Source organism: Calypte anna, chromosome 1, assembly GCF_003957555.1.
Source record: "Calypte anna isolate BGI_N300 chromosome 1, bCalAnn1_v1.p, whole genome shotgun sequence".
NCBI lineage: Eukaryota > Metazoa > Chordata > Aves > Apodiformes > Trochilidae > Calypte > Calypte anna.
The window spans coordinates 146,516,861-146,661,039 of NC_044244.1; the positions used below are offsets into that span (position 1 = coordinate 146,516,861).

The window sequence follows — 144,179 nt, forward strand, 5'->3', positions numbered from 1 at the left end:
TTGGCTCGCTCTGTTATTTCTGTTCAAGTGTTTATGGTCTCTAATCAGCACCTAACGTGCCTCTACTGGAGCCTGTCCCATACCTACAGTGGGGTTTTCATTTGGGCTTCTCCTGGCCTGCTTTCAATCACCAGGGTCACGTGCCTTCAGATGGAGATGAAAAGCAGATTTTATTAAAAGGACAAAAACCACCTTAAAGCTGCACTGGCTTGTGATAATTTCAGTCCGATGAACCACAGCGTTCATTAATGAGGTCTTATTCCTTATTTTGCTCAGCCTCTGTAGGAAATTCCTTCACAAGGAATTGTGGTGCTTGAGGTGTCACCCACTCCAGCTGAGGCTGGTGGGACCTTCACCTCCCTTGGCGTTATGGTCCCCACCTCCTGAGAAGACTTCCTCTGCCCCTTGGGATAAGGCATTTACACTGACTCTGGTTGTAAGGTCTGGGGCTCTCCCACACCATGTAGACCCTAACACCAGGTGACACCTTTGAATGCCATAACACCCAGGAGTGTCCTCTGGAAATCAGGCTCCTGATGTCCACAATACGTTGTGCTTCCTCCTGCTGGCATCTTTCCTCACTCCTTCTCCCAGCCCTCACACCTGACCTTGTACAGCAGGGACTATCTCTGACAAGAAATTAATATGGAGCACATACACCAGGGCCTTTTTGGTTGTCAGGAAGCAAGATTCATTCCCCCAACTCCTACCATGACTGGGAAAGTACCAGGCAGCTGGATGGTTGCAGAAGGGCCTAGGGCTGCCTGTACAAACACGAATTATTATGATGTTGCCTTAAGTCTGTGAACATGCAGATAACGCTCTGGGGACACAGAAACACCCTCCAGCCCCTGGGGTTTTGTACAAGGAGAAGGGGGGGACTTAAAGGGCAAGAAATGCAGCAGCATCCTACTCTGCCCTGGTGAGGCCACACCTGGAGTACTGTGGCCAGATCTGGGCTTCTCAGTTCAACAAGGGCAGGAAACTGATGGAGAGAGTACAGCAAAAGGCTGCAAATATGATTATGGGAATAGGACATCTCTCTCTCATGAGGAAAGGTTGAGGGACTTGCGTCTTTTTAGTCTGGAAAAGAGAAAACTGAAGGGAGACTGAGGATGGAGCCAGTCTTTTTTCAGTGGTCCCCAGTGACAGGACAAGAGGTAACGAGCACTAACCTGAATGTAGGAAGTTCCATCGAAATATGAGGAGGAACTTCTTTATTTTGAGGGTAGTAGAGCACTGGAACAGGCTGCCCAGAAAGCTGATGAAGTCTCCACCTCTGGAGATGTTCAAAACCTGCCTGGATGCCATCCTATGCAACCTACTTTAGGAGAATTTTCTTTTACAAGGGGGATTGGACTAGATGATCTCCAGAGGTCCCTTCCAACCCCTAACATCCTGTGATTCTGAGATACTTCTGGCCAAGTCCCCTGCCCTGCAGAGCCCTAGACCTCTTCCTCCATCTCCTCCTGCAAGCCCTGGCAGCTTAGAGAGTAACTACAAGCCAGGGGCTTAGTGATGACCTGGTCCTACAGGTCCATTTACTTTCCCCGGTTTAATAAAATATCTGAGGCCTCTGAGGTGAGACAAAAGAAGGGGCACTGTTTTGTGAGCTGCAAAGTGAAAGGATTTTCCTACCCGAAACCTGCCCACCAGTGTTATGGTACCTGCAATATGGTGACAGCACCGAGGCAAAACAGCACTGCCAAGCACTTGAAGCACAAAGCCCCCACGTTTTTCTCTAGGGAATTTCACAGGAAGGGCAAATGCCCCTCAGAGCCCTGCAGCAGCTCAGCTTTCACAGGGAAAGGCGTTTCAGGTGCCAGACTCCTCCATGCCACTCCGGGTGGGGTTTGCTTCTTGTTGCAGGACACCCATTGCCTTCCACTGGCCAAAAATCCCACCCATCCTCCCCAGCCAGCATGTGGCATTTCAGAACCTGACATAGGGCTTTGGGCCCAGCCCTCTCCAAAAAGCAGTATCACAAGGACGGAGGCGTGGCAGAGGGTACCGGTGCTGAAAGTGAGAGTGATTTCTCTTGATGGTGGTGGTGATTGATGCCAGCATTTCCGCCAGCTAGATATAGGGGGGTGTAGCCACTAAAAACAAATCCTGCTCTCAGTTTCACCACTATTTTGTCTGGTTTCTAACGGGAATGGTAGCTGCCAGCATCAGCTCTGAATAATTTCACTCTAACAATAAGTGAAGATGTGTGGAGAGTCCAAGGTCTGAGATCATGAGAGTTAGCCCAAGGCTTTTTCTCAGTTTTGCTTTGAGGTAAGCCAGCTATTCAAAGTGAAACCTGGCTAAAACCATCATGGTTACTTTTCAATCTTACCCTACCCAGAAACATTTTAGACACATAAATGAGAGCTCTCCACCCTCAAAGAGGCTGAAACCTGAACTTCAGGAATGAGTGAAAGCATCCAATGAAGGAGATGAAGAAAGCTCTAGAAGAAAGACAAAGAACTGCTGGCTCATAGGTATTTCCCCTGTGCAAGTTTTACAGCTCTTTTAATTACACAGCTTTAATTTGTACACAGAAAAAAAGCAAAGATTTCAATGTAGTGGCTCCTGTAAAGCCCCAGTGTGGATGAGACTTCAATTCTGCCTCCCCCTTGCTGTTTGGTCAAAGTAAGGAAATGTGAAGATGCTTTTGATGGAGATTTCAGTGTGGGAGACACTTGGCACTGAAACATTCAGAAAAAAAAATCAGCTTCCAAGAGATGTGGCAGGGAAATTTTTGCATAGGACATTGTGGAAGGAGCTCTTCAGGCACTGCCTTAAGTTTCAGAACCTCCAGAAAAAAACAAAAAAACAAGAAAAAAAATTTCCACTTGAATGCTTATAAATTCTCTAACCAAGAAAGTAGAATTAAACCTTATTAAAATATTAAAATATTATATTAATAATAATAGCATATCAAGTATAGCAAAATAACTCAAGAAGTCCCCACTCTCAAAGCACAAACCTTTGATTTTTTTTTCCCTCCCTCCTTTATATTAATAAGCTATTTTTAACTCCATCCCCTTTGATGAAGCTTTCCCGCAGCGTTTTCAGAGGCTGGAGGTAGGTGTTTCCTCCTTAAAACACCTGCCTGCAAACACTATTGAACGCCCCTCTGCTAAAGAATTGCCTGTCCCCCTCTGCCCCTGCCCATCCTGCCGGTACCACTGCCGGTACCGCTGCCTATCACCCCCAGCTGCCCATGCCCTGGTGCCGGTGCCTCGTTGAGACGGTGACCTCTAGTGGCACCGGGGAGCCGGGTCTCCCTACTCCATTTCCAGGCACCAACCCCTAAACCCAACATTCGCACCTGAAAATTAAGGGAAAAAAAGAAAAAAAAAAAGTTTAAGCAAGAGGGACTCTGGGGCTTGACTTTTTGCATCCGGATACCCACGATCCTGTTACCTGCCATTTGTGGCAGGTGCCACGTATTTTTCTCCCCATATATTTCCTATATATTTCTCCCCATCTTTCCTATTAAACAATCTAATTCTTTTGCTAAGTGGTAATTATTGCAGTACTTTTAATTACTGTTAGTGTGTAATCCCAAGACAGCATCTCTCGTGGGTATGGAAAGGTAAGCCTTTTTCCAAGGGATAGTGGGAAGTGGCAGATTTCACCTCCAGGTATCCTAAAAATAGCATCTGAAGATTAAAATCAGTTTTTGCTGTCTCTCCCTTTTCCTAATTTCTTCCTGTAAATTAACATTCCTTTGGCATCCCTAACTATAGAGAATACATGGGTTGAAGTCCAGCACCCCTGTCCCCCTCTGTGCCTCCTCCCTGCTGAGGATGGGCTAAGAAAGAGGAGGAAATCATCTCCCCTTCTGCACTTCTACCCTCTTCCTTCCATCACCCTGTTGGCCCTCTAACACAAAACCAGACCCCAGGCAAAGCTGAGTCCCTTAGCTAACACTGGCTGATGTTCTTGGCCTCCTCAGCCCATCTCCTTTCTGAGCATCTTGGTGTGTGGACCCAGCCCCCGTGTGCAGCAGCCCCATGTGCTCCTGTTCCTTCCCCACAGGGCAAAGATGCCTTCTGATGCCCAGGCCAGCTCCCCATCACCTCTGCTGATCATCAGCCCGTGGTCTCAGGGCTGCTGCTGCTGCATGGAGAAGTGCTTGAGATCACCAAGCTCCATCTGCACCCAGCAAGGACCTGACAACTTGTCTCAAACCCACAGGTAATGTGGGATGGTTTGGGTTTTTTTACTCCTTACAAAAATTGGTCTTCTTTCCTTAAGTGTTCTGCTTTTGGTTGTGTTTTGGTTTGGGTTTGTTTTTTTTTTTCTATTAACTCCCCATCCCTGCTTGCCTACACAGGGCAAGTTCTGTTGTAGGTCTCATACAAATCTTTGCAATTGGTGTGCAGCAGCAGATCATCTGGAGGTGACAGCAACCACTTCCTCATCCTTCCACCACCCCTGTGAATCTGCTCCAGGACCTGTTGACACCCTGCAACACCCTTCTCAGCTCAAGCCTAGAGAAACACAGAAGAAACACTTCTCTCCTGCTGCACAGGGCACACGTGAGTGTGACAGCAAAGGGACTTTTTGCCCCGTAGACACTGGAGCACCCTACAATGGGACTGTGAGAGTCTGACCTCACTGATTTGCAGTTGTCTCAAGGGAGCAATTTTAAAGTGCCCTGGCTGGGGAGGAGGACCTGGCTGGTCAGAGCTGATCAGGGGTGACACCTCGGGAAGAGATAAGAACTGCTGGGTGGAGACTGCTCCCCTTTTCTGAGGGCCTGCAATTCTGGGACGTCCCTCCAGGCACGACTGAGCCACCTTGATTGTACCTGCAAAGTACCTATCTGAGGGGGCTGGAAGAGAGGAGGAATGGCACCTGGAAGAAGATAAGAATTGATGACTGGGTGGGGGACTGCACCTTTCTGCTCCCCTCCAGGCAGCCTGTCTTCCAACAAACCTGGCTGACTGACAGCTGCCCCTTTGGAACAAAAGGAACTCAGGGGTATATATGGCTGTCCATGCTGGGGCTGTTTGGTCGTCTCTTGACCCACCGCCATCTCACATCGGGCCCTGTCCAGGATCAGCACCATCTTGAAGAAACTCGCTGGGCAGCTGGGCCCCTGCTGGTGACTCTGACTCTCTCTCTCTCTCTCTCTCTCTCTCTCTCTCATTCTTTCTTCCTACTTTCTTACCACTTTTCTCTCTTATATCTTCTTTTCCTCTCTCCCTCTTTTGCCTGGCTCTATCATTTTTCCTGTGTCAATTGTCAAATAAAATCTGCTTGCACCTGACCCTTCTACGGTTGGACTTTGTTTCACGGATCCAAAACAAAAATAAATTTTAATGTTACCTCAGACCGTAACAGGGGCCAATGTCATTGTGGCTTTGGAGGATCCCTTCCCACTCTTCCTGAGAGCCCTAGAGATGTTAAGATGCCACACACAGTGTCAGTGTCCTGCTCAGGGCTGAGCACCCAGACCCTGCAGACACCCTGCACGCTCAGGAAGGCAGAGAAAACTCAGTGCTGCTGGTGAGGGGTGGGTTTGCCCCTTGACATGCTCTCTTCTTCCCAGGGGGTCTGTCCCACCCTGCTGTGGCATTGCTCTGTGACACCCTGCTTCTTGCTGCTGGGAGGCACATTAGCAAGCTGCTCTCTGGAGTAAACAGTCTTTAAGCCAACTTTCAGCTTGGTCTAAGGACGTGCTTTGCCTGCCTCGTGATCTGGGTGGTTCAGGGGATGTCCATTTAACCCCCTCTGCGGACCCAATCTCCACTTGCTCTGTGGGTCTGTCTGCCCAGGGGCACTTCTTCCCACAAAAACCTCATACCTGATGCATGAATTTGATTATAATTAGCATCTGTTCAGTGGACTTTACCAAAGGGCCCCAGTGCGGTACTTTTCTTTTACTTCAGACTGGTTTCTGATGTAAAATTGGGTCATTCAAGTGGTAAATACCTTTTCCCTCTCAAGCCTGACACATTTTGCAAGACCTTCTCTTTTCAGAGAGTCCTGTGTGATGGTGCACAGGCCTTTGGACCCAGACAGCCTTGGTGTGTCCACCCACAAATATGGTCCTGCCTCAGGGAGTAGGATGAAGATGTTCACATCTGTAGAAGAAAACATACTTCTGAGTATAAAACCACCTTCACCCCCATCCTCACCCCAGCCTGCACCCAATTACAAATATTAATGCCATCATCAACATGCATCACACCCAAAAAAAGTATTTTTTAACTGACAGGTGAGTCGTGCAAAACAAATACGGGGAACAACTGCCTGCAAACTAAGAACCATTCAAGCGCTGAAATTAAGAATTATTTTGGTGCAGGAGCCTGACCCAACAGCATGAAGCCAGCAGGGGACTCAGGCTCATCCCTGCCTGCAGGTCTAGCTTCAGGTCTGGCCACAGAGGGTTTGTTGGGTTTCCCCTGTGTGTGAATCTGGGATGTGACACATGGATACAGAAAGGTGACACAAATCAAGGTGGCAGGAGGCACATGGTGGGAAACACCAGGAGGATACTGCTGCAAGCCCTGGGCACCTTCAGGAGGGTGGCAGTGCCAGTTGCCTGTGGATATCCTCCTGGCAGTACTGTCTGGGATGGTGTGACAGTGACAAGACCTTTTGTTCCCTGTTACCAGAATGAGCTGAAGGCAGAGACTGCTTTTTCACAGTGAGAGAGACTCAGTCTGCCAGATGTAGCCAGGATATTAATTTGTGAACCAAGTGTGGGTGGCGAGATGGTGCAAATCCTTATCTACATCTTCTGAGGAATATTGAAGTCTAGTTATTGAAACTACCCCGTCTTCATTTCTAGTAAATACTAATTTTACCCTTCTTAGGAGCTGTCATTTAAACCAGATTAGGACAATGACTCTATTTTCCCAGACTACTTGAATGTATATTTTTAAAAACAATGTAATAAGACCACAGCAAACTGTTCATCTCATATGAAACTCTGTGCTTAGTAATCAATGGTCAAGGCCAAATGAAGTCGTCAGATGAATACAGCTCTGGAGGGATGGGAAATTACTTGCCTCCCTCAAATTTCCCTCAGCTCTTGAAAAAAATAAACAAACAAAACTTCATTTCTTGCCCTTTTAGAAATATTCTTCATTAGTCCCATTTTCTATCAGCCAAGCTTTGGCTCATTCTGGCAATCAGAGTGGTCACATACCACTCAGCCCCCTGTCCCCAAGCAGGGACATCACACATTTGTAGGGATATGATGATTGGAGAAACATTTAATGAGGGAGCTAAATCCCTGCTTGCTTGAGGTTCACCAGTGGCAGCTGATGAGATACCCAGGGGTGCTACGTGTGATGGTGCTGAAGAATGCTGCAGCAGCTGGGTCAAGATGGGGACCCATTCCTGTGTTTGAAAATGATTTCCAAATAATTGAGATTCAGACAGCTTCAAAGTCAGGCTGGTAAAGGAGTGCAAAGAACACAAAGCTTCTCTCTGACTCCACGTTTCGAGATTGCACATTTTAACAGCTCCAAACTGCATGGGCTGCTGCAGACATTTAACTCTGGCAAAGTGCCAAACCAAACCAAACCAAACCAAAAAAAAAAAAATTTTCTCTCAAGCAAAACACTCACTGAGTAACACATTCATGATTTTAACCAGCATCTGTAAGTTTCCAGCATGGCTCACGAGCAACATCCTGCTTTAAGATCTCTGGCTCCATGATGCTAACCCAGACAACTACAATTTGTGAAGTAACTGGCAGCCCCTCATTCCCTGCCCCCTCATTCCCTACCTCTGAGCACCAGCTAAGAAATGTAAAATCACCCCTCCTTGTCTCATGGCAGAGGTACAATCTGTGGAGGTGCCAGGGTGGTGGGCTCTGGATAGTCACAGTAGCAGACAGAAGAGAATTATCCACCTTGTTGGAAGCATTAGTGCTTCTTGCTTGTGCAAAACCTTCCGAGCAAGAGAGGGCTTGGAGCAAACCATGGTCAGAGCTTTCACTTTGGGATGTTAAAAGACTGATTTTCCTTCCCCCCTGCTGAAGTGGAGCAGGGGGGTCTGCTGGCCTGGCTAAGCTGTGGCCCGTGGCCTTTTGAGGTGGCCAAATGTGATGCTGAGCAGCCTCTATTTTTTATGTGTACAGAGGGGTTTTGTTGTTTCTTGAGAGGTCTTCCCTTAGATTTACATCCAATTATGCTGGGGTTTTTTTGTTTTTTTTTTAAACAAACCAACCAAAAAAAAAAAACAAAACTCAGCAAGCTTTGTTTGTGGGTCCATTTTCTGTATCTACCATCTGCACAGAAAACTCTTCCTAAAATGAAAAAGAAAAGCTTGTACCTTTTTTTTTTCTTATTTCTTATGAACTAAGAAGTCTCTCAGAAGTCTCTCTGCTTGCAATTATGCTGTCAGACCAAACTCTTCATGATCACAAATCATCCAGAGCATTAAGCATCAAACATAGCTACATTAGAGCCCAGAGACTCAAGTGTTTTCACTATGTATTAGCAGCTAAAATGGTGCAGTCTCCATGAATACATTAGAAGTGAGTGAAACCCCAGGAAACAGAATTTCCATTAGGAAGAAATAATTTGACAACTATATTCCTGGGCCTGGAAAGGAGGAGAGCAACCACAGCTTGGACTCAGGAGACAAGAGTGGAGAAGCAAAAGCATTTAATAAATTCATTTAAACAATATTTAGCCAACAAATCCTGAAAAACATGGACATTTTAGATGATTTGGTTTAAGACAGATATGTCTGATCTTACTTTTAAGCCCTAACAGATAAAACTTGCAGGCTGCAAAATAAATCCTTCAATAAAATCCAAACATTTAAAACACCACCAAAATTTAATCTGATTAAACTTTTGGGAAGGTTGGGTCATTCTGGTTTAAGCAGCACATTTTCTTATGCAGCCATACAGAGCTGCAACCCAGCCCTTACTGGCAGAAGAGGCAGAAGTCATGGAGGTGGTTGGGTGAAGCAAACATCATGGCCTGCTGCAAGGGACTCCAGGGAAAAAAGCTCCATTGGGAAAAGAGCTTCAGAGAAACACAGAGGCAGGCCCTACACAGGACCTGCATGGGGGTACGGTACCATTTTGGTGGAGGAGAATGTCTAGACCCTCACCAGGATTGCACCATGTGAATGAATGGTGTGATTTCTAGATTGTGGTGGTCTAAAAACTAAAAAATTCCTTCCTAGTGACTAACCTAAATCTACCTTCTTCCAATGTAAAGCCATTACCCCTTACTCTATCACTACACACCCCTATAAAAGTCCCTCCCCACCTTTTCTGGAGGCCTCTTCAGATACTTAAAGGTGCTCTGAGATTTCCTTTGAGCCTTCTCTTCTCCAGGCTGAAAAACCCCAACTCACTCAGTCTGTCTTCACAGGAGATGTGCTCCAGCCCTCTGATCATCTTCATGGCCCTCCTCTGGACTTTCTCCAACAGCTCCATGTCTCTCCTATGTTGGGGGCTCCAGAACTGGACGCAGCACTCCAGGTGAGGTCTCACAAGAGCAGAGTAGAGGGGGAGAATCACCTCCCTTGGCCTACTGCCCACACTTCATTTGATGCAGCACAGGATTTGTTTGCCTGTCTGGGTTGTGAGCACACATTGCTGGCTCATGTTGAGCTTCTCATCAACCAACACCCCCAGGTTCTTCTCCTCAGGTCTGTTCTCAGTCCATTCTCTGCCCAGCCTGTGCTTGGGTTTGTGCTGACCCATGTGTAGGATCTTGGACTTGGCCTTGTTGAACTTCATGCAGTTTTCACAGTCCCATTTCTCAAGCTTGTCAAGGTCCCTCTGGTTGGCATCCCTTCTCTCCAGAGTGTTGACTGCATCACACAGCTTGGTGCCATCAGGAGCAGCACCAGACCATGGTCCTTCTTGTCTCTCCAGAGAGATGATGAGTGTCACAGCAGTGCACAGAGCTCTGTGCCATGGTGGTGCCTGGCACTGCCAAGCATCCCAGCTCTCAGGTGCCTCAGATTCCTTCCCCTGCCTCACTTCCTAAGCAGCACAAAACCAAAATCAAAACCAAAAACCCATCTTCAAGTTGCACTCCTAGCCTTATAAATTAGGAGATGCCAACATTAGAGACCCAACCCAGGTCCCATGTGCACAGCAGCAGGTGTTGCCATGGCCCTTGGCTGAGTGGTTGCCAACAGGTTCCTCCTCAGAGTGATGCTCTGCAGGTGAATCACTGCAGTGGTGGGAACTGATGGCTGCCCCTGCACTGCCCACACCACCTTGAGGCAGTGACAGTAGAGAAAACTCACTCTGACCACCCTGGGTCAGGGAGGCTTAAATTAAGGAAGGTTTTCATGAAGGCAGGTTTTTATTTCATAGCCAGCTTCTCCCCAAACTCTCCCCACGGGACTCTGCAGGACGTGGGGCTGGGAAGGTAGAAGCACACAGAGCTGCTGAGCACTCAGGGATGGTGCTGCAGCTCATTAGAGCCATGCTTTGAACAAACAACAAGGAACCACTCTGAAAAAAACCTCAGGTGCCAAGGTCTGGGCCTCTTGGTGGACACCAAGTTGAACACAAGCCAGTAACATGCCCTTGTGGCCAAGAGGCCTAATGGTATCCTGGCACTGCATTAGGATGTGTGTTGCCAGCAGGTCTGAGGGAGGTGGTCCTACTCTTCTGCTCAGCACTGGTGAGGACACACCTGGACTGCTGGGTCCAGTTCTGGGCCCTCCAGTACAACAGACATGGACATACTGGAAAGTCCAGTGAAGAGCCACAAAGATGATGAACTGAAGCATTCCCCCTATAAAGAAATGTTGAGAGAGCTGGGACAGGTCAGCCTGGAGAAGAGAAGGGGGGTCTCATCAGGGGGTCTCATCAATGTATACAAATACATGAGGGGAGGGTGCAGAACCAGGTGCTGCTCAGTGGTGCCCAGTGACAGGACCAGAGGTAATGGGCACAAACTGAAACACAGGAGGGTCCCTCCAAACATCAGGAAATATTTTTTCACTGTGAGGGTGACCAAATACTGGCACAGGTTGCCCAGAGAAGTTGTGGGCAGAGAGTATCTCCATCCTTAGATGGTCCTGGGCATGGTCCTGAGCAACTGGCTCTAGATGGCCCTGCCTGAGCAAGGCAATGGACCAGCTGACCTCCAGAGACCCCTTCCAACCTCAAACATCCTGTGTATCTGGGAGGCAGTGGTGCAGTCTGCTGAGGGCCCCACAGAAATGCTCATGAGGATGCTGATTTTTCTATTTGGCATAGGACTTATTGTCATACATTAAGCATGGCCCAAACCTGGTCATAACATGGCCTAAGCACTGAATGGGATGAATAAGTAGAAATTTTAAAAAAACCAAAACAAAAGACTTAACAAGTCACAAGAAGATAAGGTGAGCTGTCAAAAGAAATTGGTGTATGGATTCAAGATCCAGATTGATTTAATATGTATTTTTTGTACTTTCTCCATCATACTCATGTTTGCACTTTGCCATCATCTTTTACAGCAGTCACTTTGGTTTGTGTTGTAGCTGCATGTTACAAATCGGTGTGCACGTACAGGGTATGGGGCCCTGGCATAAGAAAAAAAAAGACAAAAAGAGGACCTCAGTTCTCCAAACTAGCCTTATGATTGTGGTTTTTTTAAATAAGTGTTGAAACGTTGTTTTTAACCACAGAAATCAGATAACAAAAAAAAAAAAAACAACCCACCTTATTCCTGCAAAATCGCAATGGAGCTTCTAAGTCACAGCACATCGTGGAAACAAGTGCCTTTGATGCTTGCTGGAGGAAGTTATTTCATAACGTGAATTTCATTGATATTTCTCCTGCCAAGGAGACTAAGACTTGCCCCTGTTTGCACACCTGCCCCCTACCTGCATCCAGGCTCCATGAAACTAGCAGCACATGGAAACAAGTTGCTTGGACCACACACAAGGCCATGTGCGTGCCCACATTTTGGGACTGAAGGTGAGGGCACATGGAAGGAAACAGCTCCTGGTGTGACCATGTTGCACGGGGACACTGGAGTGAGCTGTGCCCCTCTTCTGACTGTGTTACAACTTGGTGCTGCAACATCAATTCCTGAGCTGGTGCTGCACAAGCAAAACAACTCAGGTAATGTCATGCAGAAGTAGATTTCAATTGCTTCATTATTCATTGATTCCCACTTAGATTTAGAGTCAGAGTAGGTTTCAAGCATACCAGAACCCCAGTAGCTATTTCTTGATATTTTTGTCACAAATTGGCAGCAATTTCAGTAAAGAATTTCCTCCCTTCACAATTTCCATCACCTTAAGTTAAAGTTTCTCAGTGTTGTCCTCCCCATGTAGCTGCTGTTATTGAATTGACAGGTGGGTGTTAAAATCAGACATTCTCCTAATTTCTGCTTTGCCACAAGATGACTACAGGTGGCTTGAGACCCAGGGGCTGAGCTGTGGAAATTCCCAACCTCTTGCATTGAAACCGAAAGCACCTGGATTTAAGATCTCTGTGTCTAAACCCAAAGCTTCCTGAAAATGTTTTGCACTAGAAGAAGACAGAAAAAGTAACTGAAGTTGAAGGGGAAAAGTAAGAAGGAGAGGTGATGATACAATGGAAAGAAGAGGTGCAGTCTTCCTGCTGTCTCTCCTTGCAGGGGTTGTTACCTCAGCTGTGATGCTGACCCTGCCTTCAGAAACTCCAGCACCAAATCATCTCTCAGCTCTGGGAAACTCCATCACATGTAAACAACAGCCTCAGAACCCCTGAGTGTGGCTTTGCACCTAGGGCAATGCCCTAGAGCCCTCACAGTGGATGGCTCTTCACAAGCTTTCCTTACTCATACAGGCAGGGCAGAGTGGCTGAGAGCAGCCAGGCAGAAAGGGACCTGGGAGTCTGGATTGACAGGAAGCTGAACATGAGCCAGCAGTGTGCCCAGGTGGCCAAGAAGGCCAATGGCATCCTGGCCTGGATCAGGAACAGCGTGGCCAGCAGGTCCAGGGAAGGGATTCTGCCCCTGTACTCAGTGCTGGTGAGGCCACAGCTTGAGTCCTGTGTCCAATTCTGGGCCCCTCAGTTCAGGAAGGAGATTGAGGTGCTGGAGCGGGTCCAGAGAAGAGTAAGGAGGCTGTGAAGGGATCCAGCAGAAGTCCGGTGAGGAAGGGCTGAGGGAGCTGGGGCTGTTCAGCCTGGAGAAGAGGCGGCTCAGGGGAGACCTCATCACTCTCTACAACTCCCTGAAAGGAGGTGGTAGCCAGGGGGGGGTTGGTCTCTTCTCCCAGGCAACTCTCAGCAAGACAAGAGGACACGGTCTCAAGTTGTGCCAGGGGAGGTTTAGGTTGGACATTAGAAAGAATTTCTTTACAGAGAGGGTGATCAGGCATTGGAATGGGCTGCCTGAGGAGGTGGTAGATTCTCCGTCCCTGGAGGTTTTTAAGAAGAGAGTGGATGTGGCACTCAGTGCCATGGTCTTGTAACCACAGCAGTAGTGGATCAAGGATTGGATCTGATGATCTCAGAGGCCCTTTCCAACCCAGCTGATTCTATGATTCTGTGATTCTGTGACACCCACTGCTGCTCCAGACTGGTGGTCTGAAGGACCTGGCCCTGCAAGAGCTGTGGGCTGACTCTTCTGCTGGGCTGGGATGAAAGGTCCAAGGAAAGGCCTTCAAGTGGGAGAGGGGGCTGCAAGGAATCTTCACAGGAGGGCAATGTCCTCTGTGAAGACAGTGAGAGTCACAGTGATCTGAATGTGCACATCTACCCTGAAATACCCAAGAGCTGGCTCTGGGAAGGGTGGCACAGACCCCCAGGCACTCAGTGTCTGGCAGTCACCCAGCAGGGATTCATTGAGTTCAACATTCATGACACCTGCGTGAGGGAACAGACCTTCCACACTCAGCATTTCCTCAGGACCCTCTCCAGGAGGTGTCCCCTGTGCCCTGGCCAGGTCACCAGCAGCAGGAACACACTGGGGCAGCAGCTCTTGCTTACCCTGAGGTGGATACTCAGGCTCCAGGACCCTTTGCTTGCTCTCTGTTGGCCCAAGAAAATGTGACTTTGTGCAAACACAGACACAGCAGAACACCTGGGCCTAGCTTTGATGTTGAACTTCGTACCTCAAATCCCACAGAGTGTTTCATCCAGCCACTGGGCTCACTGAAGGCAAACGACTCCTAAATTCCATGGTTGCAAACTAGGGTGAGCAGAGCTTCTCCATGCTTCCTGGTCGGCGGGGTCCCTTTTCAGCTAACTCAGCCATGCAGAGGCAAGGATTAGGGTCCCACTAGACAGGACAGGGGTGCCCCCAGCTCTGCACCCTTATCTGAAAGGGCCTGTTTCCTGGAGTGCAGCGTGGTGCAGCACTTCTGGGCTTGGTGGGGCCACCGGGGCTTTGCACATGGGTGGAGCTGGGCTGCACTCCTGTAGCACAGCACCTGCTGCATACAGGGCAGGAGCATGTTTTGCACAAAAGAAGAACCCACTTCCTTTCTTCTGCGCTGCACAAACCAAAATAAAATCATGCAGCGAGCATTGTCCTCCCTCCTCCTTATCCCCATATCCCTGGATGTGATTGTCACCTGGACATTCGGGCTCCTCCACTTATTTTTGAGGCTGGTGATGCCTCGGGACATCTCTCTCCTCTGGCTCCCTGGAGCCCTCTCTCCACCTGACCCCTGGGAAGGACCTCACCCTCCTCTCAGGGGCTGAGCCCCCCCAGACCCTGCTTTATCCAGGCACCCCTTTGGCACAGCGATGTCCTCCCACTCCCATGGGCTCCCATGGGAAGGCTGCCCTGCTGGGTTATCCACATGTAATTCCCCCTCTGGGATCTGAAGCTCCATTTCTAGTGCCAGCAAGGGACGTTGGGGATTGTACAGGAGGGAGGTGTGTCCCAGAAAGGAAAAAGAAAGAAAGTCCCAGGAGGGAATCTGTCTGTCTGTCATCTCCAGGCTCTGGTGATGGGGACCACCCCAGGCACCGCAGGCACCAGGCTGGAAGGTGATGGCATCTTGCCCAGATTTATTTCCCTGGCAGTGCTGATCTGCAGAGATAAAATGTTCAGGTGAGGGAGTGTAACAAGGGTGGACAGGAGCCTTTCATGGGCAAGGAGTCAGCTTTTCCAACATCAGTGCTATGAGTGACTCTGGCTTCAGGATGGTGGGCATTAGCTTCAGCTGATGCTGTATTTGATGCAGAGTATTAGGCAGACAAAAGGATTGTCCCAGGGTTGCTCCCTGGTGTGATTTCTGTTGAGAAAACACTTCTTTAATGTTACATCCATCGGGCATTTTCTTCATCCTCATCACCATGAAAGAGTTCAAGAACATTTGATCCCTATGCCAGTTTGATTAGCTTTACTATTGACAGATGTGTATGTAAAAAAGTCCCATCTTACTCATGAATATTTTTTATTTACTCAGCAGTCATTGCCTCATTAGCAGACCTTCCCTTTCTTGCAATATAAATCCCCGAGCAAGAAAACACCCATTAACTGATGGGTATTAGAAAATTTTTGCTATTACTCTTGCTAGGCACCTTCAACTTATAATTCATGGCAGTATCACTCACTATGTAATTTCTAAACAAATGACTCACTCTATGTGAATACACAGATTAGTACTGTGTTTAATGCCACTATGCTGTAAAACACTACAAATATTGTGCACTTAAGGAATTTGTTGAGCTTTTCTAGCTTGGAGGGAAGTTTAAATTTAGCTTAACTGTAATCTTAACCCTGACGTTTCTTGGACTAAGTATTTTTCAGTAGTACCCTGAATGTCCCATGATGGGAATTTCCTAGTTCTTTAGGAGGGAAAAGAAAACCCCAAAACAAAACCAAGTAAGATCACCACCACCAAAAATCCCCTAGAACCACCGAAGAGAGCATAAAATCCTCTTGGGATTTGAAAGATCCAGCAGTCTCCACTAAATATGCACTGTGGGGAAGGCCATCCTGCTTCCCACTGGGCAGGCTGCACTTCTGCAAACATTTTGGGAAGTGCTGGGGAGGAAAGCCCTCTTTCCTCACTGCAAGATGTGCTGCTTGCACTCAGCCCATCCCCAGCAGCACCACTGCCAGGGCTGCCTTGCTGGTTTGTGGTGGCTTCCCAGCCATGCTTGTGGCCTCACCAGCCACCCACGTGTGGGGCTGTGGGAGAAATCAGAGCCCTCCATTGCCCAGCACCCTGCAGGGACACAGCCTGCCCCGAGAGCTCCAGCAGGGACATGGGGCTTTGCCTTACATCTGTCACACAATGTATCATCCTAACAAGGAAAGGACTTTTTTCACCAAGGGCAAATTTTCTCATTCCACTCAGGAATTGGTTGTGCCTGGTAGTTTCTCCGTGTGTGTGCACTAAGAGCAAATCTGGGCTTCTCCCACAGCCTGGGCACAGCAAGCCATGCACAGGGTGGCTTGAAACAGCCACAGGCACAATAAGGTACATGGGAGATTCTTACTGACTTTATCAGCAGAGGTGCCGTGGTCTGACTGTGCTGTGACCATACATAGATGCTGTAGGGTGAACCCTCTGGACTGCATGTGAGCCAGAGCTGAGGCTGTCTTTGCTGTTCAGTTGCATTTTGCATCCTAGTAGAAATTTTCAGAGTAAAACCCAAAGTCAGCTCAGATGTCAGGAGCAATTGCCTCCTCGCAGGTACAGTCATTTTTCCTCTCCAGCACAGCCACTACTTATAAACCCTGCTGCAGTAAAATGCCTCTCACACACCGAAAAAAAAAAAGAAAAAAAAAAAAAAAAAAAAAAATGCACGTTTTTACTAACCCTAAGAAAAGAAAAAGGGGAGGAAAAAAAAAACCGAAAAAAAACGAAAATAAAAAGAAAAAAGAAAAAGAAAAAAAAAACCAAAAAGGAAAGAAAGGAGTAAAAAAAAACCCAAGCAAACAACCAAACACCAAAAAACCCCCGGACCTCACGGTACTTTTATAATGTGAGCAAATCCCAAGAGCCTCTCACACGGCCGGGGAGCCCAAGACCAAAGAGCAGCCCGGGAGGCTCCGTGCCCGTCACCCTCCCACCTCACCCCCCCAACCCACCAACCCGCCCCCAGCCTCGGGCGGGAAGAGAAGGAAGAAGAGGAGGAGGCGGCGGCACCGTCTGCCCCAGGTTGGAGCCCCTGAATTTCTCTTCCTTGCGCGTTATTGTGAGCAGCTCAGCCCTTCGGGGGTCTCCGCCGTCGGGGGTGTGGGGCAGCATCGTGCCCGTCCCGCCCCGTCCTGCGGAGCGGAGCCTAGAGGCGGCACGGGGGGCGGCAGTGTGGGGTGAGCGGCGGCCGGGACGGGCTGGGACGGGACGGGTGGGATGGGGCGTCCCGGGAGCTGCTGCACCCCGCGGAGGGGAAGGGGGAGAAGGGAGTGTCCCGCTAGCCCCGGACCAAAGCGGGGCGAGAGCTTGGAGGGCGTGTGGGAAGCGGGGTTTGGTGCCAGCGTGCTCCCCGGTGTGGGATTTTTGGGGAAGGATGGGATATTTCCTCTCTTTGAATTCCTTCGGTTTTGCTTCTTGGCTGGTCCCAGCCCGAGGGCTGTGATGGTGTTCCTTGTCAACTCTGGCCACAACCCCTCACATCCACAACCCACCTCCCCGAGGCCCCTCCACTTTCTGGGCATTTTCTCAATGAAGTTCCCTGTCCCACCCGTGGAGGTGACTAAATGACTTGGCTGCCACCAGATGAGTTTGGGATCTTTTTTGTGTGATAGGTGATTCCCCCTCACCACCCACCCCCCTCTGAGCTCCCCATCCTTTCTGGTATTGATTGGACTTGCAAAAAAGACCTAAAGAAAATAAGAGGAGCTGGTGAGAAGAAGACAATGAGTCACAGCTTTTGTTGAGAAACTTGACACCGAAATCACAAGAGATGCATTTTTCCAAATGACTCGGGCTGTGTGCAGCCAGGGTGGGGGGGAAGGTTGGCAGGGAGCAGGGGATGGGCCTTTCTCTTCTTGATGAGTACAGCTCCCGTTATCAATAAACTGCAAGTTTCATGTCTGTTCTTATTCCAGGGGAGGGGGGCAAGAGCTCAGGAGGCACCACAGAAATGGCGGCTCTGGAGGCTGTGTTCCCACTCGCCAACCTCACCTCCAGCAACCAGAGCAGCTGCAACGTGCACAACCACTACTTCTCTGCCAAAGTCACCTTCTCCCTCTTCTACACCGCCCTGCTGGTGTTTGGTGCCTGTGGCAACATCCTGGCTCTCTGCATCACCTTCCAGCGCAGGAAGAAGAAACTCAACTCCACTGATCTCTACCTGGTGAACCTGGCTCTCTCTGATGCTCTCTTCACCCTGGCACTGCCAGGCAGGATCGCCTACTATATCCTGGAGTTCAATTGGCCCTTTGGGGACTGGTTCTGCCGAGCCACAGCCTTCATTTTCTACATGAACACCTACGTGGGCATCTACTTCATGACCTGCGTGAGCGTGGATCGCTACGTTGCCGTGGTGCGTGCCAAGCTTCCCGGCAGGATCCGGAGGATGAGCCGTGCCAGGGGTGTCTGTGTCCTCATCTGGTCCTTGGTGTTCCTGCAGACAGCGCCGCTGCTTCTGCGGCCCATGACGCGGAGGATGGGGGACAGGCTGACCTGCATGGAGTATTTCAACTTCGAGGAGGTTCCCAAATTGCCCTACTTGCTCCTGGGGGCCTGCGTGCTCGGCTTCTTCCTGCCCGTGGGCATCATCTTGGTGTGTTACGTTAGGATCAACCTCAAGCTCTGCCAGACAGCCAAGGAAAACCACCTGACGGAGAAGAGCGGGCACCACCGCCGGGCCTTCACCATCATTCTGGTAGTGCTGCTGGCTGTCCTGCTCTGCTTCAGCCCCTACCACCTCAACATCGTCCAGTTTATGGTCAGGAAAATCCTCTACCAGCCATCCTGCCGCGAGCAGCAAGCCTTCAAGATGTCCCTACAAGTCACCGTGGCATTCATGAACCTCAACTGCTGCATTGACCCCATCATTTACTTCTTCGCCTTCCGGGGCTACAAGCGGAGGTTGCTCCGCATCTTCAGGAACAGCGGCTCGATGGCCACCTCCTCCTCTGCCAAGACCCCCTCTGACAGCAACAGCAACAGCCAGCCACACGGATCTGTCTCTGTCTAGTTCTGCAGCCCCTCCCCTTTTGCTCTGTCCTGAAAGCTCATGGACCAACCCAGAGCTGGGTTGCAGAGCAGGACCAGCACCTCTGACAGGCTTCATCATTCCCCTGCCTGCAGCTGGAGGTTCTTTCAGAAGCCAACCTGACCAGCACAGAGCTCTCCCTGGCTTCACACACTTGGCTCTGTGCTCAGCACTCCTGGATCCACCCTCCTGGAGCACAAAGGGGCCTCTTTTCATCCCAACCCCAGACGACGCAGCTTGTGCAAGCACTCCAGTGGGCAAACAGAGCTGAAGGCTTCCCAGCACTGCAACTCCCTGTCCCCCCATGCCTCCCCCACATCCCCTGGGGGGCTGCTGGTAACCACCATGGCTGCCCCTGCCTCTCTGCCCCCTTCCCCTGTGCTGCCTTTGGACCACTGGGGCAGCATCCTCGTGGGGCTTGGGGCAGCCAGCACGGAGCACAGGGACCCAGGGCATTTCAAAAAAAGGCTGGGATGTTACTTCTGTGCAGAAAGCTGCCTGGAGCTCCTTCCCTGCCTTGGCAAATGGCAGCTCTGCTCTGCTCTGCTCTCCTCCTGCCCAGCTTCTTGCACCCTGGCATAGCTTGGGGTGCATGAGAGCTGATGGAAAAGTCCTTCTTCAAGGGAGAGGGACAAAGATGTGGACTTGGAGAGCTTTTGAGAGTTCTCCTGCAGCAGCTCAGGTGACTGCTCCTTCCCAGGAGTGCCTTTCCTCACAGCTGATGGTGCTGTGAGGTTGCCCCGAGACCCACAGCCAGGAACGGGATGCTGAGGGCCAGCTGTAAGACTTCAACCCTCCTTGAGGGTGCTTGACAGAGAAACTTTCCCATCCCTTCTTAACTTGAAGGGAGTCAAGGAAAAGGGAGAAGGGAATGAGGGCTAAGGGTGGCCTTCTGTCACCTTGACTGACCTCTGCTTGAGCCTGGCACCCTGATGTGAGCCTTGGTAAGGGCAGGTTTTGACTATTGCCAGAGGGAGAGGAGGAGCCCTGGGACATCAGGTTCCTGTCAGCCCATGACCTGAGGAGAACATCAGCAGGAGCAAGGACCTCCTCGGCTCTTTTCTGAACTTGCTGGATTATGATTGAAACCACATGTGGAATTTCACAGCTCACAAGGCATCTTTTTGAGACTGGAAGGGACGGAGACATGATGAGTAGAAAAAAAAAACAGCTTTATTTTGGTGAAAGCTGAAGAAGTTTCATGAGCGGACATTTTCTATTATTACAAATAATTCTTCATGGTAAAAACATTTTTTTTCATGGCTAGAAAGGTAACAATAGTGTAACGTGCAGCCCTTTATTGTTTAAATGTGCATGAATGAGCTTTTGGATGGCACTTGCTATCAGACAGGTAACTGTATCATACAGGTAACTGTAGCATCCTGAAGGCTGACTAAGAGGGATGCCTAAAATAATTCAGGTAGAAGAGGGACCCCAGTAGGTCCTTTCAGGTTCTCTGAGCCCTCCTCAAAGCAGGTCTAACCTGCTGGCCTGAAGAGAGCCCGTGTCCTAAAAAGCTATTAGAACAAGGAAGAGCTGCTACACAATAATATATCAATAGTCTGAACACCCTAAAGGATCTCGAGTAGGCTGGTAGTTGCTGTACAGTTCTAGTGCACTGTTAATTCATCAAAAAGAGCACTGGCTGGGAGAGACTTCACTGCATTACCTCATCCAGCAGCCAGATCACACTCAGGACCATGATGGGAATGATGTCGTGGATGCTGCACCTCACCGTGGCTTCTAGCCAAGACTTAGAAACTTGGGGAAGGAGACTTCTCCTGCCAAGGTGAGGGTTCCCCTGCTGTAGCACCCTCTGGCTGCAAACATTTTTCCCACTGTCCTACCTGAACTTCCCCATCAGCAGAAGGTGGTTGTCACCCCCTAACATCACCTTCTCGTGCTAAGAAGAGTGTGACTGTGTCACCTTCCTAACTCACATTCCCATGTGACTCTGGGGTGAGCTCCCAGGAGAACAGTGGCCCATGGCTATTGGTCTCAGTGAGCCCCCACATGGCCACCAGAGCACAGCAGTCACCAACCCTCCTTCTCAAGACCAAGGTGTAGAGATGCTTTGACAGACTGGAGCCTATGGCAGAGGCAAAGTCAAATCTCTGGTGAAGTCTTCTCAGGAAAAGGTGGAGCATGAATGTAACCTCATGTGTTCTTTACTGGGCTCTATTTTTCTCTGAAGTATTTTACTAATAAAGGTATTCCCACCTTGTGACCAGAAAGAGCCTTCAGAGAAGGAATCAGGTGAGTAGTTAGCATGCAGGAGGGATCCAGGCTCCCTCCCCTGCTCTAACACCAGCTCTGGGCCCTTCAGTTTTTGGAAATACCCACCTGGAGACTGCAGTCAATTAGCTGGACCAGAGGGCACACCCAAGGGATGGAGAGGGAACGGGACCTGGGCAGGTCAGAAGAAGCCTGGGCAAAGGAGCCATTGGAGCTCCCCCCGCTGCTGCCCTGGGTGGGAGCACCCCCGCGTCGGAGGCGAAGCAACACCAGTTCCCGACGAAAGAGGGAGCTGAAACTCTTACTCAGGGTTAAAAACACACCCACGAATATAAAAAGAAAAAATGAATAAAATAACAAATGTGGCCGGTGCTCCCCCCACGCGTCTACTGTGGCTCAGGAACCTGGAGTATTTGATAAGGAGGATGGTTGTGAAGTTTATGGCAGCACAGGCCAGCATACAGGGATCCGGGATGGTTTTCCATGCAGAGTGTTGTTACTGCCCCCTGTGCCGGTGTTTCTGGCTGCACCCCAGGCTGCAGCCTGTTGCTGTTCTGTCTTCTGAGGAGGGAAAGTCGCATTTTTATCTAAGGGCAGTGAATACACCGGTCACACGCTACTGCCAGGCTGGTGTATAGTCCTACAGGTCATATATGTACGTGGTGCAAACTCATCCTGTGACCTATGTAGCTCAAAACCCCTCTGTGAGCCAAAATGCCCAGAACACAGCACGTTTCAGATTTCTCCTCAGCTTCTGCAAAGGGGTGAATTGAAAGGAATGCAGAAAGCATGTGGCATCTCTGCAGATGACCTGGTTGTCTGACAAGCCCCATCTTGCTGGCAAATAAGCACATGGGGCTCAAAGAGTCCTGCCTTTTCTCCTCACAGCCCTTCCAAACCTCATGCTGCTGGCTACGGTTACGTGTTACCTGATAACAAACCCCCTGGGCTGTACAACACACGACCCAAGGCTTTGCCTCACATGGTTCAGAACTGAACCCACTGCATGTCATGACATCCACCTGTGTAAGCCAGTAAAATAATTGTAATGTAAAAATGCATATATCTACTTCAAATAAAAGCTTCTCGCCACCAAGCAACAAGCCCTGGAGTGGTTGGTTCAGGCCAGGTGATGCAGGGATCTGATGGTTACTCAGAGGTGCCCTTTTGCCTTTCCCCTCCCCACCAGCAAAAGAAACATTGGGAAGTGTTGAGGGACAAGCTTCAGCTCTTAATCCACCTCCTTTAAGCAGGACACTTGTTTCCCCGTGGGCTCTCATGGTGCAGGGGTTTACAAACAACAGGGAAGAGCAGTGGTACCTGTGGGGAGCAGGTATCTCCAAAGTCAGGATGGGGTGCTGGGAGAAGAATGAGGCTGGCAGGAGTGGCTGTGGTGTGAAATCCAGGAACATTTGCTTCCTCAAACACATTGTGGTGGCTCCAGGCTTTGCTTCACTTCTGGGATTGCACTGTTTTCTCTCCTGCTTACGTGTACCATCTCATGCAAGACTGACCAGTTGAATGGAAGGATTCCCCTACCAAACACCCCTGAAAAAAGAGGTGGTTCTCTGTACAAGGTTAGTCACAATATTGTATATTTGCATTTTCCACACAGAATCTACATTAATTCTTTCAAAGCTGATCTAAGTGCAATGTGACATCCCACCCCCCTCCTCTCAGCAGGGCTTTTCTTTCTGCCCTCTGTCTTCTGCTTTTCTCTAAACTCTGTTTTTGCTCAGTTCCACCTCCCTCAAATTGCTCAAGTCTTAAGTGATATTTGTGGTTCCTACTTATCTCTGTTCAAAAGGCCAAGTCCTGTTTTCAGTTCAGCCACGAGCCTGAAATTTTTCATCCACTTTTCAAGTAAATGTATTTCTGCTTTCACCATGCTACTGCTCTGATTTGGAAACAGGCCTCTACAAATACATGTGAGTCCAGTTAACTTCTCGTTTCCTCTTAAAACTCCCTTTTGGAAAAAAATAAAATGACAACCAGTGAACTAACAATCTGTTGAGATTTTCACCAGGCCCACTCATTCATCAGGTTGTCCCATTAACCTGCTCCCATTATCTGTTTCTTGGCTTATATATGGACTGAAATTGGTAGCATCCACCCTCTGAGTTTCAATTCAGAGTGGACTTCCTATGGTCAAAGTACCCCTTTATATAGGGAAACAGGAGGAATGCAATTCTACCAAAAATTAAGCCAAACCCAGTGGGTTTTAAGTTAAGCACACACACATATATATAAATATGCATATATGTATGCATATAAATAAATGCATATAGTGTTTGTGTCTTCATGTGACTCTCCTAATAAAGGAGTACTCATATTTATTAACATAAATTACTTATTACTATGACTACCCAGTTAAAGCTAATCTCATTTACATTTTTGTTGTGGAAAAACACACACAAGAAATTAATGGCACTTATGTATCAGAACTTCTCAGTTCAAACAAATACCATGCATTTACTTATCCCCAAACCAATGCTGTTCCCCTACAACATGAGAGTTGTAGTTCTGAGTGTCTTCAAATTTGTGTGCCTCAAAACCAGCATAACACCCCAAATACACACGTGTGTGAGAGATGGGAGTCTTTGAATACAGACTTTTAATTTTCTTCAACAAACTTTTAGCTCCAGTTCAGTTCATCAAATCAATACATAAATATACTCACTCTCTGTATATATACATATATACACACGCATATATATGTATATACACATATATGTATATATATACACCAACAGGAGAGCAAAACTCATTGCCCTTTGCCCAGTACCTTGCCTCTTCTTCTTTTTCAGACAAAAATAACCAGACCTTTTTTCCACATGTTCACAAAGGCACCAACAAGGGCTGGGCAGCAGAGGTGGGTGCAGGACTCAGCTGTGACAGTCCACGTGCTGACCAAAGTTGCAGGCAACCTTTAACACTCATCTGGGGAGCAGGGGATGGATTTGGTAGGTACCCAGCCCAGTCACTCTGAGGCTTAGTAGAAAAGCAGGGCTTGAGAACCTGGCAGCTTATCAGGTAGATTTCCACCAAGAACCTCCCTCTAGGTGTATTTCAAAGTATCACATAACTATCTGGAAAGCCCCCAATGAATTTCATTCCTAGTCTAGTAGAGAAATTTTAACAGCAGCAGCTGATTTTATTTCAAAATACCAAATCTTGGCTTTACTAAAACCAGAGTGAATTTCTTAGGGGCTTAAAATTCTCTCCATAAAAAAATACTCTGCCTTCTCTCACTGCCTAAAAACCAATGTTGGGTCACACACAAAATAGAAACTGCAATGAGGTTACTCAAAACCATACTGGACGAAAACTGTGTAGGCTGTGAAAAACACACTCCTCTCCTTCTCAGAAATGGTCCATGAAAAAATTTTACTAATGTCTGGTAACTGAGTTAGAGTTTTCCAACATGTGAATCTTTGTTCTGTGGCTCTTGCACACCAACAGCACCCACAACCCCTCCTTTTACCACTACTTTTTTTTTCTTTTTTCTCTTTTTTCCTTTCCTTTCCTTTCCTTTCCTTTCCTTTCCTTTCCTTTCCTTTCCTTTCCTTTCCTTTCCTTTCCTTTCCTTTCCTTTCCTTTCCTTTCCTTTCCTTTCCTTTCCTTTCCTTTCCTTTCCTTTCCTTTCCTTTCCTTTCCTTTCCTTTCCTTTCCTTTCCTTTCCCTTTCCTCTCCTCTCCTCTCCTTTCTCTTTCTTCTTTCTTCTTTCTTCTTTCTTCTTTCTTCTTTCTTCTTTCTTCTTTCTTCTTTCTTCTTTCTTCTTTCTTCTTTCTTCTTTCTTCTTTCTTCTTTCTTCTTTCTTCTTTCTTCTTTCCTAACTGGAAATCACATCCTGGAAGCATTTTTACCACAAACTATTCTCACAGATGCCAAGGGGAGTTTTCAACTGACATCACCAAGACCTGAATTTTACCCTTTATGTTTGATGTTCTGCAGAATGCCCAGCAAAATGGGGTTCTCCAAACAAACGTGACATTTGGATACTCCTTGTATAGACAAAAGTAAGAAAGTATTTAGACCTGGAGAATATCCACTTACATGTCCCAGGTGCCACTTGACATGTTTTAAAATTCCAAGGAATAGATGCTCTTTGTGCTCATCTCTAGAGCAGGGGGATGCCTGAAAGGGTACAGTTCATATTTAATTTACCCTGGGCTGGGTGGACCTTTATTTCCTACAGATAAAATTTGACTTCTTCAGTAACCCACTAGTCTTTATTGCTACTTTTAAGAAAATATTTGTGATGGAAGAATCTGTCTGTTTCAAAATTAAAACCTGTACTGGTTTCAAAGCATTTAACTAGTTTGCATATACAGATTATTGTAGGGCTTTTTTTCTTACATTTGCCCTTTCCTTTGTAAGACATCAGGCTTCAGGAGTTCTTTGGGTACAGAAACGTCCCAAGCCTCCACACACAGAACCACTCAGCTTCACAAAACCAAAAGCTTTCAGTAAAAAAGCAGAACCTGCCTACATAATGTGATCATAGCAGCAAGCCAAGCCCTGAAGGAGGTTGGTGTAAACCCAGGAAAACACACAGTCACTAAAAAACACCCAACCCCTATTCTACCTGTTCTACCCGTTGGAAAACACTAAAAAATACATACAGGACATTGGCTTTGTTAAACACCATGTCGTGCCAAAAGTTGCACAAAACTGATGTAATTTCTGGGTAAGGAGTTGTATGCCTGAATGACTTTTTTCAGCTTCACCAGTCAATTAAAAAAAAAAAAAAAAAAAGAGAGATATTTCCCTAAACCTTGTCCTGTAATTTCCTGTTGTATTTTCCAGGCCAAGTGAGACTATGTAGGAACTGTGCTTTGGAACATACATGTTCACCTGGATATTCAAAACATCCTTCTCTCTCCTGCATCCTCTCACCTCCTCCCCTTTGCACATGCTACTGCCTTTGCTATGCTTCTGATGACCTCGTTCTTACACCTAATGTATGTATGTATTTAAAATGCCTGTGTGTTTACAAATAGACACATACATATACACACACAATGTACAAAAGAAAATACATGCAGAAACATACATTAAATGCTGGAGATACATGAGTAGATTGGCTTCAAGGAGTCCCAGCCTGGAATTCCATATTACTTCAGCTTGGTTTCACAGAGATGTTCCCCTCTCTCAACTCCACCTCCTGAAACTCCTAAGGTGCTAATACTGAGCACTTCCTAGAGTCAAGCCAAGTAAGCTTATTTATCAACCTAAACTTCCAGACCCAAATAGAACATTGTACAACCTTAGCATCAGTGTCCTATGACCTCCTGTGTTAGCCTGAGTCACCTTTAATGTTAATTTTCTAGTCCGTGATCAACAATAAGTTGCTTCAGACAGTGAGGATTCAGCAAATGCAGGGTGATCCACATCTATAACAGTAGAAAACTAGAACTTTTATATAAAGTTATCTTTTCATCATTTTCTTTCAAGAGAGTATGTAGCCAGCTCAAAAAATGAAACCAGCAAATAGGTCACTGAGCATACATCCAAAACAAAAGAAGTCTGTCTGAACCAGACACAGAAGTCATTCTAGTAATTTCAGTTTTGATCTTATTGTATCGCTTGATTCACCTCTATTGCTTCCACTGAGCATCTTTATGTCCTGCACCTGAACAGCAATTTACTCAGTTTGTAAAACTTAAATATACAGTGGTCACTTACCATTGGCTGCAATACGCACACGAATTTTCTCGCATCCTATCTGTGCATTATGTGCTGAATGACAACTTTTATTTTAAAAGGAATTCAAGAAAGAAAATATTACAGGCATTAATAAAACTTTCTGAAGAATGTCACAGTAGTCCCATAAGCCTTTACTGAGTTGAAGTGATTTTCAAACCTCTTATTACTGTAATCAGAAATCATGTAACCGCAAAATCACATGTAAGACAGAAAAATTAGACTGGTAAATGAAAAAATATTATTTTTCTTCATAGGTAAGTCTAGTTGTTGCAGTTGTTGGAGCTTCTTTTCCTAGTCATTAATCCTGATAACATGTCTAACAAGGATTTACAAGAAAAAAACCCACCTACTTTATTTTAAAAATAGATTTCGGTGATATCCAGTAACAAGAAGAAACTAAAGTTACTATGAAAAGGAAAACCAGACTAGACACAAGTGATCTGAAGGCTTGGGAACAGCTCATGTCATTCATTAACATCACTTTGAATCACCAGTCATGAGAAGCCCAGTTCCTCCTTCCTGATGCTCTTGGGGGAACGATCCCTGTCAGTCTGTCCAGCAGGTGGCCTTGATCCTCTTTCGGACGTGTACAAACCCATCACGAGAAGTTCCTTCACACAGAAAACCATCAGTGCTGCAGTAGAAAATTAGTGGCTACATTTAAGTCATTATTTGAAGCCCTCAGAGCTTCTAGAGCATCTCCTCTGGAAAATCCCATTTCCATAAGTCGTGCAACCTGGAAAAGAAATAACACCTCTTGAAAACCCGAGGCTTATTCACACTGCGTGCACATGTTAGCAGGGTTGGAGATCACTTTTCCACTGCTCTGGCTGTTCAAAAGCTTTCCCTCCCAGAGAGTAAGCAAGTGTGGCTATGCATTGCCACACAAACATATCTGGAACAGCATGCTGGAAAACCCTGCCAAAGAGATGACTGCATTATGGTACTTCATTCAAAATCAACTGAAAAAAACACACCTCTATTTCCCTAGATGGTCCAGTTTTGAAAGAAGAGTAAAACAAAGTATGGCACCACCACACATAAACTGCTCTGACCCTGGGGCTTGCTGCTATTGAGAAGAATAGGACCTCAAAGACTGAGCAAAATGGCATTTTATAGCAGATGCAAAAATCTGTCCAGACATTCTTAGCTCTGCTTTCCTTGAAAAGACCTTCTTATCAAGGAGGCATTAAAAAATCAAAATCGTTCACCAAAACATGAAGGTTAAGCCTTAAGACAGAGGCAGCACAATACTTGAATGAATTCACAGTGAAGTTCTTGATAAAATTCTAAATAATCTCAAAACAAATAGTGTAAGTCAATGACCTGGAAGGATTACCTGGAAAGGGTGTGTTAAGGCAGCGACTTTGGTAATCAGTAACCACTTTGACTGTCCCTCTTGATAATATTATGCTGCACTCAACACCTAACCTTTTTGCTAACAGATATTCAAATTACCACATGTAAAAAGCAATGTAAGTAGATCCAAATTCAATTTATGGCTAAATTCCAATCTAAAGTTCATTTAAAATGAACAGTTCTCAATTAGGTATGACTGAAAGTCACGATATAACTCATTCACTTTTATATTTAATCTTCCAGAGAGGAGATAAGAAAGGGTGAGGGCCAGACACACCTTGTAAAATAAAATGTGGCCACCTGCAGCATAAAGCACTCCTCAGCATGCTCCAGAAGACCTGTGAGCAGACACCACAGCTCTTGAACCTGGAAGTCCTGGGCTCCAGGAGCTGTCTGGGAGATGCCACTGCTCCTCCTCTGCTGGTACAGAGCCCTCAGCAGCAGCAGAAAGAAGCTGAGCAGGAAGGCAGCAGAGGATGTTTACACCTCAGGAGGACTCTTCCCAGGGTGCAAGAGCAATGTGCATAGTATTAAAGTACAATAAATGCCTTTTCAATGAAAGGTGCTTTAAATCAACCTCTCCTTCCTCTAAGACACCTCCAGAACTTTCAGGATTTTTAATCTTCTCTGGTTTGGTGGCTTACTGAGGAATAGGCTACTGCCAAGTATGTCCAGAGGTGGCATCCTCTTCATTTAAATACGGTGTTATAAAGTGTCTGAAAATTGATATCTTTGCTGTCACAGTATCAAATACAGTACAGATCATTTTTCTACCTTTCCCTCTATTCCCCCCAGTAGAAAACAATGTCATTTTCTCACCTTCTTGCAGAGAGAGCAATGAATTGTAACTATCTACACCTCTGCAACACCAGTGTAACTTCAAACTGGATTTCAGGACCTTTAACTTTCTGAAGTTTCCTCTGACTTTTCATCTGATTGTGTTTTTCATGAGAAAAACAGGGCAGGCAGTGGAATAAAAGCTAACCACAGAAATATACTTCAGAAGAGTTTTTTACTAGAGTTGCCATGAATTCTAACCTTAAGAAGTGGTGGATGGTACCACAATACTCCCATTTACAGAAATATCCAGCAAGCATCATTGTAACAACAATTGTAAGATGGGGATTGTAACAAGAACCTCTTTTTATCTATTTTAAGCACATGAACTGAATCCAGCCCCAGGAAACAGAGAGATAACAGAGTGGTCATGGTAAGTTCAGGTGCTAAAAAGCCCACAAGAAATGCTGAGATTTTTGTACCAAAAGCATTGCAAATGCTTGCAAGTTTTAATCTAAAGAAGAAAACCTTGTTTTTCTGCCATTCTGAGACAACTTGTGTTGGTGTCATTGCAGTCCAGAAAAATCAAAGGTACTTGGATTACTTTTGGTTTTGCAGGGTAAGTAGTTAGCATCACAAATGACAACAACCAGGTGACCTTTACTATTTCAATGCATGAGAAAATGTATGTGTATATTGCTTTCATAACCAGTGTAAGACAGACTAATAACTATTTCATTAGTTCCAGCCCAACAATAAAAGCTCCCATAATCAGAATTTGTCAATAGAACAAATAAACAAACCAAGTCAGCAGGGAAATCTTATGATTCACCCCATAGTTGAATTTGAGTAGGGGAGTAGGGGGCCAAAGGTATTCTTTGGCATGGGCTTTTTCTTGAATACAGAAACAAGACTATTATTAAACTAAATTCTCAGATCTCCTAGTAAATCATTCTCTCTCTTGGGAACAAAACTATAGATAGTCTAAACCTACAAACTAAATCTAAATCTATATTTGACAGAAAAGACACAAACTTCTCTGTGGCATCAGTATGTGAAATCAGTCAACTACATTACTGAGGGAAATATCCAAGTTTTACACAAGGCATGTGTTGAGGCATCACATTCTTATTTCCAAAACACTACATGACTGAATTGGAAACTTAAGCTGGAGACTACAGTGAAAGAAAACCTGTATGTCAACAACACAAAAAATTAAATCTATTTGCCCTTTTTCCTTCTCTGAAACAGTTATTTTAACAGATTTGAATAGCCCCCACTAGTGATACCATCTCATCTTCCCAAACAAAGGACAGTTACACATAAACTCAGAGCAACAGAGTTACACATAAACACATAACAGCAGAAACTCCCAAGCTGAACTGTAGCTCTGGTTTTGATGGTAATGTCAATCTGCTGTCTCTGTACTGTCACCACTATCTGATATTCTGATTCGTGTTGCTATAGAGAATGTTTAAGAAACCACGTCAACAGATGATAAAAAATTACTAGAGATAATTCCTAACCCATTTTTAAATGCCATTCTAAGACAGAAAAGCATTTACCTGCTCTTCAGAAACCTCAGTAGGTGGAGGTATGTCTTGTTCAGAGGGGCGATGATCTTGATAATTCGCGTTATGTCTGTGACGTAAAGGAGGAAACAGTCTGTTCCAGTTTATCATCCCACCCTGAAACCAGACACTGCTGTCAGTCTTTGCAAAAAGAACACATTACCTTTAAACAAGAAGATCATCCATCCCACAAAATATGAAAAGCTAACATTTAAGGAGAATATTTTAAACAACAAAACCTGCTGCAGTCTTTGGCAAAGTCAAAATAGCCACTTACTGTTTTACAAGCTATTAGAAGTACCCCTGTTAATCAAGGAACAGCACTAACAGGAGGAGGAAAGGATGCTTCACATACATTGTGAAATACTTGTTTTACTACAGTGCTGGATTTCTGAGGCTGAAGGCACTGCTGTCTTTGCTTAGAAGCATTTGTCTGGCAAGAGGTGCAACAGCAGGTCCTGCCAGTGCTTTGCAAGACTGCCACTGGAGTGACCCAGGGAAACAGAGTGCAAGAAGTAAGTGGGGGGCAAAAATAAAAACTGCATTGTCAGTGCATCAGCAAAGCATCAGAAAGCTCAGAATAACCTCAGCCTTCAGGATACCTGTGATTTCCATGCAAGTGATTACTTCTGTAACACCAGTGCAATCCTTACAGACACACAGACCCACCTACCCTAACTTTCATGTACCATGGCAAAATCTGGCACTATTCCAGTGCCAAAACATTTTGTAGCTACATAGTAATAATATAAACATACAACCCTAGCTTAATATGGTGTAAATCATGCAACTAAAACTTTCTTCTAACAACCAAGCTTCAAGTCTTGTAATAAGTACAAATACTAAAGTAAAAGCTTTAGAATTGTCCAGAACTAACCTAATTTTATTGGCTTAAAAAACATTTTAAAGAGATTTTCTGTTACATCAAAACCACAGGTCCTGAAAGCAGGGATGAAGCACAAACCCTGAATCTCTTTTTTTTTTCCTATATGATTTGTTCAAACATATTTTGCAGTTTGTTGTCCTTTTCCTCCACCCCTTCTCTCTCCGTTACTATGGAGAAGATCCCCCTCCCTTTCTGTATATGTAGGACATGGGCTTCCTTCCTCTACTTGCTCTATTTTAGTTCTATACTGTCATTTCTCAGAAGACTTTCCTCTTAAGATATTTTTTTTTTCTTTTCCCCTCTCAGCGAAGGCTCTTCCTGCCTTTATGTACACCTAGAGAATTAAATGCTCTCCGGTCAATCAGACCATCAGCAGCTAAACCTGCTCATAGACCAAAAAAAGAGAAGAAATACGACTTTTTCTGCCCTTTACTTTGTTTTCCTCCTTTCTCTCCAGACCCTGCAGGGGGCAGTGCAATAGCACACTTCAAAGAGCATTTGGGAAGTCAGGAGATGTGAAATGCTTGCTCCTCACATGTTCCAGTCCTTTATAAACTACAGCACATTTTTCCCTGTGAAACTGTCCTAGGAGTCATCACCTGTTTTCAAGACATAGTTTCCACTTTTAGTGATTTTGAATTTTAAAAATAGTTATGCATCTACATTTGTATTAGGCATGTTGTATAAAATATTTTCTTAAAAGTCATGAGGTTTTTACCAAAGGATTCTGTACAACATTTTTGTTAGCTCAACTGCATAGTGTAGTAAAAAACCAAAGAGAATTGGTTTGTAGCTTAAACCTAGAGAAGTATCTCAGATCTTCTATTGACACTTCTGCACTACTCCATGGTCTTGGAAAATCACATCCTGTACTTCCCCATCTATAATTTCCTTCAACTCAGAATTATTTTGAGTTTTAATTGATTAACTCTGAATTTCCAAAAACCTACTAAGTTCTATAGTTCAGCAAGAACCCTGCATTAATGCTGCTTTGCCTTTTTTTATTCATTTAAGAATTCCTGAGGGGGAGAAAAATAATGCTTCCAAAAGTAATTCACATTAAACAGATGAGCTGAAAAGTCACACAAACAGAACTTCGACACACTTCTTTTGCCAGAAATCATAGAGAATAATATACCTAAAATATAAATTCTACAATAGATGCATTAATTTAGCAGTATTCTCGTGTTTTTGAAGACTGAAATAAATGTTCCTTTCCAGCCTTGCCATCAGCTTTACTACTGAGCAGCTCCTCATTCCAGCTTGGTTTTGCATCCTCTCTGTCCTGTGCACTGTCACATAACACTACAAAGAGTTTTGTCTGTCTCCTTAACCTAAACTTACTATCTATTTTAAATTAATGCATTTGGAAGCCATTACTTTCAGGAAAGAAATGTTGAATCCTTATTAACGTAACTATTTAGTTTTGAAGGTTTAAAGCAGATATGTTGGTAAATTATAGACTGATGTATTCAGAAAAGTATCATGTGAAGACTACGAACTCTTTATAGAAATAACAGATAGGCAAATTTTATCAAAATATTTGTGAAAAGATGTTTTTCATTTGCCCTCAGGATATTTCAATTACCTTTGAAAACTGTGACAAACACATTACTGAGGAAATCCAACATACAGTGATGAGTACTATTAAAGGCTGAATCTGTTACTGGTACGTGAACACCAAAGTTTAGGATTAATCCCGACACTTCTCACCTGTGAGTGCTTTTCAAACTGCACCAAAACCAGGCCCATCATGCTGCTTGATCTTTAACTGCAAGAAAATTATTTTCCTTCACAGCCTTGCCTCTAATTACGTGATGGACATGCATGAAGTCAAGCTCAAAAGAGCAGAGGGAGAACAGAGCATTTCAGGAACTGCAGCAAGAACTACGGGACTGGAACTGGGACCAATCCCATAGAGTAAAGGTCAGGATGAAATAGGTGCAGGTAACATCTCTGATCCACAAAAGATGGATATCAAGGCCATGGATTTGTGGTGTGAATGGTGACTGTGTAAGGACATTCAGGCAACCATAACTATCACAACAGAAACACATGAAGATCTGTGAATTTTAACTTGACCCAAAGCAAGTAGCAAAAAATATCTTGAATTAAGTAAGCATCACAAATTCCAGTTGAAAAAACTTGCAGAAGATTTCCAGACCAATAATCCACTTTGCTTCATCAAAATTATTTTGCAGACCTTCCCTACAGTGGCTTTTGACCATGCTAACACACCCGCTCTGCAATGTCAAGGATATTTCCCATGAAGATATCCAATCTGATTATTTTATTTAAGTGAGCTTTCCAAACCATCTAGGAGTCTATACTGGGGAATCAGCAAGCAATATATACAGGTTTTACTATATACTTGAACCTTGGAAATAGGCACCCAACAGATGAGCAGAGATGAGCTCAGTCCCATCACCTTGGCCTCCACAGGAGCCTTTGCTCAGATAACAGAGCTCTTTGGGGTGGTACAAAACAGAAACAGAAGAGGAGCCAATAATTCAGCAGTGAGGAAGGGCAGTATGTAAGCTGCAAAGCACCTTCTGTGACAACTGTCTGCCAGTCTAACTCATTCAATGAAATTCAAACAGTTCTGTGACTCTGGTTTGTTGGTTTGCTATTAAAAGTATTAAGTTTAATAATAAATGTTTTGGGGGCTGGAACTTAACCTCACTCAGGTCTTGGTAGGGATAATGCATTAAACCCCTTCAGGCCAGAGCCAGTTTTAACTACTGAAATACTCCTGTCTTGCACTGAGGTTATCTCAGGTGACATTTTTCTTTGTCCTGTACCTTAGGTATCAGGAAGCAGTGAGTGCAGGTGGCAAGGTGACAACAAGGAAGCAGAGGCAGTGGCCTCACTGAAATGCAGTGTTTCCACAGCATCAGAGTAAGAAGAGCAGGCCCAGTGTTAGCAACCATGAACAGCCAAATGTATAGAGTGCTAGGCAGTGCCAGAGTCATCAGACAGGTGTAAGATGCAGCTTAGAAGTCCAGTCAGTGGGTCAGGACCAGGAAGGGAGATATACAGCTTGACACATCTGTATCCATAAAGAAGTTCAGGATCAAGAAGTTCAGGGATCAAAGGGAGGCACCTGAAGGAACTCTTGAAGTCGGTGAGGCCCCAATAATGTTTTTCACAGGTATTCTAATTAATTACAGCTCTTCCTCCCCCCCAAGTCTGGTCCAAGGCTGCTGTACCATACCAGAGTGCCCCTCAGCACAGGATGATCCTGTTGATGCACTTGGGAACACACAACTCCTTCCACCATTCAGCGGTCTGGCCAGCAGCCCCTTGTCATGTTATCTGTGCAAATGTTAGATTTCTTGTTTGCATCTGTTTGAATGATGTGAGATTCACTACAGCAAAGGGATTTTTAAATACATATATATATATATTTAACTTCTCCATTGCTTTGTTTGTGATGTAGGATGGGAGGCTCAAGGAGGCCTTCTCTGCTTATGGTGTTAATACAGTACCAAGCTCACTGCTGTCAAGGGGCAGAAAGTTCCCATCAAGTCCCCTGCACACTCCCTGCAGTGGGAACTTCTAGTTTCTAGTTTCTGTTGCCAGTTCATGGCATTACTGTTGTTACTGCTGTTCATGGCAAAATGTTTTTGAAATCCTGGCTGCTGCGCTACTAGAGAAAGACATGCACTCAGAAATTCAGTCTCCTGACTAAAACTCACAAAAATACTCTGTACAAATTGGTGAGTGGGCCTTTATTCCTGTCTGCAATATTGTCTTCCACATGTCAGCAGGGAAAACACTTGACAAAAAAACTGTTTCATTAATTATTAAGTGATAGACTTAATTATTATTAAGTGATAGACTTGCCTCAGAAAGGTCTGCAAGACTTTCGTTCTTCCTAGGTTGCATTTTTTTAACCTAAGAAAAACTCAGTTTCCTTTGGTTTAGCAGTGCAAACAATGGGTGAATCAGTTGATTATAAATTCTTTGTTACTGCCTGGCAGGAGACAAACATACCCAGGGGATCCCTTTATTGGTCTCTGAAAAATCACTGCTAGAGGCGGATTAAGAGAACACTACTGATGTTTGAACTTCTGCTACAAGAAGATAATAAAATGATCACAAGTTTAGACAACCAAAGAATAAAATTTAAGAATAGTCCAGAACGGGAACGGGAAAATGGAAGCTCTTGGTCACAGAAAATGTTGTAAGGAAATGCCATATACAGGACTTAGTCTTGGATAGCTGCCAGAGCTTTACGTATTGAAGTTGGGCTCTATGAGGTCACATCCTTGATGTCTTTTTTTGGTTTGGGTTGTTGGGGGCTTCTATGGTGTCTGGGACAATACTGTTACAAGGAAAGCAGTATCCTCCTCTCTTACAGACTAAGGAAGAGGTATCTGGAGGTAGCAAATGTCTGACTGCACAGCCTGTTAAATCCCCAGTTATGCCTTTTCACATAACCTCCTTCCTCTCTTTTAGAAAAACAGTTTTACCAGCTTCCCATATACATATCTGCCATGGTATATTTCGCAAAAGCACTTTTTCTCCAAAGCTTAATAATTTAAAATGTTTTATGATGGGCTATTAACAAGCACTCGTTTAAATAGATGTCACATCAGCACATACTTTAATTAGATTAATTTTAAAAGAAATCGAAGAAAATTCTTTAGAAAAATCCTCTTGACAATGATGCATGTGGTTAAGATGTTTTGATAATGTTATCTCATGTATATGGTTAATGCCAACTCCCCATCTGTTTGCACAAACAGGAAGCACCTCCTGATATCTGTCCTGTTCACCTTTTCTTAACATAACAACCACAGTGAAAGAAAAAAAAAAAGGAAATAGCTCTGCATTTCATCTTTTAAAGTAACATTCTTAGTTTGCTACTCTGCATAGGAGACATTACTTAGTACAGGTATAAATGCTGCCTTACTTCTTTCATATAAACTTCATTTTAAAAAAAAGGACTGAAAGAAATGCTTTTCAACATAATTTTTTTCTACAAATTACTGACTCTAAAGTACACATATTGATGATATAAACAAAATAACATAGTCATGAACAACACAATACCTGCTCCCTGGACACTGTGTAAAATAAAGACAATGGTGAAATTCCCAGTAGACTTAAATCAGATGTCTAGCCTGCCTCTTTTTGTGAGGAGAAAACTCTTCTGCCTTTGGGTGGGGTCTTTTTGTTCTCTGCTGGTTTTGTTTGACTTTAATATCTTCCTTCTTTTGAAAGAGAGTAGAAATGTAACAGCAATAACATTCTGAGGATCATTCTTAATAATGCAAAGAAATTTTCACCAAGGAAAGCACTCCAGCAATTTCTAATGATATTCCAATTTCTCCTGGAAATTTGTCCTACAGACAAGTTTCTTCAGCCAAGAGGCCCTGTCTCCAGCTCTTGGTTGCTGCATCCTGAACTTTGATGCTTGCATTGTTCCAGAAGAGCTTATGTGTTGCAGAAATTGAGAAATTCACATGTGGTCTTTTCTGAAGTCTGATCAACTATTTCCTTTGAAACCCAGGAGTGGCCTCTGAAGCTGCCTGAGAGACACCAGAAGGGATTTCAGCACAGCCATGGTGACTTCCTATTAGCAGAAGCCAGAAATGCCAACAGAGGGGCACATCTGCTCTTTGGAGGTGAGGTGGGAATGGTTGCTTCTGGTACTGCATTCAAGGGAGGTGGAGTGAGTTGTGAACACCTCCCCGTGTACTTGTGCATGCCCAAGCACTTGGCCTTGTCACACACAAGAGGAAGGGGGGTCATTATTTGACTGAGACACACGACTGGCTGCCAGTAAGTGAAGAGCTGTGTAGGGGCTCTCAAAAATTGGTGGTTAGCTCAGAACAGTGAAAGAGAATACTCTGATTTTCACCTCTTACAGGAAGGGTAAGTACCTTCCTGTAGCAAACTATGCCCTGTGGTAACATTCACTTTTCAGTATGACAGTAATTCAGCCAGAAAGTGATGGGTCACTATGTCAAGAAGAGAGAAGATATATAACAAGCAGAAGCTGAAATATATTACTGAAAACTGATACTACTCATTCATATAATACCAGGGAAGTGTGGAGCAAGATTCTCAGGCTCCATTTGCACTAATAAATGGGGACTGGGATCTTCCCCAGATAGCAGAGGAAGGTCTTCAACATACTTCTTTTTCCAAACTTCTTGGCTTCTTTCTTGCTCTTCATCCATACTGTGCTCTTGCTGGCACTGTGATACCACATATAAATGCTGTCTACAGATAAATACTGTGATATCACAGATAAATTAATGGCTACATCAGCTGCAAACATACAACAATGTCATGTTCTTGGCAGTGGGGCTTGTCACTTTCCCCCACCCCCTAAAATCTCAGGTATATATTGGAAAGTAAGTTCCCATCATTAAAAATTTATCTTGATAAGCAAGTGCCTTCTGAGAGGTGAAGCTGTTGAATGTAATTCCCACCTGAATTTTAAAAGAATAGCATGACTTGGAGCTGTTTTTATATCAGGCATTCACTGCTTGCTGAGTGAGATAATCAGGGAGTCCAATGTGCCAAATGCTGAAGCCAGGTTCACCACTATGGACACAGAGTCTGTACTTGAGGAAACAACATTAGCTCTGTTTTAGACATTTTACATAAAACAGAGACAGTTCCAATCCTTACTACATGGCTCTATGGATGCTGACTGTTGATAGTGGACTGTTATTTAAGCATGATGATTAGACAGATAATCCTTCATTCACTCCCTCTGCACCATTTTTTTCAAAGGGAGCTAAGTAGAGGCTGAAAGAAAAGTGAGTTCCAACATAGTTTTGATTTGATAAGCTGAGATAACAAACAGCAGGCACAAAGCAAACTCAAACCCAAATTCTCCAACGTACTAGCATTAGCACTTATTGAGTAAATAAAGGGTTAGTTTAAGATGATGTAGGGGAAAAATAGATTATCACCCCATTTTGGGTTGCAAAGATTCAAGTTCTGTCTTTGGCTGCAAACAGGAGGGGCAGCCATTTGTTCACATCCCAGAGTTAAAATACAAGGTGTCATAACTGCAACACTGCTTGGTGAAACTCTCACCTCTATTGTGCTTCTTAAGATATTCCATTAAGGAGCAACTGGTGAAACTGGCCTGCAGTTCTTAGGTGCTAATATCAGAGTTCTAATCAGAAAAGCTGAATATTAAAATGGACCATTTACTATGAGAACTACATGCTTCTTGTTTACTGTATGCTATAGAAGATGACACTAGGAACAAAAGATGATGTCCCACCAAGACTCACTTGGCACAGATTAGAAGGACAACAGAAGCAACACTGGAATCCAATAAACAACCAGTCCCCAAACTGCAGGCTTTACTTACCTCACAGTCAAAGCTAGAAATGAACTGACAGATGCAGCCAAAAAACCCTTCCATAAACAGGAACTGATCAAGCAACAGAGAATTAAATAGTCTGGAAATGCTTGGGGGATTTGTATATGAGGAGTTTTCTTAAGGGTAACTACTTCAAGTTAAGCTGTCAGGAGAAGATAATACAAGACACTCACACAGGAGAATAAACATACTCAATTTCTCAAAAAAAAACCAACTGCTTGGATATAAAGCAGTGTTTTGCTTTAGGAAGCTGTCCACTGTATCAACCACTGCTTCTCCAGAGAAACTGATAACAAATATTAAACCAAATTCAAAGGTTATAGCTCAAAAGTCCAGTCAGACAGACAAATAATTTTATCATTCCAGTGAAAGGAAAAAAATGACAGTTCAATGTGTGAGCAGGGTGCAACCTAGGAGTAGGAGTAAGAGACATTCAGCCTTGTGACTGGGACACCTGGCTGTTAATGAGACATATTCACCTTATTCTAGTAGTAAGTGCTAGTGTCTGTCAGCTTGTGGAATTGCCAATTTCTATGAAAAAGACAGAAAAATAAAGTGGTAGTCTGTAGAGCAAACAGTCATAAACTATCATTACCTGCATCAGCACCTTGGAAATTCAACATTTTTGATTTCATGTTTAGAACCCATGAAAAAAGTTATCAGAAAAATAAAACAGAAACCCCTAAAGAGCACTAGATTATCAACTGTAGTCAGTGTTACTGAAATGAAACAGCAGAAAACCAAAGAGTTCCCAAATGGCAACATCAGCAGTATACACCCTTTTTATAGTCAACAGATTAGAGGAGTAAAGCTTCCCTACCAAAATAAAAACAGGGTTACTCTCAACACAAAGAAAATGTTACTAAACATTTATAATAGAGAATTTAAAATACTGGAAGAGTGTCAAAAAGCAAAGGAGGAGCTAAAAACACACTTAGGTCTGAAGAAGATACTGTTTTCTATATAAAAATGGAAGCTGTCTGTGATTTCAGAAAAAGGCCTGGGGTGTGTCCACACGTGCATTGGCTTTAGAGGAAGTGGAGAATGAAGGAATTCCAAGTCTAACTTTAGACACAATGATTATTGCTACACCACACATGCTTCATTAGTGCTTTGAAATAAACCTGTAAATCATTTACTAGTGAAGATAAATCTTTAAAATACAATGTGAATTCTTAAAAACCTATGCCTCTGAAGTCTAAGCTCAAGTAACATTTGGTACCTTACGTATAGTTTTCTTTGAGGTTTATGGCAAGATTGCTGAAGGCAGTTTCTATTTGATTATGTCACAAAACCCCAAAGTAGCCTTAGGTTACACAGACTAATTGGAGTGGAAACCCAATTAGAAAGAAAAAAACATAGAGAAAAAGACTTTGCATAATACTGCTTGGCTGAAAATTTCACCCATTTATTTACACGAAGCAGTCTGGTAGCTTCCTCCTTGACAATGATAAATACATGTGAAGAAAAATATGAGCAAGTTGCTTCCAGTCCTGGCTGTGAGAACAAGAGTTTGTATGAACCTGGCAATGTACAGAGGTTGCAGAAGGTCTTCAAGGTTCAAAATGTCTGTTTGAAGGATTTGTTGTTGGTGCTCAAACTTCTGAAGTTATTCAAGAAGAACTTCACAGAAGTGGTATCTCTCAGTGCCAGTGGGAGAGCTGGAAAATATGCTCAGGTTTGGTTCTTACACTTCTTTGAGAAGGCAGAAATGGACTGACTGGAAGTATATTCACTGAGGGTTTTTCTGCCATTGTGAACGAGGGTAAGGTTCCTGAGGAGGAATCCTTCTGCCATGAAAGTCTTTGCTCTATTAATTTTTCTTTCCAAAGTCAGGAGTTTACTGTTTAGATATAACCAGAAGGTAACTCACAATCCAGCCTCATAATCCTCAGCTGAAAAAAAAATTAAAACTTACACACTTTTCAGGATATGAGATTCCACATAGCTAAAGACACTCAGTGTGCCTACTCACAGAGACCAGTGTCCCAAGAGAAAGACTTCTAAGAAATTAACAAATGAACAATTAGAGGAAGTCACATTGCTATAGAAGAAGTCTGGTTGTTGTAAGCAGAAGAATCCCACATGAAGGTTTTGAGTGATCAAAGTGGAGTCTGGCCTCACTGAAAAGTAATAGCAGTTGGAACAGAAGAACAAAAAGACAGGAGGGAAAAGACTCCTGTTTATGTTTAAAAAATTTGTTTAAAGAGAAGGATGGAGGAGAAAAGAGGCAAAAAAATGAGTATTTTCGTATATGACTGTAGGCTTATCACACAGTCTGAGGCAACCTGGCAAAGCTCTTTTCTGAGCCAAGAAACTGAAGAGAAACAGGCAATAGTGTCTTTAAGATGCTCAGCATGAATGAAGGAATAAATACTCTGTAGATACAGAAACCATTTATTAAAGATAAAGGGACTGAGGTTCATACACCCACTCCCCCACCCCTCCCTGAACTAGCAAAGAGATGAGGACTCAAATGAGAAGTGGTATTGAGCTGCTAACAGAAGGCTCTGACCATCTTTTCTACAAATTTCCACCTCCATCCACAAATCTATCTTTAGTGACAATGGTGATGTGTTTAATACCTAGGCACAGACTCCTCTCTTATCTGTTTGCATTTTGGTTATCTGCCAGTTTCTCTCCACATTTCTCAATAGGAAGTGAAAGTCAAGTTGACCCCCTGCTACCACACTGATGCACAAATGCAGCAGTTGCTTCCCTTTTCCCAACGGGGCTTTCATTTGGGTAACAGAATGTTACATTTTAGAAAAATGCTGGGAAATAAAAGAAATTATTAAAAAATAGAAAACGCAGGAGAGGAAGACCAAAATGTTCATTGATATTACAGCATTGAGAGGATAAAATATCAAAAGGCCTGCAGATCTCAACTACATCCTGTCTGAATGAGAGGCAAGATCCCCAAAATCCTATGAGCTTCATGATACATCAGTGGGGAACTACTGGTGGTGAGACATGATCAAAAACAATTGTGTCTTCCTCCAAGATGAGGAAGGGTATTGCACAAGTGCAAAGATAAAGCATGGGAAACAATGGAAATGAAGGGGAAGAAATGATGAAAACGTGGGAGGAAGATGTCATAGTGCAGAATGAAAATGAGGAAACAATATGAAGAGGAAAAAGAAAAAAAAATGGGATAAATTTTTTAAATTAGAAAAGAGACCCAAGAGTGGGAAAGAAAAGAATGGAGAAACTATAGTTTTAAAAGCAGTAACAAAAAAGCTAGCTGGTCTTTTTTGAGGGGATGAACACACATTTTGTTTAACTACTTCAAAAGGTGAATGGAGGTGATGCTCAGTAATTTGCCATTTGTGACAAGTTCATAATTTCTTAGGATTGTAAGTGGAAGAAAAAAAAAGAACAGAAAGTTTCCAATATGCATACTACCATCTGTTTAAGGGTTGTATCCACAGCAACTAGAAACCAAGACAAAAAATCAGTCACCATGTAACCACACTCCCCTGACAAGCTAGCAAATTACAATAGGTTTTTTCAGTTTCTAACAACATATTCAAATACAGTACCACTGAACGATTGAGGGCTAAGATGAGATACATCAAAAATGAAGTTGGTGGTTTATGTTCAAATTCCACCATGTATTCAACCTACTCCTTGAAGTTATGGATGTTTGACAACCCAACCCTCACAAAAAAAGGTCTGTGCTTCAGGCTCTTCCAGACCAGAACACTTCAGCTGAAGTTACCCATCAGAGAAAGATGGGTAAACATAAAACTCAAATCGTTGCCAGCAAAGAAACTGTACCATGATTGAGTTTTTTAGCATTTTACTCTTGTTGTGTTGGCTTGCTTAACTTGTCAAGCTTCAAAGGCTTGAAGAATAAACTTAATTTTAAAAAGCATCTGTTTAACAAAGTGGGCCTCCTTATGGCCAGAACACAGTTGGCTACGTTGAAACCAAATTAAAACCACCTATCACATTCTTGTGTTCTCCTTCCATGTGCTACCAGTACTCATGGAAACACCACTGTCTCTTTTTTCACAAGCTGAAAAGTAAAGGAGCAGGTATAATGAGCAGAGCACCTTCTCAAGGGGCAGCTAAACATAATTTTTGCACTATGGCATACAGAGGAAAGTTTAAGTTTACTTCTCTCACCAAACAAAAGAGAAAGCAGGAGAAAATGTTAATTTATCACATCTATGGCACTTTACCTACAGACAGCACACTGGCATGGCAAGAAATCTGTGCAGCATCCTATTAGAATATAACTCAAATCCATATTGGATGACTGACACTCACTTTACAGCTTTTATTATTTCAAGTTTCAGAAAAAAAGACCTCCCTAAGAAAGTGAACTGCCTTCTTTACCACTTCCACAGGTAAAATAATCTTCACTCCCATGGGTAAAATTATCATCTAAATGCCACCTGTAATGTGATCTGCTCAGTTCCACAGCCTTCAAATTATACCTTTTCAAGCGTCTAAAGGCAAAAGAATTGCAGAAGTACAGCAATTCAGAAAATTATTATCAATCTTTTAAATAGCATTGGGATTAAAAGTAGCCAGCTTCTAATTTTCAGAACCGCATCTCAACGTTTCTAAATTATGCTTTTTGTGATTTAGTTGATAGCCAGCAAGTTCTGTGACTAAGTAATTTAAAAAAAAAAAAAGTTGGTTAATGGCTTTTATGACACATCTTTTCTGAAGAGCTTCTCTGAAACATTGATACGTTGAACCCATCATCTCCTGAGCACTGGTTTCAGAGTAGCACTACCAATTAACTAAACACTGCCTTCAAGTTAAAAGCCAAACATGAAGATATCCTGAAAGCCTTTCAGCAACTTGTAAAGGGAAGCATCTTCCTGATGTTCATAGAGTGTTAATTTATTTTACTTAAACCCTTCCACCTTTTTAAAGAGCTCTGAAATCAAACCTGAAAAGACATTTTTCCACTTTCATTGCTCATAGCCTAGGAAAGGAAGAGATGAGAAGAAAACGCTATCTTCTTTTATAATTTATCATTCTGAACTTATTTACCACTTCTTACAATTAAAGATATATTATAAAGATTGTCCTTCATAACTAGAAATGGCTTCTTCCTCTTATTTGAAGAAACTTGGCTGCACTCTTTCCAGCAGCTTGTAGCCTAACAGACACTTTCAATTCACTTTTTGATTACAACAGCAATGTTCAAGAATCAAGTCATTTCTATTTCAGTTATTATGTTAAAACTTATGTTAATGTTCTAATGGGAATGAGAAAAGTAGATAAGGCTCTTTCCACCTGAGGAACAATTTCATCAGAATGAAATGTTAAGAGATCAAGGAAAACAGAATTATGTTTTCAGAGGCTGGAAAAAAAGATTCAGTCACACCTCTAATTATGGCCACACATTAAAGGTAACAAAGCTATACTGACTTGCACTACACTATCCTGAACATGAGAACATGTGTATTAGTACAGAGCTATGTTTCAGGCAGGGGAGACTCAGTAAAGACTTTAAATTGCTGAACTTTCATTAAATTATCAGCAATATACATTCATATGGAGCAACGCAAGCCCTGTGTTGTCTGCTAGGTTTGATAGAATCACAGAATTGGAAAAGACCTCTAAGATCATCAAGTCTAACCATCTAACCCAACACCACTGGCCAACTAAACTGTGTCCTCAAGGGCTACATAAACATGCTTTTTTAACACCTACATGGTGACTGCAGCACCTCCCTGGACAGCCCATTCCAATTCCTGATCAATCTTCCAGTAAGGAAATTTTTCTTAATATCCAATCTGAACCTCCCCTGGCACATCTACAGTCCATTGTCTCTCTTTGCTTCATCAGTTACTTGGGAGAAGAGGCCAACCCCCACCCCACTACAGCTTCCTATCACATCGTTTGGCCACAACAACCCCAAGCACCCCTACAGGCTGGGGACAGAGTGGCTGAGAGCAGCCAGACAGAAAGGGACCTGGGAGCTTGGATTGACAGGAAGCTGAACATGAGCCAGCAGTGTGCCCAGGTGGCCAAGAAGGCCAATGGCATCCTGGCCTGGATCAGGAACAGCGTGGCCAGCAGGTCCAGGGAAGTGATTCTGCCCCTGTACTCAGTGCTGGTGAGGCCACACCTTGAGTCCTGTGTCCAGTTCTGGGCCCCTCAGTTCAGGAAGGAGATTGAGGTGCTGGAGCAGGTCCAAAGGAGGGCAACCAGGCTGGTGAAGGGACTCGAGCACAGACCCTGTGAGGAGAGGCTGAGGGAGCTGGGGGTGTTCAGCCTGGAGAAGAGGAAGCTCAGGGGAGACCTCATCACTCTCTACAACTCCCTGAAAGGAGGGTGTGGCCAGGTGGGATTTGGGCTCTTCTCCCAGGCAACTCTCAGCAAGACAAGAGGGCATGGTCTCAAGTTGTGCCAGGGGAAGTTTAGGTTGGACATTAGAAAGAATTTCTTTCTGGAGAGGGTGATCAGACATTGGAATGGGCTGCCCAGGGAAGTAGTGGATTCTCCATCCCTGGAGATATTTAAAAAGAGACTGGATGTGGCACTCAGTGCCATGGTCTGGTAACTGCAGCGGTAGTGGATCAAGGGTTGGACTTGATGATCTCTGAGGTCCGTCCCTTTCAACCCAGCCAATTCTATGATAGTTGTAAAGAGCAACAAGGTCTCCCCTCAGCCTCCTCTTCTCTTAACTAAACAGTCCCAATTCCCCCACTCACTCCTCGTAAGACTTGTACTCCAGACCTTGTATACCAGCTCTCCTTCCTTGTTCTCCACCACAGAGTACTCTCTCTCACATGGAGTAGTAATAAAAATCTAAGAGAAAGCAAATAGTGAATTGAGGCACCATTTGCCCTGTTTTACTGCCCTACAACACAAAGTATGTGAACATCTGCATTTGCTGGTGTAATTAAACCAGAAAAAAAATTAAAAGGCTCTGCTATTTATTCAATAAGGAAATAAACCAAAAGCATTAAACTCAGCAAACAGAAACCCCCCATGGCTGACCTCTGTAAGAGAGTTAGAAAAAATAATTTCTGCACTTTCTTGGAAGGAATGAGCCTTATTCAAAGTACACCCACAAACAAAGCAGTTACATAAGATAATTTTCAACCTCTCTGAAAAGGATGTTAACAACACCAACACTCAGAAGCATCAGGAGCATTTTGACTCCCTAACTTTCAACAATGGTGTTTATTGCAGACCACCAGGAGGCAATCACTTTTCTTTTCAGCTTCATTTTTGGTGAAAGAATGGTGTAAGATATCTTTACAGGATTGTATGATATTCTGCTTACATCTTGTGAAGCAGTTTTAATACTGCTGTATTATACAAAGTTGTACAAAGCTGTACAAACACTTCCATGGCTATTCGTGCAACAGTATATGGAAGACCAATTGAGAAGAAATATACACATATTTTTAAGAAACAGGAACCACAAAAGCTATATGAACCAATTTTTTCCCATAACTAAATACAGTTCTTACACAGCATATGTCAGTACCTGCTGCTGCCTCTGCCGCCTCATTTGGGCAACCTGAGACATCATGATTTGACGATCCAGTAATTCCATTCTCTGCTGCCTCTGGATGTCAACTGTTGCTCCCATTCCCACACGAACCTCGTTGGTTGGTTCCGCAGAGGAGAAGATTGGCTCAAGAGTCCAAGAAAATATCTTTGCTACCCAGGTGGGTACACAAAGGATTCGATGAACTTTTAATATACTGCTGTTGTAACAAATCCCAGAAACCTAAAACGAAAAATGAAATGTTAAAAAAAAAACAAACCACAAACCAAACCAAAAAATCTTAAACACGTTAAATTTACTTTGTATTTAGTGGCAGACAGCAGTTTTTCTGTTTTTTTAAAACACTTTTTATTGTATTTACCCAGAGTTCTCTATCAAGAATCAGAGAAAGAGTAGGGGATTTCTTTACATCCAACTTCCTCACAACTACAGACTACTACTTTTTAAAATCTGTGTGCTGCATTGCCTGTGACTCAGAAATCTGCTTGGGGTTTTTTGTTAGTTTCAGAATTTGAGCGCAAACCAAGCAACTGTTTCCCAAATAGGTCAAAATTGAAACAGAATTTTCATTTCTAGCAAAGGAACTGGTCAGGGCATGCTGCATGCTGACCTGAGAAGATGAAGGCTGTCCTTGTGAATGCTGAAGCATTGTTAACATTCCTTAAAAAAACAACTCCCTTAAGGCTTCTGCCCACACCACACAAGTCTCTCCTTCCAGTAAAAACAAATGCAAAACACTTGAAGTTACATCTAAAAGTATGCACAGTTATTCCAAAGGGTTTCCATGTACCTTCTAGAAAAAAAACCAAAAACTTCAAAATCCAGTTCATTAAAAACTGTCATACTGAAAAAGCCAGGTTTTGAATACCCTTTTCCTACATATAATAAAAATACCTATTCCCTGCTGGTACACTCGCACTTGCCTAGGGCTTTGATTTCATTTCATATTCAGAAGGAGCAAAAGAAATCCATGTGTCCCATAAATGATCTACAGTAATCACTCCACTATCAGTCTGCATCCCATTAAGAGACTCTAGCATGTGAGCCCAAATAAAACCAGCAGGAAGGTCAAAGGTCTTGCACAAACTATGAGTCTATATTCTGCTTTATACCACATTTCAGTATTTATGACTATTTATTGTCATGCCACAGGAGTTACGCTATGACAACAGTGTGAAATGAATAGGAAGAGCTATGAACTCCCAAAATCTGTAAACATACCCATACAATGCAATTATACTAGAAGCAATATATAAACTTAACGTGTTGGCTACTTTTCTGGGAATATTTATTTTATTCACTGACATTTGTATAAACATACTGCATGATTTGCTACATATGCAAAGGGAGATGACATAGGAAAACTTAATGTATATGTCTTGGGAGGAGCATATTTTTCAGATTATTTACAAGGTTATTGTTAATTATCCACTGAAATAATGAGACTTCTAGCAAAAACACATTCTGCTTTGGAAAACACTGATATTCATTTTATTCTTTCATTTTATGACTGCTTTCAGGGTTGGATTTAGTACCAAACACTGAATACCATTCTAAAATGAGAAAAAACAGGGTTAAACTATTACTAGTCACTTTAATCTTTTTGTGCTATGAGGAAGGAAGTAAATGGGATGGGATCAGAGGAAGGCCATCACTCTGGAATAATTGAGAAGGCTGCCTTTAGAAAAATTTTCTTCAAAGAAAGGTCCTGACTGGACTCCAGGAATGAGACAGTGCTGAAACAGAAGCTTCTCCATAACCTCAGAAACATTTTCCTCAGCTACAGTGAAACTGTTTCAGATGAATGTAAGCCCACAACCAAAACTTTTGCACTGTCAACTGGAAACTAAAAGAGAACTACCACTGCCAAGGAATAAGTAACTGAAGGAAAATTCACATAATTTCTGCAATTCATTTATTTTTTGTGTTTAGTACTTTAAGTATCTACCTAGCAAGAAGGTCCCTCAGAAGCTAATCACCTGGGCCCAAGTAAGTTACACAGATGGGCTCCCCACTCAATAAAACCTAGACTGTAGGGTTACCCAGAAGGTCATTGTTGGGGGGAGCAAGAATTACTTAACCAGGTTGCAAATATTATGTATACATTCAATCTGATGATTTCTTAAATGCAAAATGAAAAAGCAGCACCAGAACCTACAATTCATATTCTTTCTTCACACTGTATCACTATGCTATGAAGCTGGGCCTCCTCTTTCATCCCAGGATTTTGCATTTCTGGTTGCACAGTGGTAACCAGGCAAGGCAAGTGCTCCTTCTCAAAATACCTTGTCCAACATCACATCAGTATTCCCTCATTTCTTCCAAATGTCCCTCACAGCTACTGATCTCTGCCCAGAGACTCCTACAGTCTTTATAAAGTCCTTTATTAAGGTTTGATGTACCCAGAGCACCCAAATCTTGACTAGGTTCAAAAAGTCACAAGAACAAAACAGCACAAGTGGTGGTAGGAAAATCTACATCTCCCTGACTATATGACAAATCTTGACACGTGCCTGAACACATTAACCACAAACAGAATCACTCTCTTATCAAGTTCAGATAGAAAATAAAGCAAAGAGCAGTAAGTTTTCAGTGCCAGTACTTTGGGACTTGTTTGTCTCAGAAGGGAGAGTGTACTGCAAGCACCTGTAAAAAAGCAGCTGCACCAGCAAGAGCACTCTCATATTTGTCTTAAGTAGACCCAGCACTGCCAAGTTCACCAGGAAACCATGACCCTAAAAACCACATCTACACTTCTTTTAAAATCATCCAGGGATGATGACTCCATCACTTCTTTGAGCAATTTCCTGACTTTGACTTTCCTGACAATCCTTTCAGGGAAGACATTTTTCCTGATACCCAAACTAAACCTCCCCTGGTGTAACCTGAGGCCATTTTCTCTTGTCCTATATGAGAAAAGAGGTAAGACTCCCATCTTGTGACAACCTCCCTTCAGGTAACTGTAGAAAGCAAGCCATTCCAGAGCATTTAGTCAGAAGAAAAGGCTTTATAACGCTAGATGTTTATGGACATGCCTAAAATGTCTTGCTGTGGTTCCTGCCAGCCTTCCTAGCTTTCCTCAGCTCACTGGAGAACCATGCCTGGTCTACAGCCCATGCACCAGTTGCAGTCTCTCCTCCCTGCTGCCTGTCAGAGTAGTGTCTGGGCTGCCCACTGACCCCTGCCCTGCCTTAGATAGAAACCCATCACATAACCCAAATGTGTGGGCTTCCATGTCCCTAGAGAAGGAAGTTGAGAAGTGTGATAATATGAAGTTCACAGTAAAATCAAAAACAAAAAAAAAGCACCTGGTGAAGGAACAAGACAAAACTGTGTGGGACTATCAGAAGTGCATCTTCTATGTGTAGTTGCCAAGAAACCTCCTGTGTGATAATGCAGTAACTGTAACTGTGTGATAATGCAGTTCTTCACAAGTAGATGCAGATGGAAAGACAGACTTGGCTGTGAAGAGCACCAAGTGTGCACCAGCAAACCACCTTTCTAGCTCCACATCAATAGAATTTCAGTGTTACTCCCCTTCCTCTCTCCCTTGATTTAATACTCAAATTATAAAGCTATCAGATGTATGTATAAGAAATTTTAAACACTGTGTTCAGTTTTAACAAATTTTCAAGAAGTTTCATCAAATGAGGAAGACACCTATTCATGTATTTCCAATAAACCCAGGATGGAGACGTTTGTAGTTAAAATATGCCTTGTGAGTCAGGCTGGCTTAGTAACATACACCCATCTTAATGTCAAGTATTTCCAAAGAACTTCCTCTTTAGTTGGTTCATATGCAGAACCTGATATACATTGGTTTTAAAAAAACCAAGCTTTGACTAAGTACAACGTTATTTTTACACCATTCTTGTTAAAGAGATAAAGTTAATTTCTAAGATATTTCTAAGATAGAAAGAAAACCAACTTTGTTTATTCAATGAAGACAAGATGATGTCATACCCCAACTTCAACACTGTTCATTAGGTTAAGGGGTTACCTCACTCAAGCAGATGAGCCTCCAGAGTATTTTATACACTAAAAAGTCACCAGAGAAAGACAATGCAGTTATGTCCATGTTGTCTGAATGAAGAATTCTTGGCTGGCAACACAAAATGCATCTTAATTCTTCTCCGGTAGTCACACATTTATACCTAACCTACAATGTCATCCACCATAATGTATGAGGCAAAATGCTAAGCAGAAGAAATGGAGTATGCTGGAAAATGCCTGGGATGCTGCAGAAAAAAAGTGTGCTTACATTTTTCCAGTTTCTGAACACTGTGGCTTATTATTGGTCCTCCACACGAAGTTTTCCAACCCCTCCTCACCCCTGTAGAAAGCTCAACTTCCTCTCCTCTTCCTTCATGTCTCTCCAACATTGTACATTTTTTTAAAAAAAGGAAGTAGCTGTAGTTTCTCTTTTCAATTTGGTAAACCAAACATAGGAGCTTTCCAGTATTTTACAGGACAAAGATACCTATGCTCCACTACTAACTCAGATATTTTAAATCACTGTATTTGATGTCATGGTTTAACACTGGGCCAGCAATTAAACGAAGGAGAGATGCTCTCTATTAATCCTCCTTGCTTCACTGATTAAGAAAGGAGAGAGAGTAAGGGAGAGACACTAACAGAAATACACAGCTTTAATGAAACAGTAATGATTAAAAGAAAAAATTATTAAATATATGCAAATATAAAAAAGCAGTACCATGTTCCACTCCCTTTTCCCCAGTAACACTCACATCACCACCAAGGCTGCAGGGCAGGCCCTGGGTAAGTCCCAGGCTGGGCTGCTGGAGACAGCAGCAGATGGGAGCTGGAGGCAGGAACACAAATATTCAGGAGGGCATGACTGGGATCAGAGGCAGAACGGATGGAATCCTCCCAGGATGCCAGCCATGGATGAAGAAAGACTTGACCCTTATGATCCCTCAAATTTATACAGAGTATGATACAGATGGGATAGAATTTGGTCAATTTTGGTCACCTGTGTGCTCTGCTTCTCCCTGAAGGAGAGTTCCAGGTGTTATCCCTTTATTCTCTTTCTCATTTTGCAGCATAAGAGGTTCCTCAGAACTGAGCAGTGTCATTGGCTCTGTTCACCATTTTTCAGCAGTAACTATAAACACTGAGTGTTATCAGTCCTAGATGCTGACATTGACTGAGAAACTTGCTGGTGATTACAGCAAGTGCACTTACAAGAGACTTAACTGAAAGTAAAATTACAGGATAGAAAATTAATTTTATCCTGACCCAAACCAGGACACTTGATTAATATTAAAAAAGGAAATAAAACAAAAGAAAAGTAGGTAGATTGGTATATAAAATTATGTTGAAAATTATTTTGTCTAATGGTGAAAATTTAACAGAATTAATTGTCAGCAAATACTCAAATATTTTGTTCTGAATAAGTTAAAAATATTTATCATATATATTCAGACTTTGTTATTTTCGGCTATCAACAAATTGAAAGCAAATAGTTGTCTTAAGATGAAGTGATGTTTTTATAGCTATTTTATCTGTTTCATCATTAGTGTGTTCTGAATTCTATAAAACTAGAATTAAAGCAAGGGGCTAAAAGTTTGTGACAAGATTCTGTAACTACCTTGATTGGAGAAACATTTATCAAACCAAGAGAGATGGCATGAAAACCACCCAAAAAATAAAATCACTACAGATCCAACTTGTAGTTGTAACTAAGAATATAAATGTAACACAACAGATTATATTGTTTGGGTTTTCTTTGTGAAAGTCAGTAAGAGTATAAACAGCGTTTTGCAACAGTTAGCTTGACAGAAAAAACAAGATTTTAATAATAATAATTCTCTTCACTTTCCTTCCCGGTTGACAGGTCTCATAAAGTTCCTTTTTTTTTTTTTTTTTTTTTCTTTAAAGTCCATCAATCCTATCTCCATTGGTCAGGTGCAATATTATTAATCTCAATCATCCTTTGTATGTGCAAGCATGGCTGTACTGCCACTTCAGCCCAGTACATCTGTCCTTAACTTGTACTTGTGACCTAGAGGTAGATTCACTTAGGTCTCTGCTACAGCTCTGCAAGCAATTTGGTTAATCAAAACTCTTTACATAAAAGATAATGATTGGATTTAGTTGCCCTAATGTAGACAACTGTAATTTTGAGCTGGTGGTTGAGCTGGTTTCATAGCCAATAAAGAGAAAACAGCCCTTTAAGATGTGACTGTGGTAGATGTCTCCAAAGTACACACACAGATGAGTTAATGTCACAGATTTCCTCTCTAAACATTGCAGCCATGCTGGTGTACATGTACAGGCTTGAAAAGCAAGCTATCTCTTACTGAACCAGCTGACACAATTGATCAAGTAGATTTTGGGCACTTAAACTCTGCCTCAGATCTGAACAAAAAACTGACCATTTTGATGTGAAATGCAAACTGAAAACTAAAATCATTTTCTCTACAGGATCTCAGAAACTATGGAGAGAGAATAAAAGGTATCTCCTGACACATTATTACTTTCTCCCTTCATTTCCCACTACTTTCTCCTTCTTTCAGAACTGGAAATACCTGCATTTCTCTGCTCCCCAAGCAACTGCAACCTCACTTCTACACTACCATTCTCTGTATGCCATATGAATCAACTCCTTTTCTTCTCACATGCTTTAACTGAGGTAGGAGTAAGTGTTGTCAGCTGAGTCAGCTGTCATGTGTTTACACGTAGCCATCTAGACATAAGTAAGGTTTCTAAGCTCCCACCACAGAGGAGATCAAGTTAATACAAGCCAGTAGAATGCAGAGACTCATCTCAAATTAAGCCAATTGTAGCCTCTCAACTGAATCCTGACCACTGCCCACATACACAAACCTCACATTAGTTTTGGGTGGGCTTCAGCACATCTGTTAGCTTACATATGGGTATCTACATATGTCATAGAGTTAGGACGGACAAACAGACAATGGTGCTTTTTTCATTCCCTGATCTTTGATATTTTATTGCTTTTCCATTTCTTTTTTTAGTTTATGCACTACAAAACCCATGTGCTTTTTAAAATGTGTTGTGCCAATGCCTCTCTCAGCAATGCTACCTCTGTACTACTGTGTTCAGTTCTGTATCCCTGGCACAGGCAAGACATGGACTTGCTAGAGTAAGTCCAGCACAGCACAAGAAGATGATGAAGCAACTGGAGCATCTTTCCCATGAGGAGGGGTTGGGAGAACTGGGACTGCTTAGCCTAGTGAAGGCTTAAGAGGGAGTTTATCAAAGTACACAAATGCCTGAAGAGAAAGAATGAAGATGAGGGAGACAGCTGCTTTTCAGCAATGCCCAGCAGGCAATGGGCACAAACTAAACCAACAAGAGGTTCCTTGTGAGCATCAGGAAACAGCTTTTTAATATGAGGATGACTGAGCACTAACACAGATTATCCAGGGAGGTGGTAGTGTCTCCATCCTCAGAGATATTCAAAAGCTGTTTGGACTGGGTCCTTGGCAATCAGCTCTAGGTGGCCCTGCTTGAGCAGGACGTTGGACTTGATAGATGTCAGTCTCAGTGATTCTTGATTCTTCTCAATTCTAATTGTTTTAACCATAAAGACAATTTCAGACTCCTTAAGTTTGAACTGAATTCTACACAAATCCAAGGCAGATCCCAGAACACTGGGGGTCTTCCAAATTTTTAACTTCATGCATTGCAGGTCAACTTGCAAACAAACAAACATATGACACTAAATAAGAAGAAAGAACCTACAAGACTAAAATCACACAAGGGAAAATACCTTTCCCCAGAGAAATCTAGTAGCTAAATGATTAGCAGAAACTCTGGCATGTGATCTGTATGATAACAACATTAGACTAATGAGTGGAGGGAAGTGCATGTCCCAGCAGACATCTCATCTGCTGGTACCGATCTGACCTTACTTCCTGAAGCAGGTACACTGCAGCTATGACTGAGTGAGCCTCAAATTTCAGTCCTGTAAGAGTACAGAAATGAGAAAAGTAAGCTAAGAAACCAAGAGACTCCAAAGGGGGAAGAAAAAGGAAGAGAAAATGAGTTGATGCATACTCATTCAATGACATGTTCAAGCAGATACCGTTTCCTAAGGTGTTTTGACTGCTTTAAAGAAAAATAGTAGAGGAACTATTTCTTGCTTTCACTAAACTCAGTGATATGCATTATATGGAAGCACCTCTATAAAAAACTGTTGAAATAATTTCTGGCTTGAAGTAAAATTCAAAGAGGTTGCATGACTTCCATGACACCTCTGCATCTCTAATATGAAGTTTCCTAATTTAATGAAATTAAAAACCCCTATCATAAGGAACAAATCTGGAGCGTGTGTACCAAGTATGCTATATTCCTGGCAAAAGAAAATGCAAGAAACTAAGTGGGTCTCATAAATTATAAGAAGAAAAACATTACAGATCACTGATTACATCAGATTTTTTGATTTGTTTACAGTCCACTTCTTTTTGCAAATTGGCATTAGACACTGGTACAGGTTGCCCAGGGAAGTTGTGGCTGCCCCCTCCCTGAAAGTGTTCAAGGCCAGGTTGGACAGAGCCTTGAGCAACCTGGTCTAGTGGGAGGTGACCCTGCTGGAGGGTTGGAATGAGATGATCTTTAAGGTCCCAACCAACCCAAAACATTCTATAACTCCATAATATGTATTTAAACAGCAAGTTTTACTCAACAGACCAGCAACTGAAATTACCAGGCCATACTGACATGCCAAAAGAATGATGACTGAGAGGTTCTCCAGTTTCATGTGCAAAGTAAAAAAGCTGCATTTAAGAGTTTATTCCTATGCTGAGTCAAAATTAGAGATCTAGGAAGAATGATGATATGGCCAAGACAGACATAGCAGACCTTTTGTATCCCACTAACAAAACATGTGCTTTCATCTTGGTAACTGAGAACAATCCAGCATCAAACTACAAATTGTCTAAAATTTCCTCTCACCATGCACATTACATCAATGCCCACCTGAATACCTAGAGTCATACCCAGACACAAACACATACCCACAAACAAATACATTTCTGAAATGACAGCATCTCTCGAAACCACTGAAAACAACAACTCAAGGCAGTACAACTCCTAGGTGCTCTACACCCTGCCTGGAATTCACAAGGAAGTCTAACAGCATTAGTAAGGATCAGCACAAAGTCAGTCCCCAGTGCCATATCTTGTACCTGTAAAGTCAGATCCCATTTAGTCTAAGAGTGTTCATTATATGTTACAGTGTAAGTGTTGGAAATTTAAATAAACCTAAATGAAGAAGATGGTGAAAAGAAAGTGGAAACTGACAATTCAGAAATTGTGCCGGCAGCATCCATTTTAATACTCCACATAAGCAGAAGTTCAACAAAAGCTAAATTGCAGAACAGCATTAAATACAGTCATGTGAGTGTCTAAGTGATCTTCAGAGCTAAAAATACTGACAGCGAAGTATTTAACAGGCAACGAAATAGTGACTAAATCCCATACCTAGCTGACTTGGTGTTCATGAATTTCCTCAGCCTTTTTGTACAAATACATTAAAATTTGATTCAACAAAGATATAGTACATTAGAAAATGTCAAGAGCAGGAGGAACTACAAAAATATACAGACTGTTAGAATGACTTAATATCAAACTCCCAGCCTGTAGTAGCAGACATAGATACGCTATCTAGTATCTACAATTGTAATGCTAGAAGGTCCCTTTATAGTGTTTAATATCCCTCTTCCTTTTATTTATATACTCTGTAATTTCACTCCTTGATTAAGTTTTCTCAAAATACAGCAAATTATAATTTCTAACAGAGGAGAAAAAAGAGGCTTTGAAAAATAGCTACAATTCATAACATGAACTTCTTTCCAAATCTTAGCACTTATTACAAAATAGTAAGAGTGCAGCTCTGCTTGCTGCAGAATTGAGACTGAAAACACATCATCATTGATGATGACTTAATTCACGTTCACTGAAGCAATATGAAAGCTTCAAATTATTTTTTAACCCTTCCTGTGACACAGAAAAGGTCAATTTATTCCTATGGAGTTACATCCGTGTAAAATATACTGTCAACCTGAATTTAAAAAAAAGGTGATTTATGAAGAAGAATCCTATGAAAGTTACATTATACAGCTGAATAAAACTGTACTTTAAAGGGACAATAAAACAGGAACCAATAACAAATTTTACTAAAAACAAAAAACCTCACTTGTTCTTCATAAGTCTGTATAACCAAGTATATACACAGTTCCTGTCACCAGGAAAGAGGGAGTTTAAATGTCTTTCCTTTTCTCTCCTTTCCTTCCCTTCTCTTCCCACTCTAATGAACACCTGTTCAAAAGGAAGAGCTATTAAAAGAGGCAGAAGAGTAACAGGAAGGGTAGTGCATTTGGAGGAAGTCACAGATCATTACATGGGCACAGAGATTTGGGTTGATCTCCAGAAGAGAGAAATGCTGGTTTGCCAGTTGAACTTTTTTCATTGACTTTTACAGTCAGACAAAACTGCTGAGCAGAATTTGTTATGTACGGCTCCATCACTCCTGCTGGTTATCCTGTTAGCTCAGGGTATGTTGGAACAGGCAATGCAAAGGGTAAGAGACCAAACTACAGCGTTACAGGAGCAATATGTGAAGGGTCCACAGGCATCACACTCTAAACTTACCACAAATTCAAATGAGTAGGTTCTAAATAGCAAGGGCACACTTTTATTTCTTTGTAAGATTGTACAAACTTAATAACGAGTTTCTTTGGCAGAGGTGTCTCTTTCACTGTTTGAAAAGCAGACTGCATTTTGGACTCAGAGGTTGGAGTAAGAGCTCCTAATTTCTAAAATTGTAAGATTTTATAAGAAGCTTATCAGCATCTAATAATCTGGAATATTCAGTACAATATGTTACAGCTCTAAGTGCCTTAGTACTAAGAACAGCATCATAACGGAAAAAGACAGAGACCACACTGACTTTATCTGTCTGGTGTAAAGAAAGTGATTTTGCACCCTTACTGCTGTTATAATATTCAGAAACAGCTGTACCACAGATGTCCAAAGAGAACAGCAAAACACAAAAAATCTTCACAGCAAAGTCATGGAAATCTGCTGTTTGGAATAAAAGCTTGAGGCTTGCTGAAAACTGAAAAAACCCACAAATAACCAACAACAGGGTAAGCATTTCTATCATCTCTTCAATAGCCTCATTTATAGTTGTGGGTCTAAAGCTATATCCATGGCAGTAATATCAATTTTAGGGGATCAGAAAGCAGTGTACCCTGTAAATATTTACCAGGTCTTCTGTTTTCTCGACATGCAGACAGTGCTTTATACATTTGGAAAGTTAATGACAGAAACATTATACTTACTCTGTAATTTTTATTCTTTTTTAGTCCAGATACACTACATAGACTGTATAAATAAAAGTGCTTTAAGCAACATATGATTTTTAAAACAATAAGACTTACCAGTCCACTTAAGGCTAAAATCCAGATGTAGGAACCAGAGGTTAAGAGCTAGAAGACAAGAGCAGTGATTTCAAATTTTAATTTTACAAAGCTGCTGTTGTCTGAACTTCTATGTTGCAATATTATATAGTCTATGCAATTATCATGACAATAGGAAAAGCCAGATATTTATACCTGAAAATTCAGTTTAACATTTAAAAAATATGTATTTGAGAAGTAGCAGAAGTGGAAAAAAATACAGGTATCCAACAAGTGTTCTCCTTCTAGAGAATGATACTGCTTAGTTTCATATAGTATACTAAGTATAACAGGATGTCAGTTAAAGGCTGAACAGAAAAACAAGTCTGAAAGATAGACTGAAGCAAAGGAAATGACTCAGCAGCAACAGGAGAAGAGTTCTAAGCAAGGCAGGCAATAAAGTGAAGCTCTCAGACATGTAGTAAGAAAGAGACTAAGAGTGAGCATCAAAATTAATGAAATAAAAGTTCGTTCTCTCCCTGTGGCATATTTGTTGACATGAAATCACAGAAATAGATTGTAGTGACTATTTAAAAAATGCTGATAAGCCAACAGGGGAGCCCATCATTTCTAGTGAAGTATGTGACAAATCACCTGGAGAAGGTTATTACCTACTGGAAAAAAGGGCTGAAAATTTGACTGATACTGGTTACTAAAATAGTTCTGCACAATGTCGACTGAATCGTGAGAACACCTTCCCTTCAGACTTCTGACTACAGAAAGAGGGACTTGAGATAAGGGCAGAGTTTACAAATGAGGAGAAAGCAACTGATTTTTTCTCTCAGCCTCTGTGTGAGGGCAGCAACCATTCCGTATGCAGCTGGGAAAGATGGAGTGAAGATAGAGCCATCAGTGACAGAAGTGATGGCTGTTGAGGAGGTGTGTGTGTAAAAAAGCAAAAGGCAAAGGACATGATGGAAAAGAGCTCAGACAATAATTTAGCTTTCCCAAAGGCTGACGTGATAGTGGTATTAATGGGTTTAGAGGAGAGGAAAGAAGATTTCTGAAACATCAAGAAAAGGTGCTGGAGCAGAAACTGAAGGAACAGCAAAATGGATGAATGAAATGTTCATGTGGAGCACGAGTCAGTACTCTGAAACTGACCATTCATTCTAAAATACTTTCTATCATACTTCATTAGCAATGGAAAGTACCATCATTATGTGCTCATGCTATTTTTGAGTCCCTGGAATATATAAAAATTATCACAATTTCCCATAAGTCTGCACATCTCCTGTTTCTTAATTCAAGCTGTCATATGTGTGTCCATTCATTTCTAGGCTGTCAGGGTTTTGTTGGTGTTTTTTGAATAACTGCTGCCTCTCTGTACCAAAAATCTGTATTTTTCTACTCATATTTGACATAATACTATATAATAGTGCTGTGTTCTACATTACACTGTTTTAAATTACCTGTACAAGGCAATGCTCAATACTTGTTTATACAAAAGTATATCTCAGTCAAAAGGCTGATTATTTACCAACAGTCTTACCACAGAAAAATATTGCTTTCTATAGTTTTGTCTGAGCTCTAACAGAGGAGGGGGAAATAAACAAAACAAGAATATAAGCAGATTTAAAATTTGGTAAATAAAGGTGAAAGATACATATGCTGTAGCATCAGGCTCTACTTTCATCTAGCTGAACAACAATAAAAATTTATAGAATTTGTCTATTATACATTTTCATGGTAATCAAGACACGACAATGGAAAAACAGATCACTTGCCCACCACTTCAGTATGTAGAAATGCATATTAGCAACGCATGTTTTTCAGTGTTTTAGTTGATAGGACAGTCACTAGATAAACATGTGTGGAACCATACATGTGGAAGCATCAATATTCACAGGTGAACATTCAGGAACACTAACTACTACATTAGTAATTCATTAAAAGATAAACAAGCAAGTACATACCATACCTGTAAACCTAGTATATAGACCAATGTCTTGTTTGTGATAGAAAAGTGGCCTAATACTTGTGTCACCTGCACTCTTGGAATGGAGGAATAAAATGGTACAAACAGAGCAAACACAGGACCCAAGCTGCAAAAAGAAAGATAAGAGATGGTTAGTAAGAATGATAGTAGCAACAGTACTGTAAAAAAATAAAAATAAAAAAAAATCAACAGTAATTAATCCTGAGCATGTACCAATCAAAACATAATACCACCTTGCAAGCAAAGGACTTTTTTTTGGGAAGCAATGATTAGGTGACTTGTGGCATTCAGGAATATAGATTAATTAGCAAATAATGAACCCTGGTCTTTGGCAAACATCCTTGCAAAGAAGGAACACACGAGAGAAAGATTATTTCCAAATATTCCAGACCAGAGGCAGCAGAAAAGGCAACATATTTGATCCAACAGCAGACTGTTTCTATAAAATACAGCACTCAAGACCAGCAGCTGTCTCTTGCATCAGGACAAAGCTTCTTTGATCCAGGTGGACAAATGGTAAGGATTATATATGTCCGAAAAGGTCACAGAAAGCACTCAACATGTGAAGTTAAGCTTCATATTCCAGGTTTAAGGTGTTAGAGGACTGCTGATACATTGCTGCACCTAAGAAGGGAATACTGACAGTTTGATTTGCCCTCTGGCCCTATTTACCCTATTCTATGGCCCTACAAATATCTGAAGTTCCCTTCTTTAGGAACTCACCTTAGTCACTGCACAAGATGCTTACTAAGCTTCTAAACCCTCACTGGAAGTGTTTCATAGTATTTACAACTAAAGCATTTTTTACAATGACCAAATACCTGACTGAACTTGTGAACATAACCAGTGGGTTTCACATGCCCAGATACAAACATCCAGAAAACTAAACCAGGTATCAAAAACAACAGGAGAGGCTACAGCAGAGCCAATGAGAAAGACATTGAGACATTATAGAAGAACAATACTTTCTGGGATGGAGAAGGGGGGGAAAGAAAGGTGACATCCCATTGCCATGACCTGCTCCACTGGCAGAGCTGCAGTGGGGGTGACCACCTGGCATTAAGCTGGAGGCAGCACATCCCCCTCTTTGCCTTTGCTTCTCTGCTGCCTTGTGTCTGACAGGAGCAGGATGCTGCAGGGGGAAATTTTTCCCCAGTTTATCAAAAATTTTGAGAGTTGTAGTTTCTACAGGGCCTTTACACAGAAGGGATCTTTTTATAATCAGCCGGAATTCTGCAAGCAGCACAAACCAGGACCCCAATAAATTCAAGTGTGCACTCGGAAATGCATTTCCCTTCCATTTAGGAATGACACTATCTGAGAGGACAGTCTGAATATTAAAACCTATATTTCCTGAAAAACAGCCAAATGCAACACCCACTGCTATGAAAAAATATTTTCAAGTACTAATTTTATTAATTTAATGGGTTGTGGCCTAAGAGCATTTTGTTACAATTTTGTTTATTATACTTGAAGTTCAGCTTGCTGAAAATCTTCCTCTCTGAAGACTAACTTAAATACAGATTAATTATAGAAATATTTTTAGTGTCTGTTTAATAGGCAGACAAATTCAACTGAATATAGAGACTATACTAACTCAGGAACTACTAAAAAATATTCAGTTTTGCAGATAATCCTTCTTACATAAACAAAACCCACCTGTATAAGCACACACATTTGTCACATAAATTAAAATTATTTAGGTTTTAGGAATTGACAGGCTCAGCTATAAGAATGCCATGTATAAAAATAATTCTTCATCAGAAGCACTTCCATTGTAGACAATATTCACTGAAGTAAAACAGGTTTTATAAGTGAAGAGAGAAGAAAAACAAAGTAAATATATATTTTCTCTTCTTAGAAAAGTAATTTTAAAGGATATCTTTCTACTCATACCAAATGACCCGAGGGAGTACAAGAGCTGTGGCATACTTTTCAGGTTTTATTTCTCCTATGACCAATCCTCAGATACAGAGGTTTCACATATGAGACTGCACTCAATCATAAGATGGGAAAGTACAAAAAGGAATTTCCCATGATTGCAAGTGCATTTTAGAAAGAGATTAGAGAGTACTGAAAGGTTCCTTAAATGTCAATATTCACCACTAATGTCAACAGAGACCATAGAAATCACTATCCCAGTCCAGGGTAGCAATTCACTTAATTCTAAGTCCAGTGTCTGATACTGTTCAGTACCTGACAAGTTAGAGGTGCTGCAAGAAACCTAAAAATCAACTTTGCTTTCAAAATAGTAAGCGCATAGGCACCACAGATTTACACCTCCAAAGACATCAGTTTTTGTTTTTTAAGACAGAATTCACACCTACTATAAGGAGATACTACATAAATATCCATTTATGTATCTTTTTAGGTATCTTTTTTTAAGATGTCAAAACCAGTGCCCCTCAAAATCTTTTCTTCAGGTGAATCCACTGTGGGAAAATTTATTTTGATTCATTTTAAACTTCCACACTCAACTTCAATTATATAATTCTGTACTTTTACTTTGAAATTTTCATTTTTTTTTCTGTTTTCTTCAGAATTTCCTATAGATTACTCATGCTATTTTTAGAATAGCTATATGGAGATTCTGCTTATCTACAGTAGGTCTGCCTGAGAAGTTATCTACATAACAATACTTGAATCTGACTTGCATATTACTATCACTGAAGCATCATGGTGATTAGGGTAGGTTCTTGATTTCTGGGAAAATGCAACTGTTACACCCATCATCGAGGAGGACAAGAAGAGAATTTGGTAGCTATGAGCCTCATGTCTGTCCCCGGGAAAGTCACAAAGCAAATTTTCCAGTCTGCATGACAGACAAGGTGTTTGCTGTGGATTTACCAAGGGTGACTCTGGTGCTGTGGACAAGGAAGGGGAAGGCAGATAGTGTTGTACACCCTGACTTTAGGATGGGCTTTGACTCAGCCTCCTTTTGTGTTCTTAAAGAAACACAGGGAAGACAGGGACTTGATAAGCAGATTTAAAGGAAACAGCCTGCACTGCTGGACTCAAGGGGTTCTCACCAGCAGTACAAAGTCCAAGTGGCAGCTGGTTACTGGGAGCTTTCCACAGGTATCCACACTGGGGCCAACACTATTGTCCTTATTAACTCCCTGGATGATGGGAGAGAGTGCACTCTCAGCAAGCTGCTGAGTGACACTAAAGTAGAGGGAGCGGTCAATACTTGGGAGAGGGGAGCCACATTCAGATACTCTTTGATGGGCTGGAGAAATGGGCTGACAGAAACCTTACAAAGTTCAACAAAAGCAACTGTGGAGTCTTTCACCTAGGTTGAGATAATCCTGCACTATGGTATAGACTGTCTAGAAAACAGATTTGCAGACAAGGAACTGTAGAATACTTTGTTAATCAGCAGCTCAGCTCTGTATGAAAAGCCAACTGCACACAGGGAGGCATTATCAAGAGTGCAGTCACCAGGCCAAGAGAAGAGACTGTTCAGCACTTCTGAGCCTGACCCTAAATCACTGTGTCCATTATTGGGCTATTCACTTTAAGGAAGTCATTGATGGAGGGTACTAATAGTCCAGCACCACCTCAGGTGGTTATCTGGACATAGAATTTGCATCCCTAGAGATACAGCCTGGACACACAGCCCTAAGTAAGTTGTTCTTGTTGAACATGCATTGAACCCAGAGCTGAACTAAGTAACTCAAAGAGGTCCTGTCAAACTTGAGATGTGCTATTATTTTGTGAATAATCAAAGGCTTGCTCCTGAACCTCATAATCACTGGAGGGATTTTTGTTCCTGCATTTCACTAGACAGGTACAAACATCCATTGCTGCACTGTACATGAAAGGACTGGTTCTTAGCTCTCTTAATTATGTTAATTGTCTGGTAACATATAGTCAGATTTAACATCTGCAAGTAGAAAACACTCTTACTGAAGGACGACCAGTTCTCTCTTTTCCTTCACTTCTCTCTTCCTCTTATTTTTGTGTTTCATCTCATTCCTTTTAGTATAATTTCTTCTACTTTCTCCTCTTTTTCACAGACCTTCATCTCAGCCCTTGTTTATTATGCAATGAGAATATGAGGAACATTCTTTTAATTACCAGGATTAACTTCTATAAGGAACCTGAGATGTCTGTGTGCAAATGAGGGTCAGAGATACAAATACATGCTGACTCTAAGTTGAATTTATGCCCATTTCATGTTTAGACCATTAATTTCAGTCATATGGGTTAGAAAATAAAACTTTCAAACCAAACAGTCAGGTCTAAAACTTTAAATTCTAAATTTTGTACACTCTGTATGGACACCATGCTCATCCCAAAGATGTACTATTGTATACTATTACTGTAACAGCAGGCTCTACAACAATTATAGCCTCATTTCAAAGACGATGCTAAAATTCAAGATTTGCAGCAAAAAAGAAACACAGCAGACTAGGTGGGAACATTCTACATTGTATGAGATTGGCTTTGCACAGAGAAAGAAACAACTTAAAGAAACAATAACCTTGAAAAGAATAAACCAGAACTGTATAAGCTTCTGTCAGAGAAAAATCAGGGGCAAGTACTTAAAACTTTTAAAAGGTGAATTTTAAATGCAGATTAAAATAAATCATTGTAATATTAGTAAACATATGCATAAAAATAGAGAAAAAAATGGTTCTAAAATGTATGAACAGATGGGTAGAAACCTAAATGCTACTTCTGCAAAAATATCTGCTGTTGTCAATGGAAGTTCTGCGGCATTAAACTTGCAGAAATAACCTGCTATTTTATTCAGAATGACTCACTACACTTACCAACTGCAGTACTGTATTTTAGTTCATTTAAGTTCTCCAAAAAACATTAACTTGACAAACTCACAACCACATATTTCTTTGGAGACTAAAAATATCATTTATAAAAGCAGCTGCAGATAACATAGAGCGAGTAAACAGTGTGCCTGTAATTCAATTTACCAAGTTACTTCAGTGCTCTGCATTCCTAGAGACTGTCCAGAGACTGTCAATTACATTTAAGGTGCATTTATTCTGAAGATGTTCAACATTCTCAGTAAGATTCCTTAAATTGAGGTAATTCCTTGAAACATGACTGGGTCACCATGTTGATACCCAACTCTTCTGCTACACAAGAGAAGGACACCCCAACATCTACAAAAGCAGAAGGGCCCATTATGTGTATAATTGCCAATATTTCACAGGAATGCAGGAAGAAAGCAGGGGGAAAGAAAAACAACAAAAAACAACCAAGACAAAATTTGAAGTCATCTTGAAGGGAAAATAAAAGTTTTTCCTGTCTATGGATATCTCAGCAGAATCACCGCTACTTTAGGGTTATTAATATAGGACACCAAGCCATCAACCAACCCAACACTTTACAATCCCCTCATGCAGACACCTACCTCTCCTAAAAAAAGCTTTAGTTTTTATTCTGAAGACTAACCAATGATTTATTCTGTAAACTGTTCAGATTCATTGTAAACCATGTTCGGGTTCCTCTTCCTCTCTTCCCATTGGTGGATAATCTGCTGCTGGCTAGAATATTTCTTCCAATTTCAGTTTTAATTTATTTATAATTAATAAGATGCTAACATATGTGAACATTATTCTTTAGCTTTTTTCTTAGAAAATCTGTTAATCCTGTCTCCCTTCCACCTTTGTTGTGCAAAGCTGGCTTATGGCACCTCAATATTTCCATTCTACAAATGCAGAGCAATACACAATGCAAAAGTTCTTCAGTTAGGCATCCACAATATACTGCCCTCAGGCAACCAATTATTGCAGACCACTAAAGAATTATTCAGCATTATTATTCATTTATGGTTTTATTTTTAATCAAGGCCTGTCCTGGTTTGAGAGGACCACGACAGGCAAAAAATGCCCTGGTTGCTAACACCTGGGCCCCCTGTCCTTTACTTAATATATAATTAATTAGCATGCTGCCTGTGCTGATTTTGGCTGGGACAGAGTTAGTTTTCTCCATCGTAGCTGGTATGGGGCTGTGGTTTGGATTTGTGTGGAAAACAGCACTGATAATGCAGAGATGCTTTGAGTTTTGCTGAGCAGTGCTGGTACAGTGTTGAGGCCTTTCCTGCTTCTCACCCCACCACAGGGCAGTCTAGGGTGCACAAAGAGCTGGGAGGGGACAGAGCTGGGACAGCCAAAGGGATATCCCTGACCATATGACGATGTGCTCAGTGTATAAACCTGGGTAAAGAAGGAGGAAGTGTTCAGAGTGATGGTGTTTGCCTTCCCACATCACTGTTAACACATGATGGAGCTCAGCTTTCCTGGAGATGACTGAACACCTGCCTGTCGATGGGAAGAAATGAGTGAATTCCTTGTTTTGCTTTGCTTGCCTGTGCAGATTTTGCTTTACCTACTGAACTGTCTTTATCTCAACCCACAGGTTTACTCACTTTCACTGCTCTGAATCTCTGTCCCATCTCACCAAGAAGGAAATAAGCAAGCAGCTCAATGGTGCTTGATTGCTGGCTGGGGTTAAACCATGACACTGGTGTTGCTGTGAAGGCCAAACTATGGGGATACAGATGAAACAGATGAGTCTGTATAGGCATGACTAGCCCAATCCTGTGCCACAATTGAGTAGAGTATCATAGGGACAACTATTTATGCTTAACTGGTAAGTTATTACTGTCAACTAGGTGTTACAGTGCTAATTACCTGTGCTTTACACCCTGACAGTTTCTGCTCTGTATCAGATGTCTGCAGCAAGGGACTGATGGTGACAGCTTACCGGGCAGCTTTGCTTTCATGACTGATCATATTAACCTAACCAGAGCTAGAGTTCAGCAAGAGAGAGGACACAGAACCTTTCTAAAAGACAGACTTCCAATGAGTCCTATATTTGGCTAAGTCTGGCACAGAGACGAGGTAGGCAGAAAGCATATGGAGACAGGAGGGAACATTGGAAGCATATAGATAGCACAGTACTTTGTTAAGGAGGTACTGAAATTGAAGTTTCTGGTATCTGCATTGAAATATCTAGTATCTCAAGTTGCTTAGTTTCTTCTTCATCTAGATTGACCTAACACATGTTATTTGGTCTCTGCAAAGTTACCCTGACTCACTGATGAGTCATCATTTACTGTTCCTCTAACTCAAGTCACTTGAGAAATCATGTCTGTCCACAAAAAAAACACAGGATTAATATATAGGTTAGTTCTAGACACCTGAACTGTCTCCCCCCCCCCCCAAAAAAAAAAAAAAAAAAAAAGTTTATTTTGGAAGAAAAGGCAGTTTTTTAGTTAATATACAGGCTGGCTGAGTTAATTTTCTGGCTGATCCATAAACATCCTTTGTAATTCAGAAGTCAGTTCTTATCTCGTATAGTAAGTCTCCAGACAGAGAGTTGTAAAACTAAATTCAGTACCATTTGTAAACTGCCCAAATAGAATAGAGTCCTCGTTTGTGTCAGGATAGAGTGAAATTTCTGTCTTGTCATTTTTCTCCCAGCTAGGTCTCTCATAAGTAGCTGTACTTGTTGAAATTAACAGCAAGTTTCTATGTCAGTGTCTGTTTCTAGGACTGATAACACTCGATGTTTATAGTTACTGCTGGAGACTGGTGTGCAGAGCCAAGGACACTGCTCAGCTCTAAGGAACAGCTTATGCTCCAGAAAGAGAAAGGGAGTAAAGGGGTCACACCTGCAACCCTCCTTTAGGGAGAAGTAGACAAGAGAAATGACCAAAATGGACCAGAGTATTCTATCCCATATGTGTCATACTTGGTATAAATTTGAGGGATCACGACGATCAAACCGCCCTCTCGCCTTCACCTTTTGCCTTTCTCTTCTCCCTTCTTCTCCTGTTCCTGTTCATTTCAGTATCCTGGAAGGATTTCACCCATTTGTCTGCCCGTGGTCCTGATCCGTGCCAGCCCATATCTGTGTGTTCCTGCCTACAGCTCCCGACTGCTGCTGACTCCAGGAGTCCAGCCTGGACTTTCCCAGGGCTGCCCTGCAGCCTCAGTGGTGACGTGAGAGTTACGGGGAAAGGGAGGAGGAATGTGGTATCGTTTTTCTGTTGTATTTGTAGATATTTAATTATTTTTTTTCTTTTTATCATTACTGCCTCATTAAAGCTGTGTAGTTTAATTTCCAACCTGTGAGTCTCTCTCGCTTATGTTCTCCCTTTTCTCTATCAGAGAGGTGAGGAGGATCAATAGAGGGCATCTCTCATTCAGTTAATTGCCAGACTGGTGTTAAACTGTGACAAATAGGGACTAAGTAAGCAGACAGAAAATAATCAAAAGCAACATAACATACTGGTCAAAATATTAACTGTACTGCTTTGATGTCATCATCTCTGAAAGTAAAAAATTAGAATATTAATTTAGATGTTACTTTCCTGCATGCCAAAAGCAAAACAATAAGCTTTTGTACACAGATAGTAAAACCAAACATACTGGTTTCTTGGTATAAATGTTCAAAACTTGGGACAGTCAAACAGATATTGGAGAAACAACAAGAATATCTAAGAACAGAAAAAAACCAAAAACCAAAAAAAAAGTATTTAGAAGGATAAATAGTGAGTGAAAGAATGCAGCCTGCATCATTCATCTTAAGCAGGTAGTATCACATCATGCCAGGCTGGCTTAGTAGCCAACACATGCCCGTGTCACTCAAAGGCTACAATCTAATAATGTATCTTAGCCAAAGAAAAGCAGCATTTTATCAGACTGGAGCAGGAAGCACATTATTTTACAATGGAAACGCTATTTTGAAATAAACACTTCCTTTAATACAAACCTGTGGTACTAAAGTCAGCCTTTGAGCACGTGTATCTCAAAATTTCCCGTTTCTACATATTTTTGCTGTTAGACAGGGAACCACATTGCAGTATTACTTTGTGTACATATGAAGCAAGTTCCCTGTGCAATTTCACGACTTCATTTAAAGAGCTTCTACTTTGTGATGAAGCTGAATTTAAAAATTAAAAAAAAACAAAAAGGGAAAAATCTAGAGTAAGACAAGTAAATTCGCTCAAAGACTTTCTGAATCTGATGTCAGAAGATAAATACCCCATAGAAACTCAGGAGCTGAAAAGCCTCAGATTGACCCTTTCAGCCCTCTGGCATCTGGGCAATAAAGCTATGTCTGCACTGAGTTCAGCACTAAAAAATCAGTGTACAGTGCCAACTAAACACTCCAGGTAGGCACAAATGTGGCTCACAAGGCTCTTCGTTCTGCTTTAGTAAAAACATTTCCTATAAGACAAGGTATATTTAGTAAAGTTTAACTTTTCTCTAGATCTGTATTTACTTTAGGCATTCTGATGAGATGGACATGATAGATGCACACATCCAACATGCAACATCAGCAAAATCTTGTGCTGTGAACACAGCCCTAACGTATCCCCAAAAGAGCATTCTACCTTCTGTATGGGTTGGACTCACCAAAAACAGCATCACCATGATGACTTGCAGGTTCTCTAAAATCAGACCACTAAATGAGGTCACTTTAAAGAGAAACAGTCCTTTGCAGTCATGAAGAATCAGTAGGAGTTTTGGGGAAAATCCCAAGTAACCCTTAAGCAGCTCCCCGAGCAGCAAATGATGGGATTTTCCATCTATCTCTGATCTCCAAAACCCTCTTAACAAACATACAATTTAATTCTTAGATCAGAAATGTTCCTTACCGAGAAACAAGGCTGTTCCAGGTAAAAAGGGGGTACCTCACAATTTGACATATCATTCCTTTCCTATTTCCCAGTCACCCATTCTTATCAATATGATTTTAGAGGAATCAGATTTGTGTTTTAAAAGCTTCTTACTTTTTACTTACTTATTACTTTTTTACTTACTTATTACTTTTTACTTACTTCTTATTTACCTTACATGTGCATTAATTATGATGACTGGTATTATGATTATTACTATCCTCTTTGTTCAAAATGCAATAAACAACTTACAAAGACACACATCCTCATTTGTATCTCAAACCAGCAGAGTTCTTCAACTCCCTCACATATTTTCAAAGGGCATTTCTGTTAAGCCTTATCATTATGATACTAGTACAGTACTGGGAATGTACACGGGCTGTTGAGAGGTCTGTTTTTACACAGCATCTCAGTATGCCTCAATTCTGAGGTTTTGTGCTGTGCCAGATCTGATCAGTGAGAGGCAGTTTTAAAGTGTGTACTGATTTCACAGCTCTTTGTTACAAATTTAATATATTTTTAAATGCAAAAGGCATATAAACAAAGCTTTTCACTCAGGGATTTTAGCTGGCCAACAATGAAGCAAGTAAACCTCTGGGTAAAGTCCCTTCTGTGAACGTCAGCGATGCGTAACTTCAGGATGGAGGTGGAAGGGCTGTTTCTAACGACTCTCTTTGAAAATACTAATTGTAAAAGGATTAAAAATAGATGCTTTCACATCCCATAAAACACTAGGCAGCAAATCAGAACCAGCATACAAACAAGCGGGGTTTTTTTTTTAAGCACTTGAAAAAAACCTACCCCTCCCACAAAAGAGACTCACGTAATCACTCTTGAAAACAATGTGCAAGGCTGAACTTTCACAGTCAAGCCACCCTGCTAATGCCCTCAACTGCTCAGAGGATCCACAAAGCTACAGACATGTAAGTACAGAAATGCATTAACTTTTTAAAAGTCTTTTTCCTCTGAGCAGCAGCAAACTATTTAAAAAAGTTTGTTTGTTTGTTTGTTTTTTTGCATTATAATGAGTATTTTCTCATGGTAGGAAGGATAAATGATCTTTAGATGGGAGAGACAAGGTTCATGGAAGAAATCAAGTGATATTTTGTGTTCAAGTATTAATATGCTGCAAATTATTTTTTACTTCAACGATCTGTTGGCCCACAGCATCAACAAGTTATTTCAAGTCCTTTTTTTAAAAAAATACAGCCTTTTGACAGCCAAAAGGAAACATTTGATACTGCATTAGTATAGACAGCTTTATTAGCAACAGTGATTTAAACTACACCATTACAAAAATATCTGCTCTACAAGTAGTAAGGGAAGGACTGCAGTTGCTAGGTCATTCACTGAACCTCACAGAATCCTTTAATAGGAAGGAAACTTAAAACAAATATGTACTAAGGTTGTGAATGCATAGCCTGCTCTATCACGTGCAATCCTTGTCTATTGAACAGCCTTTATTATCAGCTCAAGAACTCCTGAGTTACTCTTCTCTCATCTAAATACTGCAACACATTTTTTGTAAGAATTCAGAGTCATATGAGCTAATTCCTCTTTTACCTTCTCACATGAATTTCTTTCAAAGTTTTTAGAAGGAATTATTCTTCTGAATAACAACCACCAAACATGCTCTTCCTTATTAATGATTTTCATGCCACAAAGCTAAAGAAATATAACAAGTAATTCAATTTCTATACATATTCCTAAACAAAAAGGATCAATTTTTCCTATTATACTGGCAAAACAAGGCAGGCTGTTCAACAGACTGTAAATTCAACTATCATTTACCTTGAAAAACAGTGTGCATGCCTTTAGGCACAGCATACAAGAGGTCTCTCTAACATTCTCATGGCTTCTCCTAAAGAGACAAGTTTCCTAAAGAAACTTACCTGGCAAGTTTTTAAGGAGTTCTACTCTCATCCCTTTCTGTTTGGAAGACTGAGGAATATGCATATATGTAATGAACAGTTAGTTTAAGCTGGGGTTCTGAAGTTGTAATTCCTAAAATCAATGACTGTACCTGCACAGATTCTGCATCACCCAGAAAAAAAACCTGTATATTAAAGCTGTGCATGCTTTCTAGTACTAAAATTCAAATTGTTATTTGACCCTTTTTTCTTTCTGCTTGCAGAAATGTAATTGTCAGTGGCTAAGGTTTTTATTTTATTTGCTGTATTTTTACACTTAGTATACTTAAAGGAGGTCAATCATCTCAACATCAGCACAACTCTTCACATTAACATCAGAGATGACTTATGCTATGTACTTCTCACACTTTTCATATGCCAGCTCACATTTGGAAGGAGAGATCCAATAGATAAGAGCGAAGCATATACACGTCAAATTACTTCCACTTTTTCTTTAACTAGTTGTGCAGCATTACAATTCAACTTCTATTTCACTTACCATAGCTTCTGTTACTTTTGAGAGCCAAATTTAACTGTCATACAAAATCATTGTAATAGATAAAACCAGAACCATAAAGATTGCACACTGTGTGCATCAGAAAATTCTTTTAAGCACTTAAAGAATGTTATAATTTTTTATAGCCATCAATAAGACAACTTCATTCATTAAATGCATACTTGGCATTCTCTGATGTGTGGTTTGCAAATCTGGCGTTAGTACTGCAACAAATCTGAGTCTATACCAAGGAAGAACAAAAAAGCACTAACCTGGAAATTTATCTCACCAAAAATTAACTGTGGGTTGTGACCTAAAGATTCAGTCTCCAGGTCATTAGGCCTGCTCAATGTCATTTAGGACACAGAATTCAACAGCTTTTGAAAAAGGCAAATTAACATAAAGCACTCAAAGTGTATGAGTGTTGAAGTATTAAAAAGAAAAAAGAAGCTTTAGGACACACCTGCTTTCATTAAAACTCTTGTAGCTCTCAAGCTGCCACTAGATACACTTAGATATATGGACCTGAGATATATGTTCTTTATATATTAATAAAGCATTCTACCATGCAACTTAGCACACACACTTTTTAACCTACCTAACTACGGTGAATCAAGTCTTTTGTTCAAACAGAGAAAACACTCCACAATGAAGATCACTCATCTGGTATATTAGAAATTCAAACAGTAAATATGACTGGTAAGTCAAAAACTATTTTAGATATTAAGAAATTAGATATTAAGAAATTAAACCTACATAACCAAAGCACTGTGTATTTCCCATCTTCTACTGTTCTTAAACTCTCTAAGACTTACACAGCTTACACCTATAGGGAACGGAGCTCAGTAAATCGTCAGGTCAGGCATTGCAGGATCTCTTTCTTGATCATTTCTTTTAAATAATTTATAATCTTTATGCATTCATAAACAACACGGTTCCCCAATCCTGTTTGTTAAAGAGATACTGTTCATCTCAAAGTGACTGAACCATACTATGTATAGAGTCAGGAGAGATGTTTCTAATGATCTGCCATGCCTTTCCAATAATTTAGTTTCCTTCTTAAACTCCAAAGAAGGAAAATTACGCAGAGAGACAGACAAATCACACATTATATTGCAATAAAGAGTTAAAGCCTTTTACTTGTGCCCTGTTCTGCTGAGAAGACAGATGGTGCTCCTTCAGCAAAAGCAGGAGGTAACAGAGCACCAAGAAGAACCCTTCACCATCCAAGGCTGACATCCTCTGTCAAAGACCCAAGCTTAGTGTTCATGCACACAGCCCTGGGAGGCCCATGAGCTGTACTCCTACAGCTTTCTTCTCACGTGGTTGCTGCCAGTTTGCCCAGCCATGGACCTGCCCCCCACGTATATCCCTGCCAGTGCCATGGGAAGACACAAACTCTGTCTCAGCTGGGACTCCTCAATATAGTCATGGCTCTACATGAAGGTGAACATCCTATTTTGAGCAGTAAGTTCTAGATTAAATATATTACATTAGAGATCCAACTTCATAGTACAAAATTAGGTAACATGCCTTTATGGAATTCTATTCTTGTTTAAAAAAAAAAAAAAATCACAAAAAAATAATCACAGATATCATAGAATCTTTCCTAAACAGTTCAGCATGTTTGTATAATAGATATTTTTTATTTTACAAACATTTCTAGAAAGACCAAGGAATACACATGACAAGTCTGAATATTATTTATGAATCAAAATTACTACAATTTTACAGTGAAAATTAAAATTATGCAGTTAAAATGCTATAGCTCGTCACTGCAATACGATTGTTTTTCATAAATCTTAAGGTTATTCTTCCTTACATATGTTTAAGAAATTGCTTTACCTAGATTTCAGGGAAGAGATGAGTAGAAAATAGATGTCATGGTGGGGGGGTAAAAAAGTAACTGGAAGCATTTAAATAAGAGAACAAAAAAAACCCCGAAAATTCAATGACTCTTATCCAGGTGCATACAAAGACCCATATTGTTTTCTAAAAAAAGCAGTCTGTTGTACTTAGGTAAAACAAGAGCCAACCCACATGCTTCTATAAGAAAAAAGACAAAACAGGAGGAAAGTATACCAGAACTATCCTAAGAGTATTAACTAGTGTATTACTCGATCATTAAACACTCTAACACCAAGGTATGTGGAATACATACAATTATGTGGAATTAACTAATATTAGAGTACAGAATTCTTAAATCTGCACTACAGCTGGAGTTGCTATTTACCAGTTTAATTCCCTTACCTAAACACAAAGCTCCCATTTGAGATTTGACTTTCAAACCTGACTGCAGTATTCCCACCTCCTGACACCAGGTACGTGCTCCACAGGTATCTAAGAATCAGAACACTGTGTATCTATCAGTCAGAAATCACTCACCTGGCTTTCCTAACTGCCTGTGCAACACAGCAAATATAAATTTAATATACTATCTGGATGCTAAATTTCTTCCTTAAACGTATGTGATACAACTAATTTAGGTGTTTTAATCCACATCATCTCCTATCTGTAGGTTTACAGAGAATCTCACACACCCCTGCTAACCTAGCCATTAGTCTCACTGGACTGGCTATAATACATGTATATGTACAAAAGGTACATTAATTTTGAAAAACCTGAAATAAGCTGGACAATCTCCTTTAAAACATGAAAAAATATACTAACCTTTTAATGCTTTCACAGGTTAACAGAAGGATAATGAATACTTTCTAAAATATGAGCTTAAACCCCTTAAAACTGAGAGGTATTTTCAAGAAAGCCTTTTTTAAGGTACAACAGGCTACAGTTGTTTGTACATATTGTGTGTGTAAATGAAGATCCTCAGAAGACCCAGAGATTTTAATTAAAGGTACCAGACAGATTTAAAAATCAGGTTACAACAACTTTTATCTCCAGATAATATTCTGCATTCTAGCAGAAGCTATCTTGTTTTGACTGCTGTTTTAATCCATAAACGGTGCCTCCAGGAGGCATCATTTTACAGAACAGTTGCTCAAGGAGTAACATTGGATCCTCCATCCTTTCTGACATTTATACTTACACTATGCAACTGCCAAGTAACAACACACGTAAGAAGTACTGTGCAGTGGAAGGCCTATTAGAAGGATGGGGAGTGCTTCATCCTGAAACTCTGATGAATCATTAGATTTATAGTCCCCCAAATCACAGCCACTTTGCTGCTCTTCCAAGCTACTCCTGACAGTGCAGGTCAAACGCTTTCTATAATCTACTAAACTGACAATATGTAAAATGTTTTAGCTGGCTTATCTATCTTTTGCAGCTCCACTAACAAGTGACTTTAGTTATAGTATTAAGAATTTTTGTATGCAACAATATCTGAACCAGCTTCCAAAAGCCAATTCTTAAAACTAGTGTTAAACAAGCCGGACTATTAGAATGACAATATGAAAAAAAAAACTTGTTTTCTCTCAACACGTTAAACCATCACACCATGAATTGCTAGAAACAAAGACTCCCTGAAAGTTACCTGAAACACATTTAAAAGTTTTTGTCTGCTTGTCTGGCCCCTGGGGACTTCACATAATCCTTAATCCTGTAGTGTTTTCAGACTCCTTTTCCTTCTCAGATTGCTTTTAACAGTTACCACCTCCTGACCACCTATGAATTTCACTTTCCAAATATATGACATCCCTAGTTTATTTTTTTTGCCTCATCCAATTTTTTTAGGGACAGAAGGAACTGGGATCAAAACAGAGAAGACAAAAAGAGGCAACATTTTTGTTTGTTTTTGGAGGGAGGCTTGAAGTATTTCACCATAACTAAGTTTCATTTCAGTTTTTGACAGTCTTGCTTTTTGCAACAGAGGGTAGAATTCTTCTGTTACCCAGAAGATGTTTATCTACATTTATTACAAAATGTCCCCTTTTGTTTGTTTTTGTTTGTTTGTTTTTTCATGTTAGGTCTACTGAGCTTCCTGCAACAGCAGTGGTTACAGAGATGGACACTTCCACAGCTTCACAGACAAACAGCTCCACCTGTGACTTGTATGAGCACAAAGACACAGCACGGATCCTCCTGTCTGTCTTCTACAGCTCCATCTTAATTCTCGGGGTGCTTGGAAATGCCATTGCCCTCACTGTCATTTTCAAACACAGAAAGAAGATCAACTCCACCACCCTCTACTCAACAAATCTTGTCTTCTCTGATCTCCTGTTCTGCATTGCCCTGCCAACAAGGATAGCCTACTATGCCCTGGGGTTTGACTGGCCCTTTGGAGAAGCATTATGTCGAATAACTGCCCTCTTGTTCTATATCAACACCTATGCAGGGGTGAACTTCATGACATGTCTGAGCATTGACAGGTTTTTCGCTGTTGTCCACCCTTTCCGGTACAAGATCAGAAGAATTAAATACGCCAAGGGCATTTGTGTCTTTATCTGGTTTCTTGTATTTAGTCAGACTTTCCCATTACTTATACAACCCATGTCACAGGAAGAAAAAGAGAGGACTACGTGTATGGAGTATCCAAACTTTGAAAAAATAGCACATCTACCACTTATACTTCTTGCTGCCTGTTTCATCGGGTACCTTATTCCCTTGGGGATTATACTATACTGTTACTCTCAAATTAGCTGTAAACTTTTTCAAACAGCCAAGGAAAATCCACTGACTGAAAAATCAGGGATAAACAAAAAAGCCATCAATACAATAGTTTTTGTCATCATAGTGTTCATCATCTGCTTTACCCCTTACCACGTTGCAATCATACAACACATGATTAAGAAGCTTCAGAGCGAGCCCTCGTGCACTGAAACAAAAATCTTCCAGAAGTCGCTCCATTATACCGTATTTCTGATGAATTTTAACTGCTGCCTAGATCCTTTCATCTATTTCTTTGCATGCAAAGGATACAAGAGAACTGTAATGAAAATACTGAGACGACAAGTGAGCGTATCTATTTCGAGTGCTGTCAGGTCACATCACGAAGAAAGCTCCCGTGATGTGGGGGAAACACAAATGACAGTACTTGCAAAACATTCCAATGGAAAGCTACCTGAAAAATTGTCTGTAGTACACGGCAGTGAACTGAGCTTAAAAATCCAGGGTCCACAGTAAAAAGTCTCAGTGCTCCCTGTAGAGCAGCTATTTAAAGTTATGTTTCTCAGGATATCAGGAAACCAAGGACTGTGGTCAGACTGAAAAAGAATTGTCACAGGACAGCAGGAAAAATCATTACCATTTCCTAGCTGTATCATTTTGACTGTTCTCATGACTTTTTCCAGGAAATACGCACCATTGTGAATGTTCAAATTCCACTCCACATGTACATATGTCTGGATGTTTTTAACTCAAGCAAAGATTTGATTCACAGTTCAACTGGGTGTCTGAGAAAGTATTAAACAACAACAAAAAAAGCTTACAACTCAGACTGACCACAATGAGAACATCTGAAAATTCTGAGACCTTTAGCTGAGTTTAGCAATGGTTTGTTTAGTAAGTCAGGACATACAAGCAGAGGAATCAGACTTTGAGATAAAATGGAGAGCAGTCTACAGTCTTTTGAAGGTAAAACTGTATTTTATATTGTTTGGAACTCAAATGTCTTACTGGACAATTCACACAGATAACATTATGGGATGGAAATGCAGTAGATGGAAAGTTAATGAACTGTTTGGTTTTGATCAACATGGAACCCTCCCATATAGTAAATTACTCATCTTTGCAAGGTGTATTATCTCTTTACTCCTTTTCCTAAAGGAGAACTTTTCTTTCTAGTCTGTACTGTAAAGAGTCTTTACTATAGTTGTACATATATTATTTATAAACATAAATGATACACTGAAGCAGGAGACTGTAATATGAAAACTGTACCATTACAGTTAAAAGAGCACTGATACAGGGCTCTTCAGAACTTCTTAAGTTACACATGGACACAATACAGATGTTTCAGAAAAAGGAATAAATGTTCACAGTTGAAGTCGCCAAAAAGTTATTCAATGGGTTAATTCTGATGCTGTAAGATGCCCACCTATTTTTAAAAACTGTTGATGAGAGAGATCAATAAATGAGAACAGCAGGATCAGCTGTGAAAGAACAAGCTTTCACATTGTGCCTTCATCCAGCATATTTGGGATCCCTTTGGGCACATGGAAATGGGGCCAAAAACCAGACCAAATGACTTAAACACATCCTGCTGGAATCAGCTCAATACCAGTTGAGTATCCAGGATGCAAGCCCTGAGTTCCTGCTGTCGTGCCCTTGTTTGTGTCAGTTTCCTTCCCTACTTTATTCCTGGCTCCTCTGTCTTTTCTTTTGTCTTCTATCTTACGAATATGCCTTCACCTGCCAGCACAACTTGGTAATTGTACCACGAGGCTGTGATGGAAATGGAAAATTAAAGAGTGCCTGATAATTACTGGTAAAAGCTATGCCAGATGTCAGAATAAATGTTATTTATTGCAGCTGCAGAGTTCTGGTACTGAGGTTGTACTGGAGTCAGACAAACACAGTTACATTTGTCATCTTTGCAGTTTCTTCCTTTTTCACATGCTTACCTCTGTCTACCTGCAAACATGGAAGGGTGATATCTGAACAGCAGTACAGAAACATGAAATTAACCATTACTTTCCTATAAGAAAGAGAATGCAGAAGACCCTATATTTAACGACCCTTAAGATTGTCAGAATTGAATTTCTAATTAAAAAAGACACTATGCAGCTACAGGAAAATGGAGTAAGAAAAATAATTTTTAACAGAAGTTCTACTTAATTTTGTATGCTCTGTTCTTGTCAGCTTTTTAAATAAACTATTTAAAAATATTATTTAATTGTTTCTGTTGGAGTAAGCAAATGACATTCTGATTAAACCACAGACAGACCACTCATGAATACCTAGATGTAGAAATAAAACATATATATTACTATCGCAACAGTAAAAGCTCATTTTATTGTACTAATGTCTGTTTTTTTCTTTTGATATGTTTCATTTAACTGGCTATAAAACCCTCGAGGCAAGAAGTCTTTTTATATTTGTCTATAAAATTTACATAAAACATACATTACAGCACCAGATTATGCAGATACACATTCTCTTTTAAGTGAAAATGAAGTGAAGATCTGTACTGAAAATCTTTCTCTATCCCTGTTTTCTCATGTCAGAGATTCTGTTGTTTTCAATTTTAGACTTTGTTTTTAAATCACATTAATGTTCTCAAACAGATAACTTTTCATCAAAATGCCACTTTTGTGCTAATAAGCCATAGTTTCTGTCCGGTTAGATACCGGTTTGAGAAAAGCTATTTTTTTTCTTCTTATTTTAATATTTCTCAAATGCTGAAGAAACCAATAAAATAAAAACCTTTAAAAGGTAGGACAAGCTCAGCTTGCAGACAGGAGTCCTAAAGGCACAGACAGGCAGTGACAACTGACGGCTGTGGCAGCTCACCCACCACCCATCAGCACCCACTGTCCGCTTGTCCACGCTCCCATCAACGAGGAGCCTCCTTTTGGGACACTTATCTGAAACTGCTGAAAGCAGAGGTGGTGGTTCCAGTTGGCCTGGGACACTGTGCTGAACTCATTTAGAGGGAATCTGTCCTGTTTCTTTTACCAGCTGTGCTGTGGGGCTGGTGACAATGACCAGAAAGAAGGTTACAAGGGAGAGCAATAGTATTGAAAATTTACTTGCACTCAAACAACTGGTTTTCTTCAAGATGCCATTACACATTTATCCTGCTGGTACTATTTCCACCAGTACTATGTGTTGGAGTATTTTTATGGTAGCAGTCACTGTAGTGGGACACCTCAGGTCCTTCTCCTCCTGCATGCCAGCAGACATGAATCAAAGGGGTCAAGCTATACCTGGTATCTCTTTTCCTCTCCATCCCAGATGTGTCTGTCCTAAAAGACATGAGCAAGCCATGCCCTGCAGCACATGGCTGAAACTGTATGAGCTTTACAAAAGAAAATGAGCTTTTGCTTTGGCAAACACTTTTGATACATTCTGGGAAATGCCCCCTTCTACACGTAAGGCTGGGAAATGGTCATACAGTTTTGAAGCTCACCCACTTTTTTCACAAATAAATAAAAACATTGACAACTAGCAGGATACTCAAATTGCCTGTTCAGTATGAGGATTTGACTGAAGTTCTTGACACAAACTGGGTTTCTAGTTGGAGGATGAAGTCCAGTCAAGATCTTAAAACCTGTGATCATGACAAAACTACAGAAAAACGTTAAATTCCACACTTCTGGGTGCAGAGCTAAGGCGGCTGTTAGGAGGACACAAACCAGACCATGTGTCAGATGCTGACATCTCTCTCAAATCTTATCTGGTACGGAATGTGACTGAGCACATAGAAACAAAAATGATGGCAGGAGTCAAATGGTACATATTTTTGCAGTCTCTGTCCAAGTCCAGAAAAGAAAGTTGTATTGACACCTGCTCTTGAACTTTAACCAAGTGAAAGAAAAATCCCCAAAAAGACAAGCCTTTTCAGAGAAAGAACATTTCATGCCTTCACCTTTTCTTTTGCTGAGAATTCAAAACTAAGGACTACTAATGTATGTGATCAGACAGGTTCCCTCAGCCACCATGGGCTTGAAGGTACTGAAGTCTAACTTAAAAGTGTAGAGATGAAGAACACAATCTCCTGTAGCTTAGAGTCTCAACAGAAGAGGACAGGGATTGCCCAACATCCCCAACACATTGCTACCTGACTCTTTTGGCTGTGGCCCAAAATGCTATGTAGATGAGGAACCTGTAAGCATCTTGGCAATTTTCAGCAACTGTCTGGAGTGGTAAGCATGACACCACAAATAACACGATGTTTTGAGGTGGTTCATTACTCCTCTTAAACCAGCAAGCTTATTAGTATAAAGAAAAAAAATAGAAGGTTTTGGGTTTTTTCAACAGATATTGCATTAAAGACTAACATTGTTCTGAAACTCAAAAGCTTTCAGGTAAGTAAGAAATTAATAGACTCCCAGAAAACAAAGGGACAACCTGCAACAAAAAAAAACAATGCAGCTGAGGAGAAGCAGCTTTGTTTTACACAACCAGTTTTGGAGAAACTGACAAGCACATATGTAATCTGTCTCTTCTATCTCCACATCTGTGGTACAGAGCAGGGAGAAAACTCAAGACAAACTAAGGTTTTTATCTCAGCAGCATCCCACTGTGCTGGCTCAATACAGACAAGGTCAACAGATTATCAAGAATTGATAGAAAAACACCATATTCATCTGACTCAAATATTTCCTAAGACAGTCTTGGTTTGGTTGCACCCTGCAAACCAAGGCTATGTGAATGGAATTAATTCAGTCAAGCTGCAACCTTCTGACGAAAAAAAACAGGAGAATTGCTGTTTGCCTAGTAAATGCTCAGACGTATTTCCTCATTTTTTTTCCCCTTTGGAATACTCTCTTGGCTTCCTGCAGTGCCCAACTTTAGATTTCCTGAAGCAGATGTCTCATCTTTGCACGTGACAGTCCTCAATCAATTTTTCTTCCATCAGTCTGCCTGGATCCTTTCTGAACTTACATAAAAATGTCTGTGCCCAAAGCATCTTGCAGCAAGAAGTTCCACAGGCTAACTAACCACGGTACCTGGAGCCATTTTATTTAGCTTGTGACACTTGATAGTTTCATTTGAAGTCCCCAGCTTCTTGTAATAGAAATGAGTGAATACAGCTCCCTGTTTAACCTGTCCACATTACTCATTATTATAAAGACCTGCAACAAATCCCCTTCCTTCAGGTAATTTGGTCCCTTTTCCTATGAACAGTCAGATCAAAGCTGTTCACCACTTCATCCAAATGCCAGAGGAAGGATGGAAGGCAAGTGCAAAGAAAGAAGAGAGATCCAACTGTGTTCAAGCTGGGTGGCAGAAGAGAACTGGCTATGTCTGTTCACTGGGAAATAAACAGCACGCTGATTTACCTTTCCTACCATTAGCATAAAAGTAAGTATCAAAGCTAGAATCTTGCCCTGTGACTGCCAAATTTGGATAACCTTGAGCAGACACAATGAAGAGCACAGGACCTCAACAGCCTGGAAAAACTGTCTCACAGAAACCTCTTGAAGTTCAGCAAGTGAAATGGAAAGTCCTGCATCCAGGATGGAATAGCTGCACACAACAGCACAGGCTGGGCACCACCTGGCTAGAATCCAGGTTGGCAAAAATGGTCTGGGCTCTTGATGGACAAAAAATTAAAGAGTAATCAGTAGTGTGACCTCATGGCTAAACATGTATGGGGCCGTGTTCAAAACAATGTCAGAAGTGATCTGTACAGGAGAAGTACAAATCTCCATTCGGTACTTGTGAGATCACACCTAGAGTCCTGTATCCCATTTTGGGCTTCCCATTACAAGAAAGATACTGACACACTGGTCCAGCAGAGGGCCACCAAAAACGATGAAGGGGCTTCCATAGGAGGAGAGGCTGAGAGACAAATTCAGCCTGGAGGGGGAAGAGGTAGGGAATGTGCTGCTGTTATCTTCCATTGCCTAATGGGGAGGGGTACAGAAAAGACAGCACCATCCACTAACAGGCACAACCTGCAGCAAGGAACAACTAAACATCAGGAATGCATTTTTTCATTATGAAATCAGTCAGACAATGGGCAAGGTTGCACTGAAAGCCTGTGAAATCGCTGCTCTTAGAGGTCCTCAGAAGTTGACTGGACACAACCTTGATTAAATAGGCACTGCCAGGGTTGGACAACAAGGTCTCCAGGGGCTCCTTTCAATCTGCATCCTTCTATGACTAGCAAGTTTGGCCAAAACTTTAAGTTAAACACGGCCATGACATGAAACTCAATGGCCTTGCAGTAAAACTAGCAAATGTTGAACTTCAAGAACTTCCAGGGTTGTACTCTATCAAAGCCTCCATCAAATTGCTGTCATTAGCAACCTCCTGAAAATAGGAAAGGTCAAGACATGGCTTAGGTTTCTTTTGGAAAACTGCATTCATTTGTTCTCAGTGCAAAAATAGGAGTGCCTTCTCTTCCTCTTTTCTTTTCCCCAGTTGTGTCAGATGTTGTGCAAATGGCTAAACTGAAAAAGCAAGTTCTGCACCTGTTCTGAAGGCAGTAACATTTGTGGTTATCCTATTCCTTCCAGAAAAATATACATTGTGTTATACCATGCACAAGGAGAGCTGTGTCCCTCCCTCTAATAAGCTAGACTTAGCAGTTTCATCCTTCCTGTGACATGTAACTTTCGAGGGAAGTTGTGGTTAACAGAAGGCACCCCAAGGCAGCCTACTTTAAATATAGAGATGCTGAAAACTGATTATTCTCAACTTACTAGCCTACAAAGCAGACAGATTATTAGCAGCTGCTGCTACTAAGGAGCTAAGAACTTGATGGAACCTTAATCACAATTTTGAAGTATGGAAAATTACAGCAATTCTGTCAAGAAGTGAAAGTGACAGATTATTGTCCCCAGTTGGACAGGAAGAAATGAAGCACAGAAGTCCATAGATACAGCAATCCACAGAACAGCAATCCCTAAGATAGCAGAAAATCCACAGAACTTTGAACAAAAATGTTTGTGATTGCAGAAGTAACTTATCAATAATGATCTGTGTAACTACTGTAGTAGCCACTGGTGGATGACTACTCTGTGAAGAGACAGTGACCCACATAGCCACTAACAGAGGTGTACCCTTCTGTATTGTGGATACTGTATGACCTCTACTTAATCAAGGAATATCTAATTAATAGTATTATTAATCAATGTATGCACAGTCAATACATAATTACTCAATGTGTAGTCAATGCACATTTAATCTAAAGTGTTTAGAGAGTGTATTGTCTCATCTGTGTGAATTATTATATGCAACAGTTTGGGGACCGCAACTTTATTAATTAACTTGTCCAAGGGAGTCTTAAAAGTCAAGTCCTTACTCCCAGCTTGATTCTGTCAGTGACTGATGATCCTGCATTGTGAGCAAGACCCTGGAGGAATACCAGTGATCTCAGAGCTGGTGAACCTTACCACGGACAGAATCTGCTCCATGTGTTGTCCCTGATCAAAGCTCAAGCTAAATGCCATAGCAGCTAGGGGTTCTCAGCACTGGAACACATGCAAGATGTCCTAACCTGTTAAGAGGCTTTTCTGGGCTATCCATAAATACTTATCTGCCTTGCAAGTGTTTGCACTGTTCTCATTGGGATCCACAAAGAACTGTCCCCTTAGTATTTTATTTATCTTTTCCAAACACCAACAGTAGGACAGAAGACAAGTAATAATTCTTTTTCTCCAAAATGTATCCCTTAAAATAATAACTTTTTAAAAAAGTGACTAAGTTAAAAAAAACCTAAGGTCCCTTCCAACCCAGCCAATTCTATGATTCTATCTAGCAACCGCAACGGTGGTTCAAGGGTTGGACTCGATGATCTCTGAGGTCCCTTCCAACCCAGACAATTTTATGATTCTATGATTCTATGATTTTTATGAGCAGAATGAAAGTGGACAAATTAATAATAAGGCTTTGTCAAAAAAAAAAAAAATGCAAGCATATTACTAGTCACAGAGAACGTAACAGTGAGTTATCCTGATATCTGTGAGAGAATCAAGTAGTGCTCTGTCTGAGAAGAACTATAATCAAGCAGTGGTTGTAAGAAAGCAAAGAATTCAAACATGAATTTGAAAAGAATCCCACCTTTTAAGGCTGTTTCTGATGGCAACAAACACAAAAATGTATCAGCCAATTAAAGCTGCATTAACTTGGGAAAAATGCCTAACCATTTGTAGTGATTTCTGTGCTTCACACATAAAAGCTTAAACACTAGTGTCAATAAAACCACAAATACCTTAGAAGTGAAATAAACTGGTGTTGTATTTGTTTGAATACGAGGAAATAAAAATATTCTTTAATTTCAAATCTTAGATTTTATTACTTGAGTACTCTTATCTGCGCTTCCCAAAACACACCTGCTGGCCTGTGGTTAACACCAAACAAATTAAATACTGTGGGCAGCATCACAATTTTCTCTCTCCATTTGGTTTCAGTTTTAACTTTAGTATTTTGCAACAGGAATGAAGATTACCAAGAGAGCCATTAAAATACTGTTGAAATGAACATTTTCCACTCTTAATATCCACTTCCATCCTAGAGAAACTGGCTCTATGCAATAACAATTTCTGACTGAAATTTTATTTTATTTTCAAGAGTATATTATTGCAGACAAAAATAGTGTCTATTTTTATCTTTAAAACTTTTGTAGACTTATAAAAGATAGTAATCAATTTATCTTTCCTATTCTTTTCATTTTTAAGGGTTCACAATGTTGGTACAAAATTAGTCTTGGTAGTTCCTTCCCCTCCACCCCCCAACTCAACCCAAACTTCATTATCATTTCTGTTTACTCACACTTAATATGAATAATGGGAATGACCACATCAAAGCATGTTCCAATTTAATCTGCTACCCTGATTCTGACAAACAAATACTAAAACATTGAGATTGATGAAATGTCTCATATTAATATGCCTATTGTGGAGTTTCTTCATAACAATTATTGTTGCATCTAATAGCTGTTTAAAATTATCCAGTACAGAAATCCAATTATAACTCATTTGTCTTTGAAAAGGGTTAAGACTGTTGGCACCATTCAGACAAGCTGGCAAAGACACATGTAGTGTTTCCCTCCATAAAGTGGTTACAGAGTACTGGCTGCAGAGATTTATCCTGTTGCAGGGCAGACCAGTTTGTCTCTTCTTAAATAAAACCACATTTCCAATTTGAATAATTACACTTAGTCACAGATCTCTAATCATTACATGCCTGGTACTTTCAACTCAATAAAAGCAATTAAAAACAGTAAGTGTGAGTGATGCCAGCCTCCTATTACAAATGCCACACAGTATGCTGTATTTGAAAGGGGCAGCTCATCTCAGGGAAACCTCTTCAAAGGTTCCAGGTTTACCTTGTTTCCAGATACATTCAATCACATTTCATCCTCTTAAATAACATTACCCAACTGTGTATGTTGCATGCATTTTTTATTATAGTCTGATATCTCAGATGGCACAGCTTTGTATAGGGTATAGCTTTTGGCTAGTAAAGACCTTTTGATCTCTTATTACAGAAATGTAATATGTCAGTATATCACAGTATGATAAACTGTGGAGAATGGCAATTCAGAGGTTAAAGTCTACTGCCTCATCTGCAATCTCTATCTTAAGCAGAAATTACTTCAACTGAGTTCACTGATGCACAGACTTTACACAAGATTGTTTTTTGGGATGAGATTATTCATTCATACTCTGGAAGTGTAAAACTGAAGACCTTATGGGCCAAGACTTAAGCTTAAGAATACAGTAAGGTGGATTCCTGACTGTCTGCTCCTTTTGTTGGCTGAACTGTGGAAGGAGTGAAGCAAGAAACACTCCTGAAAGACCTTTATAAATATATAAGAAAGTGTGCTGGACACACAGGAGATACAAAGATGCCTCAGTTTAGATGAAACAACAGCAGGCTGTTTTTCAGCCAAGTGATGCAGGAATCTGGTATGAATTCTGAGGTGAATTCTAAAAAGGAAAGATGGAAAGCACAGGCTGTTATACTGCGTCAGCAACATGGACTAGAATCTTCTTTCACACTTCTGGCAGAGCATAATGCTACTAAAACACTATATTCATCAAAAGATTAAAAGATATGGACCTAATTAATGTCTCATTATGTAAAAAGATGATTCAGTGAAGGCAAAACAAACAAAACCAACTCTCTGATCAAGCCCTTGATAAAACCCATGGTGACAAGTGAAATAAAAGCCTTCCACAGGAAAATGGACATAGTTTACTGCTGAATATCCCTTTATAGAACCAATACTATTTTCTTTAATGTACACAGCACACAGGTTTAAAAAAAACCAAAAAACCCAAAAAAACCCAACATTTTAAACCACAGAAAGCTACTTTGTCTCACACTGCAGAGAAAAACAGTTCGTTTAAGAACTGCAAGAGAGTGCTTCTTCTTGACCATTTCTTAAATTTCTTAACAGGGTTTAGTGGATGTGCTTTACCAATCCCAAAAGCTATCCCCAAGCCAAAAAGCAAAGAAGCAGAATTTGTGTTACCACAATATTAACTAAGACAGTCTCGAATGAAAGATGCCTATCAGATGGAGTGGCACCATCACAACTAATTGATCTATGATCTCTCCTATGTCTCTGTATCATCAGAAAACTAGAAAAGACAGCCTCATGTTTGACTGGCTCCAGAACAGAAGAAAATATTTAAAACAACTCTGAGACATCACCTCAGTTTTCCTGCTCATGACACATCTGACCTAAGTACGCAGAATCCCACTCATTAACTTTCCACTAAGTAAAAGAAGTTCCACCAAATGATTTACATCCCCTAGAAAAAGCAGGAGGGTGGCGTGTCACTGTTCATATCTGAGTAATGCACCATGGTACTGTCAGGGTATCACTGTCTGGATGAGTACAGGATTGATGGACAACAGGATCATAGAATCATAGAATCGACTGGGTTGGAAGGAACCTCAGAGATCATCAAGTCCAACCCTTGATCCACTGCCGCTGCAGTTACCAGACCATGGCACTGAGTGCCACATCCAGTCTCTTTTTAAATATTTCCAGGGATGGAGAATCCACTACTTCCCTGGGCAGCCCATTCCAATGCCTGATCACCCTCTCCATAAAGAAATTCTTTCTAATATCCAACCTAAACCTCCCCCGGCACAACTTGAGACCATGCCCTCTTGTCTTGCTGAGAGTTGCCTGGGAGAAGAGACCAACCCCCACCTGGCTACCCCCTCCTTTCAGGGAGTTGTAGAGAGTGATGAGGTCTCCTCGAAGCCTCCTCTTTTCCAGGCTGATCATCTGGCCCACCTAGTCTGAAGCTGTTCCATGTCTGGTTCACAGAGTGGAAAACTCAAGACACAAGGATTTTGTCCCTTATTCTGGTAACTGCCATTTGTGAGACACTCTACTGAACCAAGAAGAGTGGATAACTTCATTTAAGATAGGGACTTACTTCAAGAGGCCTTTGAGACACACATAACCTTAAAGTGGAACCTTATACTGACTGGGTATGGTCCAACTTGCAACAGGGATTGGCTTTTAACTCTGCATTTAATATGTACATTTTCATTTTTAAACTTCTTGCCTTAGAGAAAAGATATATCATTGGTAGTGATCATGGACCCTGGTATGTTACATACCTGACTGCAAAGAGTTATGATTTCATTTGCTTTTGAACATGATTTGTTTCATAGCCATTCTTACTCTGTCAGAAAGCATGCAAGTTCTCCCTGAACTTACGGCTTCTGTAACTTCACCAGTTTCACATTTCTGGTGTAGAGGAAACGCAGAGAGAGGCACAGGGTAGCATCAACCTCCCAAAACCACTTGCACAGACAAGTTTGACTGTGTGACAACTGTCTGTGCTGGAGATGGAGAGGTGGGTACCACAGGTGAATTAGAGCTTCAGCCTTTCCTATCACCTTCTGACCTCCTATCCATCACTAAGCTATGAGTTCTCATGTCCTGCACCTTGCTTCTCCCCACTGTCCTGATCCCATACACCACTTAAAACATCCCATCCACACCTAAGCAACACAAGGGCACAACCACATTATGTGATGGGCTGCAGAAGGTCCTCAATCTCAGCTCCTCACTGCACTGGTTTAAGCACTAAACAATGAACTTTTATGAGGATTTGTATTTGGCATAAAGCTTGGCAGAGCAAAGAATGGTAGTTTATGATGACCTATGCTGCAAAGCATGTCAGCTATTTTTGCCTAATTTATTGTGACCTATTTTCATAGAAGAGACAATAAGTTGGAACTAACTACTGAAATGTGACTCACATATCCGCTGTTCAAGATTTTGAATGCAAATCTGTAGAATAATTTAGTAATTGGCTACCCATCAGACCTCTCCAACAGGAAATATTATTAATTATTTTTCTGCTGAACTATTTTTAAAGTACGTTCAACCCCTTGGTTATAAAAAAGATTAAAAACCCAAACCCCTTCTAGTAACTTACCACTTTATGACTAGTACATTGTACCAGACATCATACACTTGTATTCAAAGGTAAGGACTAGTAAAGAGAGGTTTTAATATTCATCTTTTCCACACAGTTTGGCTTACTTTACAATACTTGAAAATGAAAGCATTTTCCATGCACTTCTTTTTGGAGTTTTTTGTTAAGCCATTATTCACACCTCCTTTTGAACTGTAGCTGTAGCTCATCTTTTCTTTTCCTGAAGAGAGCTTTTTAAGTATGCTAAGGCCCAAGTTGCTGGCAGGAAATTGTTTAGCTTGTTCATGACAAAACAGAAACAAAACAGAAGAGCTGTAGCAGAGAAGTGATTTCTTTGCAGAAAACACTTCCCCATTAAGACCACCATATAACCCTTTTTTACAACTGTGGAGAAAGGTGTGTGAAGCAAAGTGATGACTAAACAAAAGAAGAATATTCAGTAAGCATAAAATAAAAGCAAAGAGGAAGTTTTAAACAACTGATACAAAAAAAACCTTGTTATTTATATAGAAAGTCTGTGAAGTCCTTTAATTCTGAAAAAGATGTTCTGATATTTATTTTGTGAAGCAACCTTCTTAGTTTTCTTATTAACTATACAAACTTCTGCCTCATGCCTATTTGTTTTTTTAAGTTTCAATCATACAACTATGCCCTCTCAGAAAACCACTGAACTTATGGAGTCAATTTCTGTCCATTACTTTGATGAATCAAGAAGAGCTCTTGATGCTTCTTTAAAGCATCAGTCATTGCAAGGCCTCCTTTGTGAGGTAACTCAGTTTATTCTCTTTCTGTCCTAAGAGAGCAACCATAACTATTTATATTTCAAAGAAGACAGACACAGTATCTCCTCATACTAGAAACATGTCCAACTGTTTTGAAGAATTATCCTTTTCCCCAACCCCAATCAAGTCATTAGCTGCCCTACAATTATGAGGAGAGGAAGAGAGATATGTAAACCATCATTGGAATGGGGATCTTTCATTCCATGATGGGGGAGGATAATTTGTCCCTTGTATGAAACGATACCAGATCCTGGAAACAAACATGTTAGAGCAATCCATGCTCATAGCATAACTTCTACAGATGTGAGACAACTGATGTTTCTAGGAGGTAATGACTACTTCAAGATTATTTTCCTTCAGGTCAAATAACATGGGACATCCATGACAGTATGCCAATGTGCAAACAATAGCCAAAATTGTAATTTGTAGAAAACTGTTTGGCACAGATGTCTACAATTAGATGCAGGATTTCCTTTTGAATTCCAAAGGGACTTCCACATCCCTCTCTTCCTTTACTATGGTTGAACATGAGGAATAAACAAGATGTTGCTACTTCCTGAAAGAGGAAGAGAAGGAGGGGAAAAAAACAAAGCTGCCAGTAATAACAGAAAGCAAAGCTGATTTTCTCAGAGTTGATCATTCCTGTGTAGACTGAAAATAATCTTCAAGGGTCAACCATCAAGCTAAAAAGGAATCTCCCTATTCCCACATGGGAAAGAAGGCATTGCTTCATTTAATGAAATAATTTAACCATAAAACCTTTAGAACACAACCACCCACTCCTTCAGAAAAACGAAGCACTGTGGAAAGCAAGTTGCCATTGTGTTTGGGTTTTTTTCAATGGAGATGCACCAGACAAAAAAAACCAAAATGAGGATGTGGGTGGCTTTAAAAATATACAGTTGCTTAATTTTTAGTTTTCTTTTATATGCTTGTGTTACATAATAAAGTCAGGAGAATGGCAAACTGCAAATTTTCTTTCCAGTCCTGCTCCTTGCCCCATGAGATGTCTTTATATTCTTCTCTTTTTCAGGGTAAATTCAGACTATAATCAGTAAGGAAGTCTTTGCTTGCAACTCATTCTCAAAATTACATCTTTTGTTCAAAAAGAGGTACAAGTGATAGGCCTGTATGAAATGTAAGTCCCTAAGCAGCAACAGAATTTGCCATTCTGCAACTACAGGAATGATCAAAACTCCCTCTCCGCGCAGTATCACCCTTTTGTGGAGGTATCTCAATGGTTTTCACTCTTCATAATCAGTTTTCCTGCACAAGTAGCTAAATACTGCAGGTGTATAAAGGAATGACCTTGTCACACCCCTGCTCTGCTGTTCCCAAGATCTGTTGCTATGCTAGCAAAAGATCCGTAGATGGCAGCATTGATCCAGTAATTAATCTTCAACACAGCAGAGGTCATTACACGTTTCACCAAACTCTTATTGCAGGCTAAGCCTCACTTCCAAATGTCAGAGCCCTCAGCACGGGGCAGTATAAGCATTGGGGTAGGAACTGTCAAGCTGTAAAGCAAAGGCAGATCCGGGATCACTACTAAAAGATGGGATGCTAAGCACTCACCCAGTAACTCAAACAGCTTAGGCCCCCTTATCCTGGAAACTCTAGCCAGCAATGAGCACTGCGAGCCATGGGCTGCTGGTATAGTTCTTATAGTTACCTCCATATGCTGTCAAATCTAAAAGAAGGAATACAGAGATGTCCAACATCCTGCCACCTTTATAACCCTTCCTTCCTCCACTGCACCTCATTCAAAACAAGCTTTGCAGTCCCTCTCATTTTTGCTGGGTAGGTAAGTGCTATGGATGTTGTGGCTCATATCACCACACAGCTGTTAAAAGCAAATGAGTGCAATGTCTCAGATGTACTAGGACAAAAATAAAAATGCACTGACAGCCAGTATGCTTTGGAGACAAAGGATGAAAGTGGTAGAGAATTTACACAAGTCCTAGTTCAGCTTCGCTGGCCCACCCACTCTTAAAGCCACCTTTACCAACACAGTGTCTACATAAGGAAGACTGCTGCTTAAATTACTGGACTTCAAATCTGTGCCCTGTCTTATTCTACTAGGCTTCTGGTCATGATAAAGCTTAGGATTTTCAGCCCCTTCCCTTTAAAGTGCATGTGAGTGTGAAATATATATATATATATATATGTATGTATATATATATGTTTACTGTTGAATAGTTGTTCAGAAAGTATCAAGTCCTCTGACAGAACCCACCTGAGACTTGCAGAGACAGTAACTTCTCTGAAATCATCTGCTCTGCCAGCTCTGTTGTCTTCTTTTGCCAGCTTCCAGCATCAGCTGTCCTCATCTCAGCAATTCAGGTGCACTGAGCACACATACTCACACCCCACTTCTCCACTTCCCTCCAAGGGCAGTGCTGAGCCTGCACACCCAGCAGCCCTGCCCTGCAGAGATCCTAATTAACCACATCTGTTCCTACGTGGCAGGAATTGAGCTGTGCTGCTCCCCCCAATTTAGCATCCTGGATGCTCTCTCTGGTGCCAGCTCAACTCCACAGCATCACACCAAGCTTCACAACACCAACACATGGCTGTGCTGGTTAAGCTGTGCCAGAGACAGGTGGCACGGGCAGGACAGTATTAGAAGACTGTCACTGCATCAAAGCAAACTACCTGCCAGGGCTGGCTGGGCACTACATGCAGGAATGTGACACTCAGCAAGGTGCCCTTGAATTTAAAGGGCAGAGCTTATTCTAATTCAAATACTTGCACAGCTCACCCTCACTTCAGGTTCTCTTGCTTAAAAGCTTCCATGGCATAATGAAGTGTAGGTAGCAGTTTTTAATTATTTGATTTCTGATTACATATACTCAAGCTAGTAACTGAGCAGAGGTTGTCCAAGCTCCTGAACTCTGGAGAAGTCAAAAGGATTTTTCCTACTTCTTCACTAGACTTCATTAAAGGAATCTGACTTTAAGCAGCTCCAAATAAAGACATTTTTCTTGAAACATTATCCCTGGAGGTTTATCGAGTTTCAGAACAGTACTCCTACACACCTGAGACTTTTAAAAGCAGGTTAATAGTAAAAATATCACATACCACATAATTACTAAGGAAAGAGTATCTGAAAAAGTTCTAGATACTGATACTGATACTATCTCCTAGATACTAGCTGACTATTTATGCAGGTTTAAAACAACTGTGAAATATTAGTAATGAGAAATTTGTACTGTTAGGAAAAAAAAAAAAAGCAAAGCACTGCTTCCCAACAGAACACAGGTGGAAAGCAAAACACAAGACCCATTATAAGAAATCTGCCAAAGGCAGTGCAGGTTCAACGACAAGCATGGAGCTGTACTGGTATTTGCCCTTAGCAAATATTAGACTACACATATTCTGAGATTGCTGCTTTGTAACAAATCACTGTTTCTAGTACACTACCCTACTTAGAGATACAGTTTTCATTAATTTTTGAAGTATTGCTTCTTTTAAGCAGCTGACACTGCTGAACAGATGAACTGCAGGCCAGGTGCACTGTGTATTTTTAGGGTATTTAGTGACACAGGGTGCATCCTGGCTGTAGAAGCGAAGGGGGTGGAAAAAAACCACTACCAGATGAAACATGGACTGTAAACTTCATTATAATTTTTTTAAAAGGAAAAAATCAGGAACTCATTTCTCAAACCATACCATATTCTAGCAAAACATCAAAAAGAAAGCAAAACGTGACAGTAATTAGGACATGTCAGGTATAGTTAACTAGGCTGCAGTCCTCCTGAGCTGCTCTATTTCCCATTTCTCCAGCTCTGATGCATGCAGCATTTATACTCACAGATTGAGGAGTGGGAGAAGGACAGCTATGCCATGATGCAGCTTCTGAGTAGCAAACATATGGTAAAACTGGAAACAATTGCAGTAAGGTTCATTCAGGGCCATGGCAACTTTTAACCAATAGTCTATTCTTAAACCTTAACTGATGTACAACAATATGGGAATAAAAAAAAGAAGCAGAATTTCATCAAGGTTGAGAATAGCAACCCAAAACTGCATGTGAACTCACCCAGAACAGCAAGCTGGTAAATTAACAGACTGACACACATTCACTGCTGCTTCACTGAACTGTGCAAGAAGCTTCAGTTCTTTCTTGTCCATAGGTTCAAATATGAGAAGTTTGGAAGGACAAGGTGAACAGAAGCTCAAGCTTGCTCCTTACTTAAGTGAAGCAGACAGTGATCCTTCTGCCCCTCTGCGTGCAGAACTTTATCAGCTGGACAAATGTTACATTACAGGCAAAACATGCTTTTCTGTACCATGATCAAACCACTGAAACAGAAAGACGCAGCATACTCCTGCAAAAGCAACAGCATGAAGACAATCCCTTCAGTGCTGCACTTCCACGTTGTTGCAAGGTCTTAGAGTTCATTTCTTGTATGGGCTTCTCACCAGTTACTGAAGGCACCATGACAGACCATGTGCACTCTGCCTTAACCTCAGACCTGAAGTACATTGGCTTAGCTTTAACTACTTAAAAACAGCTTTAACACAACATAGTGCAACTAAAATTATCTTTACTCCCTGAACTTCAGAATAGCAAAACAAAGATCTTGGAAGGAACTAAGCTTTTATTTCAGTAAAAGCTGCAGAGGTCAAAGTACTCACCCATCTGAGGGAAACCAATGCAAGACACTCCTCTCTAGCTGATAAAACATTACAGAAGAAAAAAAACAAAAATAGAGACAGGTGCTTCCTACAACAGAAACCAAAGCACCAGGGGAATGCAGCATAGCCTTTTGCAAACCACAGTTAGTGCAGCTTTTCACTGGGGTGCTGCTCAAGTCTGAAAGTTTACCACCCTGCAGCTGCAGCCAGGATGAGCACCCAGACAAGAATTAGCACATCCTTGCTGATAGTGCAAACGTGTCTTTTCAGCACACCACTAGCAGACACAGCTGCCCCCGCAGGCTCAGGGAGAAGCCTTTCCCACCTGTCAGCAACAGTGGTTTGGCTGCCTCTGCTCCACCAGGCAGACTGTGAAAAGCCTGAGTGAAAGCAGAACACAGACTGACAGGTATATTTTATGGCAAACCAGCTGGGTGGATAACGTGTCTGGACACTCAACTGGGCTGCCATTATCCCCCCTTGTGTAAACTGCTAAATTAGAAATGTGACTTGATTCCAGCTGCCCTCACAAGGCATGACCTCCCCTGCAGGTCAAGACCTCAGCCACCCTCTTCAGATAAAAAGAGACAGCAATAAAACCTCACCCTTTTGACCTCCCTGAAGAAGACAAGCCAAGAGGCAGTTCACTGCATGGAGTTTTTCCAATCCTATCCTCAGCCTGTGCCTGGCTTCCACTCAAATCCAGAATTTCTTCTGTACTCCCTCTTCAGCTAAGAGGAGCACTGTCTATCCATTTGCTTGCTTCAGTAAATTCAGTGCTCAGTTCGGACTGGAAGGGACCTCTGGACTTCTGTCTATTGATTTTCCAAAAATAAAATACTCTTCCTTAGAAGAGTTCAAAAGCCTACCTACTCTCTTCCAGGAGCCACACACTCTTTTTTAAACCTTTTAAAAACATATATGTCACTGAATTTCAATGATTTTCACAAAAATCAAGAACATTATGAGTGATTCATCCTCATGCTGGAGCATGCTCCAGAGTTGTTTTGCTAATAATAAAGCCACTGATGAACTTCCAACACCGGTTAGTCCGTTAAAGATTGTCATTAATCCTAAATACTAAGCACTGTTTAATACAATAATATGTCTATAGGATGGTCTGGGTAGGATTTGCAGCTCACTGCACTTAAGAGGACTTTGGAATGACCACAAAAATTAAGTATTGTGTTATTTCACCTAAACAGGAAAGACCAAGTATTTAAAGATAAATACTGAAAACTATACCCAGGTCTCTCCCTGTGATGACTTCACCCATCACACTGACTTAAACAAAAACCTACAGACTACCACGAACCCACTTCAACAGAGATGAATGATAAGACTCTAGCAGACAGGGTATTTTCCACATAAGTTATCTTTAGCACTAAGTGAGGATCACCTGCCTACACAACTTTACAGTCAGTGAAGAAAGACATCACCAGAAACAAAGCTGATCCTAGGTACAGCAAAACTGCAGGCCTTTCTTGCTTCTGGTACCATGTTCACATCCTGGCAAATTCTTGACTGGAACATTGTTCCCTTCCTCAACACATACCTCTCTTTGCTTCACCTAGGTCATGGGGAGTAGGAGTGGAATTGAGGCCAAAAGAGGTAACAAACGCTCCATAGTCTGCTTCAGTGTCCCAAAGACTGACACTGGGAGACCTGGAGCTAGCAAGTGCTCTACAAAGATTTTGGAATGATCTTCCCTGAACAGCTCTTTCAAAGGTTGGATCTTTTTTTGAGGTGACAAAAAGAAGATGTAGGAAATAAATCTTTTTTACCTATCAGCCTTTGTGAATACACTCATCCCACCAAAGATGTCTGTTGCAGTGACACTGTTCAGAGATATTACTCCATTTTAATAAAGACTAAAACTAAAACTTCCCTTCATGCAGTATTTTTGTGCAAAACTCTTAAATAGACACGCTATTATTTTAGACTGCAAATAAATATTGCTGTTACTATAGTAAAATATGGTAAGTTTAAATTAAGCCATGTATTCAAGTGCATCAAACTTCTCATTTCAAATGAGGAGTTTCTGTCACTTTCAGACTGACTACTATCCAAAGTAATATAAACTAAATCACCACAAAAAACCAGACAGCACTCTATTTAAACACATTTACATTGTGCTTATTAGACACTTCTGCATAACTAAGATACATATTATTGCAGATACCTTTGCATGCAAACACCAACCAAGACCACACTTCCATTATACCACAAACATTTTAAAATGTATTTTAAAAAGATACCTAGTACAACAGACCAGTTTGACCACACTGGAAATACTATAAAAGTCTGCATGTTCAAAGGTACTAGAAATACGAGTTCACAGACATCACATGTATATGAAATATTAGTAAGATACTGTTAAGTATGACCAACAAAAGTTCAGAACTCGATAGACTGCGTCATTGTTTCCTGAGAGGAGGTATTTCAGCTAAGTGAAACTGAGCAAAGAGGAAGTCTAAACCTTCTACAGATCTGGGGCTATGAAAGAAGCATCTCTGAAGAAACTTCATAGTGCTCAAAAGGTGAGTAACAATCCATTATGCTACACTAACAAAGTAACTTGGGTGTTTACCTGTGCTGCTAAGATGGGCTTCTTTCTCCAGCAGCTGAACACAGCCATTTATTCTAGAACTAATGAAAAGAAATTTAAGTTTTTCATTGCACTTTCAAGACATTAGGAATAAGCAAGTAGGGCAAAATCATCCACTCAGAGTCACCCAAAGATCTACTTGTGCTGTCTTGGGAGATACCAACCTGAACTCCATGTAGACAATACAGATTAAAAATCAGTTTGTGTATAAATGCAGGTACCCAACTACACATTATTAAAACCTCGTTGTTTCTTACCTAAATAAATATTAAATTTTAGAGTCTTAAAACTTAAACTTAGGAAAAAAACTTAAATTTAGGAAAAAATCAGGGGTCGTGGTATTAAGCAGTATTTGGACAATTTTATATAACAGTAATGAAAGTGGGACAGTAATATTTCAACTCTGCTACAAGCATGTGCTACAAAAACCTTCTCCCAAGCATATGCTATTTACATTAAGGTCTGCTATCACTCTGGTTTTTTTACTTCTAGTGTTTTTCTCCCAATTAAGTAGTTTAGAATAATTCATAAAGATGCCCCCCAGACCTTTTTTGTCAGTATTATACACATAGTTTTTTCCACACAAAACATAAATTCTGTTACATGCTCTAACAACCTCATTTGATCAGAAAACACACCTTTATGTTTTGTATAGCTAAAAAAGTATGTTTTGATTGTAAGAAAATCAGTAGCCCAAACTTTGTATTTCTACACTTTGAAAATAGCCTGAAGAAGGATTTAATAGGTCATACTCCAGTTAGTTACTCCATAGATACTCTTCTCAAACGCAGCTGACATTTGCCAGCATTGAGGCAGAATGTTAGATTAACACTGGTTCAATCCACCATGTACTCCTACACCACTAAAAAAAAGTACCTGGCAACATGACAGCGACAGCAGAAAGCATAGAGCAGAAAGCCATAAGAATAAGCTTTATTTTTAATACTTTCTCCCTTTTTAGAGATAAAACACACAGAAACCATGCATTCTTCTGCTCCTGAAACCACTCTTGGTGTCTAATACTGTATGTTACTTGGCTGTCTGGCACAAGTAAGAAGATCAGACAAACAACAAACTTTTTCCTTCTCCTCCTCTTCACAAACTTTCCCCAGGGCTGTGTGAAAGGCTAAACAAGAGGAAATCGCCCATGCAAAGTCATGAAACTGTGACCACAGAACCAGCCAGGAAAGTGAGGGGGTGCCTTTGATCAAAGCACTAATGCAAGTGTCAGGCAAGATCTGCCATCTGCAAATGGCTCCAGAGGAAACCAAAGGATAATCTCTTTCCATTTGCATCACCTGAGTTTGTATAATACCATTTCAAATGTCCAACTCCTGTTACTAACAAGTTGAGAGAAACTATACAACCATAGTCTGGAGTAGCTGGCTACCAGCTGGCAACTTCCCCCCCTCAGAAAATACAGCTCACATGGGTCCTAGTGGAAAACTGCACTGCTCCCTGTATTTTTTAAATAGGAAGTCTACCAAGCTATCAATCTCATTCATATGTCAAGTAGATGTTTCTGATGCTCCAAAATTAAATACTGTAAAACAAGTTATCTACTAAGACAGCTTTTTAGTGTCTTTTATGAGCAACAGCATTCACCCATTCCTCTGGGAGCTAAGTAGCTCCTACACGGTTAAAATGCAAAGTCAGCGCTTGATGTTGCATATCCAAATGTCACTGCATGCCATGCTCCCTTATTTCTTTTCATAACTTGTTTTAATCATTAATTTTTCAACTGGGAAAACATGAAGAAATATTTTCATTAGAAAATCATAGAACAGTTTGGGTTAGAAGTTTGGGAACCTGAAAGGTCATATAGCCCAACCCCATGCAGTGAGCAGGGACATCTTCAACTAGATTAGGTTTCTCAGAGCCCCATCCAACCTGACCTTGAATGTTTCCAGCGATGGGGCTTTTGTCACCTCTCTGTGCAACCTGTGCCAGATTTCAAAAACTCAAATGGTTTCACCACCCTCATTGAAGAGGCTTCTTTCTTATATCTACTATATATATACACCCTCTTTTAGTTTAAAAACATTAATCCTTGCTATACTGCAACAGACCCTATTAAAATCTATGTCCCCATTTTTCTTACAAGTCTTTAGGTACTGAAGTGCTGCTATAAAGTCTCCCCAAAGTTTTCTCTTCTCCAGGCTGAACAACCCCAACTCTCTCAGCCTGTCTCCACAGAAGAGCTGTTCAGCCCTCTGATCATTTTTGTGCCCTCCTCTGGACTTGGTCCAAGAGCTCCCTGTCCTTCTTGTGTTGGGGCCTCCAGAACTGGACACAGCACTCCAGGTGGGGTCTCACAAGAGCAGAGTAGAGGGGCAGAATCACCTCCCTCAACCTGCTGGCCACACTTCTTTTGATCCAGGATACAGCTGGCCCACTGGGCTGGGAGGTCTCAGTGTCAGCTCACACCCATCTTTTTATCTATCAAAATAACTCTCTTACCTCAATTACACTTGTTTCAATTTAGCTATTAATGACTGAAGCACACTGGAAGTAGTTGCTCAATCTTGACTTTTTTATTCCCTATGTAAGAAATGTTTTAAGTAACAAAAATTGTTTATTTTAAACTAGCTTATAAATACTATTTATCACAAGTCTGGCAGTACAGGTATTTCCTTCAGGGCACACTCATGTAGTGAAGAAAAGCAGCAAAGCTACCACATTTTCCCAGCTAAATAATACAGTCTCATCACTAAACCCCATCCTACAAGAATCTCATTTGTATTTTAAAAACACTTTTATTTTACTAACAACAACTTTTCATATTTTATACTTTAGGGTATTTGATGGAGCACAACAACTGTTCCTAAATTCAATAAAAATATGATGCCTGAAAATCACCACCCTGAAGAATATAGAATTGCATCACTGGTCTTCTACAGCTTTGTACTGACAGTAGGATTGTTGGTGAATGCCACTGCACTATGGGTTTTCAGCTGCACTACCAAGAAGAGAACAACTATAACTGTATATATGATGAATGTGGCATTACTTGACATAATTTTTATCTTTTCCCTGCCTTTCCGGATAATCTACTATGGGAAAGAAATGTGGCCTTTTGGAGATATATTCTGTCGGATTATCAGTGCTTTCACTATATTTTATCCAGCCATTGCTCTCTGGTTGCTCACTTTTATAAGTGCAGACAGATTTATGGCTATTGTCCAGCCCAAACATGTCAAAGAACTAAAAAATACAAAAAAAGCTGTGCTGGCTTGCACTGGAATTTGGGTAATGACCCTTGCAACAACATCCCCATTGCTGTTTTTACGATCTGATCCAGACAAAGCCCTGAATTTCACCACATGCATGAAAATGCTTGATATCATCCATTTAAAAGAAGTAAATACATTGAACTTTTCTCGCTTGATTTTTTTCTTTTTGATTCCCTTGTTTATCATGATAGGGTGTTACCTCGTCATTATTTACAGCTTTATCCATGGCAAAACTTCCAAACTGAAGCCTAAGGCCAAGGAGAGATCCATAAGAATTATAGTCACTCTGATTGCTCAAGTACTCATCTGCTTTGTACCCTTCCATACTTGCTTCGCCTTCCTGATGTTGCAGAATGGAAATACAACTTACAGTTCCTGGGCAGCCTTCACCACCTTTCTCATGAATCTGAGTACATGCTTGGATGTTATACTCTACTATATTGTTTCTAAACAATTTCAGGCAAGAGTCATCAGTGTCATCCTCTATCGCAACTACCTTCGAAGCGTGCGCAGGAAAAGCTTTCGAACTGGAAGTGTAAGGTCACTCAGTAATATGAACGGTGAAATGATATAAAAAAAGAGATAACTATGTCAGGGAACTTCCATAGTGTAAACCAGTGAATTTTTTACTAAATTCTGGCATTATTACTACACTGAGGAATGTTGTATAGCCGGAAGCAACAGATACATTTGTTGCACTGTAAATAGGAGAAAAGCAGAATAACTGCATCCCTTTATACTTGCCCAACAGCTTTTGTAAATCTTAAATGAACAAAAATCTAGAATCAGTGTTAAACTTCTCAATGCTTTTGTCATCTCAAAAGATTTTGACTATTGCTACACATGAAAAAGTGACTATCAGTATAATAAAGTAGACAACACTGAAGAACTATGATGCAATGTATATATTAATCTTTCATATTTGCACTGCTAAATGCTCCTGAAACTACTGCATATCCCTAAATTCTAAAAATCCCTATATTCTAAAATTACCTTCATTCTCTCAGGATCAATATATTAGCATGAGCTGAAGAGAAAGCATTTGCAGGTAACATTTACATTTCATTCACCTAAAAATTTTTCTGATGTGGATTTCTTGATAGCTGACAGCATTCTGTTGTCACTGGCAAAAATACCATCAAAGGGTATTTGATGTTCATTAGTTCCCTGTGGATGTGATGTGCACATTTATTACACCCTGCTCTTGCACAACATATTGTTTTACACAGATTAAAATACTGAATTTGTCCAAACACACGAGCAGCCTAGGTTCCAGCCACAAACTTCGAGGTAGCAAAAATTATGAAAAGCTGCAGTACTACTCAGACTTTTAAGTCCTTTTGAATATTCACACACTACAAAAAATAAATCTTTATAACACCAAAGAAATGAGTTTTTTTCCTTATTCAGTTAGCCTTCTGCTGCTTTCAAGAGCCTCACTCAGAAGCCTAATATGGTGGTCAATATTAAAAATCTTGCTCCAAGAACTTCTATTACTAATTCAGAAGTAGTAATAAACTTGTAGAAGTAATAAACTTGGAGGTCTACTCCTCAGAGGCAGCAAGACATGGAAACCTGTAAGTCTGCATGAGGCTGAGCTCACTTGTCAGAAGTTTAACCACAAAGGCTCTGCAAGCTCCATGGTTCTACTGTAACATGTTCATCTCTTATTAAGTGCAGCAATCTCAAGGATAGGTTATGTGAACACAAACCACTGAATACCTTAAAGCTTCAAGAGCTTCAGATGCAAGCAGTAAATGGACTGACGTGCTCCAGCACTCAATTTTTGAAATAAAAACACATGAAAAAACAGTATGAAAAGCATATAGATGCATTTAAAAGTGAAAATGAAGATATGAACTACAATTGTGCTGTCTTTATGATTTAAAAGAGAAAACTGCTCCAACCTGATTTGAGTTTCTGTGTTTATTGAATTGAACAAACCTAAATATGGCAATAATTTCTGCATTGCAACCCATGTTTCAATCATGCTGACAGAGGAAAAGGGACTAAAAGATGGGAAGTAATCATTATATTGATAAAGTATAAATTAATTAACCACATATCATAACTAGGAAATGAATGTTTCAAAATACAATAGTTGTGATAACCTTCACACTGTAGTTCAAAATATGATTAATTCTATTTGAAGGGTTATATGAAGAAAGTTCTTTTGAATTGACATCTACTTACAAACCAGAAGGTAAGCTGTTGATGGTGATGCCAAATATATACTGAGTGATTTCTACAAGGAGAAGATCAAACAAGGCTGAGAGCATCCAAGCACCCAATAAAAAGGACTGGAAAGAAAAACAATTATAACGAATTTAATAGTTAAAAAATAAACCGTCAATGTGTCTTTAAATAAAAGGAAAAAAAAACTACAACAAAAAACCTCTCTACAGTAGCTCAATTAAGACAAATAAAATCTTGAGCACAACATAATGTCAGATCTACATGTTTAAACACTGAAGAATGAAGAGTTAATTTGTCACCAAAATTGAATGGGTCTGATGACTTTAACTCACGTAGTTGCAAACTTTAATTAGAATAATCCAATGATTGAAAGACATTATCAATTTAAAATTAGATTTATGAAAACCAAATTCCAAATTCTCTTAAAAACCTGCTAACAAATATTTCTATACAAAAACGTAAGAGAACTGCAATATTAATCCAAACCTACATGATACTAAACAGCATAGAAAAACATCTGCCTAAAAATAAGTAACTGGAACTTACTGAGAATTTTCTGCTGCCATATCTTCTTTCAAATATTCTAAAGTTGTAAATTAGCAGACTGCTGCAGAATGTATCTTTCAGATCAAGACATATTGTTCTTCCACATACAAGTCTCCAAATCTAGAAGGTTAAAGATTAGCACATTAATTCTCCCTTCCTTTAAGGAAATTTATTATAAAATTTGTGCTCAGAATGAGTGTAATACCCAAGTTAGGTAATGAAATGCAGTTTCAATTTAAGGAAGGAAAATAAAGGAGGGAAATAAAGACAGTATAATGTTGTAGAGTTCAAGAAGGCTGTTTAAAACAAAACATTTTCAAGGAAAAGATCTACCTGTTCAAATAAATCTAGAATTGAAATGAAGTGAAATCCATGACTTCTAGTTGGATGTTCCTAGTTGGTAGTTACAAATAAAATGGAAATCACAACACCAGTAAATTGTAAAATTACAGAAAAAAAAAAAAATTAAGTGATCCCCAGATAGCAACTAGCCCAGTCTACTATATTGAGCCTTGAACTTCTTCAAGGACAGAGATTCTGTAACCTCTCAGGGCAACCTGTGCCAGTGTTTGGCCATCCCCATGGTTTAAGAAAGAAAATTAAATTCTTACATCTAGGCAGAATTACTCATGTTCCATCTTGTGTCTACTACCTCTTGTACTACCACAGTACACTTCCAAGCAGTGTTGGGCTCCAGCTTCTCTGATCAGGTACTTGCAGGGAACACCAAGGTGTCTTTTCTTTGCCTGCTCTTCTTGAGGCTGAGCAGACCCAGTTCTCTCCTTTTATGTCACATGCTGCAGTGTGTTCCTTTCTTGTACTGAGGGTCCCAGAACTGGGCACATGTGTGCCCCACTAATGACTGGCCTCCAGATGGACTTTGAGTCTCCAATCACAATGCTATCCCTGTCAGTTCAGCCAGGTTTCAATCCATTTCCCTGCCCACTTGTCTGTACTTCATCAGTTTGTCTAAGGATGTTGTGGGAGACAGTGAAAAAAAAACGATGTTGTGGTCAAAATAAACACTCACTTCTCTCCCCTCACCCACCAAGACAGTCATCTACCTCATCATAGAAGGCTATTTGATTAGTCAAGATTTACACTTCATAAATCTGTGCTGACTACCCCCAGTCACTTTACTGTTCTTCCCTTCATCCATCTCCCTCATATCCCAGCTCAGCTTTGGCTCTCACAACTCCCTTTCCTAAGTCACAACCTGCTGGGAACTCTCCCCTCTGTGGAAGTCCTAGTGCTAACACACTACCGAGAAGAAACAAGAGGGACTTCATCATTCTACTTGTCCCAAGTCAAAAAGCCTAGTGCTAAAACTAGTGAGCAGCTTGAGTACCACCCCTCCTGAAGTCCAAATTCACAAGGCTCTGACCTTGCAGCTGAATGTTTCATGATACACATTAACTGAACAGACCTCCCATAGAATGTGTAAAGCTTCAAAGTCTAATTGCTCTTCACTTTACAAGATCTTCGTTTTATTCAGTTTCTTCAGTGCTCCTGAGAATCTCTCCTTTGTGGAGATAAAGATCTTTTAGTTTTGGACAGCACATATTTTGGTCTCCAAAACAAATGCATCTTTGACTGCACGCTTTCTTTCCTATGCTCTCTACCAGTTTTAACAACTTAATATCCAAAACGTATGTTCAGACCCTGGAAAAATTCTATTCCATTAAATTCATTCCTAAAAATTTTCTCAAGTGTTCTCATTTGAATATTAGCATCAGACTATAGTTATATATGATCTACTCTCTCTGATCTCAGAGGTACTCAAGTATATAGCTTACTCGAAAGGTTATGACAATAAATGAAAGAACCATTTCAGGAAAGAAAAAACCCCAAACCTAAAAATTCTCCAAAGTATTAGAATAGAAATATCATAGCTTCTACAGATACTTGCAAATGTTTATGCTTAGATACAGTAAAGATGGTTTCTTTGAATAAAACACAGCTACTGCTGTTTTTCAGTAGATCAAACAACTGGGAAGAGATGACTCTTCTGAAGACAAACTTGAAAACAAATACACAAGCAAAGAAACCACAAGTCCACAAATTTAGAACAAAACTAACAAGATGCAATAACTAAAAGATAAAGTATCTTAGTTTGAAGTAAGAATAAGTAAGGAACGCCTAGTAAGATAATTAAACAATGCAGCAGATTAGTAAAGAGCATGACAAATTCTCCCACCACTTGGAATCTTCAAATTAGATGCAACAGTTCTATTTTAACATCTAAATTTCAGTTTCTTACAACTAATTAAAGCAGAAGCTACAGAGTGTAAGTTATTGCCTCTGTTGTTAAAATAAATCAATATAATCAAGAGTAACTGACCACAATAGCACTCTTCAGGCTCAAAAACTAAGTACAATAAGACACTGACATGCACATCACAATACTTTTATTATTGCACAGGTTAAAAAAAAAAAATCACATTTAATTCACAGCAGGGTTCCAGATGCCACTCTCATGAAGAAAAATTATACAAGTAATTTCTAGACAAAAGAAAGAAGTGAAATACTGTGATGATAGTTTCAGATCATTTTTTCTCACTTATACCAAAAAGTGGCCTACTAGGGTAGCATACAAAAAAAAAAGCTATGAATAAACTGGTCTGCAACAGTGAACAAAGGGAAAGAACCAGAGGGGAAACAGACTGGGAGAAGTGCACAGATTAGCAGTCTCACAAAATGAACACTTACCTGAAAATCCTCTTTTATAGCTTGTAGGTTATATGCAAAGAACTTCTGGTAATGTTGGAAGAGCAGAGTCAGTAGAATTGAGATGGCACTTGGGACTAATAACAGACTCTTTGACAAAGGTGCTTTATCTTAAAGACAAAATTCCAAACAAAGAAAAAGTCATTTTAGAGAAAAATCTTTTATATTTGAAAAGTGAAATGAAAACATAATTGCAGTGGCACTTGACATTTTATCTCAACAGCTTCCCAAGTTCTGAGCAACTTGCAAATAGATAGGAAAACCACACCAACCAAAGGAAGTCTTCAGTGATATTAAAGACAGTTAATTATTAATCATTTTGTTTTCAATGTTCTTTCATGAAGTTATTTCTTTGGCTATAATTAAAACCAAGTGTTTTGCACCTATGGAGGTCATGCCCTCCTACGTAGTTCTCCCAAGGCTTAATCATGTTTCAGGAAATAAAACATTCACCTTTTACTGTCAGCAAAAGAGACATGCAAATCTAATCAAAACAAATGCCTTTGCTTCCTTTGCATTAGAGATTAAAATTAGCTTTTATTCTAGAGTCTGTGAAGCAGGAACCACCTGAATAAATGTCAAGAATAAACTGCCTTTGTGTTTACAACACTTGGATCTGCCATTCAAGGAAATACATCCAAGTTCATTTACCTGACAATTATCTTCCTTCCATTGAAGTCATTAAAATTATTAATAATGAATTTAATATAATGAGGACTTATGTAAAAACAGAACTTCTTTCCCCCTAGTGGTCACTCTTTCAGAAAGGACACTCAGAAGTAAGCAAGCAGAGAATATCTGCAATACTCATTTACTAAAAACTGTTAAGTGGAACATCCAGCAGAAGTATACCCAGCTATTCATACCCAGCTAAGCTGTTTATTTCGTTCACACAATAAAACAGAAACTCTTGCCCAGCAATTCAAGCCAATACAGAAACTCTGAAATACTATTTCTTCTATGCCTTTTCCCCTTTCAAATACACAGCTTTAATCACATTTACTTCTTTCACAAACTTCCCAGTTACAGCACCAAATCTACTGATACGCAGACAACTGCTTTTTCACAGGGTATTACAAAATCTGTAACTCTGTTGGCATTATTCTTAGCTAATAAAAGCAGCAATAAGACTACTTTAAAAGTACTAATGAGGATGAAAGAGCAGGAGCACAAGACCAAAACTACATCAAAAAAGTGTAATTAAGGAAACATTTAGTACCTATCCAGATAAACTGACTGCCATGAATGATTCTGTCAACATCTGCTGCAGACTTGAAGAGAGAATGGCTAGCAAAAGAAGTTGGTAAGGGAGGGGCACCAAAGACAAGATTTTAATCATGGCACAATCCCACTGCCATAAAAAAAAAAAAAAAAAAAAAAAAAAAGGTTCTTACTACATAATTTAAGCATGATCCTCATCGAAGTACTAACTGATGACATCAAGAACAACTTTCATGCAAACTGTTAACTGCTCTCAACTCATGCTACCTGGAAGTCTGCGACCTTCTGATGTTCACCATGTGAAGCAAACATTTCCTCCTACGTGTATCCTAATATAATCTTGTACTCAAACCTCTTTTTTAAGTCCATAACCATACCCTTGAGTTCATTATTTGCAGGCTCTTTTTTCCTTACTCCACTTAAGCAATTAATTCCTTGAAGAACTATCCTTTTATATAAATCAGGCAGTGGCTGGGATTGACTCAGGTCAACGTTATGCTGCTAACCCTAAGCTCCATACTGCTATGATTAGATTTTTTGTAAGAGACACACCAGAAAGCCTGGTTAATTGTTGGGGGGTTTTTATCCAAGAAAACTATCCATCTTTCAATCTTTCTTTGGATTTTTTTTTCTTCTCCAAAAATAAAGTCTACAGTCTTTACATGTCCATTTTTAAAATCATTCATTCCTCTGTTTTAATTAGACACTTCAAAAAATTTGAAGAGTCAAACTTCTTTTACTTTTAAGAGTACTTCAGTATTACTATTTTACCATCAAATACATTTATGGTATTTCATGAATTTGTATAAATTTTTGCAAGAACTCATTAATAATACTTTTTACATAGGGATCACATCACCACAAAAAATGTCACATGCGAATCACTAGATTCCCCACCATGACTATATATTTCTTTGCAGGTTTAATGTTCATATTTTACTGTAATTTTCATATCACTCGCTCATTTTCACCCTACAGGTAATACACACCTGAAATACTTTATTCTATCAAGTTCAATCCTAATTTGAATGTATTCAAAAATACCCAACCAACAGAACTTTGTTTTCTCCAAAAGTGTGAACACACATTTTTATTATGAGCCTCGTTTTAGCTTTCAGTTTAGACACTTTAAACCTTGTTATAGAGCAAAAATACTTATTTTAAGCACGTCACCAAGTGAAAAACCACAGAACTAACCCATTAATGCGACAGTCACCCACAGGGAACTTCACACGAGTCATAGAAACTTCTACTCTCAAAATTCTCAAAATGTCAGTCCAGTTAACTTGAGAAACTTTTTCAGATAAACAATACATCTCCTAAAATGTTTTTTCAAAGTGCTTCAATGTACAAGCAGTACTTTGCTTTACCAGTCAACAACATATAAATCTTTATCAAGGACTTCTGTGAGGTCACCAGTGAAGGAGCAATCTTCCCACAATGCTGTGTAATATCTCAACCAGTAAGACCAAAAATGACTAACAATACCATGTACTGCATAGTCGGGCATTTTGACATCCAAGTTAGATTCTTTACTTAGAATGTAAAGGTAAAATAAAGAACGCAAAATTCTCATCCAATCGATTTGCAACCATGTGCAGGACAGACACAGGTACTACCAATTTACTGGGGTACCACTGTCTACAGGCAGCACCATGTAAATCTGCACAAGAAGGAGAAAAACACAGTGCTTCTATGCCACATGAAGAAAGTAGAACGGAAGGATAAACTCTCATTTTGACTCTGAAGAGGTAATACATAAAATATTATCTTCAAGGACCTTGGAATAAATTTGCAGTGCTTAAGTAATACTGAAGTGACAACTCTTTCTCAAAATAGGCAGTAATAACATTGTTGCTGCAACACAGAAAGTGAACTTCCATCAAAGTGTAATTTTGTGATAACCAGCAAAACATGCCAATGCTATGATGAAGAGAAAAAAAAAATAGCTTCTGCTACTGATCTTTGCTTCTGCCTCATGCAATGGAGATGCTTTTCCCACAGCTACCCTTATAACCTCACAGGCAGATGTCCCAACCTTCGTGCTACCACTTCTCAATGAGAGGCTGATCCTAAAATGCAACATGAACAACAAAACCACCTCTAAATCTCCACTTTACACCCCTGCACTCCTTACAAAGGCAATGAATCCTCTTCTTCCACAATCTACCCCTTTTTTAGTGGTAGTGCCAATAACACTTTCAAAGTACAGAGTTAAGGAATAGATGTATCCATCTGTCACAAACAGAGGGGAAGTTTTATGGCAGAGCTGCTCCAGTCGCTTGCAGCTTCAGAAGCTGCCACTGCACTAATGAGAAGAATATAAAAGTTTCGTAAGGAGCAACAGCTACAGTTTAAATGACTTCCTGTTCCTTGGCTCATCACTAGTCACAGGTGAAGAGAGACAGCAGACGGGTGTGTGGTAACAGGCAGCCAGTCCAAGCTACTGTTTCAGAAGGAACATCTTTTCATGGAACATCTTCACTCCTTGGAATGCTATTCTGGGTCCAACATTCAAGTGCTGACTTGGGAGAGGACCCCATTGCTGGCTCCAGCTGATGAGCAGTGGCTGCAAAGACTCAGATTAGCTCAGGACATTTTTGTGGGGTCCCTACTGAGCTTACACCAGGGCTGCTGTGTAAGGGCTCTTTTTCCCCCACTAACACCTGCAGACTTCCCAAACCTAGATGCCAGGAGGCAGACATGTCACTTTCATACAAATTCATTGCTGGAGTTTACTACAATGGCACAAATATGTACAAACCATTTTATAATGCTGATACACAAGATCTAAAAGTGTTTTAAGTTGTAGCTGGTGCACAGTACATCTGAAAGACACTGGTGGGTGGGTGGTTGCCCTGCACTAAGATATCATGGAGACATTATTGTATTCCACAATCTATCCAAGAACCTGCAGCAGGCTCACCAACCAGAAATGACATTTCAAAATGGTCATGTTTTCCATTACTACTGTTTTCCCTTCAGATGCAAGCCTGCTACACATCAAACAGCAGCATGAACACCTCCTCCTGAACACGTGGACACCCTGCTTGTCCTTTATTGTGACAGCTGATGAAATCCACTGTCAGATAAGCAAATCTGAGAACTAATTTTTAAGCACTTCCAGAAAATGAAGCAGGTTGAAGGTAACAAAAATGCTCACCTCATTGGGCAGCCTCTTCTCCCTCCCAACCACAGAGCTTATAAGCATACTACTATTAGTACACACTGCCAGAAATACCAGGTATGGCTACACAACACCACATGGAGATACCCACACTAACTTGAAATGAGCCAGCTCTGAAGCAGCAGCACAATAGCCATGTTTTTGTGGGGTTTTGATGCACAGCTAATTGAACTGATGCAGGTAAACTGTCCCCAGAAATCAAGCTAATATTTTGAACCAGGTTGCTCTGTGGCAGGCTGATTTGCTGTCTCATGTAGCACTGCACTGTGCAATATTGTTATGCATAGAAGTTTGATATATTCAATACATACTTCATTTTTAATTTAGTCATACCACACAGCATCAACCTACATCCCTTTATGATTTTCCTGATGCCTGTGCACAACACAGTCTTATAGGTTATGCAAGCAGAGGAGCACAGCATCTCCTTCTTGCCTGAGGAATCTAACAAATTGCACTACATGGTTCACAGAGAGGTAGAAGTGTAAGTTGCATTAGGAAAAATGCTTGCCCACAAGTTCAAAGGACTCTCTTCCCTACTCCTACACGAAGCACCTTATGTGTGAAAGTCAAAGCAAATGTTCTTCAGAAGTAGCAAGTGGACAGGCTTTAAAACATGGACTCAGATTTTTCCTTAAATACAGACTAGCTCAAATAGTCCTTCCTATTACAATTATGTGCAGTATTGCACATAACATTACGAATATAGGCAGGGGATATTACAATGTCTGTAGAAAAGTTTAGTGTTGGTCTGACAGGTTGAAGATGTTAGAATAGCCTCAGTGTCTTGAAATGGAGAGCCTGTTGTGCACTGTACACTGTACACAGCTCCTGGGATAAGGCATACTGGAGAAAAAGCAGCACCTTGAGCTAAGCAGCACAACAGTAAACCAGTCAGCCCAGTGTCAGCCTTCACATTGTCAGTGCTCACATTACCCTTTGCAGAGCCACTGAAGTGTTCCACCAGTATCCTCCATGGGACTCCAGTTGCTGGCAGACTGCAGCACAAGAAACCAGTCTGGGTGCAGCACCATAGCCCAACTCTCAAGCCCCTCCTGAAAGCCAGGTACTGCTGTACATTCCCTGAACACACTGCAATGCTGTTTTGGAAGTTAACTGGGTTAGCACTGGTAAGACATTTGAGTATGTCTGTGCTGTGCTTCCTACTACCTGGAGTAATTGGCTTTTTTTTCCCAGAGCATCCCAGCTCCACCAATATTGCAGATTACACAGTTTCCCTTAACAAGGGCAAACTGTCTTTGTCCTTTGAAGTGGCATCCTTCCTCCTTTCCTGAAATTTGCATCTCCTAGTTGTAACATTTACCAGGTGCATTTATTTTTACACCTCCTCATCCAAAATCAACGTGTCATGCACTGAGTAGGTGTTATCAGCTCCCAACGGTGCCATCATCTGCTGCACCTGATAACTGACTGTTAGGAATTCTGCATTTCACTGCTAGCAAAAGACCTACTTGTCTGAACTGCCTCTTGTGCACCCAGGGTTGGACTGCTTGTTTCTTGGAGGGGTTTGCTTCCACGTATGTCTCTTGTAACATCACTTCTCAAGAACCTCTCTGCCCATGCATATGATTTTAAAGGGTACTGAACAGCAGAAGTAGGACAGAGGATTTATACTGGGAAACTCTTAATTTAGGATAAGAAATACTACAGAAACACTTGATGTAAGAACTCAACGGCAGTGTTCAAACTCATGACACATCTTAAAAGGCAGAAGGACAAGCTCAAGGACACAGACCCAGCTAATCAACATTGTTTACAAGAAAGTCTAACTTCAACAGAATAACTAGTAACTTGGAAAACACTGTTTCTTCAGCATAGTCATGATATTTCAGCAGAAATAAAATTTAGCCATCAACCAAGAGAAGATCCATGTAACAAAAACAGCCAATGGGTCTACCTATAGATAAATCTAGATAGGGGTTTTTTTAGGACTGTAAAGAACTCAACAACCTTGCCCTAAAGCAAGAATAACAATCAGGCCAGCTACAGTAAATAAGTGGACTTAAAAGAATAAGTTTAGCTCAGTTAAGCTTTTTTGAAGTCAGTAATCAGGTATGTCAGGGGGCCTTACAGTACAAAACCAAAATGCATTCAGATTCAACAAACCTAACAGGCATCTTGCTCTAGAAATCTGGAAATGGAGCCACACAGTACTCTACCCAAATAGACACGTAGCTGAAATCCTTTTATTGATGAAATCAAAATACTCAAGTTTTTCATTACTCACTCAATATTTTGTTTATGCATGCAGATAGAGATTTTCCCAAATAAACATTATTAAAAACTGTGCTAACAGGAAACAGCAATTTCTTTCTCCCATGTTTCCTAGAAACACTACATCAGTATATTGCTAAGTGGCAGCAGTCTACCAAAATTCAGTCATCTCTTCTGCTGCATTTTTCATATTAGACATCTGAAATATTAAACAATAACTTAATTTTAATGAGCACATAGGCTTTTCATTTTAATTAGAAGCTATCTTTTCATGACCACATACAGTTAACATTCTAAGATATACAAAAAGACAGAATTGCTTATAGTATCAATCAAAGTTTCACATATTTTCTACAGTAAGAGGAGTATGGTAAAAAATGTCCAGTAATTAGTATACTAATTAAATTATTCTATGTGATGAAGGCCAAAGACCAGTTTAAAATGCATCTCAAGTAAGCAGCTTGAAAATATCCTCATCATGCATGCAAGCAGTTTAAAAGAAGATACTTGTTTTCATCATAACATCAAGAGATGAGAGGCAGCCTAGACAAACCTAGAAGCCAGGATGCAAGAAGGGGGAAAGGTACTAATGCAGCATCAATTAAAAGGAGACAGGCTTTATAGGACACTGATATCAATTTGATCTATCTGCTGCATCAAATAAAGCACAAGGATTTTTTAATTATTTCTGTCATTTAGACCTCCAGTGACAACACAGACTATCAATTTCGTCTCTGTTTGTTTCCTACAATCTCCTGAAATTATATGACATAGTTCACTGTCATTGATTTTGGTTTATTCTAAAATTAGCAGAAGAAATAAAACCCAAAGAATTAAAAAAACAGGGGTAACAATATTCTCATTTATGGTTCTATCAATCTGCATTTGACTAATATTACCAGATGGAGCAAAGAGTTTATAGTCAGCTGCAACTGCTGCTGCTATGAACCACTGGTTACTCTCATATCAGAAAATTATTAAATGCAATACCAAGAATTAACTAACCAGAAGAATTTACAAGAACCAGAATATTTCAAATTACTTGAATAATTATTTAGGTTCTGGTAAGAAGTTTCAAAATTAGAAAGATGTTTTTAAAAATGAGAGTAGGCCAACCCTAGACTTGCTTCTAGAAAACTAGAGGTAAGGGTGTCTCTGGCACTCTTGTTAAAACAATTCCCATAAGCAGCCCAGTAAGAAACACATTACCAAAACGTAGTTGAGCTGGGGAATCATTTGTTGCTTGTTTGCTTTCCATTGATAAAGAGGGAAAATCTACAGAAAGGAATGAAAGCAAGGCAAAAGGAATACAGTAACCTCTGACATTTTTACCACCATTAACTATGTCTGACAATGCTAAAGCCCTAAATCTACTAGAAACAGACTTGACAAGGTCACTTTTTAAAATTACCTGATACATGTGGCTAAAAAGAACTTAGCATGACTAAGCTTTACCAAATGGCATTGTGATATGGCTTTAAACAGTACAGATGTTAAGAAGTGTGTCAGTGACAGAACATCAGCCTATAGGAGACTTCAGTCTGACCTGACACACTCATACTCATTGCTGTTGTACCAGGAGTTGGCTTACTTTACCTAGGGTCTCTTATACAGGTCCTTTTATCCAATAACTGTGCCCCAACATCTGTTTGTCATTGGTTCTGTGCCAGAGGTTACTGCTCCCAAGACCCAGTGGCAGAGCAGAATATGGGCACACACGTACACTCTGGTGCAGCATCGGGCACTGATTCATTAACTGCCTAAAAAATCAGATTCTGCATCACATCAGCGACAGAATCCCACATAACTGCTGCTACTGAAGCAGGCACTTCTGCTGCAAAGGCAGGCAGGAACTGAGTCTGAGGGCACAGGGACATCTTAGACTGCCACAGTTGTGCACTAGGTGATCACACAGCATTGCCACCTAAATCTGTTCCTCTACTAGAGTCTGTCAGTGAACCTACAGCAGCCAAGTTTTACTGTGAAAAATTATTTTAGGTCAAGGAGTGAGTTCAGTAAGAGGGTGTATTGTACCACTTTTCCAGAAGATAATCTTTTTAAAAAGGTATAACAGCTACTTTCTGAAGAATGGAATTTTGTCTAGCTTTTTCTCCTAGAACAAATATGTTTCTTAAGACTACAATTTTCCATTTACCCTTCTGATGGACTGACCTGGGAAAAAAAAAACAAACAAACAATGAAATTCCACTCATTCAGCCAAACAAGGACACTTTTCACGGCACCTTCACTCTCATAGAATAATACACAAAGACATGTCACCAAAACGTTGTTATTCTAAAGTGTCTGCTACAGGGGAGGAAGAGAGGGGGAGGAATTAAATTCACAGGAGCTGTGAATCAAGTACAGTCTTATTAGATCCATCTGCAACAATACTTCCCCCCTCATTTGGATGCCTCAAGCAGAACATAGGTACAACTAATACCCCTTCTTTCTTAAATGCCAGACTTATTGCCCACTAGTAAGAGGGTGCTTTCACACTCTGATTCGGATTTTTTGCGAGTCACGAGTTAGTCAGCAAAGTTGTATCCCAGCCTGCTCTTTAGACTGTAGTGTCAAAGTGCACACCGCAGCAGCCACTTCAGTTCTTCGTTGCCGTTTCTACACGCAGCAGAGGTCCTTTGACCTGGAAACAAGCTCAGAAGCAACCCTCAGAACCTCTGAAGACTACTCAGATAGCTCCAGGACACGAAATAATTGACATATGCTGAATGTAAAAATAAAGTTAGAACAGAGCTGGAAACGTCTTTGCCCTTAAACCGGTCTTCCCAATAAGCCGGTTTAAACAAGAACCTCCTTTCACATCGAAATAAGAGTTCTTTCTCTGATGTATATCTCATCTCTCTGATATATTTCTATATATAGATGTCTAAACACACATTTAAACACACAAAAATCTGGGGAGATGACCCCGGGAAAACCGTGCCGGGCGAGGACCTCTCTCCGCCCAGCCGCAGCCCCTCACATCGGGCCGGGCCGCGCCCGGCACCAAAACCCACCGAACCGAAGAGACACACGCAGTCCCCCCACCCCAGCGCTGCCGAAGGCACCGCCGCGACCAGCGCCCACCCCACGCCGGTACCGCGCCCTCGGTCATGCATCGGGAGAAACCCCAGTTTAAATGTCAGGCCCAGCCCGGGCTGAGACAGCGGGGACCGGGGGTGGGGAGGCCGTCGGCCCCCTCAGGCGAGGCGGCGGGAGCGGCGGCGGCGGGAGCGGCCCCGCTACCCCCTGCGGCACTTTCAGCGGTGACGGCGCCGCCATGCCCCCAGCTCCATAGCGGCGTCACCCCCCGCCCCGGCGGCTCGGTCCCGTCCCATTGCCCGGCAGAGGGGGCCGGGCCACCCGCCGCGGGGGAGACGCCGACACACCCCTCGCCGCTGCCGCCCTCCCCCGGCTCCGTCCTTCCCGGGTTGCGGCGGAGCTGGGGTACTCACAGAGCCCGTTGGAACCGGTACTGGTGAACATGGCGCCGACCCGACCCGACCCGGCCCGGCCCAGCAGCGGCGGGCGCCGCTGGCGGAACCCCCCCCCGGAGGCCGGCAGACCCCGAGGAGCAACTGCAGGCCGGGGGCAGCGCCGCTAAGGCGGCCGCGATGGGCCAAACGCCGCCGTCGTCAGCCGAGCGGCCGGCGCCCTCTGCTGGGCCCGCTGGGCGGGAGTAAAGGGGAGGTGAGGGGGAGCCCGGTCCCGAGAGTCCTTCCCCTGCTCCCCAGGCCACCTACGGCACTACGGATCCCATACGATCCCCTGTAGTGCGGATACATTCTCTATATGTTCAGCCTAAAGAAGAGAAGGCACCAGGGAGACTTTGTAGTGACCTTCTGGTACCTGAAGGGGACCTAAAAGGAGCAGGGGAGGGACTGGTGGTAAGGGCACGGAGTGACAGGGCAAGGGGTTTAAAGGCTGGAAAGGGCTTTTAACTGGAAAAGGGTGGATTTAGGTTTGATATTAGGAAGAAAGTCTTTAATGTGAGGGTGGTGAGACACAAGTTGCTCAGGGAAGTTGTGGCTGCCCCCTCTCTGGCAGTGTTCCAGGCCAGGTTGGAAGGGGCTTTGAGCAGCCTGGTCTGGTGGGAGGTGTCCCTGCCCATGCAGGGGGGTTGGAACCATTTGATCTTTAATGTCCCTTCCAACCCAGCCCATTGTATGATTAATGGAACCGTGGTAAGGCTGGGGGAGGTTCCAGTCAGTGGGTGCTGGCAGGCCCTGAGGCACAGAGCAGGATGCTTTAAAGCTGGGGTGTAGCTAGGTGGAGTTAAAACACATCAGTCTACATATATTCAATATAATGCTAATTATAATATAATAATAAAGACTTCTCTCTTTCTGAAGATGATATAAATTTGAGATGTGTAGGTGCCTTGGGGAAGCCTGACTCCTCATGCTTTGGAAAACTGTGACGCCCCAGGCTTGACCTAATTTATGGAGTCCACAAGGGAAGTGCCTACTTAGGAGCCTTGGGTAAGCTCTCATTACAGCTAACGGAGACGTAGTCAATATGTTCTGTGGAGCCTGGAGAGCTTTTCTGATGAGCAAATGAAGGTGTCTACTGTAGGATTAAATTAATTGCTCCCTAGGCTCTACTAGCTGTATCGAACTGATCCGGAACAGCTATAGAGATATGTCAGACAGTGGGCTCTCTACCAACATGGTAGGCACCTAATACAGGGTGAGCCAAATTCCCTGTTTCATGCAGATGTGGTTTAATAAGGCTGAAGTCATTCAGCAACCAAATTTCAATGACATTTTCAAGTCCATGCATGAATTGGAGCTTACTGAAGTCATGCTAGGAATTTAAAAGGTAATGATGTTCTTCTTTGCTCTCTGTCACAGATGTGAATGTCAGGAAGAAACAGGACAAGGTTTCTTCACTGTGTGTTTGTTTTGACTAAACGAAGGGCCTCAAAGTCACTTCTAGCATACCACAGTCCAAGACTGAGTGTAATGTCATTCCAGAATGTGACTTGACTGGTAGGTGATACTTTTAAGATAGGCAACCAGTAGTAAAAACTTTCTAGGTAGGTAATTTTTTTTTTATTCCGTAAGTTTTTCTTACATAACACCAAAACCAAATATGACTTTAATAATTTACATTCACATTCAGCACATCAGTATGTAATTTTGAAATGTCCAGCTCCCAGCACTCATTTCAGGTTTTTGTCACTCAGTTCTCCTGTACAAGGCCTGCAGTCAGGCAGGTAGGAACGGGATTCAGTCAGTTCACAGAGCAGAGGTATGTCTAAACTAGCTAGCGGGAAGAACCAAAACAGTAGTGCATAAAAATCCTGACTCTCTCCCAGGCTGAGGTTCTTTCTTCAGCAAAGAATGTAAATTGGATTCACAGCCTGAAACCTATCATGTACCTTGTGTCTTTGGCTACAGACAACTGCCTTACTCTGCAGTTAAAGCACAGCTAGAAGAAGTGATCTGCTACAGAAATTCTCCTTTTCTTACAAATGCAAATGGCTTTGGCTGCTGTATGTTACATATGCACATTGCATCCTGCCAGTATGCTGCTGAATGTGCATATTTCTACCTAAGTCACTGGCAACCCACATTTCTAAGGAAAAGGAAGATGAATAATGAAGAGCAAAGGCTGTGGTAGTTCCACTGTAAAACCTCATTGCGTGCTCCTGAAACTGTAGGGAACTAATGAGGTACTCATGGATTCATTAATCACCATTTTGGACTTCTGGACTCATTTCCAGTTAATTAAGCTTTTTTGTGGATCTAGCTTTCATATAGGTGAAGATAAAACCCAAAAATTTTCCAGCATTGCCTGTGTAATTGTTTTAGGATTGCTGTTTTAGTGCTGAAGATACAGCTTGCTTTTATTTCTTTTTCACAGTCACAAAGAATAGAATAGAAATAGAATAAAATAGAATTTAGAGGTTTATGGTCCTGATAGCCAAGAACTAGTGTTCTTCTCTCTTCTAAGCTCAGTTTTGAAGAGTTCCCTAGACTGGTGTCCTACAAGGTAATAATATTAGAGGGATTCTTCTCTGCAGTGTTGAGCAGTGGAATTGGATTACAGTCAGAATCACTGAATGTACTAGAGACTGGAGCATGTATTTTGCTGAATAAGGTTGCATTTGGGCAAATATTTAAAAACTATTTTGAAAGCAGCTCTGTGAACTTGTTATCACCGCCAGAGACAGCAAAACTGAATGAGTAGCAATAGTTGGCAAGCTTCTCCTCACAACATACCAAAATACTTGCAGATTTGTTCAGTAATGCTGGGATATGGGGAGCTAACTCTATTTATTTGCCACTATCTTATTTAAGTCTACAAATATATTCTGGAGTCTATGAAACACCTAATGATATCCTTGTTTTAACAAGATTTATTAAGTCAGTTTTCCTGTGATAGATCAAATAAGATACACTGAGTTTTTGAAACTGCATACCCTGTGCTATTGAGTGTTGTTTCATGTTATGATTGAGCAGTAGAGGAAATGTAGATTTTGCCCTCAGATACAGTGCCAAGCAGAAATAGTCTTTTTTATCCCAGCACCATCAGTAGTACATTGTCATAAGAATTATACAAATTATTTGTGTTATTTAAATATACACTGTTGTCGACTTGGGAGTTAAATGAAATCATCAGTCCTCATGATTGCCTTGGAACATATCCCAGAATAGGAAAGCTAGCACTTATCTACTAATCTGCTCAGAACGAGCTTAGAAGGCTTTGACACTGCTCAAATGTCAGCTTAAATATCTCCATTTGTTTATTGCATCTAGTTAGTGAGGTCAATTTGGCATGTTCAAAATAAAGTTATTAAAATTTCTTGCTTGAAAGAAAATCCCAGGAGACTGGAATTTAAATTTCTATTTTTGAAGATGCTTAGGTTGCTGTCTTCTCTGAACTTGTGATGGTTTTAAACCAACCTTTAATTACTAATTAATCAGTAACAGTCAGATGCTCCCCTGCCATATAGAATGAGGGATAGTGGCAGAGTAAAACCATGTGGAAATGTAACACCTAGCTCAGGAATTTCCTTAGTTCAGGTTAATGATTCTGCAGGTAGATGGCAGGTGATCCGTCTCTCTGTGATGTCTGGGGTTTCCATGACATTCATAGTAGCACCTGTAGTTATTACAATTACTTGAAACATTAGAAGATACCTGAAAGCAAGTTAATGTTAAACTTAATTGTTTCAATACCTTCTTCCTACTGTTTCCATTCGTTGTCTTCTGTTACAGAAGGCTGTAAGGAAGAAAGCTGTGCACCTTGCATATCCTACTCAGGAGACTTCTGTGGCAGCACAGCTTGCAGGCAGCAGCTTCCTTGGGAACAGGAGGAAGGGCAGAAGGCAGTTTCACTGGGATGAAATCCGAGTGACTGGTCCTGGGCTGTTCCAATATTTCTGCACTTCTCTCACTCCCTCAGAAATTAATCATGCTTTGTAGTGCAGCAGACCCACTCTCCTCTGAAACTGTAGTGGGTTCATTTTACAACACAGGTTTTTCTTTTTTTTTCCTATAGCTAGAAGATACAGAACATTATCCCAGTAGGCTTACAGGTGATGTGATGAGAAACAGAGTGACTAATAAAGGAACTTTCTGGTATTTCTGAAGTTCTAGAAAAGTGTGCAAAAGAAGCCAATCTAGTAGAAGAAATGGCAAGAGTACTAGGGGGTTTTGTTGGGGATTTTTTGTTTGTTTGTTTTGTTTTTTCAATTGATTTGGCATCACACCATTATAAAAAAGTAAAGAGTGCTCAGAAGTTTTCCATTTGTTATAGTTCTAGCTATTTCAGTGAGATTTTTCTCAAAACTTCAAACACCATGTTAAAGCTGAGCTCCAAATAGATGTCAGTAATGCCAATATGTGGGTAACTATTACTTCAATACCTAAAACATAGCTTAGACAGCACTATTTTGGTTTTTTCATCTAGAACCCTAGAATGAGAGGCAACCACAATACAGAGTGGTAAAGAGACTGCCTTACTTGGAGCTGAGCCAAATCACCATCTGGTTTCCACCCCCAGCCACAAGCTCACACTCTGCATTGCCCACCTCCATCCCCAGCCAGAGCCTTTCCATGCCTATTTCTTTTGCCGAGTGCTTCTCAGCCTTCCAACAAGTGTCTCAATTTCATCCCAGCAAGCCACCAGAAACGTGCTGCATCTGCCACCTTCTGGCTGCTTGCCAATGTCCCTCAAATATGAGTGGGAGGAGAATCACAGTACAGCACATCCTGCAGAGATACACTGAGGGAGCTCAAGAGGAACAGTGCTTGCCTGGGCCTGTGGAGGTGAAGGTGAAGTCCTTGCTTCCTTCTTTGCCTTGTGACTTGGGGACTGGACATACAAACCTGACAGTTTTACACAGAAAGGCTTACCCATCCCTTCCCTTTTAACAGTCAGCCACATGAGCCTAAGCACTGACACCACTGACACTAAACCCAGATGATGGCATCTCCGTGTTCAGGGGCAGCACCAAGTAGTCCATCAACAGCTTTTTCTCTAAATACTTGAAAAAACACTCCTCTAAACCTGTTGTCTTTACATTCTTTGTCACAGGAGCCAGGCTATTTGTTCAACAATATCCTGTGAAAAACAAGACCATATGGTAGCATTACCAGGAACTAGATCTTAATGTAAACATATTAGGAAAACAAGTTTAAGATAGGCAATTTGATTCAGATGTTTCTTTATTGTTGATTTTGATCCCCCTTTTTTTTTGTGTGTGTGTGTGTAATGTTCTGTGTTTGTGTTCCATTTGCCTTGGGTGAGACCTCACGGCTGAGCAGCTGTCACTGGATTTTAGACCCCTCATCTGAAGGGAATTAATTTGCCACAAGGTAAATTGTGAAACATCATTAAGCATTGAGAATATGATGCAATCTGAGCATGGTGCTCAGAAGACCCAATTAAGGAATCCATTAGCTGGGCAAAATATTATGTGTGGCATAATTACATAATGCAACATACTTGCATATCTGTCCTTTTTTAATGCATGCTAGAGATCAAGCACTAGCTATCTATTTCTGACTTTACGTCAGAGAGTACCTTTCTGATCTGGAGGATATGATAAATTACCCAAGATAACTATCAGCAATAGCAAAAAACTTAAGCCCTTAAGAGGCAGTAAATGAGTTGCTTTGTTCAAGAGAGGTATGGCTATGCTGAAATTGCCTATTTGGAAAATTAGATCTTAGAAGATATTTATTGGGATATTCAAAGGAATTTTTTTCTCCCCAATGCCTGTCCGTATTTCTGGGCTATCCTCATCCTCTTGCTTCACATGCTTATTGTAGTCCTATCTATGTATCTCCTTCACACAGCATGAAGGTTATTAAATGCCCATGTTTACACTGGGAGGCAAATCTGTGTTTAAGGGAATAGGTGGCCACCCACTTCATGATGTTATCACGCCTGTAGCATAACATTGCTAAGAGATAAAATAATTGATAAAGCTTTAAGCGTTTCTTCTCCCTAAATGTCATTACTTTATTTGTGTTTGTCTTATATAAACTCAAGCACCATGGAATAGCCTCATCCTTTTTTCCTCCAACTCTAATTTTCCATACCAGGGGGATGTTTGTGTTCATATAATTTTACTGGAATACAGTGACCCCTCAGAAGAACTTGCAAGAAGTTAAAGGACATTAAACCAGAAATGTACTTGCATGAAATTTACAAAAGAAATATGTACTCATTCAGGAAATAAGCATTCCTTTGGTTTCCTTTTTCCTCTAAAAATATTACTAATGGCACAGTTAGGTGCCAAAAATCTGTGTCACACCAAACTGCAAAATTTGCCCAGCTGTGGCCTTTAAATTGTCATCAGAAAACTAAACTGCTTTTCATTATCAGAAAGAGGATATTCTGGAAAAAAAAAAAAAGTATCAATAAATTCTAAAACTGACAATTAGATCTTATTTTTCTTGCTGAACACCATTTAATACACTTCAATATTTTTAAATGCCTGGAATACTTTATAGTTTGGTACTGGGGACACTACAACAATCTATGTTCTCAGGGGACAGAAATCACCACCCCTGACAAAGAAATCTTCCCTGGCATAAACTTGATGTCCTAGACCTGCATGCATCTGCCATTTTGGGCTCTCCTCACCCAGGAGTGACATTTTCTGGTCAGCCTGCACAAGAGTGAGGGTGTTTGTCCTCTGAGCTCCCAGGACAGACTTGACCAAGGGGGCTTAAAGCAGGGAAACAAGCACTGACCTTTCATGTCATCATAATTTTTGAAGCAAAACCCAAAATGCCTGGATGCTGAGACTTCTAGGGGATTTTTTCCTCTTGCCTTCAGCCTGCCTGAGCTTCATGCCTCCCTGCTCTCAGGTGGCTCAGTGGCTCCTCGTCAGCAAATGTGCCTGCACACAGGGGAAATGAGACAACACACAGGAAGCCATCAGGAGAGGAGGACCTGGAAGGCCCTATTTGAAAGGGTGTGTAAAACACAACATTCATCTTTTCTATTATTACACACACATGCTGGGGCTCGTGCCACAGAGTCCTCTGGGGTCATGGGCAACCAGCTGCACTGGGCAGGTGGAGTCGGGTGACATCTTACCAGTTCATAAACTTGTCTGGGAGCTTCACCAAAGGTTGTGTCAGGGTCATTTTTTGGCATGTTAGTCATCTCAAGAAATAATGATCAATTATTGATTCAGCTCATGTTAAAACTCAGTTTTATCATTTGGTCCCTACTGTGAACTAAACCAGTAAGCTTTTCGAGGAGGGGAAAAGTAAACCAGCAAAGTCAATAAACTCATTTGTACATACAAGAAATAGATTCAACTGCAACATTTGATCGTTAAGTACATATTTAGTCTTGGAGAATATATGCTAATAAGTATATATTTACAACACAAGTCACGTTACACAGGAGACAAAAAAGTATTAGTACAAATATTGGTTTAGTTCACAAATACTGGACAGGACACTACAGCTGATTAAGTTTCCATGTGGAAGAATATTGAAAAGAAATTATTTTCATCCATATACCTACAGCTTTGATTCCAGACTTCAGTGCAGTTAGTCTGTCCACAACACCATGGTTGGGACCTCAATGCCAAATGATTTTAACATATGAGTGAGAACCAGTATATTTGTATATTCAGCTTGTAGGCTGAATTCAGCATCATTGATCTTGCTGGCAACGTGTACATCTGGGTGCAAAATTAAGCCTTTGTATCCTAGGCTGCATATGATACAGGCCTCAGATATTTTGTTTACTTGTCAGTAAACTGTTTTCTTCTGAATGTCATGGTGTAAAAGGGTAGATGCAGCATGCAGAAAAAGCACAGATTTGGGGGCTAGGTACCTGCATTTGGTGTGACACTTGAGATGTCCATTACACTGTAAAACGGGAAGGGGAAAAAAAAAGACAACTAAAAAGAGCACATCTGCACCAGATGTTGCACGGCCTGGTTCAAAGCAGCCTGGATCCAACAGAGTTGTGTTTTCGGAGGGGTTTGGCTGGGATGGGTGCACTTTTAAACTTCCAAACCGCAAGGCAGTAGAGCAGTGAGCTGGGGCAGATGGAAAGTGGCGGTGACGGGCGGGATGATTCAGGGAACAGATGGGCTCTGCTCTGCTCCTGCTTTGTTTTGTGTCTGAGGGGAGCAGGAGGCCGCATAGCGAACATCGGGTGGGAGGGGGAGGCCGCCTTTGCTCCGCCTGGATGGCGATGGCATGAAAGGGGATATTAAGGCGAGAACAAAAAGAGAGAGGGAAGGAGTGGTCTGAGGGGAAGGCTGCGTGGAATGTGTGGAATTAGCACGGGGTGGAGCAAAAGAGACAGGGGGAAAAAAAACCTAAAACAAACTGAGGCGCGCTCGGGCTTACGCAACTTGGCAAGTCTTAGGTCTGCTACTGGCAGGGGAGGAATCCATGAAGAGCTCCGAGGAGGGGACGTGGTTAGGGGGGTTTGAGAAGGAAGGTAGCAGCAATGGGATGGAGCCCAGGTGGTCTGTGCATGGTGGAATGATAACTTGAAAAAAAGAGAAAGAAATGGAAGAGAAAGTGAGATAAAGAAAAATAGTGAAAGAAGGGTTGCTGTGTTATCTTGAAGAATCCAGAGTCTTTTTAAGTTCATGCAGTGAAAGGATTTTCTGAGCTGCATTATCTAGCTAGGATATGCTGTATCCTGAGTACCCTTGTGTTCTGCACAAAGTACAACACAGGTGCAAAAAATGTCTTCCTTATGTACAATCCAAATCACATAGGACCTTCCGAGTGTCTGTGTGTAGCCAACACACAGCAAAACTCTCAAAATAATGTGCAAGCAAGTAATTTTTCTTGGGGACTGTTTGTCAATAAATATTCTGTGTGTGTGCACATATGCAACAGCAACCTGTGAGATGAACTACGGAGGTGCTGGGGGGCCAACTAAAGAGGTCAGGATGCCTTCAGAAAAAGCCCCCACTGTTTAAAAAGTCATTCTATCTAATATTGGTGCTTCTGTCATGGGAAGTGGGTAATAGAGGTATGGACTGATCATCAGGTGGCTATTTTATAGTAATCAAAAGTAAAGACACATGCAAAAAAGGCCTCTCAGCAGTTTCAGCCCATGAGAATAAACCCTTGCCTGATACGAGCAGCAAATGGGAAGAGATCTTATCATGCTATGTTGGAACAAATCCTAATGTAATTTACAACTTGATTATATATACTTCGAACAGAAATTTGTTGATTCACTGGTGTTTTGGTGATTTCTACAAGCACTTTCAAGGAAGTTTCAAAGTTCTTTGCAAGTAAAAGGCCAATATGTTCTGCCCCAGGGAGTATGCAACCTGGCTTCTCCCTTCTCTGAAAGAAGCTCAAGGAAGAAAATCAGTAAGTGGACCACTTCATTCAAATGGCATTGTGTATCCACCTATGGTAAGAATTTAGGGTGAGGCCTGAGAAACACTCTATCTAGATGGAAAATTATGAAGGGTGGATGTCTTTCATCAGATATTGTATTTCTTCATTTTGTCTTGCTGATATAGTAGCAACCAAGATGATCTTCTCAGACATAGCCATAATTAACCAGGCATTGGCCTGGATTCAAGATTAGAGTATTTTTGACCTTTCAGAACAGAACTGAGATCTGAATGGGTGGTAGATTACTCACTGCTGAGCAAAGACCTTCGAGAATGTAAGTAGCATGTGGAAAAAACTCAGGTTGTCTTTTACAGTGGACAGAGATAAAGGTGGATATGCAGTATTCTCTCTGGTTTTTTTGGTTTTTTTTTTTGGACTGTCACATCCAGCAGGAAAGTCACTATCCATGAGGAATCAACAGACAATGTCATCAAAACTCAGGTACTAATATTGTCTTGGCTATTCTGTAGCAATTATGATCCCTCTGTCAGCACCCTGTCTTGACTTCCCCACAGATCTGAGGAATGGAGGAGATTCAAATACATTTAGAAATAGCAATTCAGTCAAGCAAAAAATGTAAGGAATTCTAGATTTTGGTCTATTTGTTAAGATGAATAAACAACAGCTGTTCTTGCCTCCTACAAAGGTTTATTGACCAATAACCTTACCCTTTAAATCACAGAGTGTACAAATGGGTGTTTGGTGTTTTATTCACGGTATGATAAAAACACAGGGTAGGCTGTCTGCTAAATCACTTCAGTGCCTAGGGTTATTTGCTGACAGCTGTACTGCTTTCATAACTAACCTGTCTATTGACCCAGCAGAGATTATTTTGTCTCTTCCTTGCTGTGAGAGTGCTCATAACTTGATGGATTGATTCTGCACATTCCCACTGACCAAGCACAAGGGACCTGGCTGCTATTGTGGTGCTCTCACCATTTCTTTACACCTGGTGTGTTTCAATCAGCCATGCAGCTTTATGGTGAGAGAGGAAGTTAATTTAATTATGTTATCTCCAAAGCCTTTAAATGGAGGTGTGGCTTCATTTGCTGTGACAAAAGTGCCAAGGGCCAAATGCCTCATCCACCCTCTTCTATGTCAAATGACCTTTTTTTAAGGCTCATCTCTGTGCAGGAAGTCTTGTGCAATAGGCATGAGACACAATTAGAGCTTAATAACTATTTAATACGTGCCCTCTCCATGGACTTCCCTATTTTGCAAGGAAAGCTGTCCTGAGGTTTAGCATAACCCAAGACAGAATAACAAAACACCAGCTGCACACAAAACACTCTCAGTGCTATCACTTGGTTCACAGCATCTTTCTGGCACTTGTTGTTTCAGGCTTCTCCTTCTTGTAAACACATTTGGTGGAATTTTTCATAGACTGGGCTCACCAACTAGCAATATTTATTTCTCTCAGACACTTGTTATTAATCCTAACTCGACTGTATGCTGGAGCAGTGGATGAGCAGTCCCAAAAAAAGGTATTTAAAAACTCACCAGACCACTCATAAGCAGAGGACTTACACAGGGATTCAGAAACTGAATCAAGATTGTGAGGTCCATTTTAAGAAGGATTTTGAGGTTTTATATTAACCAAGGATTTGGTATTCACTCAGATTAAAAAGGCTGTCCAGAATGGTCACTGTTTTAAAGTTCTCTTCCTTAGAAGGGAAAGAGTGCACAAACCCTAAACAAAGGAGTGTTTAAGTCTCAAAGCTCAGGCACCAGGAAAAGATACCCTGTATGAAACAGAAATGGAAGCTAAAAAAGGAGATAAACTGGGCAGTACACTAGCCGACACATCAGTTCCTAGATAGTGCTGTTAGTATTTACAAGAATTATGGAGAAAGGGAATGCTGAGGTGTATGAAGACATGGATGCTGGCCACTGCCATCTTACAGCCACAGATGATCAAAGGAAGTGGAGGGGCCTCCAGGCATCTCCACTCTGATCACAAGAACACACTGGGAACAAGGCAATGATGGTAATAAAGGCTTACTTGCAAGTTTACATGTAAGAACCAAATGTCTTTGCTTTTAGAGGGAGATTTGTCCAGGTGATTCAGGGAGCTAAAGCACTCACTCACCTACTCCACCATTACCACCATGAGAAGCATGGCCTTACATCAGAGAGGGACACTGGTGATGTATTGCTCAGCTATTTCGTCTCTTTCACCTCTTTCACACACTGCCCTGAACATCCCCTGACCTAGGAATGTAGGGCTTAGAGGGTGCTGCTTTTACATGCCAGGTCAACAGCTCAGATGGCTATACAGCAATTTCTCCTTATCTGTAAAAGCCCATACCTAGGCTATGTGCTGACTCTGCTTATTTTGTTTTCTCTTTTGACCCTTCCTTACAAAGACAAGTACTCAAAGATTATGAAAACATAAAGGTTTCATTCTCCTTTCACATTTATGTGAGTCTGGATTCAATACACATATATATGCATACAAACATACATGGAAACAACTAATCTAAAAAACCTGGCCAACAGTTTCCTCACCATGTAAGCAAGATTGCCTTCCACACAGCCATTCTCTCACACCCTGTCAAAATTAAGTTCAGAATTGAAAGTCTTATGAGTTTCATGGTTATAAGAAAATCTGATGCATCTTTAGATGGATTAATTCCACCCATTCATTCCCTTGAACCAAAATCAGTTTGTTGCAGTTGAGCTGCTTCCTCCTCCACAATGGAGGGTCACAGCTTCCTCTTGCCACCTTAATATGTGTGAGTGTGATAAATGTGTCAGTTTCTTTGAACTGTGTTAAAGGTCATTTTTTAAAGCATGTGGTCCTCTTGCATAAACACAACATATGCAGCTACAATTTTCTTTGTGACCATTTATTTGCCCTCATAGCTGTGGGCAATTAAACTTCTTTGCCTTATCTGGTTGGCAGAGAGGTAAGCACCTTCCAATATATTGCAATTGGGCTTTGGGGTGTTTTTTTGGTTGGGTTTTTAAATTATTATTTATTTATTTTTAATTTTTATTTTGTCTAGCCCTGTTACAAGCTTAGTTAACACCTTTCTTGGAGCTGACTTCATGAACACACAAAAACTTCGCCCTGCTCTGGCAGGGGGGGTTGGACTAGATGATCTTTCGAGGTCCCTTCTAACCCCTAGGATTCTATGATTCTATGATTCTCTGGGTTGTATTGTAAAGCATAGCTAATTAATACAGTGAAGTACAACTGAGTTAAGTAGGAGAATCACAGCTCATAAATGAAGATAAGAAAATTATAAAAGGTGTGACTTATATGGGTGTAATTACCTGTTTGGGAGGCAGCCTGATCTGGAGGAACCAGAAGAGATTTGGGAGGCAGGAAATCCTGTGTTGAAATCCTTATCACACCCCTGACACGTGCTGTTGCAGGCAGGTTGTCCTGCCTCTCCTTCCCCAAACTGTAGTCACTCAGTTACAGTCACCTAAGGATTTATTAATAGACTAGATAAACCATCTGAAACACTTAAAGTGTGATTTAGATACTTGTGAATATTACATGCCACAGGTATTGGCCCAAATTAAATTTTTTTCTGGTGCCATTCTCCATATCCTATTTAGAAGTGTATGGCTCAGGTGAGGAAAGGGGGACTTGTCACTTATCAGGGGTTGCTCCTTAAAAGTTAAACAAATCTGATATTTGTTACTCTAAAGTAATAGATTACAAAGCAAATTGCTAGAAAGGAAATATTGCAGTGAGGTGCATGATGCTGAAGAGAGTGCTGCTGATACCCAGGAACAAGAAAACAGTGTCAATCCTAAAAACAAAACCAAAACCACCTAGAAATCTGACATTATTATTCCATGTTAACCCATAATTTTACTCAAAAGCAATGTTTATCAAAGTACCTCAACTCCTGTTCCGTAACACCTCATTCCTACAGTGGACAAGGGAGAAACAATCTGAAGATGGGGAAATCCGAGAGGAAGTAAACTGGAGGTTGAGTCAGCACAGTAACCTTGCAGTCAGAGGGCAGATGGAAAATCCTGAAATGCACACATCTTCTTCAATGAACTTTGCTAATCTAGATCCAGATGCATTTAGTCAGATGGAGGAGATTCCAGTCATCTCCACAGTGTTCCTCAAAATTCAGTATCCCTTTGTGAGATATGTCTTACAAACACAGCTGAACACCCATGTTCTCCCATTTTACCCAGTGACTGCCAAACTGTAATACCGGGTTGTTTATGTTGTCTCTTTTAGTAACATATAAGATGTTATTTATATACAGTTTATATATGTATATATATGTATACATATATATATACATATACATATATATATAAAATATACAGTTATTTATATACATTTATTTACCCACCTTTGTAACTTGCTAGGTGTTAGTATGGGTCTAGTCAGAGGATTCCTGGGGGACTTCCTTCCAGTGCACAGACTTTTAGGGCACGGAAGAGGAGCAAGCCCTTTTCAGGTTCGTCCTAGGGCAGTCTGTAAATCCTTTCTCTTTTCAGCATGTTTAATGCAAGGTAGATGCTTACTTCCACTAAGCTAATGTAGTTAATTTAGGCCAAGTCAATTCACAAACATGCTAGATATAACACTGCACCGTGGCTTCTCTAGCCTCTATACCTCTGTAACATCCATTTACAAAGAAGTCTTGAATTTCCTGTTAGGGTGGATAACTGCACCCTTACAAGGTGGAGAAACTGAAATAGCTTGACCTCTTTCATATTTTTCTTTTCTGAGTCATCTCTGAGCAAACAAACACTGTAGTGAGGAAAAGAACCTGAGAAACTGAGTGGGACAGTGCAGTTGCATGTTAGTCCAGTAGTGCTAAAATCTTGAAATGTAGAGGATAAGTGACTATGGTTTTGACATTCATCCAGGAGGAGAAATCAGAGAGGTGTCAGTAAAAATTGAGGCTGATGAAAGGCGTTTTGTTTTTCTTGTTGTTAAATTTATCTTGCCTGGGTACTTGGAATATAATGACTATAACAATACTATGACTCCAGCCAGGTCCTAGTTTCTGGCAAGGAGCTGAAGCACTTAATACCTTTGCTAATGTTTCATGAAACCAGGCAGATGAATTATGAAAGAGTATTACAGAATGTGAAAATGTAAAAGTGAATTCAAGCATAAAAGAAAGTTGTTTTCATCAGAAGGTGGATACAGAGAGTGAAATGCTGGAGCAGTTTGACTGATCTAGAGCTAACTATTTTGAACAGTTGACTTGGATGAGGCAAGACTATTTGAATCTGAAACATAAGTTTCAGCATTGGAAAGCTGGAAGAGTTGAGTTAAATGTTAACAAGACAGCCAGAATTTGTGACACAGAGGAAGTTACCTAGCCCAGATGGAACGTACAAGAGGAAGGACAACAGCCTTGCACGGATGCCAACACAGAGATGTCAGAGCTCTCCAACAGAAAAGCCCAGAAGCAGAAAGACAAGCAGGGATCAAATTTCAAATCCCTTTTGGGGGAAAAAAAAAAGAAAAAAGAAAAAAAAAGAAAAAAGTTAAAAAATATTAAGGATCTATACACATTGTAAAAAACAACATGAACCAACACAATGTCTGGCATGGGGATGGTGGTGTAAGATCTGCACAGGATTACATCACAGGGCAAGGGCTTGCCAGCAGTAGCAGGTTGTGCACTGCAGGCTCTGAGGGATGACAGCAGCCCTGCCAGCTCAGAGGAATGCTTTGTACAAGCATGGGCTGCACAGCGTGCAGAGGGAACAAATGAGCCAGCGAAGCAAGGAGAGAAAGAAGGAAGCATTGTTCAGAGAACAAACGGGGCATCTGCACTCAGGTGTGCAAGCCAGTGTGATGCCAAAGGCCACGGGTAGTCAGGAAAATCTACAGAAGTAAAAGGCTGGTGAGGAAAAAAAAAATCCTCTCACTCTGGCTGATCATCAGTACTAAGAGTGTGCTACCATAAGGAGGGTGATCTGGTAGAGACCAGGGCAGGACTAGGGGAAGGTTGCTGGGAATCTGAAGTCCCTGTCTTTGCAAAAAGGACTACAAAAACTGAAAGGCAGGAGACTACCAGCATGTCTTTTTGTTTGTTTGTTTGTTTGTTTGTTTGTTGGTTTGCTCTACCTCTAGATGAACTGGGAGCTGAGAGAGTTGAAGGGAAATGCTCAGTCACCTCAGTAAGCCTCTGGTCCCAGATTCCTGGATTTGACACTACCTGCTTGCTGCAGGTGGCTTTGCAACCATATGAAAAGCTGGGTGTGGGCAAGGGGGCTGACAACTGGCAACTTAATCCTCAAAATGGTAGAACTACAGAATTACCTCTAGCAAGAGGGGAATGCAGAAAAACCTGCCATGAGAAAGGCGCCTTTGTCAAGGTTTGTGAGGCTTCAGAAACAATGGCAGCCCAAGCCCTCAGTGTGACTGATCAGTCTGGCTAGGGTTGCTGAGGACGTTATAGAACCTCTGACATTGCTCAAAGCTGCAAGATGTGGCTTTCCATGTATTTTCATAGCAGATGGCCACTCTTGTGGACCGTCAGTCAGCACCTTCTGCACTTTAAATGTTTGTGTGTGTTGTATATCCAAGCTGTGCAGGTGCTGCAGCAAGCACTGTGGCATCCAAACCCAGAATGGTTTTCCATCCTGTGGCATTCAGTTGACCAGACTTCACTCATGCTGTGTAGACAATCCACATAGGCCACAAGGCAGAGAAGAAGCCTCACTATCCTACCTTGAGGCTCCAAAATCTTTATGACACCACTGAGCAGAAAGCTCAGCTCACACTGTGTTAATGGTAGTGAAAAAAAGGTTTTCATCCAGTGCTGGAACTTTCACTTTCCATGGAAAGCCAAGGCTTGTCACTTGGGAAGTGGGGTATCATGAGGGGCTGTGAAAACATAACATGGCACTCAGCCCACATCATGTCAACTTTCACAAGTTTGGGACTTTTCTTCGGGCCTAAAGTATGCTACTAGAAGAGTCAGCTCTTAATTTCAATGCAGGCTGCCTTTCTAGTAACCATTACACCACCTTGGAAGGTAGAGAAGATGTCTCATGACAGCATTTGAGAATGCAGTAGTTGCAATATTTCAGCCAATCCTGCTTATCCCTATTTCCAGCTGTCTTGAAGTTCCATGAAAATTACTCCCTTCCACATCTTGACTTAGTTTACTAAACTTTGCCTCACCCCGGAAAAGTAAGATTTCAAATACATGTTGTGAGGTTTTTCAGTCGAGACAGAACAAAAATAATTTGAGGATATGCCAATACCATTTCCTGGAGGAGAGAGGGGGAAACTTTCAGCAGTTATTCAGGATAATGTGATGCCAAGCTGAGGCATTTCATTGCTGAGCCTCAGCTCACCATCCTGGAGCTCAGGGAGAGCTCTATGTGCCCATCTGAGCTCTGCCTTCAGCCTGCATTTGCAGAGGAGGAAGGAGAACTTTCAACACTCACTTACCAGACATTACCCCTTAGCAAAGCCTCACATGGCAGAAGCCAGTACTGCTTTGGGAACATCTTGCAGTCATTATGCAGGCTATGTTACTCAGTGACAAGCCATTCAATTTTACCACCAGAAAGAGAGCATTTCTGCTAAGGTTTTTTTCTTAATGGAAAAAAGAAAGTAGCAGCAATATTTTGAGAGGTTGCACCCACAAGAGGTTGATAATCCCAGTTTCTTTCCTAAGGCCACAGATTCCTGCAGCTATGGGATCCTTTACTGTAGGAGAAACCAAATGATGGTTCAGTCTGTTCTGTGTGCTCACGTTGTTCAGCGTGGGGGCACAAGCCCCAGCTAACACTGCTGGTGAGTTCATGAGCACCCCAAGAATGGAATCTGAGTTCATGAACACCCCAAGAATGGAATCTGTGTGGAGAGTTTTTCGAACACCCACAGTTACTGCAAGAAAAACCAAATAACTATTTTTTCCCTGACCACATCTGGATGTGGATGTGGTTCAGCCTCGGATTCTGTTCTAGTGTTGCCTGAAACAAAACTGTTTGTCCCATGAAGGTCTGTCTAAACTCATGCTATCACAAGTATGATAGCAACCATTTTAAAACCATTTCATTTCTGTGGCATGCCCTTGGGCTCTGTTGCATCAACTGCTGACAGAGTCAAGGACATGACACAAGCCTGGAGGTGGGCTTTCTGGATGTTTTGTTTTTTTTTTTCTTTTCTCTTTTTGCTATTTTAGTCACCTACTTGTATCTAAGCTGCAAACCAAAGCAGATGTAATTATCTCAGCTGTCACTGGGACGGAAGTGGCATTGTAAATGGATAGGATCCAGACCACATAGCACTTTAAAGATCCAATTGCTACAAGCAAATATACAAATAGTGACAAGTAGGAAACCACTGCAGCCTTTCAAGCATTAATGCAAAGCTTTTGCAAGAGCTATCACCATTGTCAGCTCTTTCATTCATACCTCTGAGTGCCACTGTACATAGGGTGTGCTGTGAAAGCTGCTTCTCAAGGCTGCGTGCTCAGCTCTAATGAGAAAAGGAAATGGTAAGCAGAAATAAAGTAATTGAACCACCATACTTATGGCAACCCTAAGAGTGGCTGAATCAATGGGAAGTGAAAAGTATATTATGGGTGATGTAGACTTTCAAAAGGAAGAATGTTATTGAGAAGGACAAGGCTAGAGAATCATCATTAAAACTAATTTAAAGGTATAGGCAAAGACTCAGTCAGCCTGAAAGAAATTATCTTCACACATTAAGCATGTACTTAATTGGACTTCTAAATCATCTATACTTAAATAGTTTTCCAGTATGAGCAGTACTTGTTCTTATCACCGCAGATGTTCTCTGAAACTTTGTGAGAGTATCTATTGTAGGTAAACTAAACTGTCTGTGGAAAAGAGATTGTTTTTACAAAAACATAGAACAATTAAATAAAATATTTATATTTTATATATTTTATTTTGCCTATCTTTGCGTATTTATAGCTGACTGATACCTTCGGCACATCATCTGTAGTTCAGACAGTGCTTGAATGGCTAATTAAATTTATTTGCAGATAAAGTATTGTTAAATTACACCTGATACTGATATTAATACCTTCAAATATCTAATTTTCTAATTCTAATTACCCTAACTTTCTATTACCCTAATACCCTAACTTTCAATTTTTTAGGATTCTTACCGTATTTTCCAACAAATATTTTAATCTCAGTTTTTTTTTCATTATTCTTTGACAACTGAAAGCTCATCAGATACAAACTGTATTACATGAACTCCCAAGTTTATTTTTACCAGTTGAATAATTGAAGAGCATGAAAAATACTTCAGAGCCTAATATTGCTAAGCTGTACAAAATCTATTAACAAGAATTCTATTAATGGAAATACTACCATGGGTATTTGTACTTTTTTCTTTTTCTTTTTCTATTTCTCTTTCTTTTCCTTTTTCTTTTTCTTTTCCTTCTCTTTTTCTTTTCTTTTCCTTTTCCTTTTTCTTTTCCTTTCCTTTTCCTTTTTCCTTTTCTTTTTCTTTTTCTTTTTTTCTTTTTCTTTCTCCTTTTCATTCTTCTTTTTAGAAGTGTATGAAACACAGACATCTGACCTAGGAACTTCCAAAGACTACATGATGTTTAGTTCATGTATATTTCTGGGTATAAAACAAAAGGTTTATTACATTCTCCAAATTAAAAGTACAGTCAAATACGTTTTGAAGTACCAAAGGAAATTACTATTCAGGAAGAATTTAGATCACAATTCTGTGTTTGCCTTGTGAGGGTCACAGGTTATATGCACTGTGCTAACCTCATTAACATGACTGTATCCAGCTAGGGGAACTGTCCTGTGATTTTACGTTTCATTTTGATTGTATAGTACAAACATGTCCCATTAGTGTCCTTGTCAAAGTCCCAGTTTTACACTTTTGTCTTTCCTCAGGCTGCAGCTAGAGACAGAATCCCACACAACATCTATGAGAAGGAAACTTAGGTATCTAAAAGATGTATATCACTATCTATGCTCATTCCATTATACATCCTTTAGCTCTGATGGTCAGAATGAGACACCTCCAGAGAGCAATTCATCTCAGGCTAAAGTAAATGGCTGAAGTGGATCAAATCAATTGCCCTCTGGAGATACTTGATGCTGTCCTTTATTTATATTGCAGGCTTTGGGCAACCATTTAGGTGGTGAGATGTGCCCCAACTTCAATGTCTATGTTGTCTTGAAAACAGAAGGGAGCCATTTAAGCCTCTTAGGGCTTGACCACGTGGGAGTCACATGAAAAGCCTTTGGTGGGATCTCAAGGTTACTGGAAATTTTCAGCTTTCCCAAGATTGCAGCAGAACCTTTCCATGACACAGTATGAATCCAAATGACATGAGACCCTCTTCAGTGTAAATCTCCCACTTATTGCTGTAGCTAAAATGGTCTCTATGCTGCTGCCTCAGGGCTATGATGGGGCCATTCTCCAACTCTTTAACACCCAAAAAATACTCTTATAACTATAAAAATCTCAGGTGTAAGCAGCTTTGTCACCCATTTGTATGAAGGCAGTTCACACAGGCAGTGGTAGAAATGAATATCAGATTTTGCAGTACCCAACCATTACAGCAGGCTTTTCCTTTCTGTTTTTCCCCCAATGTACTGTGTCTGACACAGTCCAGTGCCTCTTCTTCTGAGTCCAGATCTCATCTTTTCCACAATGGAGCTTACCCCACTGTTGCCACACCTGAAGCTGATACAGCTGAGGTCCAATTTAAGAGAAACTCAGCCTATGGAAAGGCTCCAGGGGCTGCAGATCTGGCTGGAAACAGTGTGGTGTGATGGCATCTGATGGCCAAGGAGAGCTGGTGGGAACGAGGCTGTTGCAGGACAGCTCCGTATTAGTGCTGACACCCATGCTCAGGGAGCTGATCATTAGGTTTTGTTAGCTCCTCTGGCTGATGGGAAAAAAAATACTCTTTTTAGTGGAAAGGCACAGTCTCAGTTTTCGAGGCACACACACTTATTCTGCTCTTTAAATGAGTCAGTCACTATTTTCAGTCTAAGCCAATATAGACTTGTGGACAACAAGTCTTGTAATTTTGAAGGAAAAGGTTAACAGAGTGCTGTAGTTTTTCACAGGCTTAATATCAGACAAAACTATCAACATTTTTTTACTTTTTGATGAATTTGCTTTTTAAGCTTATAGGTACTATAACCATTTACCATGAGTCACTGTAGCTTTATAATATCCTGTAAGATATGCTTTGCAGATGGACTAAATTCAGATTTCAAGTTCATTTTAACAGCAAGTAAAATGTTTGGCTTGCAAAACTTGCCTTTCAGTAGGCCGAATGTGTTTCCGTGCTAGCAGCTTCCAGGAAACTCTTGGGTTACAATTACAAGAAGTTAAAACTGCAGCAGCAGAATTGTCAGCTGGAAGTCAGAGTTTCCTTTACACCATTCCTCTTATGCTTACTCCTAACAGGCTAGCTTAAATACTTTGTTTCTATACTTTTTCTGCTACATTGTTTTGGTACTTTCCTGATTTTTTTTTTCCTTTCTGATACTAACCTTTAGTTACTTGTTCTTTCTTCTGGTTCTTTTACCTTAGGTTGGATTACCTACTGAGAGCAGCATTTTCCAACAACCTTTGCAGGCTATAGGACTCTTTAAGGATATGTTCAATTCTTAAAACAGGTTAAAGACATTTTTTTTTTATTCCTTTCCAGGTTCCCTAATTACATGGTCAGTAATCCAAAGAAGAATGTAAGCAAGGAAGTCTGTGGTAAGAAAAATAAAAACAGTGTTTGCTCTAAGGAACAAAACTGAAGCAGACTTCACAAAGTAAAGGAAAAGAAGGAAAGAAGGTAATAGGTGGGATTCAGTTGGAAGAAAGACAGGGATTTTTCTTAAAATAGTAATTCAGACTATTCTAAATGAGAATTCTAATTCAAAATGAGAAACTAGGAGTGAAGATAACGAGAGCAAACTAGAAAAACTGGAGAAAGACATGGAAATTATTTAATATAGCTTTGCAAACGAGGGATCTAAGGATGATACAGCAAGACAGATGGTATCCCAAAAAGACTGGTGTTCAGTAAACTCAGATGACCCCTTTTCTTTAAATTAAGATGCAAGAAGATGGCCCTGAGAAAGTGAGAGAGTGAGAAAGGACAGGGCTGGAATGCCGTCTGAGCAAGCCACAGAGACAGAGGATGGTTTGTTTGATCCTATCTGTCTGTTTTCTGAGCATAGATCAGAAAGATGATAAGGATTAAAGACCTATTATTCACTGCCCATCATGTTATGGATCTCTTTGCAAAATAAATGTAAAGCTTGTTGAAAGCAGTGGCATTTGTATTTAATCAGATTTTATTCACTTATCACAGCACTGAGCAAGCATGTTGAGATGGGAAAAAAACTGCATCAGAAAAAAAGGAGATACAAGGGTTTATGTTTGCTTATTATATACATAAAATACAAAAAAGATACATATATTTATGTGGTTGTTTGTATTACAAATGCAAGATTTACAAACAGTTTGTCACTGCTGCATCCACTGGAATGTGCCAGTAAATCTGCGGCCTCACGTTTCCTTACAGCTGCTTTTATATTTGGAATATAAGCCATGTTAGCTTTTGAAGGATTTATCAGTTTAGAAGACAGCTGTGGAATGTTTAGGAGAGAATCTAAGGATGAAATGGTTCCAAAATAAAGCTGTGGTTGACTACTTTATCTTCTGAAATGAGAGGTTTTTTTACAGAGAAAAGACTTCTAATGAAGGAGACAGAGCCTTCCAGGGATCTTCCCCACTGGGAAGCCAGCAATTACTTCCCCACTCTACACCACAGGCTTTGAGGGCTTCATTCTGTGACTTTTTCCTGTCTAAGAGAAAAAAAAGGAAGATAATATATGGATGGATGGATGGAATATGGATTATTTAAAAACATAAAAACATTTAAAAAAATTAAAAATGTTCCAGCAGAGTTTTTTCCATGAGGGAAAATCTAAGCCACATTGCTTAGTAAGCTTCTGGAAGGCTCTTAGATGTTATGGTTGCTACAGACAATACTACACTGAACAAGGTAGTTACAGCTTGGAAATAGAAAATAACCCAATCACTTTGTTGACAATTTAGTTTGTTCACACATGAAAATAAAACCAAGTGTAAGGACTGCCTGTAGCAAACAAGAATGTACTTTTTTTTTTTTTTTTTTTTTTTTTCCCTGACACAAGAGAAAAATACATACGAAACAGCACACCAGGAAAAACTAGGAAATCAAGCCTAAAATTACCCTTTCCCTTAGTCCTTGCAAAGGAAGGCTGACAAATGCTCATGATGCTCATTCATCATGTTTCATAGGAAAATAGGAGCCAGCAGGCATTTTGAGCTGGTTTGTGTGGATTCACACACAGGGATCCCCCTCCAAGACTTCTGTCTTTAATAGCTAAACAAATTCCAACTAATCTTGCAAAGAAGCCAAGTTTTATCCTCAGTCACACTGGTCACTTGTCACATTTGAAAGGTTCCAAATAACTACTTGAATGATTATTTTGATTGGGAGATGTTGTTTTTAGGTAGCTTGCACCAGGCCATAAATTCCAGTCTGTTTTATAGTCATGATGAATATCTTTATTCCTTGGCAATATGTCTGACTTCTGCCCTTTCATTCTGTAGTAATCATGATAATTTCAGCGTTCTGTTTTATGATTTTCTTATTTACACCACATCCACAAATTCACTCTTGCAGCTGTTCCTCATGTGATTATTTCTAGTAGTTTCATTGTGGCTACCCATGTGAATGAGGCTTATTGTTGTGGTATACCATCAGAGGCTTCAAATATGCCAAAAATTGTAAAGGGACAGGAAACTTTCAAACCCTTTAAATAATTTCTTTTGGTTTTGGATATGCATTCTTTTTTCTGTTTAGCTTGATTTTTGGGTTGGTTTCAAAATTGCCCTGCAGCTATTTAAAAATAGCTTTAGAAGGTTTAAAAACTGCTCCCACTGATTTACTCAACCACAGGATAGGAAGTCAACCACAGGATAGGAAGCAGTTTTAAAACCTGCCAAACTTTTAGCCAGCAGAAATGAGCAAGTTTTTATTTGCTGTGTATTGTATAAAAACATACATGCCTAGATAATAAAATATTGTAAATATTCTTTTATTTTATGACAGTGTATGGCATTTACTTGTGACAGCATAACTGCTGTAATGATTATAAGTGACAGCCAGATGAACTGGCAAGGATGAAAGTGTAGGCACCAAAGTCTAGAATATTTGGGTATATATTTATATTGGGAAAACAAGCTCTTAAATACACTGCTGTGATGGATATTGGACAAGAACACACTATAAAAAAAATAAAAATCTGTTTTCCTTTTCTTGTGAATTGCATATGGTGAAAACTGTTCCCTGGTGCCAGCAAAGATCTCTGCTGCATCAGTTATTTTGCCATGGAGATAAGAACTATGAGCTTTTGGACTCACATACAGTGTAAACAATCACCACTTGATCTCTTTGCTGAATACAGCTCTCATCCTATTATTTATTTGTCTGTTTTGCAAGTGTATCTAAACAGACCTCAAAACAAGGAGCAGTTATCTAAATTCTTTGGGTATGAAGAAGTTACCTACTCAGAATGAAAGAAATGTGATCCATGCCAAGTTAAGGGAATGAGAAGCCAAGTCAGTAATGGAGGATTTGTAATCCTAAAGACTACATTGCATTACAGCGTCTGCAGGAGACCTTGTCTCTACTTTCATGTGTCAGGAGATCTATCAGTCATCTTTACATTGCTGCTCTTACTTAAAAGTGGGTGGGGAGTCACAAATATTTACACTGCAAGAAATATATTACTGGTTTGTAAGGGATGTAGTCTCATAATAAGAAACACTGCACCCGAATACTGAAGAACTGAAGTGCCAGAATCATTCTGCAATTTTAATGGAAACATCTTTGACAATATCAAGAAAGCCTGATTACAGATAAGAAATCAGCATATGGTCTGGCTTAGCTGGAAATCTCCATCATTACCGAGCAAAAAAAAAATCCTCTCCTAAAGCCTACAAAAACCCTTATGCTGGTAATAAAAGAAAGATGTGTCTCATGGTATGCACTTAAGCAGCTGGTGGTAGTTGTGACATGACATGAGGCATCTCTTCAAAGTACACAGCAACCCTGAACACCAGCTCAGTGAAAGCTCTGAATGTAAATACACATTTAAGATTGTAGAAATTAAACTCTAGATTATAAAAAAAATCTGTGCTAATTGGTACAAAACTTTATGCATCCATTTTTACATTTGTTAAATGTAGCCTTCATTACCTCAGTTTGACACAAATTAACTAAACCCAGTTTAGCTGAACCTAAAAAATTGAAAAGAAAATCATATTAGCCACTCAGAAGTTCTGCATCATTCTCCTGTCATCTTTTAAATTATACATTTATGGTACTCCATTGCAAAAAGAAGGAAATAATCTGGAATTCTGCTCACATTACATGACTAACTCCCCAATGACCAATACAAGCAACTTGTTACAACTAACACTGAAGAAGGAATATCATCCTAGAAGCCTGAAGTCAACAAATACATTGTCTGATAAACTGAAAGAGGTGTCATAACTGTATTATGAGTCAGTGGAAAAGGCAGGAAGTGAATTACTCTGTATCCTCCTGAACTTGCATAGGAATTTATTTACGTGGAACTACAGTTACCCCAGTTGGAGCTTAGCCAGGGCGTGAGAGGGAACACCACTTCTGCTTTTAAGAAAAAAGTTGTATTTATGCCATGTAGGAGTGCAGAGAAAGATTTAGTTCCTTGTATTAATCCTTCAATATCTCTGCTGAACAGGAGGAATATAGATGGAAAAATGAGCTTTTAGAATTGCACCATAATGGGTAGCAAGATCACAGAGGAGTTCCTTGCTCCTTCCTCAAGTTTCTATTGCCAAGGACACAATAATTAAGCCTAAATCACAGACTTACACCGAAATTGATTACATCATTATGCAAAACAAGTGATGTAGATAGTTTTATGAACAGTAATATGCTGGAAGCTACTGAGAAACTTCCACTAAATCCTCTTATCCCTCACTACATTTTATACCCAGATTTCCAGGAATAAACCAGCATTCTTTGCATTTCTATTTATGAGCAACAGAGGCACGCATACACATACATACTCTTTCTTACTATTATAATCAAAAGAAACAACATCAAGGCAATATATGGTGTATCCACATTTCCTCTACCTTACACTAAATAGCTGCTTTCAGGTAGTTGAATTTAAGATAAATAAAAGACTTTGAAAAACTGGGGACAGTCTCTGAGAAAAAAAAAAAATTATCTTAAGAATGCATATTATGGATTTCATTAAGTGTTTCAGTGCTGTATAATCAAAGTAATTTGTAAATGTTTTTACATTTCAGTCCATAAACTTTGGCACAGTTACATTCCACTGGAAAAGACAGGAAAAAAAAAAAAAGACAATAAACTCCAATAAAAACTACTATTTGGAAATATCTGTATGCATCACTTGGAATGGATGAATTAGCTGTATCTGGGAAAAAGTCAGACTTAGCCAGATACAGAATAACCACTCTATTATTCCTGCCAGGCACTGGGAGAATTTTAAAAAGGAGCTCAAATGAACATGCTCCAGGACATCATTGAATGGGTTAGTATGCCTGAAGATTCTAAGAAAACCACTCATCAGTATTATCATTCTACTTTATTTTTTACAAGTATACAGAACTACTAGCTCACTTTACATTAAAATTCTGTCAAAATACTATCAAAATGTAGCTCTTTTTGCTTATGTCTTTTAGAGCACAAAAAGGAAATGCATCTTCTCTGGATTTTAAAATGCAGTTCCAACTTGTTTATTATTTGTAAAACCTACAGACAGTCTGCATATTGAATGTTTAGCAAGTACCCCTGCTTCCTCTATTCTTTTAGCACTTACTTCAACCACATCATTTACTATAATTTGGTGGTCATTAGCTCACCAGCTCTTTTCCCAAATGTATGGATTTGCAGGTCAGAAAAGCTATTACAATCACCTAGCTTGACATCCATAGCAACATAAACCATGCAATTTGGCTGAAATTTGCCCCTCAGTTCAGGAAGGAGATTGAGGTCCTGGAGCAGGTCCAAAGGAGGGCAACCAGGCTGGTGAAGGGACTCGAGCACAGACCCTATGAGGAGAGGCTGAGGGAGCTGGGGCTGTTCAGCCTAAAGAAGAGGCGGCTCAGAGGAGATCTCATCACTCTCTACAGCTCCCTGAAAGGAGGCTGTAGCTGGGTGGGGGTTGGTCTCTTCTCCCAGACGACTTTCAACAAGACAAGAGGGCATGGTCTTAAGTTGTGCCAGGGGAGGTTTAGGTTGGCCATTAGAAAGAATTTCTTTATGGAGAGGGTGATCAGACATTGGAATGGGCTGCCCAGGGAAGTAGTGGATTCTCCATCCCTGGAGATATTTAAAAAGAGACTGGATGTGGCACTCAGTGCCATGGTCTGGTAACTGCAGCAGTAGTGGTTCAAGGGTTGGACTTGATGATCTCTGAGGTCCCTTCCAACCCAGTCGCTTCTATGATTCTATGAACTTTGGCTGTGAATTTTGAGTCCATAATTTGAGGGATGAGCCCAGGATTTAGAAAAGATACTGAATCTTAAGAACTTGGGAGATACAAGTTTAGTGGGCCCTTAAAGATACTGTATCAGGCAACTTCTCTTGTGGCTAAAAGAAATGGATTGTGTGCTTATTCTAAATTACGATAACTTAATCTGCCAGCTACTGGTTCTCACTGTCACCTTACCTGACAGATTAAAGGGATTTTTAATATTTGAACTTTTATTCTCTTGCAACTCTGAGTCTCTTACAATCAAACTTTCGTACAAGCTGAAGAGTTGCTTCCTCAGCCTCTCACTGCAGGTTTTCCTGTCTTTTCCAGTGTGTCAATTATTGGTCTTTAAAAGCAACACCATTATTTCAGTAATAGTTTGATGAATACCATGTATAACAACAACAGTGTTACTAATTCTTAATATTCCTCGGATTTCACATCCCAAATGTGAAAGCAGAGGAATATTGAATTGTTCATAACCACACTATAGCACCTCTATAATTTGACTCAAAAATGTTCCTTGCACTTGGATGCCTTTCTACACATCTATATGCAAACAGGTCAGCAAGTCCTGTTTTGCCCAACCTGCATAAGAAGCAGGTGCTGCTTCAGAAGTAACACCTCCCTAGAAGTATTTATGTCTGTATCTATGTTATCAGTGATTACCTCATGTTTTCTTTACACAAGTTCATTCAAATTATGAATAGGATTGGGATAAAGTCCTTCTTATGCTTTGCTACACTTCTTTTCTTTCAACTATGATTTTCAAAATATCATTTTCAGATCTGCTGGGGATATTTTTTTTTATTGATAAACATATGTTGCAAGTTTTGTACAAAAATATTTTAAAATAGAATATTGGCACTAAATAGAATATGGAAAAATGTCCTCACAGAAGCTCAAAACCACACAGTAACATTTTCCAGGTCAGATTCTAATCCCACTGAACAACAGGCCTGAATTCCAACAAAACTTGACATTAAAAACTCAGCTATTTTTTAATGCTTCCATGTGATTCTTACTTTTGTCTTTCATGCTTTTGCCAAAGGTTCTCATTATGTGATTTTTACCCAAATAACCTTTGCTTTACAATTCTAGTGGGCACCATAGCAGTTTTTCTTCTTCTTTTCTGGAGCAAACATAAACAGGTTGATTATTACTAGAATAATTCAGACTCCCATAAAATTCCATGACTTACTTGGTCCTGAAAGTGTAAATCCTTTACCTCTTGTAAAGTGTAAAGCCTTTACCTCTTGCTATTAAACACCCTTACTAAATAATAATGGAATAAAATATTTGCAATTATATCCATAAAGTATTTCTGCATTATATACATTTCTATTAAATAAAGAAAATAAATGCTTTTGTACATCAACACTGTAACTGAAAATTATGTATTTTGAAGTAGCAGAGAAATTATGCTACAGTCAAAATGTTTTATTTCTTGATCCTGACATCTGAAAAAATGCATTCCCCTTGACATTTAAGCAATGAGCCAAGACTTTTCTTTCATCTATTTAGCTACCATTATTCATTTTCTTTGTT

The 144,179-nt window shown here is 40.7% G+C and overlaps 4 protein-coding genes across 4 annotated transcripts; 3 read left to right on the top strand and 1 right to left on the bottom strand.

Moving 5' to 3' along the window:
- Positions 1-16,979: 16,979 nt before the first annotated feature.
- Positions 16,980-19,027, top strand: LOC103527456 (G-protein coupled receptor 183). Its single transcript, XM_030467368.1, has 2 exons — positions 16,980-17,040; positions 17,934-19,027. Exon 2 carries the CDS (start codon positions 17,969-17,971, stop codon positions 19,025-19,027), a length of 1,059 nt encoding a protein of 352 aa, XP_030323228.1. The 5' UTR covers positions 16,980-17,040; positions 17,934-17,968.
- Positions 19,028-25,113: 6,086 nt separating this feature from the next.
- On the bottom strand, positions 25,114-115,830 carry UBAC2 (UBA domain containing 2). The gene is made up of 9 exons (XM_030458160.1): positions 115,704-115,830; positions 105,588-105,715; positions 102,879-102,998; positions 102,330-102,436; positions 59,803-59,926; positions 57,864-57,911; positions 46,408-46,653; positions 30,691-30,813; positions 25,114-27,725 (listed from the first exon to the last, which is right to left on the bottom strand). Exons 1-9 carry the CDS (start codon positions 115,732-115,734, stop codon positions 27,618-27,620), a joined length of 1,035 nt encoding a protein of 344 aa, XP_030314020.1. The 5' UTR covers positions 115,735-115,830; the 3' UTR covers positions 25,114-27,617.
- On the top strand, positions 70,295-76,966 carry LOC103527463 (G-protein coupled receptor 183). Its single transcript, XM_008492655.2, has 2 exons — positions 70,295-70,401; positions 75,811-76,966. Exons 1-2 carry the CDS (start codon positions 70,361-70,363, stop codon positions 76,964-76,966), a joined length of 1,197 nt encoding a protein of 398 aa, XP_008490877.1. The 5' UTR covers positions 70,295-70,360.
- Positions 99,745-100,710, top strand: GPR18 (G protein-coupled receptor 18). Its single transcript, XM_030458169.1, has one exon. It carries the CDS (start codon positions 99,745-99,747, stop codon positions 100,708-100,710), a length of 966 nt encoding a protein of 321 aa, XP_030314029.1.
- Positions 115,831-144,179: the final 28,349 nt, after the last annotated feature.

Coding starts and splice junctions, on each gene's coding strand:
- GPR18 (XM_030458169.1), top strand. CDS start 99,745: ATGATGCCTGAAAATCACCACCCTGAAGAATATAGAATTGCATCACTG.
- LOC103527456 (XM_030467368.1), top strand. CDS start 17,969: ATGGCGGCTCTGGAGGCTGTGTTCCCACTCGCCAACCTCACCTCCAGC.
- UBAC2 (XM_030458160.1), bottom strand. CDS start 115,734: ATGTTCACCAGTACCGGTTCCAACGGGCTCT. Junction 46,654..57,863: donor TTTTAGCCTTAAGTGGACTG/GTAAGTCTTATT, acceptor TTTTCGTTTTAG/GTTTCTGGGATTTGTTACAA. Junction 27,726..30,690: donor CTGAGGTTTCTGAAGAGCAG/GTAAATGCTTTT, acceptor TTTCTTTTCCAG/GTTGCACGACTTATGGAAAT.
- LOC103527463 (XM_008492655.2), top strand. CDS start 70,361: ATGCCCTCAACTGCTCAGAGGATCCACAAAGCTACAGACAT. Junction 70,402..75,810: donor ATCCACAAAGCTACAGACAT/GTAAGTACAGAA, acceptor TTTTCATGTTAG/GTCTACTGAGCTTCCTGCAA.